This window comes from Pinus tabuliformis, chromosome 2_1 (assembly GCF_031772625.1).
Source record: "Pinus tabuliformis cultivar Carrire ecotype Pingquan chromosome 2_1, CPIR1, whole genome shotgun sequence".
Classification (NCBI taxonomy): Eukaryota; Viridiplantae; Streptophyta; class Pinopsida; order Pinales; family Pinaceae; genus Pinus; species Pinus tabuliformis.
The window spans coordinates 822,961,723-823,105,901 of NC_142299.1; the positions used below are offsets into that span (position 1 = coordinate 822,961,723).

The 144,179-nt window shown below is 38.6% G+C and overlaps 1 protein-coding gene and 2 pseudogenes across 1 annotated transcript; 1 reads left to right on the forward strand and 2 right to left on the reverse strand.

The window, feature by feature from the left end:
- The first annotated feature begins 32,027 nt into the window (after nt 1-32,027).
- LOC149203177 (SNARE-like superfamily protein) lies at nt 32,028-117,418 on the forward strand. Its single transcript, XM_089403360.1, has 5 exons — nt 32,028-32,239; nt 64,708-64,821; nt 116,508-116,587; nt 116,792-116,919; nt 117,012-117,418. Exons 1-5 carry the CDS (start codon nt 32,187-32,189, stop codon nt 117,081-117,083), a joined length of 447 nt encoding a protein of 148 aa, XP_089259486.1. The 5' UTR covers nt 32,028-32,186; the 3' UTR covers nt 117,084-117,418.
- An 18,660-nt stretch (nt 117,419-136,078) lies between these two features.
- On the reverse strand, nt 136,079-137,514 carry LOC149203178 (putative E3 ubiquitin-protein ligase XBAT31 pseudogene; annotated as a pseudogene).
- A 1,294-nt stretch (nt 137,515-138,808) lies between these two features.
- LOC149203179 (putative E3 ubiquitin-protein ligase XBAT31) lies at nt 138,809-140,837 on the reverse strand (annotated as a pseudogene).
- Between the last annotated feature and the right edge of the window lie 3,342 nt (nt 140,838-144,179).

The following is a 144,179-nucleotide window of genomic DNA, read 5'->3' on the forward strand; positions in this document are numbered from 1 at the left end:
ATAACGCCACTTCGGTGCAAAATCAAACGAAACAACAGGTAGATCAACATCGTAGTGAAAAATATTTTGATGTAGGTGATTGGGTATTTTTACAGCTACATCTCAAGCAAGCTATTTATGAGAAGGAAATGTTGGCAATACTACATGCACTTAAAAAATGGCGACCTTACCAAATGGGAAGACTCTTCAAGGATGAGGATGTGGAAGCATTGTTTTGTGCTATTTCTATTATCCAACCAAATTGGATAGACGAAGCAAGAGATGAATGGAAGAAGGACAAAGAAGTATGGCCACTTATTCAAAAGTTGCAAAAGATCCCAATTCAAACAATATTGCCAGAAATTGAAGAGGAAGGAAAAATCATATTGGAACCTGGAGCAGTCACAGAAACAAGAACCCGATAGCTACGTAATCGATCAATTTCAGAGTATCTCATCAAGTGGAAGAACCTACCCGCTGAAGATTCCACATGGGAGGACAAGAATTTTATACAGAAGCATCAAGAACTACTCAAGCGTTGAGGACAACGCTTTTTGGAGGAGAGGGGCATGTTAGGCCCCTATACTACTAGTGTAACCCCTTATTGTTATTAGTACAACCCACTTATTATATTGATGTACCCATGTAGTGCCCATATTGTTACTATTGTGCCCCATAGAAGCCCACTATTGTTATTATTGTGCCCTTACATTATTATTGTTATGTCGGCTCTGATTATGCTATGACCCCTTAGACTCCTATATATAGAAAGGAGGTCTTTTCATTTGTATCATCCAAGAATTGTTCATTTATGTAATGTAAAGGAGGTTGCCCCCTCGAAGAGGCTGAATTCTAAGGCGTTGATCTATCTTTTCTATCTTTTCTTGAGCTGGTTTCATAACAAAGTCAACATTGGGAGGAGGTTTCAATGAATTTTATCACAGGTTTACCCAAGTCTGAAGGAAAGAGTGTCATCATGGTGTTAGTTGATAGGCTTACCGAGTATGCACACTTTTGAGCATCATCTCATCTATTTAAAGCTAAGTTGCTACTGCATTTATAAAAACAATTCAAAAGCTACATGGAAACCCAAAGATTATTGTAAGCGGTAGAGATCCCATTTTTACTGGAAATTTTTGGACGGAATTATTTTCTTGTCTAGGTACTCAATTAGCTCATAGCTCATCTTATCATCCTTAATCTGATGGGAAAACTGAGATAGTGAACAAATGTTTGGAAGGATATCTTTGTTTCTTTGTATATGATAAACAAAGACAATGGGTCAAGTGGTTACCTTTAGTTGAATGGTGGTATAACACTTCCTTCCATACTCCGACAAGAATGACCCCATTTATGGCACTTTATGGATATCATCCACCGTCCATCACATCATATTTAAGAAAAAATTCTAAGGTTCAAGCAGTGGAAGATCACATCGAGCATCAACAACAAGTTCTCCAACTCTTAAAGGATAACCTCACTTTGGTGGAGAATCGAATGAAACAACAGGCATATCAACATCACAACAAAATGAGTTTTGATGTAGGTGACTGGGTATTTTTACGGCTACAACCATACAAAAAAATGTCCATCAAGCATGCTAAGAAGGATAATAAATTATCACCAAAGTACTATGGTCCTTACAAGGTGTTGCAAAAGGTTGGTACTATGGCATACAAATTGGAGCTTCCTGCATCTTCCCGAGTGCACCAAGTTTTCCATGTTTCATGCTTAAATACGGTTATAGGTGACAAGCTTCCATTTCAAAAAATATTGCCAGAACTTGACGAGGAAGGAAAAATCATATTGGAACCTAAAGCAGTCACAGAAATAAGAACTCTACAGCTACAAAATCGATAAATCTTAGAGTATCTCATCAAGTGGAAGAACTTACTTGTCGAAGATTCCACATGGGAGGATGAGAATTTTATACAGAAGCATCCAGAACTACTCAAACATTGAGGACAACACTTTTTTGAAGGAGAGGGGCATGTTAGGTCCCTATAATGCTAGTGTAGCCCCTTATTGTTATTGTTTTGCCCATGTAATCCTCATATTGTCATTATTGTGCCCCACAGAAGCCCACTATTGTTATTATTGTGCACTTACATTATTATTGTTATGTAGGCTCTGATGATATTGTGACCCCTTAGACTCCTATATATAGAAATGAGGTTTTGACGTTTGAATCATCCAAGAATTGTTCATTTGTGTAATGTAAAGAAGGTTTCCCCCGAAGAGGATAAGTTTTAATTCGTTGATCTATCTATTTGTGATATGATTGCATAACGTTCTCATGCTTTTGGCTACAAGCGTGAGGTCTAAAAAAAGACAAAAATTTCCTTCACGAAGTTCAGAAATGCAAATGTCTATTGCAACTTCCAACAATCAACAGTAAGCTCCTTGTTGCAAGTCTTCGATGTAGCTTTTAGACTTAATTGTTGAGGTCATATACATATCGTGAGTGGAAAAGAGCATTGTGGCATGCTTTAAATCTTTCCTTGAAGTTGATGAGGGAATTTACAATTTTCCTTACACTTTTGGAGGAACAAAAGTTTCTCCATGGGGAGGTATGATCCAAGATGATCTTGTTAAAGAGAGAGTCCATACAAGTTGGTAGAATTTTTATATTTGTGGAAAAAACCTGTGAACAGTTTTTGAAACCAACGTTTCAGACTAACTTAGTGAGTCCATCATCAGGGAAAAGAATACCATGCCAAAGGCAAAGTTCATTGAAGCCTAGGTTATTATTATTTTAAATTTAAATGTAAAGTGTTTATATGATCTTCATGTGTATTTTATTTGTAAAATAGAAATTGATTTCATGAGAGAATCCACCTCAAAATCAATTTCTAATCTCAAGTTGGAGTTGAGATTTTCATGGGATTGTATCCCTTAAAAATGTGGATGAGATCCATGTCTGGTGAATCTAAGAGATTTTCTCCTTAAGAATCTCATAGATCCTGTTTTAATGGACCTGTAGAGTTATTCCCTCCTTGGATTGTGGATTGTGGAGACTTATAGATTCCTCATGTGTGCTCTTAGGAAAAAAGCAGAATTTGTTTTGAGAGATTTGAGAGCTCAAGTGAGGAAGTCTTTCTGAGGTATTAAAGAAATGTATGTAATGTGTAAGCCTTGAAATCTCTTGCATAGTAGAAGGCAACTCTAGGTTTTCAGCCCTTTTTATAGAGCATTGTACACATTCCTCTTTGAAGAAAAACAATAAAGTGATTCGACCTTTGGAGGTGAATCTAGATAGGTAGCCCAGTTGGAGGGGGTGAATTCCATTATGATCTTTGTCTTGATGCTTTATGTTTTTCATTGTTCCTAATTTGACTAAGTTATTATTGTGCATCTTAAATTCCCTTTGATAATTTCCATGCTCATGAGATGATTTTGTAACTTAATTTCAGAAGCCCTTATAGTTAGTAAAAATATTTTGTTACAATTTTTCTGCACTCAAGTTTTCAAATCAACGAAGAACACAAATATAAATTAAAGAAGGGAGAGTGAGGAATTAAAATCAAATAAAAGGTGCGAACCAATGTATGCAAAACATAGATAAGGATCAATGGTATGAAAAAAGCATCACACGACCAACAATGGTTCGATCTTCCGTTACTATTGTCTAGACCTGACAATGTTGTAGTGCTATGCCAAAACCTGAAGTAGACTTGTGGTATGGTTGTATGTGTTAGATATGACTGTGCTATGTGTTATAAGTCAGACCATTGGAACATTACAAGTGTAGATATATGGAACATTACAAATCTACGAAATGTTATATGTATGCGGAGCGCTACAAGTATGTAGACTATGTGGAATGTTACATCGTACACCTTACACAGAGTCTTTGCCAATTCAAAGAAGATCGAGTAGTGTCAGAGGAATCAAATCAAGGGATGCCAAACTTGATATATTTTTTAAATAGCTTGAGACATGCGGATGCCATAGATATAGCCACAAGTGCAGATTTGGAGCATTACAAGTCAATATATGGTGAACTTGATGTGAAATTCAAGGAATTCAAAGTGTGTATACCTAAGTACTTAGACCTAGAACGTTCCAACAATATAAGTCATAGGATGACAAAGGAGCAAAGGAATGCCTTCACAAGACTGAAGCCTAGTATGCGATATGGTTGAAGCCTAGTCAGACCATCTGATTGAAATTCAAGAGCTTTTCATTAATGGTACTCCCTTGAACGAGCTTAATGTGAAGTGGTTCCAATCAAAAGTTGAAGTTGTGCACTAGGAGCTACACCTCCTCAACATGGATATTGCTTTGAATATGAGCTATGGTTTGCGGATGTCAGAAGAAAGTAGAATGGGTTGAATGTTCATTTGAATGGATCAACAAGTGAATGCCCAGGAGAGTGGATCCATAGGTGATTTCCAAGGTTCGAAGCAACATAGAATGTTGGTGGTGATGCAACATATTTCCATTGCTAGAGAAGTTTTGAGGGAACCCATAAATCTAGTCCTTGATGAAGCAACCAATGCTCTAGATTCAGAGAATGAGAATAATGTAAAGCACGCAATTGAAATATTACACATAGGCTATCCACAATATTCTCATAAGACAAGACCTGAGACAAAAGAGATAGGGAAAAAAAAAAACAAAAAAATAGTGTAGATAACTATGAATGGCTATTTGGTGTTGGTCCTAATTCTTCTCTTGCTTGTCGCATCTATAATCAAAGATTTTGTCCATGTAATTTGAAACATGAATTTGCTCCTTGATAGTGTTGTGGTCTATTGTAGAGCTGGTGATGATCATAGACTTGGTGCCATTTTTTGCCTGAGTCACATATTTGTTCTCAGCTCTATTGAGGTCATGATTAAATGTTTCCTAAGGTGCCTAATGTGTTGCCATGACTGCGTGTAGTCACATCAAATTTGCTTTGGAGAAACAATACTCTTTTGCAAATCACCAATGTTAAATGTTCTGTCATGCTTGTCTTTCATACAAGTGATGTTTATGGAACCTAAAATAAATGCTTTGTCACCAACTCGTCCTTTAAAATATATGGAGCTAGATACATTAATGTGCTACTCATATACTGCCCTGTTTGTGCAAACACTGGAGTTTTTGGTCTTCTTCATCATCAATTGTGTTAAGAGGGACCTCTCCTTATTGATTTTAACTACAAACCTATCCCCTTGCCATTGATGTCAAAGGAGAAGGTTGTTGAATGGTGTTGTCATTTATGTCAACATCCATTAATGAATTCTCTTAATATTTTTCTGGATTGCGTGAGTTGGAAGCTCCAATCGAAGGATGGCTAGAATCCCTAGATTTGAGGTTTGAATTCCCTAGACAATGGACATACCCCACACTTGTTGGAGGTTTTTTAAGAAGACACTAAGCTTGCCTTAGATATCCTCGTCATTGGATTCTCCTCTTCATTCTGATTCTGTTGATATGTGGAGCGTCCCAAGCTACCTCACGGTCGGAGAGATATGCTCAGTCAAAGTTGGCACACCCAACAATGGTTCAAAACCCCAAAGGGTTACTAATGTGGCAATATTCAATTGACTTAGGAGAATTCATGATGTGGCATTCAAGTTATAAGGTTGTTGTAAGAAAATACCATTAATATAATGATGTGGCAAATTTCTCGCTAGGCAAAATAAAGTTTAAATTCATAGGGTTTTTGTCATAAATTAAATTAAATAATGGGTGTTTATGAAAGGTGTCAACAATCTATTAAATATGAAGAAAGGGTTTGTGGAAATATTAATATGTGGCCCCACTAGTGAAAGCTGAAATTAAATAAAACAAAGGTGAATGGTGTGACGAGATAATGAAGGTTGATCTTAATTTTTGATCCATCCAATTTGAAATTTAATATTTCAATATTCCCTCCAAACTTTTGAGTCGGTTGACCTATCCGAACATTCTAAAAAGGAACTCATGCATCCAATTGATGTATGTGCATTTTTCTCTGCAACTACATTTCAACACTGTGGAGTATCGCTTGATCTGAAAGGAGGCATTGATGAAATCTCATTTTGTTTTGGCTTTTGGGATTTTTGGTTCATCTCTTCTTTGTGTGGGATAGGGTCTCACTGGAATTATTTTTGTGTTTGCAGAGACCAAGCACTCATCCTCTATGGCATATATCTTCAATGATTATTAAGTTAGTCTATGCTTTGACCTTGATCTGAAAAATCCAGCTTGCATATATACCTGCGGTCACGAAACTTTGTGCAGAATGAAGTTTTTTTGTCTTCTTTTGGCGTGACTGTTATAGTATGCTCACTTCACCTTCAATGACAGTCTTAAACTAGTGAAGAAGCTCTTCCCTATCACATATTAGGGCATTTCTCTATAATAGTCTTTGGTCACCAAAACAAGCCTTGAAGGAGTAACATTTGAAGTATGGATAGGCCTGAAACAACTACGGTCCAAGTCTTGGTCTGTGTTTGAAGAATTGATCTTGGCCTACATTTTTCCAGTGATCATTGCTTTCGTGTACAACGAATTATTTTAAGCCTATATCTTTGAAATTCCAGCCTAGGGAAATGATTTACTTAAAGATTGTGACCACTCTTGATCAACTCCTTCCTCTGTAATTTTTCGACTCTATTTTGAGCCTGTGGGTTATAGACCTCATTGAAAACAAATCGCTGCCATTTGTCGACTTGATCTGAGATCTTGACTGACTACTGAGGGAAAATCAAAGACCACCTTCTAAAATATCAAGTGGCCACAAGTCTCTAGAGAGAACCTTGGAGGAATCAAGGGAGAGAGAGAGATGCATGATGCAACATGCCTTGTCATGCTAGGTGTGTCGACATTCAATGACAAAGGGGGAGATTATTGAGTATGTTTTCATTGATGTCAAAGTGGGTGTAGATGCAGCAGGTCCCTTCAGTAGTAGCTTAACATCTGGAAGAAAGATCTCAGAGTGCAGAGAAGGGAAAATCAAAGAAGCGAGCTGACAATCATTCGAAGGAATCAAAGGAAGTTCCAGATATTGAAATAGTTTCAGATCCGATTACAATAATGAAGAGAAACATGCTGGTCTAATTCCTTTGTTCACTAAATAAAATGTTTCATTTTGGAAAGCTAAAATGGAAGCCTATTTGCAAGCTATTAGATGTGATATATGGTTTTCAATTGTTGATGGAGATACATCCATTGATGAATCAATAAATTACAATTAAAAGTCTGTGAGTATCATTCTATGTGCCTTTCCAAATTCTATCAAGTCCAATATAGGTCCATGCCCATCTGCCAACCATCTTTGGGAGAGAATTCAAAATCTTCATGCCGGTTAAGATCATGTTGATAATGACCATATTTCAAATCAGACAGTTTCTCAGGTTGAAGAATCCAATAGTAACAATGAAGAAGAAGTAGAAGAGGATGTGGAGAAATCATTAATCAGTGCCCTCAAAGAATGGAAAAACACAAAGAAGAAAATAAGGCACTTAAAGAAGAATTTGTTCTCTTACAACTCCAGGTTTAGGACACAAAAAGGAAGTTAGAAGAATATATTCAGAAGCATGAGGCAAAAATCAGCCAAAAGCAAAAGGAACTGGATACAATTGTTGTCGAAATAGGAAAGCTCATGAAAGAAAATGAAAGGCAGAAGGAACAAATAAACGTTCTTAATAGAGAAGTAGAAAAGGTCACTCTTCTAAAGCTACAAGTTGAAGAAGCATAAGAAAGAAGGAAAATCTTGAAAAGCTAGTTTCAAGAAGATATTGATCAAAAGTAAGGAGAACTTGACGTTTCCCTATCTAAAATAGAGAAGCTCGAGAAAGAGAAATTGTTGGATGAAAAAAGGAAGAACAATGACATGGTTAAATTGAATATGAAAGAAAAGGAAGTAGGTGAAGCTCCATATGATGAAGGCACAAGATTCAAGTACCCAGAGAGCAAGATTGATAGCATGATCCCTCATAGGAAAAATCAAAATGAAGGATAGAAGAAGGTTAAAATTGTTGTTGCTCCAAGAAGTAATCGATAAAATGTTGCACCTCCTCCAAAGAAGGATGACGTCAAAAGATCCACGAGATGAGACAACACATCTAGGTATCCTAGCATGTTTAATGGTTATTATTTTTCACGTTCTAACTATGGGCATATGACCAGGGATTGCAATATGTATAGTAGGGAAGATTGTTAAAGACATTATCATAACCCTATAAATAAGTTTGCAGGATCGCAAGACATGTTTCAAAATGACCTTGCTAGGAGAAAGTATATGTCATTTTCTCTATCATTTAGGCCCAACATTGAATGTTAAAAATGCCATAACTACAAGCATATAGCTCATGATTGTAGGCATAAGAGAAACTCTTCCAAGGAAAACTCTAACATCATATACAAGAAAGTCTGGAGAAGAAAATAGATGCAAGAAGACCAAGTGAATGAGAAAGTCTTAGCAGTAATGCGTTCAAGTTTTGTAAAGGAAAAAGGGCATGATGAATCTCCAATGGAAGATGTTGAAGTTCAGGATGATCTGATTGAAGAGTTGGTTCACACATTATTCTGAAGCCAACATGTTAACTCCCTGTAAACATTAAAAAGGGGGTCTATGTAGCAACAATTGTACTTTTGAAGAATTGTCTTTGACATGATGACAATTGGCACATATGAAGAAATCTTTAAAATGGCATTCAATATTATGAGCAGGTTCAGTGGATTAACTTTGGCAAGCGAAGTTACAAACATAATCACAAAAGGTTCCATGTCGTGGACTTATTTGATTGTGGCAATATATATGAAAAATAGTATATCAGAGGGAGACAAGTTGTTGCAGCAACAATTGAGGAAGGCATTTCAAAGCTGACATGAATCTTGCAAGAAGACAGAGAAATGAATTTCGTCAAGAGGAGCGCAGGCATGTTAAAGGAACAAAGAAGGAAGATTATTAAGGGGAGTCACCCTTTTCCATTGATGTCAAATGGGGAGAGAAATCTGGAGAAGGAGATCGAGTAATGAAGTTAGGGGGAGCAATGACCGCAAGGGGAGTATATGTGTTGCCATTAATGACAAAGGGGTAGATTTTTGAATGGTGTGGTCATTGATGCCAACATACGTTAATGAACACTATTAATATTTGTCTGGATTACATCAGTTGGAAGCTCCAATGGAAGGATGACTGGAAACCCTAGCTTTAGGGTTTAAATTCCATGAATGATGGACATACCCAACACTTGTTGGAGGTTTTTGAAGAAGCAGATCACTGAACTTGCCTTGGAGATCCTCGCCATTGGATTCTCCTCATTAAGCTATTTTCGGTGGTATGTGGCGCGCCACATGGTTCTTCATAGTTTGTGAATTATGCTAATTTGAAGATGAAGAACCCAAGTTGTGAGTAAAAAACCCAAAAGATGTTGATGTGGCACCCTATCATTGCTCAAATCACGAAGATGATATTTTCACCAAAAAGTCTTGGTCAAACTATTTAACAATAAGTCTCAATTATTATTCTCAGATTATCAAATCATGAAAGGGGTCTTGACTTCAAAGAACATTAAACCCTAGCTCCAAAAGGGTGTCGACCTTATTCCTAAGGTTTCAAGTATTAAAATTAATATTTTAATTTGTGTTTGTCCTTCCAAAAGGTGCAACTCGACTACCCTTAGAAGCCCATCAAGAAACTATATAAAGGCACTCAATTAGCACTCTCAATGTATGATAAAACAAGAATATTCTTGATTAACTTTGCTCTGAAACTATCTCGGTCCCATGGAGACAACGACATATCAGACGAGTGGCTTGGGAATTCTTTTGTGTTTTGTTCCTTTCTTATAATTGGGGCTTGGCGTTCCCATTGTAGGAAGGAGCAACTCTCCGCATCTTTTTCAAAGGTTTTCATTGGATTGAAGCAACACCTATTCAACCCTTATTAGGGCATCAAGATTCGGTGTCTTTTACAATGAAGAAACTTCACCTTTTTACGACTTGATTACCTAAGTCCAATTATGAATCCTTGTTGATATATAAGATGATATGAGGAGCACATTGACAAGCCTACTCATGTGGCAAGATTAACAAACCAAACCTAATTGACTCAGCGACATCCTTCTTGATAGCCATTGTGACACAAATTTGAAGCAAGTTAAAAGTCTCTTGGTCCTGAAACCTTCGGTCAACTTTGCAGTGGTATTATACTCTGCGTTGATGCACCTTTAAACTTTACAAACATATTGCTAATACAATTCTCATATCGACTTCAGATAAGGTGTGAATTCACATGGGCTCAAGACTTAAAGGAGTTTGACACACACACACACACACACATATATGCACTAGTTCATGAGCTTGTTAAGTTGACCACCATAAAAGAGTATTGCAATATCAAATCAAATATAATGACAACTTTCAAATATTCTTGAAAAGATCATACAACATTCATAGGTATGGTTTCGAGTAGCCTCAGTTGAAGATTTCATTTAAGTAAGGATTGTAGCAGTATTGATTGGACCCATATATACAAAGTACATGCAACATTTCTATAACAGCTGAAGAAGCAGTAGTATAAGTCATCTTGTCACTATATTCAAAAGGAAGTAGAAAAATTAAGCTTGTTATAGTAAAGTCTTGTTACAATTCACAAGTCAACATATATTGAAGTTTGGGTCTATACAAACTGTTATGGTTGCTTGCCTAGTCTGGTAGTGAGGATCGACTATCAACAAGTTGTTGAAGAAGTCATAGATCTTGTTCCAGTGCAGTTTTATTTATTGTTGTTTGTGCATACCTAGAGCAGTGACATTAAATTATTGTGTTAAAGCTAATATTCTCATTCATTTGTGACTGTGTATAATTATGTTTAGTTGTAATAATGACTCTTGAAATATGAAAGCACTCTTACCCTTGCCAATATGATTCAGTCACATGATATGACAACATGGCAATAAGTGATTTTGAGGCTTGCATTTGAGTTTGCAATATTGATAGTGATATTGTATCTATCTCCTTGACAGTGAAGCTGTAGGATTATACAAACAGTGAGACAGAAAGTCTGCATACCTGTGACTTGTATATATTTGTAGTTTGGAGGTGGAGACAGGACAAGGATGTGTGGCATGTTAGACATGTGACAGGGAAATGTATGTAACATAACCTTGATTCATTTGACATTGACCTGAAGGAACCTCGATGTGAGAATTTGATGCTTGGTAGATACAAAGTGTTGACCTTTACATAACAACAAAACTTTGACAATGATAATACTTTGGACATGTGACATGACTTGACATGATTATAACCCTTGATTTGACAATGTTCTATATGATTGTGACAGTGATGGTGTTATGGCATGGTGATGCCAAATGTTTGACAATGAACTTAGTATATAATACATTCTCGTGAAATTGAGATGACGATAATGGTAGTAACATTAAAGTATGTCGTGATAATGCCATGATGATTATCTCCTTGTCAGAGAATCTTGACATCATTGCAATCCCTTGACATGACAATAAACCTCGATGAGTGGCAGTGACTTTTGACTATACAGTGAACCGTGACTATGACAATGAACTTTATATATGAAAATTATCTTAATAGAAATAATAGTTGACATTAAGAGCACGCCAGTGTTGAGAAATGGTCAGATTTGGTACTGAGATTGAATAAAGATGAAATTGGTTGAATTTTATGCAGCGAGATTTTGATGTGCAATTTTAAGTAGAGGCATATTTGATTGACAAAGTTTGTGTTGCGGTTCTCTTGTATTGTATTTTACTTGAATTGATTCTAAGCACAGGTGGATCCAGTATGAAAATTGAGGGTAGGTTGGAGCCTGCACAAGGCATTGGAGTGTCCATCCAGTTGTCGCTGGTAAACAAGGTGTTGGAGCATCCTTCAGGTTGGAGCCTGTAAACTAGGGCATTAGAGCGTCCTCCCAATTGCAATTGGTAAACATGGCATTATAGCGTCCTATAGGTTGGAGCTGAAAACTTGATGTAAATATTTGAAAGACAAATATCAAGAAGCGTTCAATGGTTTTTGTCCTGGAGGGGTTTTTACCTAAAAATCTTTGTGTCTACTATCTTTTATTGTGCATTATTGAATGGTGTTGATGAATGATTATATTTATCTAATGCTAATAACAATTAATGCTTTGTAAAGTTAAAAATATACTAATTGATAAGAAATATTGATTCAGTAGTTTCACAACGACAGGTCTCAGTTTGAAACTCACCCGGCTTGCGTTTTGGGGGGGGGGATTGTTGGACATTGGGTTCAACGCTCCATGTGTGTTTCACAACATGGACTAACTACCTCTTGTGGATCCTAACTTTGGCAATTGTAGCAAAGACTAACACCTATAGGATTTGGTCTAACAAGAATCATGATTCCAACAAAGATAAGGAGAAATAAGGAGAAATGATTCTCAGGTAAAAAAGGGGGAGGACCAAATCAATGTTGCCATCAATGCCAAAGGGGGAGAATGCTAACAGTGTTGGCATTTATGTCAAATGGTTATGAAGGTCAGCATAAATGAATACACTTCAAGACGAAGACCTAATGTAGAATCATGACTTGGCAACAACTTTAACTCAAACCACTAGTTTGTGATACTGTTTGTTTCATAAGCAATGTTAGTGATGTTGTTTGTTTCATAAGGAAAGTAAATACATGGCATACACGGTCTGGAGAATTTTCTATTTCCATTGAACATGAATATTATCATCATCTTACAATACACTATATGTTGAGTTAACATTTTCAAGAAGTGCACTCTCCTGATTTATATTCAAGCCATGAATTCTCTGATTAGTACCCGACTTGCAATCAAATTCACATAATCATGTTGTTGGTGTTGAAGGTGTTACATAAGTGCTTGAAGTTGTTGTGATGCAGATGGTTGTAGATCTACGAAAAAACTTTGAATTTTCCCTAATTCAGGGAACAAACAAAGATTAAAACTTAGCTATTTGTGTTTGTGGCCCAGATTTCTAGTGGGAAATAAACATCTGCAGTCCAGATTACCAATGGGTAATCAACGTTTGCAGCCCAGATTACCATGGGTAATTAATGTCTATGTCATATAGCATGGATAAAGAAAACTTATGGCCTTAGCTTATGCAATCATTGCAGTTGGTTGATGTTAATCTTTAAATAATATTTGGAGGCCCATTTATTTTGCTTTGATCTTCAAAAATTGAAATAATTTGGAAATGAATAGGTGGACCACATAGAGACAACCTTGGAATACAAAGATACAATCTTTCACTTCAAATCCCTGCATTGGAATACAAACAATCAATAAGTTATGCAGATAAAAATATGTGCTTTTGGATGGTATGATCCGAATTTATACAAGAATGCAAGAAAGTACAGAGATAACCATAAAGACAGAGATGCAGCGGAAATAGTACTTCATTTCATTAATGTAAAATACTGAAATATGCTTACAAACAGAAATGGAAATAAACCAGCTAGGGCGATGGTAGCTTATCTCTGAGAAGAGATGTGGCGGCTACATGCCTCTGAACTGTGTTACAATGAGGATCAAAGGCCTATTTATTGTTGAGAAACAATGGAAAACCCTAAACATCCAAAAACCTAACCCTAAAAGATGAAACACCAAACTGTGGGCCCTGTTTGGGTAAATTGGCACATCAACTTCCTGGGGTTGTAACTTTGGCATACGATCTCCGTTTGACGTGCACAATATCTCGTTAGAAAGATCTATCCTAGAACTACAACTTTGGGAAGAGTAACATTAGTCCATGACGCCATGTTGCTCCCAGTTTTCTAAAAAACTGTCGTTTAGGGCCTCAAAATGGCTCCGGAAGTTCAGGACCTGAAAAACTGCTAAAAATAGTAAACTGTGCTACAATTAAGGAAACTGAAAAGCTGAAAGAGACAGTTGTGGGGGTCCAAGTGGGATAGGTGGGTGGCCACCAACATCCACCTGGATCATGGTAGAATAGTTAAAAGATTGATTTTTGTGAGACCGAGTTCGTGAATTACTTGGAAAAAAGAGAAAGAGGAAGGGGGGTAGATGTGAAGCAGAATTGAGAAGGAGTAGGAGATAAACAATTATAAAGATAGTAGAGACAGAGTACAAAACAAGGCTAAAGAAAGGAAGAACTCAAAATTCAAAGACCATGTAAACCAACAAAGTAAATTTGTAATCTTGTTAGGGGATTGGTGTCTCCTTTCATTTATTAGTCTGAAAAAGAATAGGTTGGAGCCTGTAATAAGAGGGAGTGGGTGCTCCTAACAAGTTGTAGCTTGCAGAAGAAAATTGTGGTTGAAGCCTCTTGTAGGTAGAAGCCTACAAAAGTGGATGTAAAAAGCGAGTTTGTGCTCACATAACTCGCAAGTTGGTGGTTGCATACTACTTGGTGCCAATTCATTATAAAAGAAGATCAATAAGAAGACAAAGTGTTCGATGGTTTTTCTCCCAAAAGGGTTTCCACCTAAAATTCCTAATGTTCATATGTTATGATTGTGTTGCTTATGTGGGTTGAGTTTGCCTTTTCATGTATTGTGTTTTTGATCTGCTGCTCATATGTATGTTGATTAATTAATGAATAAATTAATTGTTTAATGAGAAGAAAAAATTAGTCAATGGTGATTCAATCAATATTATATTGATTCACCCCCTCTCAATATAACTAAGTTTCCAACACTATGAAATGCTTCCATAGAGTAATGTTATTTATACAACTAAAAACAATACATATGTCATTCCACCTTCTAATAGTAGGTTTAAAGAAATATCACTTCTTTTTTTTTCACAAGAACGGTTATGGATTGTATCACTACAACAAAACCAGCGATTAGCGTACCTTTTTACTTCTTTTTTTGCATCTAGACCCCATTTTTGGTGCTATTTGCATCCATTTATCAAATATGGTGCAAAACTTGACACAAAATTTGCATCAAGTTTTGCACCAAATCTTACACCAAGTTTAGCACCAGGTATTGCAATAGGTTTTGCACCACGTTTTGCACCAAATTTTATGCCAAGTTTTGTGTCATCCTTTGCACCAGGTTTTGTTCCAGGTTTTGCATCAATTTTGGCATCTATTTTTGTTTGACATACTTTTGCATCCTCATTTGCATCCAATTTTTGCACCTACACTTGCATCAACTTTTGCATCCTTTTTTAAATCATTTTTTGCATCCATTTTTTCATCCATTTGTGCATCACTTTTGCGCCACGTTTTACATCGAGTTTTGTGTCTAGTTTTGCATATAATTTTGCATCTACTTTTGTTGCATCCACTTTTCTATCTTGTTTGGCATCCATATTTACATCCTCTTTTGCATCTATTATTGTACCCACTATTGCATCTAATATTTTTGTGCCACAATTGGCGCCTAGTTTGGCACCTCCTTTTGCACCCACTTTTGATTATAATTTTGCATCCTCATTTGCATCTAGGTTTTCATCAACTACTACATCTATTTTTGCATCCCTTTTTGTATCCAATTTTGGACCAAGATTTGCATCGGGTTTTGTGTCTCGTTTTGCATCTACTTTTGCATCGACTTCTATTGCATCCACTTTTGCATACAATTTTGCATCCACTGTTACACCCATTTTAAATTTCACTTTTTGCATCCCTTTTTACATCTTCATTTGCATCATACTTTGATTCTTTTTTTTCATCTATCATTACATCCACTTTTGTTATGCCATAATTTGCACCATGTTTTTCACTCACTATTGTATCCACGTTTGCTTCCAATTTTACATCCATGTTCACATCCTCTTTTGCATCAAATATTGCATCTATTTTTGCATCCACTTTTGTGTCAGGTTTATGCATTGGGTTTTTCATCTCGTTTTGTATCTACTTTTGCATCTACTTCCATTGTATCCATTTTTTTCATCCAATTTTGTTTTGCCTGTTGCATCAATGTTTGCTTCCACTTTTACATCCATTTTTGCATATTTTTTGTCTATTGTTACATCCACTTTTGTTGCACCATATCTTGCGCCTACCATTGCAACCACATTTGCTTCCACGTTTGCATCCACATTTGCATCCTCTTTTGTGTTCAAGTTTGCATCAGATATTGTGTATGTTTTTGCATCCCCTATTGTATCCACTTTTGTTTCATCCATTTTTGCATCTACTTTTGTGTCCGTTGTTGCATCCACATTTGTTTCACCACAGTTTGTGCCAAGTTTTACACCTACCATTGGACCCATGTTTGCTTCCACTTTTGCCTTCATGTTTGCATCCAAGTTTGCATTGACAACTGCATCTACTTTTGCATCCACTTTTGTGTTAGGTTTTTCATGTTGTTGTGCATCTACTTATGTTGTATCCACTTTTCATCCAATTTTACTTCTATTGTTGCCCCCATTTCTATGTTCGCTTTTGCATCCCTTTTCCAACACTCATCATATTTTCTGCATTGATGATATTCCTTATGGCATTGACAATTATGAACAATTGATGACAATGTCAATAATATTGACAATGATGAAAATGAAGATGATGGCGATGACATGAATTGTGATTATGATGATATAGACGATAGTGGTTACAATGACATTAATGATGATGATGGCAATGATTATGATGATGACGACGCTAATGACCTTGGCGAATCTTCCCAATTTTAGATGTTGTCATTGTCATAATCATAAGCATTATCTTTGGTGTCATCATCATCATTTTCATCTAGGTCATCATCAAAAACAATAATGGCATGAATGATGATGATGGGGATGATAAAAATGACAATGACGATGATAATGGTGGTGATGATGATGATCATCGATCATCTCTCAAAAATAGAGTTGTTATTTCTCTTACGTATATCAATGTGTCCTAAACAACCCTTTTCTAGCACTGATCACATTTTTTGGGTTGATGATATTTCTTACAACGTCTATAATTATAAACAATTGCAAACAATGTCCATAATGATGATGATGATGGAGTTGATGATGATGGCATGAATGGTGATTATGATGATAATGTAATGATGGCAATAACGATGACAAGGATGATGGTGATGATGATGACAATGATTATGATAATGAGAATGAACAATTACTAGTTTCACTACCATCTTCTGGATACATATTACTATCATACTTTTTAAATTTTCTGTCTCTCTTGAGGTATCTTACTATAATGGTGTTGTCAACACTAGAAAGATATCTTGTTGTAATGGTGGTTCTAATGTTAGCACTAGCAAAGTTTTTGTTAAATTTTGGTTAAAAAAAATCGATTTATGCAATTATTTTGACAATCTATGTAAAAAAGTAAATAACATCCAATTATTTTGACTATAGTCCCATTGATTATCATGAATTCACCAGTCTGAAGACCATTTTCTACATACATATTATTATTAAACTTTTTGCATTATATCCCTCTTATATCTTGTTGTAATGGCAGTATTAGCACTAAAAAGATATCTTGTTGTAATGGTGATGTTAGTATTAGCACTAAAAAAATCACTAAATTTTGGTAAAAAAAAGTTTATCATTTATTTATTTTTAATTTGGGAAATTTTTGTTTTTATTTTTTTTGTTTTTAATTCTATTTTTATGCAGTAATATTTTTTTTGGTTGAATTTTGGTAGTAACTAGTTTTTGGTCGAATCATATGTATTAACCATGTGCTTTATGCTACAAGTCTAATTGTTGGGACAAAATTGCTCTTTCAAATAAGTTGCAAAAGCTATTTTACATCCATTGTTGCACCCATGTTTACACCCACTTTTACATCCCTTTTTAAATCCTATTTTTCATCTTCATTTGCTTCTTTTTTTGCATCTATCATTACATCTACTTTTGTTGTGACAAAATTTGTTCCATGTTTTGCACATACTTTTGTACCCACGTTTGCTTCCAATTTTGCATCCATCTTCACATCCTCTTTTGCATAAAATATTTCATCTATTTTTGCATCCACTTTTGTGTTGGGTTTTGCATCTCATTTTGTATCTTCTTTTGCATGTACTTCCATTTCATCCATATTTTGCATCCAATTTTGTTTCTCATGTTGCACCCGTGTTTGCATCCACTTTTACATCCCTTATCGCATCTTGTCTTGCATCTAATTTTGCATATTTTTTTGTGTCTATTATTACATCCACCTTTTCTGTTCTATTATTTGTGCCATATCTTATGCCTATCATTGCAACCCACATTTTCTTCCACTATTGCATCCATATTTGATCCTCTTTTGTGTCCAAGTTTGCATCAAATATTGTTTATGTTTTTTGCATCCCATTTCGAATTTACTTTTACATCCAATTTTGATTTGTCTAGTTTTGCAACTAATTTTGTGTTCACTATTGCACCCATGTTTGGCCCATGTTTACATCCCTTTTTTCATCCAAGTTTTCCTCCTTTTTGCATTCAAGTTTGTGTCCCTTTTTTTTTACATTCATTGGAGTATCCACATTTGTTTCACCACAATTCATGCTAAGTTTTATGCCTACTATTGTGCCCATGTTTTCTTCCACTTTTTCATCCATGTTTGAGTCCTATTTTGTGTTCAAGTTTGTATGAACTATTGCATCTACTTTTTCATCCACTTTTGTTCAATTTTTCTGTCTTGTTCTGCATCTACTTATGTTGTGTCCACTCTTCATCCAAATTTACGTCTATTTTGACCCCCATTTTTTTGTTTACTTTTGCATCCATTTTCCAACACACATCATATCTTTTGAATTGATTATATTTCTTATGACATTGAAAATTATGAACAACTGATGACAATGTCAATAATTATAACGATGATGATAATGAAGATGATGACGATGACATGAATTGCGATTGTTATGATAATGACAATGATGATAAAGACGATGGGAGTTACAATGACAATGATGATGATGCTAATGACCTTGGCCATTCCTCCCAATTTTTAAATGTTATCATGGTAAAAATCACAATAATTATCTTTGGTGTCATCTTCCAAGTCATCATCATCTGATCATCATTATCATTATTTTCATCTTGGTCATAATCAAGAACAATAATGGCATGAATGATGATTATGATGTTCATGATGAAGATGACAAAAATTATGATAAAACTTATATTAGTTATGATGATGGGGATGATGACAATTATAATGACGATGATAATGGTAGTGATGTTGATGATCATCAATCATTTCTAAAAAATAAAGTGGTTATTATTCTTTCATATATCATGTGTCCTAAGGTTGGTGATATTTCTTATGATACCTATAATTATGAACAATTGATGACAATATACAAAATAATGATGATGATCATGATCATGAAGAAGACATGAATGGTGATTATGATGATAATGAAATGATGACAATAATGATCACATTGATGGTGGTGATGATGGCAATAATGAAGATGATGACCCTCCCTCTAAACTAGCGAGGTACTCATAATGAGACAAAAAAGTACTCTCAAGTTGAAATATTCATATAAGAAGGGATCTAGATTGATAAGCATCAATGATGATTTACATCATCATAGCCAAATTTTTCAAAATAGTAAGGCCTTGACTAACAAGTTTATCTCTCCATTAGATCAGAGCACAATGTTGGGAGGCATAAATTTGGACACCACTGCCTTTCAAGGCACTTACCCCACCAAGATGTTTACCAGGTATGTCCTCACATGATCATTTCCTAATCCACTATCATAATATTTGACACCAGAAAATGTCAATCCTCATGACTATTCTTATCTTGGATTAATGTTCTTGACTTATGGCGATTAGTCCTAGTCAATGTCCAAATTCTCAAAGAATATTGGTCCCAGATGTTTATCCAATCCACCATTATCCCTACTAGTGCCTTTACTAGGCTTACGATTGTTAATCCTAGCCATAGTACATGACACATGGATAACATGGTGTCTACCCTCACTCCCTCTCAACCAGGGAGGAAACATCCACAAGCATAAGATTTTCTCAAGAATACCCATCATTTTCGTAGAGAATAACATCATTAATTTGTTTTCATCACATGACGACTTTATGATTAAGCATTCATAGATTTGTGGCAAAATATTTCCCCTTTTGTATTTGTGATGAAATACAATAAAAAAGTGAAAGCCAAAATCATTAAACATACACTATATTGATTTATCTAAGTCTAAACTCTAAGGTTGAAGTGAAAATTCATGTAAATCTTATATCTATGAGTTGTGCCAAACTTATGAAAACCTTATTCCCTAAGTCCTATATATAAGAAAATGAAAAAGAAAGAAAAATAAGGGCCAATAAATGGTAACTCATGTATTCACTCCCTCTTTGGAAAATATATGAATATATACACTCCTAGTCACACTTGATCACATGTATGTGATGGTTAAATCATGAATTCTTCTTTTCTCCTTGCATTTTCACTTCATCATTTAAACACCTAATTGAGGATCTAAGGAATGTTTGTTTCCTAAGGCTTTCATGTCTACTCTTGGTTTACTTATGTCACACTACTGTCAATTTATGTGACAGAGTGAAATACATAAGTTTGTGGAGTTATTATAGAGGTGTATTGAGTTCGCAACCACACACACATGTATTACATCTCATTGATCCACATGTGTGGGTTGGAGACTCATTTCTTGACAACTTTAATGGAGACTACTTTGTGGCTTTAATGGTATAGCTTACAAAATATCTTGTTAAACATTTTGATTCATTCTTTCTTTTCCTCGAGACACTTATAATATTGAAGTCACTCCCAACAATCCATGGAGATGGGGAGTATAAATTACTTGTGCTAGAAATAGAATTGAGAAATAGAGGTTTTCCATTTGCGATATTGGAGTCATAGACATTGGATACATGGTAGTAGTCCTCAAAGTCAATTAACTAAAATTGTATTGTTATAATGCGAAAAGAGGTAAACATATTGGTAACCTTGATGTCTTAATCATTTCAAATAATAACCATTCCACCCAAGTATCTCTAAGCATCAATCACTACTACTTGGAAATTCCTCCCCCATTTTCTAATTATATGAGGTTGAACCTCACTTAATATTTTTGCTTCTTATATCAACATTATTTATGGGTGCTTTGCATACCATTTTTCTTTTAGGAGTTTGTTTTCACTTACTATTGACGCCCCTCATGTTCCAAGACTATTTTCATCAAAAATTTACATAGAAAGAAAGTATAAAGTGACTAAAAAGAAACATGTCTCAAGATTTAAGTGCTTGGACAATTCCACTTCATGACTCCTATATTTCCTTAACCTGGGACCAAATCGTGAACTTGATGGCCTTAAGGGAAATTGATCAATGAAAATCTAAAAAAGAGGTGATTTTTGACTTTATCACATACAATTTAATATACTAAAAAAAATATCCATAACAATTTCATCAATCAATGAATCATTAAAAAAAATATCCAAAACAATTTCATCAAGCAAAGAATCATTGCATTATAAAATACAATCTATAAACATTTTAGGAAAGTTTTGCTAAAACATGCTTAAAAATCAGCATATTTAATATTAATATTTAACAATAATATGGACAATAACACATTTTGATAAATTAAATAACATATTATCAAGCCTAAAAAATGTCACTAACTGAAAACTACAAAGCATGCAACTAATGGAAGTGACCACTCAAGGCCACCACAAGACAATTAATCTATTAAGACCAAGATTAATGGGGACAAAGATCTATAAAGGACAAAGGAAAACCTATTTTAACTTTATTGTTTTATTAGCCTGGTTCAAGATGAACATTTCAAGATATCATGAAGAACATAATTAGTTTTATTGCATTAAGAAAACCCAAGCACATTCTATAACTTAGCAAGAAAGAGATGTATAACACCCATCTCAGCAACACGACACATGACATTAAGTTACTTTACTATATATAATTTAAACTCCTATCATAAAATCACAAATCTAGCATGAATGGAATGTTTAAAATCCATTTTTATAAAAACAAAATATAATTTTTCTTATAGAAAAATATACCAAAAACTAAATATATTTTTCTAGAAAAAAAAAATACTAAAACTAAATATATATTTAAAAAAAAACTAAAACATAAGCAAACTAGAATTTGAATTTGATATTCTTGGTCACTTTCGGAAACATATGGTGGAATGTAATCTCTTTATCCTCATCTTTAGCTTTTTCCTAAAAAATAAAAGCATACAAAAGTGGGAAAGAGCCATAAAGCATGGGGAAGCTTTTTCCTAAGCACAAAAGCATCTAAAAAGTGGAAAATTCCTTTTTTATATGAGGAAACATTATTCACCCAAAAGATTTTTCCCAAATTGAACTAATGAGGAATTTTGGAAATCTTCATAGCCTCCACTTTCCTATATATTAGAGGCTTGGCCATTGAAAAATGATGGGAATTTTGTATTGTCACGCTCTTGAGATCTGTCTTGAGAGGGAGAGTTTTGGAGCTATGAGTTGGGGGAGGTGATGTTGCAACTATATCTGATTGTTGTAACTTTCCTCCAACTCCTTTATTCATATAGATCAGGTGTTCTTCCTTCCATATGTTTCTATTCATTCTTTACTTCTTCTATTTAACTAATGTATGCATGGGTTTTTGGCTTATATTTATTTATTCAATAATATTTATATGTTTTTTTATAGTTTTGATTATTGAGATATTATGTTGTGAAGGCTGCTTTATTCTCTCTCTTATGTGTAGGACCAAGCTTTGGAGCTAGCTAGGAGCGCTTCTTGGCTATACGAAAAACTCCAAGAAGACCTGCATGCGAGGACTCACAAGAATTCATTCTCTTTTTCTTAATCTATACTCTACATCTTGATCTACTAAGAATCCTAAGCCTTAGAACAACCTTTCTCTTAATTGGTTTGTCCTAGGTTTCTGAGATAAACTGAGAGGGTTTTGTTTTCATCTAACCATGCATTAAATCCTACAGCAAAATGATATTTAGAAAATTTAATATATTTCACTATGTAAATGAACCCATAGAGGTGGTCATAAATGGAAATAAAAGTAAAACTCTAAACAAGAAGCCAAAAGTGGATTTAACCATGGATGAAAAATTGGGAGTAGAATTGGATGTTAAACTAGCCATCAAAACAATATGCAAACAGTGACACAAAAAGGTTTTTAAAGTAAAATTAAAAAAGGGTGCAACACTAGACACAAAGAAGGGAACAAAATAGGGCATATGAAAGGATACCGAATTGGGTGCAAACAAGGATGCAAAAATGGACATCAAAATGAGGATGCAAAGAATGGTGTAAAATTAGGATGCAAAAAGGACGTAAGAAAAGACACAAAACAAGATGCAAAATGGGACTAAAAAATGGTGAAACCAAGGATGTCAAAGATGATGCATAACTAGATGAAAATTCCAACTAAAATCTAGGTGCAAAATGAGATGCAAATGTGGACACAAAATGTGGCAGAAAAAAGGATGCAAATTTGGAAGCCAAAAAGGATGAAAAACTAGATACCAAAAAGGATGCAAATTTGGACATAAAAAATGGTGCAAAATTGGACACAAAAGAAGAAAAAATGGTGCAAAAATGGGCATAAAAATGGCTCAATTTTGGATGCAAATTGAGATGCAACATTGGATGTAAAATGATGCAACAAATCATTCAAAACTTGGTGCAAAAACAAATGCAAAAGTAGACGAAAAAATGGCTCAAAATTGAACGTAACAATAGACACAAAATGGGATGCAAAGGTGGATGCAATATATGGTTCAACATAGGATGCAAATTTAGATGCTCAAAAGGATGAAAAATTGGATGCAAGAAATGGTGTTAAAAATGATGCTAAATTGGATGCAACAAATGATGCAAAATATGGTGCAAAATAGGATGCAAAAAATGGAGATAAATAAAATGCAAAAGTGGATGCAAAAAATGGTGCAAAAATGCATGCGAAATTTGGCACTAAATCAGATTCAACATATGGTGCAAAATTGGATGGAAAAGATGGTGTAAAAAAAGGCAGAAAAATTGGCACAAAAATAGATGTAAAAATAAGTACAAAATTAGAAGCAAAAGATGGCATAAGACCAGATGCAAAAATTGGATGTAAAAAAAGGCGCTAAATAAGATGTCAAAGATGGTGTAAAAATCGATGCAAATTATGACACAAAAATAGAAGCAAAGAATTCCACAAAAGAGGAAGCAAAAAATGATGCAAAAATAGATGCAAAAAAAGGCCCAAAACTAGAAGCAAAACCTGCTGTAAAACCAAATGAAAATCTTGGTGCAAAATGTGATGCAGAAAATGATGGAAAATTTGGCGTAAAAAAGATGCAAAATTTGGTGCAAAAAAGGACGCTTTAAAAATTGTACAATAGAGCCAGATTTAGCGCCAGGTTGCTCATCCCAATTGAGAAAAAAATGCACTAGAATCTGGTGCTAAATCTGGCGCAAATTGCCTGTTTTGTTGTAGTGTATTAGTTGATTGGCCTAAATGCCAGAATTCTGATTACAATGGGAGTTGTCCTGATCCAAATAGAATCGACCTCCTGAAGTACTGAGGGGTTTGTATTCCGCTTCCATCTCTTTTTGAGTTCAACAATGGAGTTGATTTCTGTGATTTGCCCAAGCTTGAATATGCAAACAAACTGATTTAGAATAAGACAATAAAACATATCTGCTGAAATGATTATGGAATTGGATCCCATGTTTTATCCCTGTCCCTTATCATTGCCCCAGCAGAGAGAAGTACAACTTTATTAGCTTCACGATCTGCTTCTTTGTTGTTGTCTCTCAATACATGAAAATATTTCAAGTTTTGGAATAGCTTCCCCAATCTTCTCATTCTATGAATCAGCCTTGCTAATCTTAAGTCTCGAGGGGCAGTATTGGTCACCATGAGCTTTATGATCACTTGGGAGTCCCCAAGTATGATTGCCTCCTTAATTTCCAGATTCAAGAGCAACTTGAGACCTTGGTAGAGGGCCAATGCTTCCGCTTGAATGCTGGAATTGAAACCCAGACCCCAGGCAAAGCTGTGGATCAGAATGCCTTCAGTGTTATTAGCCGTTCCTCCTGCCCCAGCCTTGCCAGGATTTCCTTTTGTTGCCCCATCGAAGAAGAGAGAATGCACCTTACGGTTAGAGATCCAGTCTTGAAATTCTTCCTTATTTATCCCCCTTATTTGCCATTCCTCAAGAGAGATAATGTTTCTATCGGCTTGACGGAATTGCAGGTTTAAGGAAGTCCCCCAAATAGTGTCGAGCTGACTAAGATTCGAGTCATATTTTTGATCCTCCAGGCATTCTTTTAGCTGAATTTTTATCTTAGCCACTACCACTTTGACATCGTGCTGGATGTTTCTGAAGATTCTGCTGTTCCGCTCTAGCCAAACCTGCCAGCAACAAATTTTGAGGAGAGAAGACCAGGCGACCTTTATCACTTTGTTTTTAGGGGGGAACCTGGATATCTATTCTGCCAGTTAGTGAAGAGATCAGTTATGGAGGTAGGAATTTCGAAATTTGGATTCCAATGATCCATCAGTTCTCTCCAGACCTACACTGCAAATTCACATTTTAATACGAGATGCGTGACACATTCCGCCTTCTCTCTGCACAAGGAGCATCTAGACGGGCCATATAAACCACGCCTCTGCAGGTTCTCGTCGGTGAGAATTTTTCTGTGGCATAGAAGCCAACTAAACATGTCTATCTTGGGCAGCGATGGGATGCCCCAAACAGTCTTCCACGCGGCCGGATCAGGAGGAACGTTTGGTATTGAGGCAAGGTTCGTATAGCCATGAGCAACAATGTAGCGCGCAGTTAAGGAACCCCAGCCTCGCCTGTCTTTTTTGTAGATGTGCGAAGGGGCAGCTCCATTTATCATAGCGCGGAGGCAGTTGGCGTCTTAAAGGAGTTTCGCAGGTGGATCAAAGAAGCTCCAGCCAGCCCAACGCGTCCCTTCCCACTTGGAGATATCCCACAATGTGGATTTACCTGTGTCTGTTAGCCAATCACGCAGCGTCTTCACGGAGGGGCAGTCACCGATCGGATCGTGATCCATTATGCGATCTATCCAGATGCTAATTTTTTTTCCATTTCCAGGGATCCAGTAGGCCTTGGAGCGGATCAGAGGGGCAGCTTTGGAGATGAGTTTGGCAAATGAAGAGGTGCCTTGGGGAAGAGGCCCATTCAGACATCTTGTCCTCTCGCCTTTGAAGTATTTCCTCCAAAGCGCTAGCTGAGCCCAGCCAGGCTTGGGCGCTATGATTTTCCAAAGTAGCTTGGCTCCCATGGTGACGTTCTGCAGGGGAAGCTTCTTGAAGTTTAGGCCTCCCTCCATCTGAGGTTTGAGGACTGTCTCCCAGTTAACCAGAGGGATTTTCCTCTCGTTTTGCTTGCCCCCCTTCCAGAAGAAATTTCGAATGTGCTGGTCCATTTTCTAAAGAATGCCGACAGGAGCTAGAAGCACTGAGAACTGGAATAAGGGGAGACTGCAGAGAACGGCTTTGATCAGGACTGACTTGCCTGCAATATTTAGCTAGTTAAAGCCCCATGCCTGGAGTTTGATCTTGAATTTTTCTAGTTGAGGAATCCAATCCCTGCTATAGGCACGCTTGAGGAAGATAGGCATCCCTAGATACTTAAACGAGGTCTATACAGAGGAAGCAGCAAATCCTAAGCATTTGGCAATGGAATTGAGCATAGAGGGCGAGGTATTCTAGCAGTAGATGTGGCACTTTCCCTTGTTGAGACTACTTCCAGACATCATGCCAAACTCATCCAGAGCCTCTTTGAATCTGGTGGTTGAGTGGATCGAAGCGGCCCCAAGTAACAGAGTATCGTCTGTAAACAGGGCATGATTTATATTCTGAACTCCCCTCGCAATGCAAATCCCTGGAATCTCCTAATCTTGCATTTTTTTATTTAAGTGAAAGCTGAGAATGGAGGCTTGGATAACAAACAACAGAGGGGACAGGGGGTAGCCCTGCCTTAATCCTCTTGTAGGTTTAAAGAAACCAGCAGCTCTGCCGTTAATTAGGGGAGCTATCCATGGCTCCGAGGTGCAAGCCCGGATCTAGTTTATAAAGCTCTCTCCAAATCCAAATTTTTACAAAACATTCAATAGAAAGCTATGTCTAACACGATTAAAAGCATTTGCTAAGTCCAGTTTGATGGCCATACCTCTTTCCTTGCGCTGGTGACTTGATAGGATTGCCTCTTGAACTAAAATGAAATTGTCCACCAGCTGTCTTCCATGAATGAAGCCCCCCTTGATTCTCTGGAATGATTTTAGGAAGGATGTGTTTCAGCCTGCTAGTTGGTGATGAATTTGTAGCCAATGTTACAAAGAGATATGGGACGAAATCTATTGAAGGAATTGGCGCCCTTCTCCTTAGGAATAAGTGCAAGGAACGAGGAGTTTGTGCTTCCTCCAATTTTCTGACAGGCTTGTGATTTTTGGATCATTTTATGGAGATCTTTTCCCACAATGTGCCAGCAGGATTGGAGAAACCTGGCAGAGAAATCGTCAGGACCTGGGGCTTTGTCTGTGTCCATGGCAAAGAGAGCGTTTTTGACCTCATCCATGGTGACTTTGGCTTCTAGATGGTGATTCATATCAGCTGAGATTGAAGAGGGAACCCCGTCCAGAAGAAAAGAGTTCTGAGTCACATTCACCTCTTCGCTGTATAGATTTTGGAAATGGAGAAAGGCTGCTTGCTTGATGCCTGTAAAGTCTTTGTGAATAATAGCTTCTTCTTTGATTTCAGCTATGTAGTTGAAGCTTTTTTTGGCTTGAGATTGTTTGTGAAAATATGAAGTGTTTCTATCTCCTGCTTTGAGCCAAAGGTAGCGAGATTTAACCCTCCATGTTTCCTCTTCGTCCAGGCAGGCTTTATGATATTGCTGTTGAAGATGGACCTCTTTGTCAAGAATTTCTTTGGAGATGTGGGCCTCCTCCGAGAGCAGATGGTGGGCATCTAGCAGACTTTGGATCTTTTTCCTTTCAGTAGCTGGGTTAGGAAGAGTTTTGGCCCAACACTTTAGGGCAGATTTCACTCTTCTGAGTTTTTCTTCCCATATGAAAAATGGAGATCCGTTGACTGGCTGGGACCAACTTTGCTTGACTATCTGCAAGAAGCTGGGTTCCTTGATCCAAAGAGGGCTGAACTTGAAGGGGATGGGGCCAAGATCAGAGTGAGCCCGGAGGATCAGCTTGATAGGGTTATGATCAGAGGTGCTACAAGGAAGAATATACATATTGGCATCTAAACCAAGCAAAAGGAAGGAACTTTGCACAAAGAATCTATCTAGCCTTGCTGCAATGTGCCCAGGCTCTATTCTTTTATTTGACCACGTGTACTTACTCGAAACAGGCTTGATATCTAACAGATCCCAATCCTGAAGGAGATCCTCTACCCATTCCCTTGCTGGGTCTCGCACAATGCTTCCTCCACGCTTTTCTGAAGAATGCAGCGTGAGAATTAGGTCTCGTGCATTGATGGTGTTTTCTAGAGTGCCGAGATCCGCTTGGTTTCTTATTGAGTCCCAACAGATCTTTTTTTCTCCAGCGTTGACCGACACATAAACATTGAAGAGGAAAAAGATTTCTTTAGTAACTAAATGTTGCATCTTTAGCATCAACCAATGGGTGGTTGAAATCTCGGTTATTAGTGAGAACATGCTATCATTCCAAAGGGTTCCCAGCCCTCTAGAGGCTCCTCGGGCTGAGACAACTGCTGCTTTGCTCTTATTCCAGAGTTTTCTACTTGAATGAAGGAAGTCCGAGTCCTCCATCTTAGTCTCCTGGAGAAGGAGTATGTCCGGGGCTTCTATTCTTATTAAATTTCTTATAGCCTCTTCTTTGATTTTGCTCCCCATACCCCTACAGTTCTAGGAGATTATTTTCATTATTTACCTTTGCTTTGGTGGGCTCCCTTGGAGCCTTGATGCTGGTTTCTAGCCATCTTCAGTTTTTTTGCTAACAGCCTCTCCAAAGTTGGTTGGTTGCCCTGCAACTTGTCCTTGTACGTTTCATACTCCCTTTTCTCCCGATCTGTTTTGCGCCCTCTTGTAGATCTCCTTACAGAGGCTTGGGAATCTCCTATTTCTCCTTCCTCCTCCGAGTCTTCCAATTCTTGGTCCTCTTCCTCAACTTCTTCTGGGGTTCCTTTTGAGCTTTCTGCAACGCCTGAGTCCTTGGAAAGGTTGGGCTGACTACCTTTCTCTGGAGTCACTGATTTCTGGGCCACGACTTCATGGGTGTCCTCCGGTTGAGAGCTAAGGGGATCGAACCTGTTTTCTGGAGCAGTCTTAGACGGGATTTGCTGAGTAGGGCCCTGATGAGGATCTTTACCATTAGAGCCTCCTGCCTTCTGAGCCTTGAGAGAAGTTTTAGATCGTTTGACTTGGTTCCAACCGTCCTCCTTCCCTTGCACAGTTTCAATGTTGGACGGACAGCTTCTGGCGAAGTGGCCATAAACATGGCATTTCCGGCATTTGAAGGGCAACTGTTCATAGTCTAGTTTCTGCATGTGTGTCCAGCTTCCTACCTTGATTTTGATGGCCTCTGGAAGTCTCACCTCCTGATCTACCTCCACGCAGATCCTGACACAATCATATTGATCCTTGTTATTCGCTCGATCTATGAATTTCCCCAAGGCATTTCCTATGTGCATCAATGAATCCCAATTCCAGCAATGCACTAGGAGGTTTGGAAGCCTGACCCACACTGGGACAGCTTTGGGTACATCTACTGCTGGATCGAAGTCCGGAGTCCATTTGTTCAGGTACAGACCCTGAGGGCCCATGAAGTAGGGGCCGTTTCAAAAGATCAGGTCTTTGTCGTCCTTTGAGGTAAACTCGAAGAGGAAGAATCCTTGCCCCAGAAAGTAAGAGGTCACACTTTCTTTGATCAAGGGTGCCCAGTTTCTTTTGACCCAGCTCTCAGTGGATTTGGGAGATGGCCATAGTCCAGTGAATTGGCCGATAAGAGCTCGCTCGGACAAGGACAATGCAACCTGAATCGGGGTTTCCGGAGGGAGGGAGATCTCAGGAATATCGTCTAGTTTCTTGACGAATTTCGCAGCTTCGACATTCTTCTTCTTAGGGAGACCTTCCAAGAGGCGGTTAAAAGCCTCAGCTGATGAGATCGGCCGGGGGGGGGGGGGGGGGGGGAGATAGCCGCCTGGGGTGTGCCCAACACCTCCATGGACACAAGCTCTGAGGGGAGCCTGCCAAAAACGATCAGGGGCTGCTCAAACCTCCATTGATCAGGACGACCGCATGGCAGGGGGAAAGCTTCGTGTGAACACGCCCGCAGAGAGCTGGGCGGCGGAGTGCGGGCTTGCGCGCAGCCTGCAAGATGCGCGAGGAGCGGATCTCAGGGGACAGAGCCGAGGGCTAGCCAGATCTCTCAGAGCTGCAGCGATCAAGTATTAAAAATAACCTAAAATGGATCTATTCACTTTTTTTAACTATGCCTTATATTTATATAAAAATACAATTCCAAAAAACTTAACATTATTTCTTAGTTTTTGTTAGCTACATTAACTTTATAAATATAACCAACTTAAATACATATGAAAAAACATAAAAAACCATGCATAACTCTATATTTTCAATGATATAAAATGGTTGGTTAAATCTAAATAAATTTGTTAAAAAAATCCCCATCAAATTAGATTCAACTTAAACTCCATTTACTAATAATTATAATTTTTTTTGAATGTGTATCACCATGAAATAATAAAACTTTGACATATTTATGGGCCACTTTCGAAGGCTAGAACTTACCACAATGAATCATGGATGGTGTCTTTATTCATTTAACCTTTGATTTAAATTTATTCTTGATTTGTAATATTTAACTCAAATCAATTTAATTAATATTTTTATTGTAATTAAAAAAACAAAATATTTTAATTATTTAATATAGTATTAAATTTCAATTTTAAAATGGTTACTTTCAAATAAATTTTGATTAACATTTACAAACCGTATGTTTTTTGTCTTATTCTTAATGAGATTTTTCATGGTAGGTTAAGCAAACCACTCGAAGCTCAAAACCTATATATTAATGAAATAAAATGATATTTTAAAGTCCACGAGACTAAAAGTTTGGTATGACTATATCTTCTATACTGTGCCACTTTTTGTACTGAATTTCCCACTTTTGAAAGCGTTTGAACTCTCCAATTTAGCGGGTAGCAAATGAAATGATATTTTAAGGTCCACGAGACTAAAAATAGTTCATGAGACCAAAAGTTTGGAATGACTATATCTTTATCATGTCCAATATATCATGACGATCAAAGCAAGGAATTGAACCAATAACTTCACATCAAAAAATGTCTTAACAAAACACCTATCACCATCTCTCCAAGACCCTCAACAAAACTAGAATTGAACAAATGAGAATAGGTAGATGGCTTAATGTTATCTTAAATTAAGGCATGAGGAAAAGAAAGAAAACATGGATGAAACAAAACTGCACATGGATGCAAAAATGGGATATCTACCTCAATGCCTGTCCCATAAATAGCAAGGAGCTAAAGGATTTTGTTATGAAGAAGTTTCGTAAAAAGGTACGGGGAAAAGAGTTGGGTAGAAAGAAGAAATATTACATTGTGGAATTCAACCCTACGTGTGATTTACAACAAAAAGAGTTCATTGGAGCTAGCATTTCGTGGAGGGCAAAGGTTCTTATTGCTCAACTAAAGACAACTCACATCAACTTTGGTGTAAAACAGGACGGTGGAAAAGCCCTAAAGACACTTGGGAAGAAAGGGTGTGTACATTTTGCACCTCTGGGGCCGTGGAATCCGAAAAACATTTCATTTTGGAATGTGATGCATTTAAAGACATCAAAGAAAGTTATTAGAACATGTTAGCATTAGTTTCTTGGCATTGTCTTTTTAGAGAGGAGATTGTTGGAAGGTTGGGTCAGCTCATCATCAATTTGAATCGGAAAAAAACTTAATTGCAAAGAACGAAAAACACGGAACTAATGGCCTCATAGACTATTTTTAATCTAATAGACCTTAAAATATCATTTCATTAATGTAACGCGAAAAATCGACTAATTCTCATATTTGTAAACGGGAAGATGACGATTTTGTTACAATATTCTGATATGCGTGTTTTATGTTAGGTGACAGAAAACGTCATCCCGACGTTACTGTCGACCATCACTATTTTGCCTACAAAATCTTTCGAGTAGTTTCATATGAAGGGTCTTGCGTGACATTCCCTTCTGGGCGAAACCAATACGCTAGCTAGCCATTTCCCACGATAATTTGGCTCCGGTGGGGAGTAGATTCGGCCTCGCATTCGGCCAACGACCAAGCACGATGCTTTTGGCGGTGGTATTTGCAAATCGCGAAGGCAACATTCTTCTTGAAAGGTGACCTCATTACTCAATTGTTCGCAGGATTCGATCCTGTGGCTTAATTTCCTTTAATTTTCACTAGGTTGTCTCAGATCAACAGAGATTCCCGAGCCTGTACCATCTTTAACCTTAAAATTGAACTCCCCTTCACCATGAAAATATGCATAAATGCGTAGATTTCCACAAGATCTGAAATAATAACTCCGATGACGGATAATATAAATCTGAACATGGAAGTCAATCTTTGCAAGGATTTATCCTTTACATTTAATGACATAATGCCACAACGTGAATAAACTTGGCTGAATACCTATAAAACCATAAAAAAACAAGAAAGGAATTTTCATGCCAAAACGGAGGCTCGAAACTCTCCAGATCAAGTTTGAAACCCTAGGTTTTTTTATAGGGTTTTGTATTTTTTGGAATATGAAATTCGAAAAGGTTTCGTCCTTCTTTGATGTCTATTCAGTCTCTGCTTGGTCTTTTTATTTTTTAGTTTTTTCGAAGTAAAAAAATTATATGTGATATCTCAAAATAGAAATTAAAATATACATTAGCCGGCCTTTCGTCTCAGCCTCTGCTTGCTCTATCCGTCCCTATTTAGTTAGTTTTAGGTAGTGTTTCTCTTCGATCGAGGATGTGTTATTGGATTATTAAATTGAACATTACGTTGATTGGGTGGACATGTTGATTGTCTACTTACACTTCTCAAATTTCACGCGTAATGGCTCCTCAGGGTCAAGATTTGCTCAAAACATTTGGCCTGTATGTAACATGTCCAGTTAGTATTTTAATACAAATAAAGTCTCCAATTGATATGTTGCAAAGAAGAGTATATCCACGCTCAAGGCTGGATTTCCAGCCAGAGATCTGTGTATCTTAAGCACTGAATTACAGAGTGAGAGCTATCTTATCGGTTGGTAATGGTCACACCTATATGTTATATTTGATAACATTTGAATGAAAGTAACAAATAAAAAAAAGACCAGTTGAACAGGGGGATGGAGCTAATGCCAAATGAGCTTCAGCTTTGGGATGAATATGCAACCTGAGTTCCCATGATTGCTGCGTGTTATGCAAACACATTTAAATTTGACAATGTGACATTGCAGAGATCAGCAGAAATAATGCAATTCTTGCTTGAAAGTGGTCGAGGACATGAGGGATAACTTTCTCATGGTGATATCCTTGATTTTAGACGAGAAGTAGATTACATTTAGTCGGAAGCTGCCGAGGATGTTTGTGAGTTTCCTATCGTCTTAGTAATCTAGTGTAAAGAGAATTGTTAAGAAAGCTAGCTGTTATTTTTATGGTGTTCTCAAGAAAAAGAGAAAAAATGGAGAAGGAAGAGGTAAAAGGCAATCTACTCTAACTTGAAGCGTCTTTTGGAATTCCTCGATGATTTGTTGAAGGCATTGGCTGTTATTGTTCATGAAATTGTAGTAAAAGGAAGCATTTCTTTGTCATTTGCAATAATCATTTATTCCACTTAATTGTCTTGCATATTATCAATTTTACAAATATTTGTACCTTTTTTTAAAGAACTTTCTACGGAATGATAGAAAATTGATTCTCTAACAAAGAGAGCCTTTTTGCACTGTGGTAGTCTGTTCCGTTCTTCCATCGTATGGAGAGTTGCTTACAATTGGAGCATGTTGGAGAATGCGTAGTGCTTAAGGTCCTTCAATGGAGAAAGGGTCAAGCATGTTCCATTCCATTAATAGTCATTTGTACTTCTCGAACCAAGCCTAATAGAGATGTTGCATTGTATTGGCTTTATTGTTGGGCAGCAGGCTTACAGACGAACTTTCTTTCCAATAGCTTTATACCTAAGCATGTTGTATTTCATTTCATCTTTTAGTATTGTTAGGTGTTATTAGATCCCACCTCAGTTTATGGTGAACATCATAGGAGTGCTAAAACTTTAAAGAGCAGGTGTAGTTTCTTAACCAATGGTATTTATTTTAGATTACTCTAGAGTATAATGATATCATTTATAAACACCAAAGATCTTAGACTATGTAATAAGTGGATGAACTTGTTGAAAACATAAATGAGGCATTATTGATAATTGGTATATCATAATGGTCTCTGTGGTGTTTTCCTTTGTTCATAGATTACTTCAAGCAAGTCCCTAAATATACTATCCTCTACCACAATATACTATGCAATTGTTGGTATTCTCATCCAACAAAGTCTTAATAGAATGAACATTCAAGAACAACCATGAAACAAAGAAGATAAGTGCCCATAAAATGGATAGACTTTGGATTCATATTCCTTAAAGAAATACTATACCATGGTCTAGTTTGTACACCTTGGGCAAGGACATAAAAAATCCCAAACCCTAATTGAACCCTTCAATCCCAATATGTTCAATACACTCTAATATGAAAGATCTATTAGGAAGACCATATAAAGAAGCCCAAGGGTTGTTACCATATGTAAAGCCCATCTTGATGAACTCTCTAATTAATTTCTTCTTAAATACATTAACCCATAATTTGAATGTCATAAATACATCAATACAATAAAATCATAATGTCAATTTCTCCCAAGGTATAAATGCCCCACCAAATTGGGCACCAAAAGGGTCTTTGCAATATCGTTGTCTTGCCCTCGAGACAGGTATGTTTGGAAGTAAACTTGAACAATCAACTCTAATTGTCGACAACCATTTTGAACTCAAATGCACCAAAACATTCCTCTACCTAGTTGATTTGCAAATCATCAATTTGCTAACTCCCACTCCTACATTGTGCTTTGCTTTGTAGGTCGGAAGCCCCATGAAATTCACAATAATCTGCTCTCCTCATCCCCACATCTCCTTCTGCTGTAGCCTATATGTAGTGTGGATTGTGAACCCTCCCCATTTATACTAATCTACTCATTCTACTTAGAATGTCCCTGTGGCCATTAGTTGGATGTCCATCTTATCGAAATACATAAGTACTAGCCAATGTAATCACCAAGTCTATTCGATGTTGAATATTGGGTTCACTCCTACTCTACATTAACTTGCAAATCATCAATAACAATCCTCATCATCAATCAAACTCTCCACAATGTTTGTTTCCAGATGTATGATTTTTGAATCTTTATCATCTTGTCAACTTTGCAAAAATCAACATCAATTCTCCAAAATAAGGGTCATCTTGTGCAATTTTGAAGGTAATATTGCATCAATTTGGATTGGATCAATGATCAAGGCATACTGGTCAATCTAATGAAGGAAAACTCCCAAAATTGTTTGTGAACTCAACCATCCATGTGACTCAACAATAGGTGTAATGTCAAGGGTAAATTTGCGTTTTCCCCTCCCAACATGTTGGTTACATCAACATGAGTTAATAATCTCAAGTATGACTTAATTATTCATACACTTACTATAGATTAGCCATGTTGGACTTAGATTCCATAATTTTTTTTCATGACTCAGTTTTCAACAATATTGGGCTATGAATTTTCACTTAAGCTCAACTATTGTCTACCAAAATGATACACAACTTGATACAAGTGGGATTGCTTGGTGACTTATGATACTCATGTTTGATCCCCTTACATCAAGTATGTTTGTTAGAAAAATTTCGAACATTACAATGACTCAATTGGAAATTCAATAATAGACTTTAAAGGTTTGCATTGGGATGGAAAAGTCTCCATTATCATAACTTGACACCATTCGTAACTCTTATTAGTTATCATAAAAAACTATAAATGCACCCTTGTGTCCAATTCCAATATATTTAATAGTAGGCATGCATAAAGGAAATAATTTTATCATAACACACTGCCTATTTTCGATAGGCCAATACTGTCTCTCTATCACTATGCAATCCAAACATTTCGTGAAAGAAACATTACTATAATTCTCGATCACTCATCTTGTGTGTGTTTCATGACGCATTTTATCATTTGCATGTTAGAGCCATCGTCGAGTGCAAAGATTTGGCGTGCAAGCCTGGTTGGCATGCAGATGGTTCATATTCATCTAGATATGCATCTTCATCATCATCAACAACAACAACTTCAACACTAGTGTTATCGTTTGCCAAAGCATCAAGGTGAGCAAAAGCAACTCGATGTCACTACAAGTGATTCGATACCATGGAGCTTTGTTGAGCATGTAGCAACTGTTGAATTTTGTAACTATGTTTGGTCTTTATAATGTATATTTGGCCCTTGATGTATTTATATTGATCATTGTAAAGCATATTTTAAATGCTAGAGTCAAAAGAAAAAAATTATTTTGAGTCAAGTCCCATTTGGACTTTTGAAAGAAGAAAATTTGAATTTTTAAAATTGAAAATTTTGTCTCCAAGGTAGTCAAATTGGCCTAGGAAGAGTCACACCCCTTTGACCTAGGCATATTACTATATATAGGCAACTTGACCTCCTCCACAAAGCACCAATTCACACTCTCAAGCAAGACAATTCCTGGGCATCCTAGCAAAGGACAAGAAGGACAAGGAGGACGAAAAGAAGGATGAAAATTTATCTTTCTCTCTCTTCTCTAGCTCGCATGTGTGGAAGGATACTCTCTCTTTGCGATTCGTGTTTTTTTGGGTAGTTTCTGTTTTAGGGGCCGAAATTTCTGGGCAATTGTAGGGGACCGAAATTCTGGGATTTTGGCAGTTGCAGGAGGGCCGAAATTCTGGGGCAGATCAGTAGAGCGAAGTGCTAGATCAAATTGGTAGGCTTGACTTGGAGGGGTTGACTAGGTTTGACCATAGGTCTAGGTGTGTTTGTTGTGAACAAAAGAATTTCTCTATTGAAAAGGTTGCTGGGTTTTTCCCCTTAGTAGGTTTTCCCAGGGTAAATGTTGTTTTCTTTTTGTGCATTTGTGATCTCTACTGTTATTGTATGGTTGAATTTCTGAAGTATAATTGCTTAATGATATATTGGAAAAACTAAAAGAAGATCAACATCATTAGAAGTGATTATCAATTTTTAGAAATATTGTGCTAGTATCTATTGCACTTGAAAAATCAACATGGTATCAGAGCTTTGGTAAAGGAAGGAACACTGAGATCACTCTTGAAGAAACCCTACATTGAGATCACTATTGTTGAAGTCCTTGTTGATTTACATCCATGGCTTCTTCTATGAAATCAAAAAACAAGTTAGAAGGGGCCTCAAACTTCAGAGCTTGGAAGATTAGGATTGATCTTATTCTTGCAAAGAACAAAGTCTTGGATATTGTGACAGGGAAAGTTGTTGAACCAACAAATACTGCAAGAAAGGAAAAGTTCAAGGAAGATGACATCACTACAATGAGTCTCATTGTGGATTCCATTAGAGATCATCTAATCCCCTATATTGCGAAGCTTGATACTTCCATGAAGATGTATGATGCCCTAACTAATGTATTTACTATCAAGAATGTTGTTCAAGCCATGAACTTGAAGAATGAGCTTCGTGATATAAGGATGACAAATGATGACATTGTAGCTTCATATTTTCTACAGTATGGAATCTCTCAATTAAGAATCTTTCAATTGATGAAGCTGTCTCTAAAAAGGAACTTGTGACTACAACACTTAATGGTCTACCTAGATCATGGGATGCATTTGTAGTAGGTATAAGTAGTTGGAAGGAATCTCCTTCGTTTGAAAAACTATGGACCTCTTGTGCTCAAGAAGAATCAAGGCTTATATCAAGAGATAGAAAGGAAGAAGCTTCTCAAGCATTTGCAACTCGTTTCAAGAAGAAGACTAGAGGAAAGAAGAAGTTTGGCTTTCAAAACAAGAAGTCAAGAAGAAGTTCACCTCCTCCCCAAAGGAAGAAGGATATGTCAAAAGTTCAATGCTATGGTTGTAACAAATTTGGACATTATAAAAGGGATTGTCTTGAAGTGGCTAACAACAAAAAGAGAAAAGGAAAACAACATGCTTCCGTAGTCGATATTGACGATGAACATCCAAAGAAACCTAAAGGTGACAAGGATTTCTTTTATTTTTCTGCAGATGATGATGATATTTGGTTGGTAGATAGTGGAGCTTCAAGACATATGATAGGAGATTGTGGAAATCTTACTAGCATGATGGAAAGAAGACTATCTCAGAGGGTAGAGCTTGGAGATAACCATAGCTATGCAGTCAAAGGAGTTGGAAAGGCATCCATTGAGCTGAAATTTGGTAACAATGTCCATCTCAACAATGTTCTATATGTGCCAGGTTTGAAAAAGAACTTAGTCTCTATTTCATGTTTGGAAGATAAAGGAGATAGAGTAGCATTTGTGGATGACAAAGTGCTTGTATGGTCCAAGGGCTCTAGTATAGATGATGCTAGGGTTATTGGGATTCGTGAAGGAAGATTGTATAGGCTCGTGGGTCAACTAGCTCAAGCTTTAGTACATGATGAAATTAATCCAAGTGAACTATGGCATAGGAGATATGGTCACCTTCATTATAGAGCATTACTTGAATTGAATCAAATAGTTTCAGGTGTTCCTGAATTGCAGATAGATCATAAAGGTGTATGTAAAGGCTATGTTCTTGGAAAGAAAATTAAGAAACCACTTGTAAGCAGTGACAGTAGATCTAAAGAAGTTTTGGATATGATTCACTCTAATGTATGTGGTCCTATGCTTGTGAGATCACTCGCTTGGGGGTTCGTTATACTATGTGACATTCATTGATGGCTTCTCTCGTAAGACTTGGATCTATCTCATGAAGACTAAGGATGAAGTCTTCACCAAGTTCCAAGAATTCAAAGCTGAAGTGGAAAACTTGACAGGTGAGAAAATTAAGATCTTGAGATCTGACAATGGAAGAGAGTACACCTTGAAAGAACTTGCTTTTTGCAAGAAAGCAAGGATTAAGAGGGAGCTAATTGTTCCCTATAATCCTCAACAAAATGGCGTGGCAAAAAGAAAGCACAGTTCCATTGAAGAATCTGTCAAAGCGATGATGCACGATCAAGATTTGTCGATGTTCTTATGAGGAGAAGCATCATTGACAATTGTATACATTTAGAATAGAAGTCCTCATTGAATTTTGGAAGATATGACTCTTGAAGAAGCTTTCACTAGACGAAAGCAAGAGGTTGGGCATGTGAAAATCTTTAGTTGTCCTGTTTACATCTATCTTCCAAGGATAAAAGGAATAAGCTAGAACCTTCAGGAAAGAAAGGAATATTTGTTGGTTATAGTGAATCATCAAAAGCCTACATAATCTACATTCCAAAACAACGACGGATTGAGGTCAACCAGGATGTCACCTTTGATGAGAAAGTTGCATATTAGAAGTCTAAAGAAGTCTCCATGGACTCCTACGATAAAGTAAAACTTGAGGCTTCTAAGTAAGAAAGTTCCAGTTCTACAGACTGTCCTAAAGAGCCAGAAGGGCCTTGTGCACCGATAGAACCAGTTATTGTTCCAGAAATTAGAAAGAGACCAACATGGCTTAGATCTACAATGGAAGAAGCTGAAGGACATGCAACTCTAGATGACACATCTAGAGAAAGTAAGAAGCCTAAAAGATTTTTTGTTTATGCAACTCTTATGGCTAACCTTATTGATGCAGAATCCTCCACTTATGAAGAAGCAGCTAGCCAACAAGTGTGGAAGGAGGCCATGAATGAAGAATACCAATCCATCATGAAGAATGATGTCTTAGAGATTGTGCCAAGACCCGAAGGGAAGTCAATGGTGACTTCCAAAGTGGATATACAAGATCAAGCATGCCGCAAATGGATATACAATGATTTACTGCTTTAGGGATATACAAATGTTGATTGGGCAGGAAGTTCTGATGACATGAAGAGTACTTCTGGGGTATGCTTCAGTTTGCGCATCGCTATGATATCTTGGATGAGCAGGAAGCAAAGATTTGTCGCAGTCAACATTTTAGAAGCAGAATATATTGCAACCAATGAAGCATGTACCGAAGCAGTGTGGCTTCAGAAGTTGTTAGCAGGATTGTTCAACCAGGGGCTAGAACCGTCAGTGATATATTGTGACAATATAAGTTGTGTGAAGCTTTCAGAGAATCTCGTGTTCCATGATAGGTTGAAGCACATATTGAGATCAAGTACCACTACATTTGTGACATGGTGCAGAGGAGAATAGTAAGGCTCGAGTACATCTCTCCATTGATGAACGAACAACTGATAATTTGACAAAGGCGTTGTCCAGAGAGAAGTTTTTGTACTTTAGGGACAAGTTGGGTCTTGTGGAGATTACCCCTCTCGTTGAGAGGGAGTGTTGATGTGACAACAATATGGATGAACATTCTCCTTATAGGGAGAGTGGTCCGAGAGGCCCAGAGAGTTGCCCAAGTAGGGTTGAGTGATTGCCTCTCAGGGAAGAGACCCAAATTACTCCCTAGTTAGGTTTGAGTGTGGTCTCTCAACATCAAGACCCAAATTACTCGCCATGTAGGGTTGAGTGTGGTCTTTCAGTGTCAAGACCCATATTACTCCTTGGGAAGGGTTGAGTGAGGTCTTTTAGCATCAAGGCCCAAATTGCTCCCCAAGAGGGTTGAGTGAGTGCCTGCTAGTACTCCCTAGGAGGGTTGAGTGAGTATCTTAACATCTTGGCCTAGTGAGATATCTTTGGATTTGAGGACCAGATTACTCTGAGAGAGTGTGTCCTGAGATGCTGATGATATGCCATGGGTTAGGTACCGACTAGGGTGTGGCAACTAGTGGATGCTTATGGTTAGATGATGATGATGATGATGATTTGATATAACCTTTTCTTCAGAGAAATTTGTCAACAATCAGTATACCTATGACAATCATTATTAATACCTCCCTAGTTAAGAGGGAGTGTTGAATTTTGTAACTATGGTTGGTCTTCATAATGTATATTTGGCCCTTGATGTATTTATATTGATCGAAGCATATTTTAAATGCTAGATTTCAAAGAAAAAAATATTTTGTGTCAAGTCCCATTTGGACTTTTGAAAGAAGAAAATTTGAATTTTAAAAATTGAAAATTTTGGCTCCAAGTTAGTCAAGTCGGCCTCCCTCCAAGTGAAGTTGGCTCAGGAAGAATCACACCCCTTCGACCCAGACAAATCGCTATATATAGGCAGCTCGACCTCCTCCACAAAGCACCAATTTGCACTCTCTCAAGCAAGACAATTTCTCGGCATCCTAGCAAAGGACAAGAAGGACAAGGAGGACGAAAATTTATCTTTCTCTCTCTTCTCTAGCTCGCACGTGTGGAAGTACACTCTCTGCAAGGGACCAGAATTCTGGGATTCTGGCAGTTGCAGGAGGGCCGAAATTCTTGGGCAGATCAGTAGAGCGAAGTGCTAGATCAGATTGGGAGGCTTGACTTGGAGCGGTTGACCAGATTTGACCATAGGTCTAGGTGTGTCTCTTGTTGAACAAAATAATTTCTCTATTGAAAAGGTTGTTGGGTTTTCCCCTTAGTGGGTTTTCCCAGGGTAAATATTGTGTTCTCTTTGTGCATTGTGATCTCTACTGCTCTACTGTTATTGTATGGTTGAATTTTTGAAGTATAATTGCTTAATGATATATTGGAAAAACTAAAAGAAGATCAACATCTTACAAGTAATTATCAACTTCCAAAAATATTGTGCTACTATCTATTGCACTTGAAAAATCAACAACATCTCATTCTCTCATTCAATTGTTCATTGAAACCTCAAATGCATGGGAACAAAGAGCAATATAGATGTCAACCTTATAATCTACAAGGAAACATAACATCAATTTAGCACATAAACACAAACTAATAAATGTTACAATTACTGCACAATTGGTGTGATTGCACTTGAATTTTTGACCCTTTGTGATAGATCCTTTGATATAATGCTATGTTATTCCAGTGAGTAAAGGTACTATGGGATTCTTGAAGTTTCCCATAAATTCATGTATGTTGAGGGCTTTGAAATCATTGGAGTTGGTGTCCTCAAGCCAAAAGAGACATTCTTATCCCTTCTTTGCATGCACAACAAATTTCACATTGATTAAGCTGGGAGTCCAGATGTTGCTGAATTCTCAATTAATTCTTGCACTTGTGTATTGTTGAACTGGCTACTCATGCGTATCGAAATAGATAGGCTAGTCATATGTCTCAACTCTATTACAAGTGTATTATACATCCATCTTTACTGAAAAATTCTGTGCGCAATGTGCGAACATAGTCGTGTATCTTTGTTGAATGTATTTCCTCCAATGTTCTTCATCACACATGGTCGGAGAACATTTTCTCTTTTGGTCAAGATAGTGCAATGCCTTTGTTGCCATTAATATGCTCCAAGCAATTTGATGTTTGATACTTCAACCACTATATGTCAAAATTTGCAATTTTTATCTCCAAATGAACATCTGCGACAATAAGATGATCATCTCTCCATCAATCATAAAGTGTGCAGAAAGTGATAGATTAGTTTGCAAGCAATGGGAAATGACTGGGCACTAAAAAGTGGTTTGTATGACTTCTTTTGAGTAAGGAATAACTTCACATGCTAAGTCACCTGACACGGGGACACGGGACACACAGGACAAGGATTCGAGTGTCCGACACGGGCACGTTGACCCCCCTGGACAGGACACGTTAGATATTATTTATATATATATATATATATTAAAAATTAGATATTTCTTACACAAATTCTCATTCATGATACAAATTCAAAAATAGATCTAGATTCTACATTGTAAATTTAAAATTTGTAAGTTTTACAAAGTAACATTATGCATACAAATACAATTGTGATAAATTCATCAATAATCCAATTGGAGAAAGACAAGAAAATGCAGTTTTCTCATTAAATCATCAAAATCAAAATGTGTTTCATAGGTAGTAGCAATGCCAATGACAAATAAAAATAACAAAATACAAAACAACTACAAGTCTCAAGACAGTAGGTAGCTCATGAGTCATCAATCATCATCATCAAAATCAACATCACTGTCATCATCATGGTCACCACTGCTCTCCTCTGTTGCATCCTCCTCCTCTGTATTCAATGTCATCTCTACATCTACTGGTGTGGAGGATGACCCCTCAACAGTATCACCATAATCAAAAGTGATAGGCGCTAGCACTGGCTTATTAAGATCCAAGTTGGCTAATGTCAACTCAACACTATTTTCCAAACCCATATCATCAGGAAAGACCTCCCACATCTGTCTTTCCCTTCAACCACTCATCCCTCTGCTTGTAAATAAGACGAAGGTTGGTGTGCAGATACACCATTGTCTCTGCCCTGGATTGCTCAAGCCTGCTCTTCTTGACACTATAGAAATTCCCATATGTGCTCCAATTCCTCTCGCAACAAGAGTGTTAAATTATGGTATGTTCTATGATTAGAGCAGTTTACTTATTTTTTTTCTTATTAGCCATATTAGCAATCACATATACATTAAGTAAAGTGCAGATAGAACATTAAATGATCAACAAAAAACAAGCCAAGACAAGAGACACAAGATGTGGCGGCTAGCCAGGGACAAACCCCAATGCGGGGAAACCCTGTGATCAAATCTTCTTTTATCTTCAATAGTTCAGCAGAGAGAAATAGTACAAAATCTGAATTCTATAATTTTATATCAGCAGCAACAAACCGTAGATCAGCAAAGTCAAACTTGGTCAAACTTGCTGAAATTGACCTTTAAAATACTTGGTCAATTTTCGGTCAACTTGTCCTCGAACAGCCTGAAGAAACAACCCTTGAACAGCCCCAAAAGTTCAGTCAATTTGCAGATTTCTGAAGTCAACTTGTAGCCCTAAACTAGGGCAATCAACACCGGTCAAACCATAGGTTAGATCACCTCGATTTTCGTGCCAAAAATTGCGGCCTACCTAGGAGAGGCAACCACACCCAATCCGCACTTCTGGAAGGTCAACGCTGGTCAAAGAGATGACCTGCTGCCCTAGCGTCCTTTCTGCGTCTTCCTTGCCCTAGGACGTCTTCCTTTCAGCCACACGTGTGAGAGAGAGAGAGAGAAGCTCCTTTTATGCGTAGGGGAGAGAGAGAGAAAATGAGTGAATTGAATTGTCCAAATGAGGAGAATGCTCCTTGTATTTATATGCAAACGTTGAGGTTGAATAGACATGACTGTTGGGCTTTTGAGCCTACATAAGTTTGCTGGCCGACCTTGACAATTTGTCCATAATCAAAATAAATTCATATCTCCATAAATACTTATCGGAATCGGATGATCTTTAGATCAATCCTACACCTCTTGATGAGAGGAATCTAGGAAAAATATCAGAAGCCATAAATAAGGTGATCCACATGGAGTTTGGCCCTAGTTGCCAATTTTAACACTCCCTCTCAACTAGGGAGAACTTCATCTGCAATCTGTTAGACCGTCACTGCTATCCATCCATCAAATGCACTGTCTTGTACAGCTTGACCCCACTCTGCTCTGCTCTGCTTTGCTCTGCTCGAACTATGAAGAAGAAGAAATGATCGAGGATGTATCATACCATCCTCCACTGACCCGAAGTCAGTCTCAGAGTGTGAACCACTCTCACTAATCCCAGATCAGTATCATTGATCCCAGATCAATGGAGGTCATCCTAGCATAGGGAGTACGGTAGATACAACGATGCGTCCATCGATAGTACTACTATGGTCCCTATCCTCATTTCCCTACTCATTGATCAGATGAGAGGTACTTCCCATGAGTCCCAGACTGCATGGATAGGATGCCTCGACAGGAGAACTAATCATCCTGTCCACAAGAGAATGAATCATCCTGTCCATTGGATGCCACAGAGAACTAATCATCCTGGCCTACAGGAGAACTAATCATCCTGCTCCACAGTCGCCACGGAGAACAAATTATCCTGGCCCACAGGAGAACTAATCATCCTGTTCCACAGTCGCCACGAAGAACGAATCATCCTGGCCCATAGGAGAACTAATCATCCTCTTCCACAGTCGCCACGGGGTGTCACAGGGGAAGGTTGAACCTTTACCCTGTTCATAGTGCACCACCAGAGGATGGTGAGTCGCCCTGTGGTCACATGTCGCTCCAAGAAGTACCCTGCACCCCCTGGAGCTCCCAGAGCTCAATACATCATACTCGACCCTCATAAGAGGGTCTCTAAACGACACCAAGTCATTCTCGGAAAGTCAGGAATTTAACCTTTCTTAGGGGCTTTGTCAAAATGTCGGCGACCTGTTCATCTATACCGATTTGTTGGAGCCTTATTGCTCCTCGCTGCACCATATCTCGAATATAGTGGTACCTGATATCGATATGCTTGGAGCGATCATGAAATACGGGATTCTCTGATAAACGAATCCCGCTCTGGTTGTCACACAGAATCACAGGTATCCAATGTAAATACAAACAGCTCACTGAAAAGATTTCGCAACCAGACTGCCTCACAGGAGGCCATGCTAGTAGCAATGTACTCTGCCTCGGCGGTGCTCAAAGCCACCGACTTCTGCTTCCTGCTCATCTAGGATATCGAGGTAGATCCCAAGGAGAAACATCACCCGGAAGTGCTCGTTCGATCCACCACACTGCCTGCCCAATCAACATCAGTATACCCAAGTAGTCTCACATCTCCGGCAGTGTATCTCAACCCATGAGTGATTGTGCCACAAAGATATATCAACAGATTCTTGGCACCAATCCAATGTGAGTGGTGAGGCTCAACCATAAGTTGACTCAATGTGTTGACTGCAAAGCATATATCTAGACAAGAGTTCACCAAGAACATTAATGCTCTGACGAGTTGACGATACTCGGTAGCATTTCGTAAAACAGGTCCGGCAACACTACCGCTTAACTTTTTGAAGTCAAGCTCCATCGGGGTAGTTACGGGCTTGCAGTCCACCATGTCGAATCTCTCCAATATCTTCACCACATATTTTCCTTGAGATAGGAAAGTCTCACTGGTTTCTGCTAGACTTCCAGTCCTAGGGAATAGTGCATAGGTCCTAGATCTTTCATCTCGAACTCAGAAGCCAGCTCCCTCTTACATTTGTGAATGAGAGGGTCTGCACATGTTAGAAAGAGGTCGTCAACATATAGCACTAGTATGAGAGGCTTGTCATCTATAACCTTAAAGTAAAGGTTAGGGTCGGCTTCACTCCTAGTGAATCCCAACTTCATCAAGTAGCTATCGATCCTCTCATACCATGCTCGGGGTGCTTGCTTTAGCCCATAGAGGGCCTTCTTCAACCTGCACATATGAGATTCTCGATCATAAATCTCAAATCCTTCGGGTTGCTCCACATAGACCTCCTCTTTGATCGAACCATGTAAGAACGCAGTCTTGACATCCATCTGATGTAGGTTCCATCCTTGCGAAGCAGCAAGGGATATGATCGAGCGGATGGTGGTATATCGGGCAACAGGTGCAAATATCTCGTCATAGTTTATACCTTCCTTCTGGGAGAAGCCACAAGCGACAAAACGAGCCTTATACTTTTCCGCACTTCCATCAACTGCATGCTTTATCTTGTAAAGCCATTTTGAAGTGACAACTGCTTTGTCCTGGGGTCTGGGGACCACATCCCATACATCATTTTTCATAATGGACTCATATTCCTTGGTCATAGCATCCTTCCATACTTGATGCTTGACGGCATCTGTGAATGACGAAGGCTTATTTTGGATGATCGTGCTCATGATGGTCAGGTATCCCTGATACTTGTTTGGCTTCTTACTTTCACGGAAGGTTCCTCGGGGTGCAATGTGTCCTTCAGCATCATCAAGTGTCCCCCTAAGCCATGAAGGCCTCTTCCTAGAAGAGGAAGGCTCTTGCGAAGGAGGATCAATAGGATCCATAGGTTCTTCCACATCGGGCATCGTCTCATCTTTTTCCTTCGGTTCCCCGGTGTCAGCTTCTTTAGATCCCCTTAAAGTAGGATTATTGTCTACCTTGCTAAGAGCCATATCTTTGTCAAAGGTGACTTCATGACTAATCTCGACTTCCCTTTGACAAGCTACATAGATTCTATAGCCCTTAGTATTTTTGCTATAGCCCATAAAGATTCCTTTCTTTCCAGATGCACCCAATTTATTCTTTTTTTCTTTAGGCACATGGAAATATACAGGGCTTCCAAAAATTCTAAAATGAGATACGTCAGGTTTCTTACCGGTGAACATTTCTTCGAGAGTCTTGGAACCCAATGCTTGATGAGGGCATCGGTTTTGTACATATACGACGGTATTTGCAGCTTCGGCCCATAGAAATTTCGGAAGTCTTTGATCATGGAGCATAGCACGGACAACTTCCACAATTGCACGATTCTTCCTTTCTGCCATACCATTCTGTTTAGAAGCGTATGGTGTAGTAGTCTCCCTCTTAATGCCAACCTCTTTGCAAAAGTCATGAAACTCATTGGATTCATATTCAGTCCCATTATCAGTCCTTAAGATCTTGATCTTCTTTTCGGTTTGATTCTCAATCAAGGCTTTGAAGTGCCGGAGAACACTTCGTCCTTCTTTTTCAAGAAGTATATCCAAGTCTTGCGAGAATAATCATCTGTAAAAGTGAGGTAATATAAATATCCTCCCAAGGAGTTCATAAGCATCATACCGGATATGTCTGAGTGAACCAACTGCAATATATCGGAGGTCTTGCTTTGGCTTGAGGGGAATGGTCCCCTTTTGAGCTTCCCTTCAACACATCCTGTACATACACCTTCTTGCTCTAATCTGAACTCGGGCATCCTAGTCACCATTTTTCTTGCATCGGGTAGAGCTTTATAATGAAGGTGAGCAAACTTTCGATGCCATAGCTTGGACTGAAGAGATGTGTTACAAGACATGACACCTAGTGGACTTCCACCGACCTGATATAATGAATCAACTCGAAACCCAAGAGTAAAAGCATCTTTAAAGTTCTTTTTCCATACACGTACCTTGCCATCGCTGAAGGCCACCTTGTAGCCTTTGTCTTCCATTGCCGAAATGGACACCAAGTTCTTTTTGAGATCAGGTACATATAATACATCTTGTAAGTGGATGGTATTACCCTGATTCAATTGAAGAGTGACATTTCCTACGCCTTTCACGGGATATTTTGAATTATCTCCAAGAACAATTTCCAGGTTGGTTTCCTTCTCTATCAGATTATAGAGAGCTTCTTTGTAACCAGTGAAGTGCCTTGAGACACCACTATCAATAAGCCAATTTCTCAGCGAGTCCGAGGGAGCAGTAGTAGATAGAGCTGCTGGTAGATAATATTCATCTTGCTTATTGTTAACAGTGTTAGATTCATACTTGGAATTTCTTGCCTTCTTGAATGGTTGTCCTCTTCCTTGATTTTCGGCACTTCTTTTACCTCTGCCATTTGACCTGCCATTCCTTTGATTGCCTTGAGAGGGATTTTGATCATCGTCCCGGTGTGAGTCCCTTTTATCAGGGCACTCCCTTGCATAGTGACCCGTTTTATTGCAATTGTAACATCGTCCTTTTCTTCCACCCTTTGGTCTAGCCTTTCCTTTGAATTTAGCTCCGGAATCGTTTATTCTTTTAGTATGAGAAGAAAAGGCAGAGGGATGACCTTTAAGTATGGGCATTTCTTGCTCTTCCATCCTCGTTTCTTCTTGAATGCATCTGGCCATTAATTCCTCAAATTCAGGAATTACGTTATTGTTGAGAAGAGTAGTCCTGAATATATACCATTCAGATGGCAGTCCTCCAAGAGTTGTGAGTGTCATTTCCCTGTCAGGAATTACTTCCCCAATAGATAGGAGATCGTTCTTGATCTTGGTGATCCTTAAGAAATATGCTTGCATACTCTCATCTTTGCCCTTCTTAATTTCCTTCAGCTTATTTCGAAGAAATAAGACCTGATTTGCATCATTAACTTTAAATAAACTCACCAGTCTATCGTAGATTTCCTTGGAGGTGTTCAGCTCGGAAACATAGGCCACCAAGCGCTTGTCGATAGAGTCCCAAATGATCTTCCTTGCTTTGACTTCTCCCTTGGTCCATTTGTTCCTAGCAGCAGCGGATGCATTTGATGGAGGCTCAACAATCCCGCCTCTCACATGGTCCAACACTTCCTGCTCTTCTAATGTTAGATCGAGAGACATCTTCCATCCGTGATAGTCAGACTTCTCACGGAGTTTGTCTTCAGCAGGGAAGTGTGTTGAGGACCCCATGATTTCTTTTTAAGATAGCCTTGCCAACCTTCTCTTCGGTGATTGCTCTTGCTCTTGCTCTTGCTTGGGCTTTGTCTTCACCTCAGCTTTGATACCATGTTAAATTATGGTATGTTCTATGCTTAGAGCAATTTACTTATTTTTCTTCTTATTAGCCACATATTAGCAATCACATATACATTAAGTAAAGTGCAGATAGAACATTAAATGATCAATAGAAAACAAGCCAAGATAAGAGACACAAGATGTGGTGGCTAGCCAGGGACAAACCCCAATGCAGGGAAACCCTTTGATCAAATCTTCTTTTATCTTCAATAGTTCAGCAGAGAGAAATAGTACAAAATATGAATTCTGTAATTTTATATCAGCAGCAGCAAACCCTAGATTAACAAAGTCAAACTTGGTCAAACTAGCTAAAATTGACCTCTAAAATAATTGGTCAATTTCCGGTCAACTTTTCCTCGAACAGCCTAGAGAAACAACCCTTGAATAGCCCCAAAAGTTCAGTCAATTTGCAGATTTCTGAAGTCAACTTGCAACCCTAAACTAGGGCAGTCAACACCAGTCAAACCAGAGGTCAGATCACCTCGATTTTCGTGCCAAAAATTGCAGCCTACCTAGGAGAGGCAACCACACCCAATCCGCACTTCTGGAAGGTCAACGCTTAGTCAACGTTGGTCAAAGAGATGACTTGCTACCCTAGCGTCTTTCTTTCTGTGTCTTCCTTGCCCTAGGGCGTCTTCCTTTCAGCCACACGTGTGAGAGAGAGAGGCACATTTTATGCATAGGAGAGAGAGAGAGAGAGAGGCTCCTTTTATGCGTAGGGGAGAGAGAGAGAGAAGATGAGTGAATTGAATTGTCCAAATGGGAGAATGCTCCTTGTATTTATATGCAAATGTTGAGGTTGAATAGACATGACTGTTGGGCTTTTGAGCCTACATAAGTTTGCTGGCCGACCTTGACAATTTGTCCATAATCAAAATAAATTCATATCTCCATAAATACTTATCGGAATCGGATGATCTTTAGATCAATCCTACACCTCTCGATGAGAGGAATCTAGGAAAAATATTAGAAGCCATTAAGGTGATCCACATGGAGTTTGGTCCTAGTTGCCAATTTTAACAAAGAGGATGAAGTCACCAGAGAGATGAGCCTCATGGCTAACTGCTGTAGAGGAGGGCTTGTTGCCCCATGAGTTGCTCACCAAGAATAGGGTTTCTTAGCCCCCCTATCTCTAATCACATCATATCCTGCAAATCGACTAGTGCCAGTGGAAAACTTTGCAAATGTATCCTCCACCTCATCAAGGGATGCTCTATTCTGAAAAATCTGCCTCAATGCATCCTTCCTCCCCTGTGAAATTTCACCATCCATGTGAGGAGGGAATCTGCGGGAAGGTCCACCATTCAGCCACTCATGGCTGTAGTATTTTTGGTTCAATGAGTGAGCCAAACAATGTAAAAGTGTGCAATTCTTGTCCCATCTGCTGACAAGAATATCCTGTATGGTGGTGAAGAAGGCCTCTGATGATGTCTCATACTTGGGGCACTCACTTTGTAAAATAATGGTCCTCACAGACTCAATCATCGAATCCCATCCCTCATAAACCTCTCCTAGGATGGGTTGGGCTGTATCTGCAATTCGTAGCAAAACAATGATAGTGTCCATGATCTTAATAAGTAGATCTACCCTCTCCCACCAAGCATCATCTAACACTGTGTCCTTCACTCTTTTTGAGGTTGCTTGATCTATCTTCCTCCAAAAAGACCAAAACTCTGAAATAACCTTGGCTCCAAGAGCGGTCTTGACCTCCCTCAACCTCTTCAACATGATGAATGAAGAGGCAAACCATGTATCCGCAATCTTCAACAATGATAGATTGGTGTACTCCTTGTAGATTGTGAGGGCATTCGTATGATTTTATACAAAGTTGCGGATATGCCGTGCATCCTTAATAATACTTCCAATCAAAAGCACATCGGAAGCAATAGATTTAAGTGCTAAATTCAAGGAATGTATAATGCAAGGTGTCCAAAATACTTGTGGATATATAGCTTCCACAATCATGCCAGTAGCCTTGCAAACAGGTGCATTATCTGTAATGGTTTGCACACAAAAGTCAACACCTACATCTTCAATAACTTTAATGAACAACTCACCCATATATTGTGCATCCTTGTATCGTCCAAGTGCATCCATTGATTTCAAGAAAATTGGACCATTCAAGGAAGACGCCATGAAGTTGATGAGTGGGTGGCTTGCTGGATCTGCCCATCCATCAAAAACAATACTAACCCCAGATTGGCCATGTTGATTTAATAGGCTCAAGCATTTTGTCCTCCTCTTTCTTTGCCTTAGTCAACAATGTGGTTCTAAACTTCTTTGACCCAGGAGGCACATATCCTGATGGAGCCCCTTGAGTTAGAGCTCGACATATCTCAATAAATAAAGGTGAGGGTGCAACATTAAAGGATATGAAGTTCTGATAGAACAAGAATACAATGGTGAGATCAAGCTTTTCCCGTTTCTCTTTCTGAAAAAATCTTGTCCATTGGATCAAGTGCCATTGTCTTTCTTTTTGCTGCTTGTCCCCCATTAAAACTCTCAAATGGAAATTTGTTACTGCTTTTCTCAAGAATGGAAGGGGATCATCATTCTTGTTTTTTTTAGATGTTGCAGTGTTAAAATTGGCAACTAGGGCCAACTTCCACCTTAGGACAACTCATATGATGGAGATGATTATTGCATTGGATTCCTATTTCCGAGAGGTACAATTTTGATGTAAAATCATCTCATTATGACAAGTAGAAATGGAATTTTGAATTTATTATTTCTCATGGTCAAATTGTCAAGGTAGGCCTAAATCAAATGTAGGCTCATGAAGCGCAATGGATGTGTCTCCTCACCCTCAACGAATTGTATAAAGAGGAGTGACCGTTCCCTCATTTGGACATCACTCATCTCATTGCACCATCTTCTCTCTCCTCTCTTGATCGGTTCATACACTTGGAGGCTCTCTCTTCTTCGCACGTGTGGAAGGAAGGCAGATTTCAGGAGGCCGAAATTTCTGTGATTAGAGCAGCGTGACCATCGTTGACTTGGGCACTTTGACCAAGCGTTGACTTCTGTTATGGGCCAGAATTTCGATCTTTTTAGGCTGCATTCTTTGGCACGAAAATCAAGGTGATTGAGGGGTGTTTGATCGTGTTGACTGCAATGTTGTCTTTCTGGTTTGACCACATAAATTACAGCAAAGTTTGTCTGCGTTGACTAAGCTGTTTCGGGTTGAATTTTACCCTCTTTGGAGGCCGCATTTTTCTGCTGTTGATAGAGTTGATTAGAGGATGATTTGGGGCAGCTTTGACCACCGTTGACTTTCTGGTTAGGGCTGCATTGCCTGCTGATTTGGCAGTGTTTTGGACTTGTATTTATGATATTTGTACTCTCTCTCTCTCTCTCTATGTGCTGAACTATTGAAGAAGAATAAGAAGATTTGATCAAAGGGTTTCCCCACATTGGGGTTTGTCCCTGGCATCCACCACATCTTGTGTCCTTTTGTCTTGGCTTGTCTTCTACATATGATTTTACTGTCAATGTGTATAAGTTAATGTGATTGCTATTGGATATAATTGGAATTTGTCATTGGGTTGCTGAAGGAATATTGAAGTAAATTGTCTTAAGCATAGAACATACCAATGTTATCTAAAATTAACATGCAGCCACTTTTGCCACACCAACAGTGGCCTCTTTTTCCATTTCTTTCGTCTTAGCTAAAGACCCCTGTGTACATGCTCCAATTCCACAACTTGGTAAAGCCAACAAATGAGCTTTCACATGGTAATAAGTTCTCATGAAATGATTATTGCAATAGTTGCATTTCCAAGCAACATTGCCTCCTCCCTTCAACTTGTTGCTTGGCCTTTGCTCTCTTGTGACATACTTCCACAAGGGATATTTGTTTTCTTGAGCCTGCTGTCTTTCTAAATTAATTCTTCCCTCAACATTTTAAGCTGTTGTAGCAGCCCCACTTCCAATAGAGGGAACACATGCAGACCCTAATGAAATTGGAACAAGAGGGGCATCTCCATTGGGGACATTCCTCCCCTTCCTTTGCCCCTTCCCTGCTGCCCTTTATTGAGCCATGAATGCTGTAAGAAAATAAAGAAAAAAATGCACAAACTTGTAAAAAAATTGCACATGCAAGCTGTTGTAATAAAAATGCAAAAGAAAACAGAAGCAAAATGCACTTAATTGTTGCTTGAATTGCCTTCAAAATGCTCCCAAACCCTTTGCTAGTCGCTCCCACACACCCACAACAAGAGAGACAGAGAGTAGTGAGGGAGAAATGACCCAAAACTGATCTTTATGGGCCGCCTGACACACAATTCAAGGAGACACATGTCCCAAAATCGGGACACCCTGGGCACGTTCCTCGGACACGCTTAGACGCATTCGGAGGACACGTGTGCCATTGAATCGTGTCTGATTCGTTCGATTCAGGACACGTCAAGGGGTTTCAACGAATCCAGTTTCTTAGTTCACATGTCATTGGGCAATCAATAGAATCTATGTTGAATTCCAACTTGGGTGTGATCCACACATCCAGTGCTTGTAATCCTTTGGAAACTTCTAGCAAGAAACCTCTTATGTGACCCATTGAAATAGTTCTGGAATTCCTTCGTAAAAAATATTGGTTTGAGTGGTGTGCAAACAATCAAGCTCTAGCACATCCACAATCAAGCTCTAGCACATGGCACCTCCTTTTACACATCAATCTTGTTGTATTTTTCTATTCTACACAGATAAAATATGATCTTGCAGTTCAATTTATGTGCAGGAGTTTGCTTTAAAGAGTTGTTGTGCAGTCACACCCAACATCCTAGATCCCTTAATTCTCATGTGGGGTGTAGACTATTATAGCTTGTCATTTTTTGTTTTGAAAACATTGGAAACAAATACACACATGTTTGCCTTCAATCAAATATTTGATAGGATTCAAATTCAATTTGATAATGGTGTGGCATCATGCTTATTCCTCAATAATTCTTTGTCACTATCTAGTGTTTAGATCATTTCCATAAAAAATGTTCAAGTCTAGCTATTGTTAAAGAGTAATTGACCCACACATCATGGGTCAGGTGAATTAATTATTCCGAAGTCTGGTTGTAACCAAAGTCACTAGTTTTGTTGATCTGGGCAACCATAATATGAACTAGTTCACTATATATATCTAGGATGAGGACTGGAGATATACACTTCCTGTAATCAATGTAAGCATTGGTTGAACTTTTTTCGTCATGCTCAAGTGCTATGGAAGTTGGGTTCTATTTCCCTTAGGGACTATGTATGCCTATTTTATGTCAATACTTGTTCTTCTCAATTTCTTTACTGTGATTGATTCCCCTCCTCTTTTAAGTCTTTTTTCTTCTTTTTGTAATGAAAGTGCTCCTCTTTTTGGGGAAAAATTTGTAGCAAGAAAGGCTCAATTTGACTTTAGCATTAGTCAAATTGAGAAAATCGAATTTCCACATTAGCAGGACAACTTGGAGGCAGTTAACTAGTGTGACATGGCTCTTGTCACTCAGTTAGCTCAGTAAATTCGTGTTGGGGCTTAGAGTTGAGTTATGCATGTGTCACTTGTTAAATTTTAGTAATCTAGTTCAGTTATTTTTAGTTGTATTCAATTAACTAACCTCTAACTAATTGATAGAGTTAGTTGAAGGTCAATTGTTTAGTGGGACAACAATCTAACTCAAAGATTTGTTAGTTAACCGATCAATCAACCCAAAATAGCTCATGCATGCATGGAATTCGAATTGCTCAGATGAGGTGGAGGAGATAAGGCCAATGTAACATGAGTTGTATACTAGTTTGAGTGTATAGTTGTTGCATGCAGTCAAGAGATCAATCCTTGGGAATTGTACAAGCAAATAGGAGGAAATTCCTATCTTTTAGGAGCTAATTTACTCAAGGATTGTGTAAGGAAATAAGAGGCTAGATGAGCAAATAATTGGCTAAGTGTTGGCCAAAGTTTCTCATTCAGTAGAGAGAACAATTATTCTTTTGCAGGTTGTGCTTAGAGCTGGAGCAAGCAATTGTAATAGTTCTCTATTCAACTGATTAATGCAAAGAGGCTTGAGGGGTTTTTCCCAGTTGGGTTCCCCTAGAAATCATTGTGTACTTGTGGTTTTTCTTGTTGCATGTCTATGCATGTTCTAAATTGTGATTTCCATTCCGCAGATCAATAGAGTAGAATTGTGTCTCTTGTTTTTTAGTTTGAAATCTTGAGTAGTTGCAATTTCTATCAAATTTTTGTTGAAGAAAGTGTAACAAGGTCCGGTCTTCATAAATGTACTTTTGATATTTGTATTTATTCAAGAAAAGAAATATTATTTTTGTTATATTTATCAATGAGTTTCTTGCTCATTGAAATAGGTCTAGCACATGTTAAAGTGCTATAGGTGAGTCAAAGAGTCAAAAGAAAGTTTGAAGACCCTTAAGGGTATGTTACACCAGGTATAAATTTGTATACGAGTCAAAGAATATCACTCCAAGCAAAGACAAGTCCTCTCCATGCAATGACATCACCTAAAGAAGCAAAAACGAGAAAGAAAACTCAAGTCAGCCTACAGTCCTCAAGTCGGCCTCAAGTGGGCCTAAAGGAGGGACAAATCTCTATATATAGAGGCTATCCACTCCTCCAACAACAAGCTAACACACCTCTGAAATCAGCGAGCAAGGAAGACCGAAAAGGGTGAAGAAAGACGAAGTAGAAGGAGCCTCTACTGCAACAAAGAAAGAGAGACCTAAACTGAAGTTGAAGGGACTGTTTTTAGGGTGAAAACCAGTCACACGTGCGAGAAATAGAGGACAGTCTGCGATCACTACAGTAGCAAGATCACAGTCATATATATCTCGTTGTTTGGGCTAGTAACTTAGGCCTATAAGGCCTCCTACTCAAGTGAAGAAGAGGGTCTCTCAAGCGAAGGAGAAATGAGCCAAATGTATAGGGGAAACCTCCCACATATGCAAGAAACTAGGGCTGCAGTGCTGCCATATCAAGTCTACAACTACACCTCAAGAAGAAGCTCAGTTGGATCAAGGGAAGGAAGGTATCCTCATTGGTGAAGGATCTTAGCAAGGATCAAAGATTGAAGTCTCTTCTAGAGCTCACATAAAAAAGGTCCATCACCAATTGCCGAAGGAAGGGGGACGAAGTGCCAGGGAATGAAGTGTCGGAAGGAGTCAAAGTGTCAAAAGAAAGAAGGACTTGACTTGTGCTTGGAGGATATTCTTGTCAAGGGTCTAGGGGTTTGGCATTGATCAATAGAAGCTTCAATAAGAGAAATTTACGAAAGGGTTTTCCTCTCTAAGAGAGAGAGGTTTTGCCCTGGCAGAGAGACAATATTTTGTGTTTTGGTAGTAGTTTGATGAAGTAAACACACACACAATAATAATAAGAGAAGAAGATCAAACTAACAAGATAAATTGTAAGAGTGCTTCACAAATTGTTATCAAGTCTAGAAGAATCCTACTATACCCCATTGCCCTAGATTCTTCAACATGGAATCGGAGCAAAGGTTACACATCAAGGAAATGGCATCTCAAGAACACTCATAAGGTGACTCATCTAAGAACGACATCTCAAGAACATCTACAAGGTTGAAGCATCAAGCCAAGAAGTCTCAATCACATCAAGGACAAGAAGGTATACTATCTACTATTCATCAAGGAAGACTACAAAACAAGAAGAAAAACCTCATATAAAGGCACCTACAAGAAGAGAAAATCAAAGAGGGAACTACATCAAGCTACAAGTCATCAAGCAAATCTCATAATCAAGCAAGTCCGTTTGGAGAAAGCAACTTGAAGAACATCAAGATCGAAGGAAGGCAAGCCATCAAGTCTTCAAGAAGAAAGCAAGTCCACTACATCTCAAACTCTATCAAGTATATGTCCCCTTCTGAATATACATCAATGTATTTTTGCAAGGAAAGCAACAAATTGGTTGGGACCAATAACTTCCTTGCATGGAAAAAGAGGACTGATTTACTTCTCAAAGAGAATGAACTTCTAGATCACATCAAAGGGAATATCACTATCCCCGCTAAGGAACAAACTCAAGCCTTAGCTAAGTACAATAAGGATGAGACAAGAGCTCAAAGGATTCTAATAGAATCTATCAAGGACTCTCTCATTCCTTATGTCTCCAAATTTGAAACATCAAAAGAAATTTATGACAAGCTAATAGAGCTATTCTCGGTAAGCACAACTGGAGAAGTGATATCTCTACGAAATGATTTGTACAAGATGAAGATATCAAAGGAAGGAATAGCTCCCTACTTCATGAAGATCTTTGAGATGAGGGATCAACTTCAAGAGCTAGGAGAAGTCATGTCTGACAGAGAAATGACAACTGTAGTACTCAATGCTCTACCTGAGGATTGGGGCAACTTCACATCAAGCATATATGCCAAGAAGGAAGCTACCCCACTAAGTGAACTATGGTCTCTATGCAAGATAGAGGAAACTAGACTCAAAGCAAAGGATGATGTGGGATCAAAGGAGCAAGCATTTGCTACCATGGCCAAGAGAAAGGGAAAATTTGGCAAATTTGGTCCACGAAGAACAAGCAATAGAGATATGTCCAAAGTCCAATGCTTTGGATGCCAAGAATATGGACACTACAAAAGGGATTGTCCTAAACTTAAGAAGGACAACAACAACAAAAGAAAAAGGGAAGAAGCTCATGTAACTCAAGAAGTGAAAGAAGAAGACAAGAAGCAAAAAAAGGAAGATCCTCCAAATCTCTACTATGACTAAGTCAACCTCTTTACTTAAAAGTCTTCTTTCAAAGTTTTGAGTAGTATAGGAGCATATAGAAATATAATAGATTGCATGATTAAAGATATCTTCTAGAATATAGGAGCATGGTAGATATAGCTCAAGATATTCATATAGAAGGAGCATACCTATTATAGGACCTCATCCACAATGAAAGAATAATTGATCATAATTAAAATCTTAGAAGGCCTCCATCATCAAAGGAAGAAACATTTGCAAGAGAAGGGTCTTCAAGATCTTCTGATAGAATCTTTAAAAGAAGGTTCATACATAAGGGCAGATGTCTCATTGAGAGTCCCATTTATGGGATTCAAGAAAGGAAGACATGCAGGAAAGAGAAGATGAAGCAAGAAAGGGTACACCAATCAAGGAGAACTATCAAATAAAGCCAAGATGATCAAAGGAGAATCAAGATGAGGTATGTATGCATCAAAGATTACGTCATGTCATCATATATATATATATATATATTATTGAGTCATGGGAATAGTTCTATGACATGATCAAGTGTAAAAGGATCTCTTCCACCAATGACATGCTCGAAGGCATGCACTACAATGCAATGAAGGTCAACATGAAGTTCTCCCATAACGAGTATAAGGTAGTTGACTAATCATCCAAGAAGAAGCTAATGAAGAAAGAGATCAAGCATATGAAGAACACCATGGTCACAAAGAATCACTATCTGACAAGATCCATTAAAGACATCTCCTGAAAGAAGGCATGACAACTCTGACAAAGGAAGAAAAAGATCAAAGGACCCTTGACACCTATGAAGGCCTTGGAGATAGTAAGGTGCAAATAACTAATTTAACTCTACAAAGATGTCATGATGAAGAAGTCATCCAACAAAAGCACCATTTAATGCTGAAGCAATATCAGGATGAAGTCATGAAGGGCTACTAAATCAATGTATGGGAACAAGCAAGTACAAGTAAACATCCATGTGAAAAGTATTCCAAAGCATAGACAAGATGACAAAGGAGTAGCCAGATGACAAGAGGACCTGATATATATCAAGAAGGCCACTTTCCACGAAGGGAGCAATGACATGACAAATCAGGAAGGAAAGTGATCGATGGTCAGTGCCCTACCAAGAAGAAGTTCAAACAAAGACTTCATGGCATCGAAGGAAAGAAGGAGATCAAGCAGCTGAAGGACCCATGAAGAAGAAGTTGCTGATGAATGGACAAGTCCTTAGCTAAGAGGGAGTTCTAACAAGTTCCGAACTACAAAGGAGCTTGGGCAAGTTCCTTGTCAGAGGAAACTTGGGCATGTCTTCCTCAATTAAAAGGAAGAAATAGACACAACATTCTTGTCTTCACTTGGGAAGAAACAATGGGAGGATTGGGTAATCACCTCGCATTCAATGCTCTTTGAGGATGTGTAGGGCATCCAAGACAAGAGTAGGCAAGAGGACCGATATTCTTTGAGGGTTGGGAACACAAGACAAGAATAGTCTTAGAAATTCATACTCAGTGAACACTCGGGTGGGTATGTACCTTGAGAGACAATGACTAAGGTGTCTATAAGTCATTGGTCTCGCCAACATTGTGCTCTGATCTTATGAGAGATAGAGCTGTTAGTCAAGGCCTTGCTATGAACAATGTTGGTTACTATGATGCTATAACAGATGGATTGCCAATTCGGTTTCTCTTATGTGAATTCTTCAAGATTGAAAAATAGCCAAACACCTTGTAATGATTTATGAATACCTCCCTAGTTAAGAGGGAGTGTTGAAGAAAGTGTAACTAGGTTCGGTCTTCATAAATGTACTTTTGATATTTGTATTTATTCAAGAAAAGAAATATTATTTTTGTTATATTTATCAATGAGTTTCTTGCTCATTGAAATAGGTCTAGCACATGTTAAAGTGCTATAGGTGAGTCAAAGAGTCAAAAGAAAGTTTGAAGACCCTTAAGGGTATGTTACACCAGGTATAAATTTGTATACGAGTCAAAGAATATCACTCCAAGCAAAGACAAGTCCTCTCCATGCAATGACATCACTAAAAGAAGCAGAAACGATGAAGAAAACTCAAGTCGGCCTACAGTCCTCAAGTCGGCCTAAAGGAGGGACAAACCTCTATATATAGAGGCTGTCCACTCCTCCAACGACAAGCTAACACACACTTTGAAATCAACGAGCAAGGAAGATTGAAAAAGGGTGAAGAAAGACGAAGTAGAAGGAGCCTCTAGTGCAACGAAGAAGGAGAGACCTAAACCGAAGTTGAAGGGACTGTTTTTAGGGTGAAAAACAGTCACACGTGCTAGAAATAGAGGAAAATCTGCGGTCACTACAACAACAAGATCACAATCATATATATCTCATTGTTTGGGCTAGTAACTTAGGCCTATAAGGCCTCCTACTCAAGCGTAGAAGAGGGTCTCTCAAGCGAAGGAGAAAAGAGCCAAAAGTATAGGGGAAACCTCCCACACGTGGAAGAAACTAGGGTTGCAGGCTGCAGAGCTGCCATATCAAGTCTACAACTACACCTCAAGAAGAAGCTTGGTTGGATCAAGGGAAGGAAGGTATCCTCATTGGTGAAGGATCTCAGCAAGGATCAAAGATTGAAGTCTCTTCTAGAGCTCACATAAACAAGGTCCATCACTAGTTGCCGAAGGAAGGAGGACGAAGTGCCGGAAGAAGGATTCAAAATGTCAAACAAAGGAAGGACTTGACTTGTGCTTGGAGGATATTCTTGTCAAGGGTTTAGGGTTTGTAATTGATCAATAGAAGCTTCAGTAAGAGAAATTTACTAAAGGGTTTTCCTCTCTAAGAGAGAGAGGTTTTGCCATGGAAGAGAGCCAATATCTTCTGTTCTTGTGTTTTGGTAGTAGTTTGTTGAAGTAAACACGCACACAATAATAATAAGAGACGAAGATCAAGCTAACAAGATAAATTGTAAAAGTGCTTCACAAATTGTTATAAAGTCTAGAAGAATCCTACTATACCCCATTGCCCTAGATTCTTCAACAATTTCTACATGGTATCAGATCCCTGAAATCACATTAGAACCAATATTTCGAACTTGTCTCAGGAATTTCGAATTTGTAGCTTCAGTGCAACAATTTTTCTTTAGGATCAGGAGAATATCTTTCAACAGACTATGATTGGAGTATGCCTTGGAGGGTAGCTCAAATTTCATAGCCTGGAAGGATCGAATGGAAACGACGCTTGATGATAATGGTGTGTTAGATTATGTTAAAACTAACATTGCAAAACCCCAACAATTTGATGCACAACAATTAGCCCAATGGAAGAAGACCATGATAATTCTTCTAGAAGGTGTGAGAGACCATGTGGTCATAAATCTCCATGGCAAAGAGACACCATTTGCTATGTGGAAGACATTGATTGAGCTATTAAAAAATAGTAGTGAACATAGAAAATTGGCCATGAAAGACAAACTTCAAAACATAAGAATGTAGAAGAATGATACTGTTCCACAATATCTCTCCAGGTTCACATGGGTTTGAGATGAGCTTGGAGGGGTTGGGGTGAATATTGTAGAAGATGACCTGGTGAGCCTAGCTCTTCTAGGCCTTCCAAAATCCCGACACAACTACCAGGACTCTCTGAATGGATGGGAAAAATTATTGAATTGGGCAAGGTTGTGGTCTGATTTGGTTCAAGAAGAGTTCAGGAGGAATACTAGAGATGGAACATCATCGAGAGCAGAGGATGAAGAAAATTTTGCATTGGCTGGAGAGGGGAAGAAGGGCAAAGGAAAGAAGACCCAAAGCAAACCTGAATCCATCCAAAATAATGGCAAGAAGAAAGACTTGAGCAAGATAAAATGCTTCCATTGCCATGAATACAGGCACTATGCAACTAAATGTCCGCACAAGAAGTCTAACAAGAAGCCTTCAAGAGGAGCAGGAGGTGAAGCACTGGTTTCATAATTCGAATTAGACTTCACCCTGATAGCATGCATGGCAAACACTGTTATGGGTAGTGTGTGGTACCTTGATTCCGGTGCCTTGTTCCCTATGATAGGGTGCAAGGAGTTTTTTAGTTGCCTGGAGAGGAAGGATCTCCAGATGCATATCGAAATGGGGAATGACAGGAAGTAGAATGCTACAGGAATTGGTACTGTAACCTTTGAGAGGGATAAAGCCTCTCCTCTTTGCCTCAAAGATGTTATGTTTGTATCTGGGCTGAAGAAGAACCTGATCTCTGTAGCAATATTGGAGGATAGAGGCTATGATGTTATTGTCAATAAAGGGAAAGCCTTTCTGAGATACATAGCTAGCGGGCAAGTGAAGCAAATCAGGGTTCGAGTGAAGAACCTATACAAACTTAGGTGGGAGATTGCACTGCATTGAACAGTAAGGTTGAAAGAGTGTAGAGTCGAGATGTTGGAGAACTCTGGCATAGTAGATTGGGTCATCTACACCATCATGCCTTAAAAATCATGCAACAAATTACCAACGGTCTCCCTAAAGGCTCCCTTGATCAGTAGGTTGTTTGCAAGGGTTGCAAATTGGGGAAATATGTAAATCCACTTTCCATGACCGAGATAGCAGAGCAGATGCAATCTTGGAGTGAGTCCACTGTGATGTTTGTGAACCCTTTTCAGCCTTCGCAACAAAACATGAGTACTATATTATTTTTATTGATGATTTCTCTTGGAAATGCGGGATCTTCTTAATATTGTGCCAAATTATTTTATGGGTTTGACGAACAATACACTGTACTGTTGGATATATTGTATTGGAATGTGGATTCATTGAATGCTACTTCGCTCTATTCAGACTATTATATCTTTGAAAAACTGGTATTGTTCACTGAAGAATATGTTAATTGTATTAAACTGACACTTATTTGGAAAAGGAAATTCTGCTGAAATCCTAGTAACCTGGAAAACGCTTGGGGCAGAATTACTCTAGTTCACTACATAGAGGGTGATATTGATGATGAGGATCCCAATATAGGCAATGACTTTTATGATATGCAGGTATTTGTTGTAACATGATCTTTTTTTGGACTATATAGGCCATCTAGAGCCTCTTTGTTGATGTATTTTTGGTTCAAAGATGGATTGCACTCGACGCTATTTTGGTTATATGCACACTTGCTATATATATGAGAAACTTTTCATATATGTGTATAATGGCTTGGATTCATCTTAATGCACATGTATATTTATGTATTATTCTTCAAAGTTTGAATATTTATGTATTTTTAGGTCGACAGGTTTTTTGGTTTGGTTTTTTTCCGATTTCCAGTTTTGGGGTCAACGAGTCTGGTACTGCTAACATTGGTTCATTGTCCATTGGTCATTTTCAGTTTTAATTTTTGAGTCTTAGACTCTAGATATTGGATTGAGACATTGACTTGTCACTCTTTACTATTTTTGAGTTTGAGTAATTTCAATTTACTATTCCAGTTTTCAGACTTTAGTATCCATTATTTTGCTTAGTACTAATCAAATTTTAGAATAATGAATCATGAATTTAAATCAATGTGGATTCTAGAATGATGAACGATGAAATTAAATCAATGTAGATTCTAGATTTCTGAATGATGAATTTTAATCAATGTATACATTATTTTACTATTTCTATTTCATTGAATCATTTATGATGTATGAATCAGTGTATTTCATTATTGAATTTGAATTATATATATATCCCCACCCCCCTTGAATTTCCCTAAAATTTGGGGGTGTTCTCACCTGTTCCACCTGTGCATCCCCCTATTCCTGCATCCCCCCGTCCTGGAAACTTGGTTGAACATTGTTTGATAGGGCATTGGGTATTGATACAATGTGACATACAATGCAAGCTGGGTGAAGAATCATAGGCATTGACAATACTGGTCAATGTAATTCTATATGATGTTGGTGTTGGGACTTTATCTGAAGGTAAAGGTCCAAGATAGTCAGCATCAGAAGGAGCAATGGTGGATTTGGTTAAACATATTGATATCTAGTATTCCGTACTTCCATTGTCTTTGTTTAAATGCCTTATAGGACTAGGTCATTGCAAAGCCAGAATGGCAAACCTGTTTTCTTCTCATTTCCCATAGTCAACAATCACAGGTCAATGTGGTTTTTATTCAATTGGATTCTTTTTTTGGGTAAGTTTGGCAACAGTGAGGCGACATCATGGCCGTGTCCAAGAATAGCACCCGAATAGGAGGGGGAATTGAACCAGTGACTTAACATCTAGGAGTGCCTTAACAACGCACCTGATCACCGTCTATCCAAGACCCCGTGGACATTCCATTAGAAAAATTCAAGATAGATGCTTTTTAAATGCATCTCTTTTTAGTCAGATTTCAAACCCATTAGTTTTAGAAAATGGGGTTGCAAGGTTGCTTTTTCCAAAGAATATATTTTTTTTTTTATTTCTGATAAGAGAAAAACACAAGACTGAGCTATGAATCTGGAGACTCATTGCAGTGCTTCAAGCAACCGTGAAGTTTTTTGGTAGGAAATGATTTCATGAAGTTTCAGTCTACCTTTTTTGCTCAGCAGATTTTTGCTTGTTTCATTCTTATGATTCTATGTCTAAAGTTGTTCATGGAAGATGTTTAATGCAGTTGGCACTGACTAATAAAAGGATGCAGATTTCATGGTGTTCCAGCAGAAGAACGGTTGCACTGGAGATCTTTTCTAGTAAAACTGGGGACAGAGAATCTTAGAGGTGCAAAAAATGAAGAGCTTTTTGTAGCATCTCATAAGTATGCATCATTATCTTGCCCTTTGATTTCATGTTAGTGGACATTTGAATTGAGATTGTTTTTCTTTTTAATAATTTTATTGCATATGCTAGTAGGGGATGTAAAGTGACCATAAACATAAATTATTGTGAAAATTGAGGTTTCTTTCTTTGGTGACAATGAAGTTATATTTGCAAGCAAAGGTTTCCTAATCACCTCTTTTGTAGCATTTTTGTGGGATAACCAGTTGTTACAATACAAATACACATATCAGAATCATACCCTCTTAGAAGCATGCATGTGATTTTTGAAACAATGTGAAGCATTAAATGTCATTAGGAAGCTGCATCAGCTTGAATGTTTTCAGCAATTCTTTTGGAAAGCAGAAACTGAGTCACTAACCCCATGGTACAGATAGAATGCTTGCAATGGTAAAACTAAATTATTCACATGCATTTTGATGTGGTGTAATATTTACCACTCAAAGGAGCTATACCTTAGGGATTGCTTAATTAGACGAATTAATTTTCCAGATTTTGTGACCTAGTGACCATGAATAATAGTTGCCCCAGAAGGTCTTAATTCCATTAATTGATGTGGTAATCATGGATACAAAGACAAAGAGACCTAGTCATTCCTTGTTATGACCAAGGATGACTAACTAGAGTGACTTTTACCAACTCTAAAATAGAGAGAGATTACATTAATGGTGGTTAAGGTAAAAATGGAAGTCATGGACAAGAGTGGTCGCCGAGACATAAAGTCTATAAGAAAAGAAGCAAGGCAAGAAATTGTCAAGATTTGAGGAAGTGAAAATATCATTGAGGTCTACCAAAGGAGGAAGAAGGCAGTCATAATAGACACGTCCTATTATCACAAAATCTCACACATTAGTGCAAAGCCTATCAGAAGGGTGTATACAAGTGTAACATGGAAGTGTTACCTCTGTCTCTTTTGTAATCACTTCCCTTGTTTTAGTGAAGGATAAAATCCAACACAAGGCAGGATTCCCGAGAAACTTCAAGGAATCCTATAGCAAGATGGGAATGTCTATGGCCTCCTATGTTAGTAACTCAAACATACCACCACCAAATTAAGTATTCAAAATGAAACAAGGTGGTTAAAACAATTTCCAGATTTATGTGAGTGAAGTATCCAAAACAATTTGTGACACATGTCAAGTGAAGATAGGGCAAGGAAGTACCCCAAACACTATAAATAAAACAAAAAACTATGGCTGTGTAAAACTTGTGTGAAAGATGACAATCTTCAGCAAAATATTAAGTTATAACAGCAGAAATAATTCAGCCCTTTGAGTTTGAGAGGACTACACGCTTAACCTTTGCCTTGAGACACTGCGATCCGGGAGCATCTAAGCTGTGAAAATCACCCAAGGATTGAACCAGCCTGGGCCACACCAGCGCTTAACATGGCTGGATTTTTGCCCATAGAGTTTCGAACTAATGACCTTCACATCACAGAGTGATTTAACAGTACACCCCATTACCTTCTATTCTACGCCCCGTGGGCAAAAAATGCAAGTTAAATTAGGGTTTTATAACAATTATTTTTCTGACATAATAAGGGCACATAACAGCCCTAACAGTGCAAGCCGTCAAGCCCTATAGGGCCAAAAATTCAATTAGAAATACAATAAATGACAACAAGATATATGTTTGATGATTAAATGCTAACTAAATCCTATACATCTACCCTAATCATGGCTGAAAACTGAACTACAATTGCAAATAAACTCTAATCTAACCCTAAAACAATAAAATAAGAGGTTGATTTTGATTTTAGAGATTGACTAATGGGAGTTAAGACTCGTTCCTACTATTTTTTTGGGCTTATGGAGTCAAGCCATGAACTTTCTTATAAGAAAATGAAAAATGGATCTTGGATAAACCCTAGGGTAGTCCAAGACAAACCCAAAAGTATTCCTATAGAAAGATAACTAGAGTGCTTTACTACAAACCATAGATTGTCTGTTTATGTCCTTCAACAAGTCTTCGAAAATGATTTCAAGGGGGGGTTCTCCATTAAAATCCCTCCTAGGGTTTACAAGATAAGGTCTATTTAAGAAAGATGCAAGGAAAAAAGTATTTTCATCACTTGTTAAGCACATGAAGATTTCATATATTCAATAAACAAATCCAAAATGATCTAGAAAGAAGTTGAGAACACTTTATAGGTAAACCAATGCTCATCAATGAAATCCTAGCCATGAATCATTGTTCAAAACTTGAAAAAGCATCCATAGATCATATCTCCAAGATATTGCATAAGTCATTCATCCATAACGAGCTATGTAAGAGAAGACAAGTAGCAATGTTGGAAATGAAGGCTAGCGCTCCCCTTTTTATACAAGGGGGACCAATTGCTTACCTTCATCTGGCTAATAGCCACTAAAAGCCCCTAAAACATACAAAATCCATGATACAAGGAGGATAGGTCTCAGGCTGACCCAATGTTCCACCAAGGTTTTGGGACGAGGGGGCGAGGAGTGGCCTATGCAAAAGCTCCCTGCCAATTTTTAGGAAATGTTGTAAAAATTTCTGTTTTCCCACCCCGGTTTTCAGTTTCTCCTTATTTCTCCCATGTAGTTAAATGCCCATTCCCATAACCATACATTTAACAGACTGAAAAAATAAATATTGCTGAAAACACAAATTTTGGAAATTTTTCAGAATGCTGGAAATTGCAGAATTAAAAATCAGCAATTAAAAACAGCCATTAAAACACTGATATTTTTGGTCAACTTGACCCTGGAAAAACCCCTTACAACTCTTGGGGAAAACCAGTTTGAGAGCTCTTCTTTATTTCTGAAAATTGTCTTTTTACAGTGAGAATTATTCAGCAAAAAATCAGCAAGCAAATTTACAACTTATCTCCTTTCCCGTGCCTCACAACAATCTGGAAATTACAGCAAACAGGACAGCAATAAATGCTGTACGACCTCCGTTTTGTGTGCAGAAAAATCAGCAAACTGCTCCTCGATTTTTGTGCAAAAATCTGCCTTTCACTATGTGCTGAATCAGCTGTACAAATCTGCTCAACTGCTGCCTTGGAATGTGTGCCAAGCTGCTGTCTCCTTCTCCTTCCTGCTCAGAAATCTCTCTTGCTCTCTTGCTCTCCTTCTCCCAATCTGCTCATGAAAGAATGAATGACCTTTTCCTCCTTTAATATAACTCCAAGTGACTTTTGGGTGATCCAAGTGACTTTTGGGTGATCTCTAAATCCAATGGCTGAAATAGATTTAGATCAATGGTTGAGATTAAATGCTCATTTAAATCTCACTTTCTATTTTTTAATTCACCCCACTTTAATAAAGACCCACTTAGTCATTTATTTCCAAAGTCACTTTTCCTTTCTAAGTTTTCATTGACTTTATAAAAGTCACTTTAAAATTAGACTTAATAACTTTATCACTTAAAGTCACTTTTAAATTAGATTTAACTCTATAAAATTATAAAGTCACTTTAGGAGAAAAATTAAATTCTTTTGGACACTTTTTCCTAGGCCAAAGATCAAAGACTAAGGGAACCACCTGTCCTCCGGTACCAAATTTCAACACTCCCTCTTACCGAGGAAGGTGTTCCTCACCACACCCATCTTGTCTCTGAAGTAGACATGCTTGCCCCGTGGTAAGGCTTTGGTAAGGATATCTGCAACCTGCTCATCAGTGGAAATATACTCAAGCTTCACAACTCCCTTCTGAACATAGTCTCTGATGAAATGATATCTGATCCCGATATGCTTTGACCTGTCATGAAATACTGGATTCTCCGTGAGTTTAATGCAACTCTGATTATCACAGTAAATCACTGAAGGTCTCAACGGCTGACCAAATAAGCCAAACAACATCTTGCGAAGCCAGATGGCCTCACAACTAGCTAGACTCGCTGCCATATACTCTGCTTCCGCTGAACTCAGTGCTACTGACTGCTGCTTCCGGCTGAACCATGACACTACTGCTGAACCCAACCCAAAACAACACCCTGAAATGCTCTTCCTATCAGAAGCACAACCTGCCCAATCAGAATCAGTGTATCCTGCCAATCTCACTCCATCTCCCTGCCTGTAGTCCAGACCATAATCCACTGTCCCCTGCAAGTACCGCAAAATGTGTTTTGCAGCCACCCAGTGAACCTTCCTAGGCTCACACATAAACTGACTCATCGTGTTGACTGCAAAACAGATATCTGGTCTAGTGTTGACCAAATACATCAAGGAACCAATCAGCTGCCTGTACAATGTGGGATCCACCAACTCGGAATCCGAAGCATGAAGCTTCTTCCAGTTGGTGATCATCGGTGTCGACATGGGTCTACAATCCTCCATGTGGAATCTGCTAAGGATGTCCACAATATACTTCCCCTGCCCCAGGAAGAAATGCCCCTCCTCCTGCCACACCTCCAAACCCAAAAAGTAATGCATCAAGCCGATGTCCTTCATCTCAAACTCCGCCGCAAGATATCTCTTGCAGTGCTCTATGAGTCTCTCTGCACCTGTAATGATCAAGTCATCCACATACAGCACCAGAATGAGAGGCTCCTCACCAATCACAATAAAGTAAAGGTTCGGATCTGCCTCACTCTTTGTGAAACCCATCCCCTGCAAGTATGCATCTATCCTGGAGTACCAAGCTCTGGGAGCTTGCTTCAGGCCATAAAGGGCCTTCTTCAATCTGCACACATGGGACTCCTTCCCATGCACCTCAAAGCCCTGTGGCTGCTCAATGTACACCTCCTCCTGTATGAAGCCATTGAGAAATGCGGTCTTCACATCCATCTGGTGGATCTTCCAACCCATCTCTGCTGCTATCGATATAATGGAGCGGATCGAAGTATATCGAGCCACGGGAGCGAAGGTCTCCTCATAATCAACTCCCTCTACCTGGGAGAACCCTCTAGCCACAAACCTCGCTTTGAATTTCTCAATGCTGCCATCTGCAGCATGCTTTACCTTGTAAAGCCATCTGGAAGTAACCACGGATTTGCCCTCAGGCCTCGGCACCACCTCCCAAACATCATTCTTCATGATAGAAGAATACTCCTCCTGCATGGCCTCTCTCCAGACCTGCTGGCTAGTTGCCTCCTCATAGCTAGAAGGCTCAGAGTCAAGGATGCTGGTAACCATCGCCATATAACTACAAAACCTCTCAGGTGGTCTACTCTCTCTGACCGGCCTCTTCGGCTCAGCAACAGATGTGGCATCTCTCAAGGTGTCCTGAAGCCACTTGGGCTTCCTCTTCCCTGAGCGCACTTCTTCCACCGGAGAATGAAACTCCTCCTCCTCATCATCATCAGTAGCCTGAACTCCTGACTGTCTGTCTGCTGTCCTCCTGCCTGCACCTGAACCTGTAGAAGCTGAGGTACCGTGTGAACTGTCCATCAGTGGACTCCCTAGTGAACTGCTCTGTGAACTGCTCTGCATGCTGCCCGGAGCACCACCCCTCTGGCTCGATGAGCCACTGCTCACTGACGGACCTGACATCCTCATAGATGTACCTCCGGATCCTCCTGATCCCTGCCCACTGGATCCCTGCGACTGACTCAACTGCTGCTGAGGGTCTGGCTGATCCAGATACTCTAACTCCCGTGACCTCCTAAAGGCCCTGTCCTCCTCGAACTTCACATCCCGTCTGGCAACAACTCTCCTCTGTGCAGGGATGTAAATCCGAAAGGCCTTTGAGGTCTCACTGTAGCCCACAAAGATACCCTTCTCTGCGGTGGGCTCTAGTTTGGTCCTCTTCTCCTTGGGTATATAGGAGTATGTTATGCATCCAAAGATATGAAGATGACCAATATCAGGCTTCTTCCCAGAGAAAGCCTCCTCCGGAGTCATGTGCCCCAAGGCACGATGCGGACTCCTGTTCTGCAAGTAAACACCTGTGTTGCAGGCTTCTGCCCACAAGAACAATGGCAACCCCTGATCATGTAACATGGCTTTGGCAGCCCCTATGATGGATCTGTTCTTCCTCTCTGCAACTCCGTTCTGCTGGGGGTTGTAAGGAACAGTGAACTCCCTCCTAATGCCTGCCTCCGCACAATAGTCAACAAACTCTCCAAGGGTGTACTCTCCTCCATTGCCCGACCTCAAGGACTTGATCTTTCGACCTGTCTGAGTCTCCACAAGAGCTCTGAACTCCTGAAACCGCTTGAAGACCTCTCTCTGGTCTTCAAAAAATAAATCCAGGTCCTCCTGGAATGATCATCAATGAATAACACATAGTACTCATATCCACTCAAGGAAACATGAGACATCCGACCGCTCACATCGGAATGAATCAAATCAAGTATCCCCGTCGCTCTGCTGTCACTGCTGGGAAAAGGGGATTTGGCAAACTTGCCCATTGCACAACCTCTGCAAGTATCAAAGTGATCAGTATTGAAATCTGGCACACCTGTAGTGATCTCCCGCAATGTCCTCAAGGCTCCATGATACATATGTCCCATCCTGCGGTGCCAAATCTCACACAGCTCAGAACTGCTAGCTCTGCTGTCGGTACTACTGCTCAATGCCAAAAGGGGTTGGAATGCAAACTTGTACACCTTTGCATGGCGTACACCTATCACTCTAGTTGAATCAGTTGGAGTGTCCCTGGGATACATCAACACCTGTCCTCCCCTGAACAGTACCTCATATCCTCTGTCCTCCAAAGCTGAGACGGATATGAGGTTCTTCCTCATCCCTGGCACATAAAGAACCTCTGACACCTTCAAGGGAGGTTTGGACTCCCTCTGAAATGTCACTGTCCCCACCCCGACTGCTCTAACAACTCTGTCATCACCGAGTACTACCTCAATATCAGTGCCACTCTCTGAAAGCTCTGAGAAGTACTCACGGACTCCTGTCATATGACGTGAAGCCCCACTGTCCACATACCAGATACCTAAAGATGCTCCGCTAATTGAGGGAAAAGCATGCTCCCTCTGAACCTGTGTGGCAGGTGATCCTGCACTAGAGGACTCACACGTAGTGAACGCAAACTCTCGGTCAAAACGACCAGCAAAGTCCTCAATCTCTGCTGAAGCTGCCACGTCCTGGTTCTTCCCCTTCTTCTTCTTCTTCTCCGGACACACAACTGCATAGTGTCCCATCTTTTGACAATTCCAACACTTCACCTTGGAATAGTCCTTCTGTGTGTTCCCCTGTTTACCTTTACCTTTGCCTTTGCCCCCACCACTGCTTGTGGAAGCCTGCTTCTTCCCTTTGCCTTTCTTGCCTCCTGCCACCAGTGCTACGTCCTCATCCTGCTCAACTGGCTTGACTGCCCCAAGCTGTCCTTTCCTGATCTCTGTCTGAATGCAATCATCCCAAAACCTCTCCCATGTGGGAAGGGTCTCACGTGCACAAACCCCATCAGCAAAGTTCAACCATGAACGGGGGAGGCCATTCACTGCAATACGCACCAACTCAGTGGATGGAATGGCCTCTCCAATCGCTGCCAACTCATCTCTCACATTGGTAATCTTTGTGAGATATCCAGCTGCACTATCATTACCCATCTTAATGTTCTTCAGCTTCTCCTTCAGGACCATCTTCCGGTTCTCATTGGTACTCTGGTAGAGATTGGACAATGCTGTCCACATCTCATGGGCATTGCTCTTTCCTCTCACATGAGGAATGCAATGGTCTTTGATTCCGTCTAGAATCAGCCTCTTACCCTTATTGTTCTTCTTTTTATACTCAGCCAACTGAGTAACATCAGTGGGCACAATAACAGGGTTCTGTGTGGTATGCACCATGATATCCCAGACTTCTGCTTCCTCAAAGATACTCTGCATTCTCTCCTTCCAAACGCTGTAATTTATATGCCCATCCAGCCTATCCTCCACCCTCAATCCCAATGACATCCTGCTGTCCTAAAACTGAAAAATAGCACTGCTGTAGTAAAGATAAAACTGCTGTTTATGAAAAAATCAGCTTGCTGGAATTTTCTGAGTGAAAAATCAGCAACTGTAATTTTTCCTTTTGCTGTCCCAAACTGCCCTTCAGCACTCAAGCTCTGATACCATGTAAAAATTTCTGTTTTCCCACCCCGGTTTTCAGTTTCTCCTTATTTCTCCCATGTAGTTAAATGCCCATTCCCATAACCATACATTTAACAGACTGAAAAAATAAATATTGCTGAAAACACAAATTCTGGAAATTTTTCAGAATGCTGGAAATTGCAGAATTAAAAATCAGCAATTAAAAACAGCTATTAAAACACATTAAAACACTGATATTTTTGGTCAACTTGACCCTGGAAAAACCCCCTACAACTCTTGGGGAAAACCAGTTTGAGAGCTCTTTTTTATTTCTGAAAATTGTCTTTTTACAGTGAGAATTATTCAGCAAAAAATCAGCAAGCAAATTTACAACTTATCTCCTTTCCCGTGCCTCACAGCAATCTGGAAATTACAGCAAACAGGACAGCAATAAATGCTGTACGACCTCCGTTTTGTGTGCAGAAAAATCAGCAAACTGCTCCTCGATTTTTGTGCAAAAATCTGCCTTTCACTATGTGCTGAATCAGCTGTACAAATCTGCTCAACTGCTGCCTTGGAATGTGTGCCAAGCTGCTGTCTCCTTCTCCTTCCTGCTCAGAAATCTCTCTTGCTCTCTTGCTCTCCTTCTCCCAATCTGCTCATGAAAGAATGAATGACCTTTTCCTCCTTTAATATAACTCCAAGTGACTTTTGGGTGATCCAAGTGACTTTTGGGTGATCTCTAAATCCAATGGCTGAAATAGATTTAGATCAATGGTTGAGATTAAATGCTCATTTAAATCTCACTTTCTATTTTTTAATTCACCCCACTTTAATAAAGACCCACTTAGTCATTTATTTCCAAAGTCACTTTTCCTTTCTAATTTTTCATTGACTTTATAAAAGTCACTTTAAAATTAGACTTAATAACTTTATCATTTAAAGTCACTTTTAAATTAGATTTAACTTTATAAAATTATAAAGTCACTTTAGGAGAAAAATTAAATTCTTTTGGACACTTTTCCCTAGGCCAAAGATCAAAGCCTAAGGGAACCACCTGTCCTCCGGTACCAAATTTCAACAAATGTGGGGGGACGTCAAGGTCTTAAAAGCTTATAAATATAAAATATAATTTATAAATTGAGTCCACTATGACAATTGGGTTTGAATTGAAAAGCTGCAAAGCATGATCATTGATATGAATATCATTATCTAATATCATATAAATTTAAAATTTTAATTTACAATCATACATCATACATTATGATTAAAGTTTAAACCATATTGATGTTCCACTTCCTACCATGAACATTGAATACTGAACAATGAATATTGACATAAAATTATAAAAGTCAAGTCTGATACATCAAGAGTCAAAATTTTATAGAGTCAGAATAACATAAGAACATCAACATATCGAAAGATAAACGTGTTGGAAATAATACTGAGAGGGGGGGGGGGTGAATCAGTATTATCAGATCAGTAAAACCTTTCCAATTTCATACTCAGAAACATATATGCTACTTCAATTAAGTGAACCCGCGTGTACACGCTACTGTGTCTAATGCAACCAGCGTATATCTAGAGATCTTATAATTCAGTTAGCTTAATCTTTAGTAAATGCATCAGAACATTATTAAGCATATTAATAGTAAACAGGTGCAGTATAACATAACATAACATCACACAAGAGCCACACACATGAACACCATGATATAAGGTGGAAACCCAATGTGGGTGAAAACCACCTGCTGCAATTCGTCTCTTTCTTCTTTAATAAGAAACTTCTTTTACAATGCACTGGTGCAGTCCTTTACCAGTACGCAAGCTACAACCTGCAGAGGGATACAACCCTCTCTCGTTTTCCAACTACTTCTGGAAGGGAGCTACAACCCCCTCAGCTCTTGTACTAGCCGATCCATTTACTAGTACGTAGGTGCTGACCCTACAACCTTCTTTCCTTCAGGGACCACGTTTCATCAATTTTCAGACTGGATCCAAGAGTACAAAACAAACATTACAACAATACAATCATCAACTTATACTTGCATCATAATTCATTAAACAACCCAATACTGAATCACTGAAACCCTGTCATCAAGAACACAGAACCCAAACCAGAGCCCAGAACTCTGCAACAACCACCAGAATCACCAGCAACCTGAAATATCAAATCTTATTATGCATACGCTACTTCACTGTACCAAAACCGCGTGTATACGCGCTTTCTCCAAAGGCAACCCGCGTGCAGATCTAGAAATAATTACTTATGCCTTCGCTGTCAGATCCGACCCTTGCCAAGCGTCCCGAACAGATAAATAGCAATACCAGATCTTCTCACTTCGTCAGACACACCTTGCTTTCTTCCACTTGCCTAATGATCTTCTCCTTATATAGCCTTAGGCCCTTTACAATACCACGGTCCAAAACCATAGTAACACAATACCATCAGCTTCAAAACTAGGGATCAACACGTCCGTCGAGACACCATGGTCCAAAACTATAGGCACAACTTCCAAGGAATAACTGCCATGGACCAAAGATAAGTTTTCCACATACACGCTCTTTTACTGAAGCCAACCTGCGTGTACACGCGACTTGGTATATAGCGAACCTGCGTATACGCGACTTGGTATATAGTGAACCTGCTTGTATACGCGACTTGGTATATAGTGAACCAGCGTGTATATATTTTCTCTTCATACTTGTAGTCTGATCATCAATTCCTTCTGCACTATGATTTGTCATCAGTGTGAGTTGCCATCAAGGACAACACTTGTCTCATAATGCCAACAAAACGAGCATAATTTTGCTCAAGCCTCAAGGTAATGCCTTGCTAGTCTTTGCATCTAGCTACTGCATGAATAAATAAGGATCAACCATATCACCATCTGAATCTGAATCACTAGCATTCTCAAACATGCTAAGTGGCACACCAACCAACCCCATCTGTCTCTCATCAAGTCTCTCCTCCATATCTACCTGTGCATCATCCTCTGGATCAACATCCCATCGTGTTGCTGGTCCCTTCAAATACTCAGGTGTCTTCCTATGCTCAAGACGTAGGGCACTGTGCACAACAACTAACTTCTTCGCTCTTTTAGAGGTAAGCTTGTTCCTCTTGATAGAGTGGATGAAGCTATATGTGGACCAATTCCTCTCTGCTGCAGAGGAACTAGGAGCATCTTGCAAATGGAGTGAGGGGCCAGGGCGAATAATGAATTAAATTTATAAGAAAACGAATTGAAACCCTAAAGTATTAAAACTAATGTTAAATTTTAATTATAAACAAAAGTTTATTTAAAAAAATCGGGCCCGTCGACCCTCCTCGTCCCCCCACGTCCCCCCTCAACCCCGCCCCCTCGACCCCCCACGACCCCCCACGACCCCCTTTTCGGAAACGACCCCTCAGCACAAGGAAACGTCCCCCTGGCACGTCCCCCTGCGTACCCTGTTTTTTGGGAGCGTGGGGAAACGACCCCTTCTCGTCCCCAAGTCCCTGGAGCGCAGGGGAGCTAGGAAACTAGACCCCTAGGGGTGGGGGCGAGTCCCCGTGGAACAATGGGCTGACCCCTAAAATAGCATCAAAAATGAAAATACAATGCTAAAACATGAAAATATTCTATGTTGCATGAGTTTCTGGGGCACGGGAACATTGGGAACTTGGGTATGAGTGTTGGGACGACTAGAGGTTTCCCCAAAATTCACAGGAAACAACTAATCGGGAGCAGTAATAGTATATAATAAAAAACTAAGAATAAAAAGATAATTTTTTTTTTTAATTATATAATTTATTTAATAATCAAAATTAATATTGAATCAAAATATTCAAATATTAAAATCAATTTAAATATATAAATAATAAATATATAATCTCTCTTATATATAAATATATTCTTTGGGTGTCTCTCTCCCTTTTATATATATAAAATGTCAAGTTCATTATCAGTGATCAGTCTTTGAAACAATCTGGCTTAAAAATACAAAGGAACAATTTTACATATGTTTCTCTAGTTATTCTTAAGAGAAAAAGCAAAGCAACTCTAATGTTTAAGCATTGACTGCCACATACAATATGCACACACAATCTTCTGCGATATATATACATAAACAACAAAAGAAATACTCATCAGCATGACATCCCAGATATCACCCTTACATCGAGGTGCCACACGCTTCCTTAACCCATCAAGAGATTGCTCCAGTTTCTCAATTAAGGATATCGGTGTTAAGGATGTCTTTGGCCTTTCTTCCTGCGAAGGTTTCAACATAGGCTCATGTTTTGTGGGCAGTTCAGCATATTTCTCTACAGGGTTTGTATTCCCCAACCCCAGGGAACGCCGAAACTCCAAAAAAAATAACTTTCAAAGTTCCCAGAACTTTCCCCAACTCCCATTGCAGATCCCGTTGAAAAGGTAACGTTCCCATATAGTTCCAAAGCTCGGGTTTCCCACCTCTTGGGAATGGTTCCTGTGTAATAGAGAAAATATCCTCCAAAACTGCCACACATGTGAATGTAGGGGTTCATAAGGGTGACATCATCTCCAAAAAGGGGGTAAATGCTCCAAAAGTCATCTCTCTCCCCAAAAAGCGGAATGTATCATCAAAAAGTTGTCTCCTCATTAAAAAGTCATGTTAGATCATCAAAAGGGTGCCATCTCATCATCAAATGTGCTAGGTTGGCTCAAACAAGTGCCCACATCATCGTCATGTGAGATATCCCATCATGTGTAACGTCCAACCTCGTCATCATGACGTGATCAAGAAGTAGGGCTCCATTACCTTTCCAAAGAAGTGTATAATCATGAACAAGCCCATTGTCATCAATCCAAGGCCTAACATCGTCAAGAGATGCAACAAAGTCAAGGGGCTTCATGCCCTCTCTAAGTGACATGTCAATCTCAAGTGTGCAACATTGTAGCTCCAAGGTGCAATGTCCATGGTCCAACGAGTGATGGAGTGTTTCAAGCAAGGTGCCAAGTCATCTCATAGTCAAACGTTTATGACTAAGGCCTCAACGTCCACCATCAAATGCCCTCCAAAGGCGTGCGACATTATCCATGAAGTGTAGGAGAAGCAATAATCAGTTTCCTCCAAAGGACCATGTACATGTATGTTAAATAGAGTTAGAGGAGGAAGGGTTCAACCAAAGTTAGAGGTGCACTAAGTTTGGTAGAGGGACCTAAAGGTGGGCCAAGGCATAGTTGTACGTTTTTTTATTTTTTCCTTGACTTAGGAATTTTCCTATAGTCAAGAATTAGACCGATCTCAACTGTTAAAGGAGATTTAATCTCAGCCCTTCGTGGCAGTGGTGGGCTAGGGTCGATCTCTAAGAGGGAAAAAGGGCATTCACTTAGCTAATTCTTGTTAGAAAATCATAAAGGCAAAAATATTTTCTTATCTTGATAGTTACTTGTGATTATCTTTGAATTCTTATTATCTTCTTTTATCTTCTTATCATCAAGCAACTACCAAAACATAAGTACATGAAGATCAACACAACAAAGGCACAAGATGTAGGCTCTCAGCCAGGGCTAAAACCCCTCTTCTAGGGGAAAACCCAAAACTTCTCTTCTCTTTCTTTAGAACCAAATCAAACGAGATAACCAAGACCTTTGACCAGACCAAAAGACCTCCTCCAATCCACCAAGTCAACTTCCCAAGACGATTCTTCCAAGATGATCAAGATCAGCTTCTAGTCAACAAGAGTTAGCCTTCTTCAATACTGCAACAAAACCAGACTTCGTCCTCTTGCAACAAAATTTTGGACCTATTGTAGGCTTGCAACTTCGACCCTCTTGTAGCAACCCAAGAACTTGCATGTGTGGCAGAAAAGAGAGAATTTCGGCTTCCTTTTGCTTTGACAAGTGTCTCCTTTTTCGCTAGGGTTTCTCCTTTTCTAGGTAATTCACACTTCTTTCTTCACTTCAAATTGTAGATCGAAATTGTTGATTGATTGGATGCTCAAATAGCTCGAATACTTTTATAGTCTTTCTGTGAGGTCGAATTCCTTCAATGAGGCTGACTTGACTGGAGGGCAGGCCGAATTGGTGGAGAGGCATAAAATACAATTTTGACTCAAAAATAAATTTCTTTCTTGACATACAAAGCCCAAGAAGGGTCTATTGCATGATGACATGGACAAGGACTAATGACACAAACCCTAGAAGCCTACAATGGAGTCTTTGACCTAGAAATAAAATAAATAAAGCATGAAATCCATGCTTATAAATACTTTTCTTTTATAATAATTTTTCTTTTCTTTCCTTTTGGCAAATACATTACATCATGACTCAAATACAATTATGAAGACCCATGTTAGTTACATTTCTCAACACTCCCTCTTAAATAGGGAGGTATTCATAATTTTTCAACCGGTACAGGGTTGAACTCAACTTGAAATGTTCTTAAGAAGAGTAGAACAACATACACAATGCTAGAGATACCCTCACTGCCAAGGTATCCCTTAACAGGGACTAAGATGTCATCTAGGCAATTTCCACTATAGGTACCATCATGCTATAGCCATGGTATCCATCCAATAGGATATAGATACCATCTAGGCCTCCATGCCCTGACACTAACCCTTACAGGGATCCAGGTATCAACACTAAACTATAGCTCCACACAATACCATCCCTCTGGGATCTGGACATCAATTGAGAACTCAATATTAACTAGGCCAAGATGTCCTCCCAAGTACCATCATGCAGGTAGTTTTATGCTACTAATCTCTCCCTCTCAACCAAATCAGAGATATCCACCAATCCAAGCATGCTCCTAAAATAAACTAACTTCTTGTTGGGAAGAGATTTCATCAACACATCAACTACTTGTTCATCTATTGGCACGTACTGTAGCTTCACGACCCTAATCAGTGTTAAACTTCCAATGCATATGTTCTTGTACGCTAGCACAATCTTCGGGGTCTTCAATTATTTTGATGATGCTTAGGTCATCGTAATATCCGAACACATCTCGATGGGAACTTCCTTCTTCAATTTTTCCGGCAACACCAAACTCTAATCTCAACACTTAACAAAATATCCAATTCTTATTCACAACTTCATCAATCACAAATAACCATTTGTAGTGCTTTAGCCATTCTCCAATCTTCATTCCATCTTCATGGTCCTCACTGTAGCTGTCACAATATGTTTTCCTCTAAATTGGGGAGATATACACCTTCTTTTCTTCTAGAGAACAAACAACTCAGCTACATAGGCTCTTTCTTTTGCATCAACATGTCATCGGAGAACTTCAACCTTCCAAAACATCATTCCTTTTCATGGTAACAAGGTCATTTATTAATCAACAATGTAAACTTCAATGCCATTAAGATTCTTACAAGTCCCTCTTTCCATCATGCTCAACATCATCATCAAGTATGAGTTAGGTAAGAATCTTTAACATCTTGAAGATTATGTACCTGCAAATCTTCAACAACAAGTACAACCAAGCACAAATATATATACAAGAGCACGAAGTCAACTTTTATCAATAGTGGACCAAGGCAGTGGATTGTGAATCCACCACGCGCGGGTTCAATTCCCGTCGTTCGCCTCATAAAAGAAGATAAATAGCATGTTGTCACAAAGAGAACATCTAGGGTTGCCAAACCTTTAGTAAGAAATCAAACTTCAAATATCTAAAGTTAAACCCAGTTAGGTTTACAATCAACAAGGGTTACACATTTCATACCCTATACCTTCACAACTGTTTTTTGCTAGGGTTTTGGTCACAAACCCTAGATTTCATTGTTAAACCTTAGATATCAATAACCAAATCAAATCAGGATTTTAATCAGAACAAAAGCATTTTACATCTAGGGTTTCTAGAATCTTATATCAATCTTTACTAGGTTTTGTCGTAAACCCTAGATATAATCATCAAAATTTTAATTTTAGATATACAACAACTAAATAAGGTTTCAATCATACAGAAGCATATACATCTAGGGTTTCATTCCTAGGATCTCATATTAACAATTACAAGGGTTTTGTCATAAACCCTAATTCATCAAACCCGAAATAACTAGGGTTTCCTAATATGTTCTAGATATCATCAACAAACCTTAAAAGGCCAAGGTTTCATCATAACATCAACAAACCCTAAACATCAAAACGTTAGGTTTTATAATGATCCCTAAAGGTTAGGGTTTTTACAAAAGATAGAGAGTATGACAAGGGTTGATTTCATCTAGAGATTAATCATCCTAACAAACAAGAATCTTTATGATTCAAAACCCTAGACATGAGAGAGTTAGTAATATATAGCAAGATTTAAAATGATCGTACCTTCTTATATGGAGAAGACTAGTTACAAATCATGTGGTCTTAAACATACCTTGAGTTGCTCCTTTTACAAACCTTGTAGGGTTTTCTTATTGAAGGGCTCCCTCTGCAACAAAGCTTCTTTCTTCTTATTTTAAGTCTCTCTTAGAATGCGACCATAATCCTCATTGCAAGCATTTGTTTAGAGTATACCCACAAACTTTCCCTGCAAGGAAAACATAAAAGAAAGGATTATAAACAAGCACAAATGAAACTTAGACAAATAGAGGGAATCAATAATGAAAAGAAATAAAGAACAAGATACTTATCTTTTGTGAAAAAGGTGGGGAAGCTCCCTCTTGATCTTACATCAACCTAGACTTGTGAGGGATTCCTTTAATTCATCAAAACAACTCAAGAACAAAACATATTAAATCTATAAACCCTAGAAATCAAAAGATTGATCAATAAGAGAAATTCTACAAGAACTAAAAACAATAGCCTAAACTATAAGTGAAGGATATATGAGACTTAATAGAATAAGTCTTTGACTTCAGGGTCCTCAGATTTAGACTTCTTTTAAGGATTGTCATCAATAGCAATTGTAGCCTGGTCCCTTTGTCTCTTTTTGTTCTTAGGATTATTGGGACATTGATTCTTATAGTGTCCCATCTTGTGACAATGATAGCATTCTATTTTAGATAGATCAATCTTTCCGTGATTTTTCTTTGGCCCCTTAAACTTCTTATTCTCTCCTTTCTTCTTGACATGAGCAAAGTAGGCATTTGCAACATTTTCTTCATTTTCTTGTTTACCTTCCACCAAGGAAAGACGAGCTTCTTCTTGTATACATGCAGACCACATTTCTTCGAATGATGGAGAGTTCTTCCAACTACTAATTCCAGCTGCAAAGGCATTCCAGGATTTTGGTAGTCGTAGACATGCAACAATCACAAGTTCCTTTTCGGGGACTATCTCATCAATTGCTTGAAGTCCATCCTTTATATGGGCAATTCTTACAAAATATGAGGACATTGTATCATCCTTTGTCATCTTAATTGTTCAAATTGAATTCTTTATACTTGCCACTTGCCCAATATTCTTGATTGTAAATAGCTTTGAGAGAGGATCATACATCTTTATTGAAGAGTCTAGTGTGGATATGTAGGGAATCAAGTTGTCTTTGACTCCATCCACTATTAAGTTCATGGCAAAAATATCAGTTTCTTTGTACTTCTCCTTTTAGCATCATCTAAACGTTCCTTGACTTTTCCTAGTACAAAATCCAATACCTTATTCTTTGCAAGGATGAGGTCCATCCCTGTTTTCCATGCTCTATAGTTAGAGGTTCCTTGAAGCTTCTTCTCAGATTTCATTGATGAGGCCATATGTGTACTTACTTGATGAAAACTAGATATCTTTGTAGCCTTCAATTATCTTTCAAGACATTCTTTCTTCTATCAAATGGACTTCTCCTCTTTTTATGATCTTCCTTGAAAACTTCTATTGAATCCTTCCTTCCTTCCTTAAGATGACGAGAGCTATTGATCTTCAAGTTGTCTTTTTTTTCTTCTTCTTCACCTTAGCTCTAATACCAAGTTAGAAAATCATAAAGGCAAAATTATTTTCTTATCTCTATAGTTACTTGTGATTATCTTTGAATTCTTATTATCTTCTTATCAACACGCAACTACCAAAACATAAGTACATGAAGATCAACACAACAAAGACACAAGGTGTAGGCTCTCAACCAAGGCCAAAACCACTCTTCTAGGGGAAAACCCAAAACTTCTCTTCTTTCTTTAGAACCAAATCAAATGAGATAACCGAGACCTTTGACCAGGCCAAAAGATCTCCTCCAATCCACCAAGTCAGCCTCCCAAGATGATTCGTCCAAGATGATAAAGATCAACTTCTAGTCCACAAGAGTTAGCTTTCTTCAAAACTGCAACAAACCCATACTTCATCCTCCTGCAACAAATTTCGCCCCTACTGTAGACCCGCAACTTTGGCCCTCCTACAGCAACCCAAAAACTCACATGTGTGGCAGAAAAGAGAGAATTTTGGCTTCCTTTCGCTTTGACAAGTGTCTCCTTATTTTTCGCTAGGGTTTCTCCTTCTTTTCTAGGTAATTCACACTTCTTTCTTCACTTCAAATTGTAGATCGAACTCGTTGATTGATTGGATGCTCAGATAGGTCGAATGGCATTGCTGTTATAGTCTTTCTATGAGGTCTAATTCCTTTAATAAGGTCGACTTGACTGGAGGGTAGGCCGACTTGGTGGAGAGGCATAAAATACAATTTTGACTCAAAACTAAATTTCTTCCTTGACATACAAAGCCCAAGAAGGGTCTATTGCATGATGACATGGACAAGATTTATGACACAAACCCTAGAAGCCTTCAATGAAGGCTTTTACCTAGAAATAAAATAAATAAAGCATGAAACCCATGCTTATAAATAATTTTCTTTTAGAATAAATTTTCTTTTCTTTCCTTTTGACAAATACATTACATCATGACTCAAATACCATTATGAAGACCGATGCTAGTTACATTTCTCAACAATTCTCGCACTAGAGACTTGGTGGCTAAGGGAAGCAAGAAGAGAACACTTTAGGCTAGGGTTATAGCTAATCAAGGCTTCAAATCAACATAGATTAAGGGAGAAAGAGAGACTCACAGGCCTTAGATCTTACCCAACATCCGTTATACTTCAACGAAGTCTTGTTCAGGGTGCATAAGAGGTCGTATGTAGGCTATACAAAGCTGTACAGATCTGTAGAATGCGCAGGTTGACTGAGTAGTGAGGCTGTGCTAGGGTGTATAGGCGTGTTGAGGAATTTGCAGAGCCAAAAGGAAGTTTTCCCTTCTTTGTAATATTTTCTGAACAAATTTTTTACTGAAGCAACCTAATAAAAGGTACCAAGTTTGCAGGTCTTCCCTAGTTAGCTCCTAGGTAAAATTTATTTGTGTAAAATTTTTATGGTGTGTTTGTCTTCATTTGTTCCTTATTTTCCACTGCATGCTAATTAGTAAACTCAGTATATTTGTGGATTGAAGTTAAAGTTCATTTTTCAGCTCTTTGCTTAGCATAATTCATAGATTAGATTGTTGAGTTTTAAGAAAACTAACAATGTATGCATCATGATCAAGCAAGGCTCAAGGAATCAAGTGAGATCAACCAACATGTATACACGAGTCAATGTTAGTTTTCTTTTCTTAAAAATCAGCTATTGAATCTGTGAATTTTTACTAAGCAAAGAGTTGAAAACTAAAATTCAACTTTAACCCACAAATATACTGAGTTTACTAACTACCATGCAACGTAAATAAGGAACAAATGCAGAGAAGAACACAAGTAAACAATACACAACCAATTTACCTAGGAAACCCCAATTGGGGAAAACTTGCAAACTTGGTGGCTTCTATTATGTTGTTTCAACAAAAATATTGTTCAATTTTTTTTTACAATCAAGGGAAAACTTCCCTTGTTTCTACAAATTCCTCAACACGCTGATACACCTTCTCTTAGCCTCCCGGCCCAGTTAGTTTTCACATTGTACAAACTCGTACAACTTGTACGACCTGAAGTCGACCTCTTCTGCACATTGAATATGGCCTGGCTAAAATCTGCATAGGTTGGAAAAGATCTAATCTATAACAACCTCTCTTTCTCCTTTAATCGACGCTGATATGAAGCCTTGGTTCGCTGAAACCCTAGCCTGAAGTGTTCTCTTCTTGCTGCGTTTTGCCACCATGTTCTCTAGTGCATAATAACCAAGTTTTGCGCCATTTTTCCCTCTTAGAAGTCGACTTGGGCCCACCATTACCTCGAATGGTTGAGATTAAATCTCCTTGGACGACTGAGATCGATCTCATTTTTGACTATAGGAAAATTTAAATTTCCTTAAAAAAAAACAATAGAAAAAGTGAAACTGTGCCTTGGCCCCACTCGTGGGCCCCTATACTAACTTTAGCGCACCAGCGAAATTTGGCTAAACCCTTCCTCCCGTAACTTCATTCAACACTCCCTCTTAGAGAAGAAGGTGTTTTGAACTACACCCAATTTGTCCCTGAAATAGACAAAGATCCCTCTAGGCAAGCCTTTGCCAATATGTCTGCTTTTTGCTCTACCGTAGGAATGTACTTAAGTCTGATCTTGCTCCTCTGAACATAATCTTTGATATGATGGTACCTGATCTTGATGTGCTTAGAGCGGTCATGGAACACAGGATTGTCAAAGAGCTTAATTTAGCTCCGATTATCACAATGTATGACTGTAGGCTCCAGCCTCTGACTAAAGAGCCCAAAAAGTAACTTCATCAACCAGATGGCTTCACAAGTTGCCAAGGTGGCAGACATGTATTTAGCCTCTGCTGAGCTCAGTGCCATTGATCTCTTTTCTGTTGAACCAAGAAGCAACTGCTGACCCAACATTGAAGGCACAAATTGAAGTACTCTTTTTGTCTGTGGAACCCCCTGCCCAATCTGCATTTGTGAAGCCTTCCAGATTCACTCCATCAACTTGTTGTACATCAACCCATAATCCATTATGCCTCTAAGGTATTCTAGAACATGTTTAGCAGCAACCCAATATACTCTAGTAGGCTCTACCATGAATTGACTTAACTAGTTCACTGCAAGCAAATTTCTAGTTTTTTGTTCACCAGATACATCAACAACCTGATAAGATGCTAGTAGAGAGTAGTGTCAACTTTCTCTACTCTGCTAACCTCTATCTTCCTCCAGTTTTTCAATAGAGGCGTGGCCATGGGCTTGCAATCTTGAATGCGAAACCTCTTGAGAATCTCCAGAGAGTACTTGTCCTATCCTAGGAAAATCTGTCTATCTCCCTGTGAAACCTCCAACTCAAGGAAATAGTGCATGAGCCCTATATCCTTCATGTCAAACTCTGTTGCAAGATCCTTCTTGCAGTCACTGATGAGCTTGTCGTCCCTTGCTAGTATGAGATCGTCTACGTACAACAAAAGAAGGAGGCTGCCCCCCAACCATGATGCAGTATAGGTTAGGGTCAACTTCACTCTTGGTGAAGCCCAACCCCAAAAGATAACTGTCAATGCGAGAGTACCACGCTTGTGGGGCCTGCTTGAGCCTATATAGAGCTCTTTTGCACCTGCACACATGTGTTTCCCCGCTATGTGCCTCAAACCCCTCTGGTTGCTCTATGTAAATCTCTTCCTCAACCACACCGTTGAGAAAGGCAGTCTTCACGTCCACCTAGTGGATCTTCTACCCGATCTGAGTTGCAAGTGCTATAATGGTCCTGATGGATGAATAACGGGCCATTGGTGCAAAGGTCTCATCATAATCAATGCCCTCCACTTGAGAGAGCCATTTGGTTACGAATCTAGCCTTGTACTTCTCCACGCTCCCATTAGCGTTGTGCTTGATCTTAGAGCCACCTGGATCCAATCACATATCTTACCTTCGATATTAGCACAATCTCCCAAACATCGTTCTACATGATGGAAGAGTACTCTTCCACCATAGCATCACACCAATGAGAGGCTACCTCCTGGTAGCTAGAAGGCTCTGTGTCTATGGCCTCAGTCATCAATGCCATAAAACCTCTGTATCTCTATGGCTGTTTGCTTTGCGTGAATATGGAGTTGGGTACCCCAACCTTATCTTGAGCCTCCTGAATCAACTGATCAACCCACCTCAGCTTCCTTCAGCTTGTGCTAAGTGTCACTGCTAGAGTGGGCCCTGCTCGCTCTTCTCTTTCCTCTAGTTCCTGCACAACCTTCTCATCTGATTGCTGTATGACTCTAGTTGTGATGTGGCTTGAGGGGTTGGCTGAGCCTCCTACTTAAGAGCTAGCAACTCCTCCACTTGTGCTGTAGCTTGCTCATTTTCTAAGGACTTGTTGGGAACCCTTTCCTCCTCAAACATGACATCATACCTGATAACTGTCTTCCTCTGTGCTAGTACGTACACCTTGTATGCTTTGGATGTTTCACTGTAGCCCACGAAAATCCCTTTTTCTGCTGTAGGCTCCAACTTCCTTTGTCTCTCTGAAGGCACATGGCAGTAAACCAAACTACCAGAAATATGGAAGTGAGAACATTCGACGTCTTGTTGGTGAATGCCTCCTTTGGTGTAACTTGTCCAAGCACCTTATGTGGACTCTCGTTTTGTAGATAGACTGCAGTGTTGCATGCCTCTGCCCAAAGGAATAAAGGCAGTCCTTGGTCATGTAACATGGCCTTGGTTGCTCCAATAATGCTCCTGTTTTTGTGCTTTGTCACCCCATTCTGCTGAGTTTTATAAGGTGTGGTGAGCTCCCTCCTGATGCCCTCCTTGCTACACAAATCCTTGAAAGCATTAGAGATGTACACCCCTTCGTTATCTAATCTCAATGCTTTGACCTTCTTTCTTGTCTGGTTATCCACCAATGCTTTGAACTCCTGGAACCTCGAGAACACCTTGTCTTTCTTCTTCATGAAGAAGATCCATGTCTTCCTCAAATGGTCATCAATGAAGGTGATGTAGTACTTGTATCCAATGAGGGATTTAGAAGAGAATGGACCACATACATCTAAATGAACCAATTCCAAGATTCTCTTGGCTCGGTTTTCATTGTTGGGAAAGGATGTCTTGGCATACTTGCCAAGTGTGCAACCCTTGCACACGTATTGCTGGTTTGCGTTGCACTGTCGCAATCTTGTGGCTATCTCCCTAAGGATTTCCAGTGCTCCATGGCTCCAAAATTTAAGCGCACGAGGTAGGCTTTTCCTCTGCAGAAAATGACCTCATATGAAACAAAAACATGGTTCTTTTTAAGGCTTGGAACATAGAGGACATCCTTGAGATGAAGAGGGTTACCAAATTCCCTCTCAAATTTGACAGTACCCACGCCCTTGGTAAAGTACCTGCCATCATCTCCTAGCTTAATGTGAAACTGCATGTCCTTCTCCATCAAATGGCTGAAATATTCCTTGTTCCTAGTTATATGGCTGGACGCTCCATTGTCAATGTACCATATATTGCTGGCTGCTGAGCTTTCCATGCAAGCTATGAGTGAGAACTCCTTCTCAAGGTTGGAACTGAACTTGTCCACCTCTGTAGAAGCTACCACTTGGTCCTTTTTGAACCCCTTCTTCCTCTGTGGACACTTGGTGGTGTAGTATCCAAGCTGATGGCACTAGAAGCATTTTATTTTGTTGAGATACTTCTTCTCTTTCTTGCCTTTGGAGTTGGACTCGACCCCACTTGTGCTCTTCTTGCTCTTGGCCTTGCCTCCTTTTTTAGACAGGGCAAAGTTCTCCTCCTCATGGTTAATATGAGCTCCAAATCTAGCCTGCCTCTAAATCTCCTCCTGAACATAGTCACCCCACAACCCCTCCTAGTCTGGAAGCTTCTCTTTGCCACTCATTGTGTCTTGGAAGTTATCCCACGATTTTTGAAGCCCTAATAGTGCAAGGCTCGCTATATCTGCTTCAACTATTGTCTCCCCCACACTGGCCAACTCGTCCTTCACTTGGGTGAACTCGGTGAGATAAGAGATTATGGGCTCAGACTTGCCCATCCTGATATTTTTAAGTTTGCCTTTGAGCACAAGTATTCTAGCCTCACTTGAGCCCTGATATAGGTTCAAAATGGTTGTCTACATTTATTTGGTAGTCTTCTTGCTAGAAAGATGTGGCTTAATATGGTCTTTGACTCTCTAAGAATGATCCTTCTTGCTCTAGAATCATTCTTGTTGTGCTGAGCCAATTGCTAGGGTTTGTTGGTGTGGCTAGTGGGTTTTCCATGAACTCCTTCACACCCTACTCCCCAAGCACCACTGTAATCCTCTCCTTCCATGAGCATAAATTTGCTGCTCTCTCCATACTATGCTTTGGTCTCAAACCCTGGTAAGACCTTCTGCTAGTCGAACTCTTCAGGAACCCTTGCGCGTTGGCTTGACTTGTGAAACTGCGCTTTGTGGGTTAAAATCTTAGGTCACTCGAGTAGAACCCTAATGCAACCCTTCAGCTATGCTGCACCTTCCCTTTGTGCCTTAACCTATTCCCGAGGTCAAAAACACGGTACTGGTCTTCACTCAGAGTCGTGGCCCTGATGTTATGTTAGTTTTCTTAAAACTCAATTATCTAATCTGTGAATTTTACTAAGCAAAGAGTTGAAAACTGAACTTAAACTTTAACCCACAATTATATTGAGTTTACTAACTACCATGCAGCAGAAATAAGGAACAAATGAAGACAAACACACCATTAAACAATACACAACAAATTTACCCAAGAAACCCCAACTAGGGAAAACGTGCAAACTTGGTGGCTTCTTTTAGGTTGTTTTAGCAAAAATATTGTTCAATTTTTTTTAAGTGAAAGGAAAACTTCCCTTGTTTTTGCAAATTCCTCAACACGCTGATACACCCTCTCAACCTCTTGGCCTAGTCAATCTGTGTACTGTATGAACTCGTATAGCTTCGTACAACTTGAACTCGACCTTTTTTGCGCACTAAATACAGACTGGCTAAAATTTGCGCAGGTTGGAAAATATTTGATCTATAACAACCTCTCTTTCTCCCTGTATCTGCGTTGATCTGAAGCCCTGGTTTGCTGAAACCCTAGCCTAAAGTGTTCTCTTCTTGCTGTCTTTTGCCACCAAGTTCTCTAGTGCATAATAGCCAAGTTTTGCGCCCTTTTTCAATCTTTGAAATCAACCTGCGCGACACGCCCACCACTGCCACGAATGGCTGAGATTAAATCTCCTTGGACGGGTGAGATCGATCTAATTTTTGAATATACGGAAATTCAAATTTTCCTAAGTCAAAAACAATAGAAAAAGTGAAATTTGCGCCTTGGCCCCACGTGTGGGTCCCTTTACCAAATTTAGTGCATCATTTAAATTTGGCTGAACCCTTCCTCCTCTAACTTCTTTTTAACAGTCAATGCAACATAAAATGTGAATCATATTCAATGCAAAAGCCTCATAAGTAGATCACCTTAGGTATCTTCTTCAAGCTTCACTCTAGCTCATGATTTTATGCAATTTGCCAATTTTAGGTATGGAAGGCCATCAACTACTCCTATTAGGTGCTTCTGAATGACAAGTGAAAGAAAAAGCTCTAGGGGGATGAATAGTTCCTAGGTCAACCCTTCAATTGTTAGGTGTATATGATAAGTGATATGATTTGTGGTGGACTTCATCAATGGTGTAATAGTCACATGGGCTATGTAAGACCATCGCCCATGAGCGCTTTTGTAGTGGGAGCCCTTTGTGCTTGAGTTACCCTTTCCTCGATACTGTGTCTTTCTGCCCCTTCCTTAGCCTTTTACTCTATTATTTGATTAGCTTGTTTTACAACCTTATTGATTTCATTTAAATCTCCCTTTTTAATCTGGGTAGTTCATTGCTTAATGGGTTTGGGATGTTCTTTAAGTCCCTTTCGTTTTGATAGGTGTGATATGCATGGGACTAGGGGTGATGGCCTTACATGAGGAGGTAGAGCTCAAGCTATATTGGCATTATTTTGCATTTGCTCCTTTTTTCTTTCTTATAACAACATCAACCCTTGGGCATTTTCAAATCCCTTGTTCTCATAGGATGAGGCAAACAGGGAACTTATACGAGTGGTTGACAACAACCAACTCAAAAGAAGGGAGAACAAACCAAAGGATAAATGAAATGTGTTAAGTATGGAAAAGTATGGACATGCTTTCTCTTTCTAAGCCTCCTATTTGTGCCCCTCCTAGACAAAGAAAAGCCCTAAGGTGGTTACACTTGACTAGAAGGAATTGATGATCACAACGGTGAAATAAGGCAACAAGCATAATTTCTAAGCATTATGATCCAGTATCTGACTTCAACTTATGATCCTTAAATGCTTGGTACATTAAATGTAAACACTTTGTATGAAACAATGGCTAATGTACATTGTGTGTTGAACCACCATCATCAGATGAGAATGTTGGTTAGGTGGTGGAGCACGATATATAAGAGGCATCCGAGGGGCTATGTGTTAAGTTTAGGTATGTTCTATGCTTAGAGCAATTTATTTCAATTTTCACAGTTAGCTCAATATCTTTTCCAGATTAGCATTCACATCAGCATTAAAGTAAACTGCAGATAGAACATAAACATAAATCGCAGAAGACAAGCCAAGAAAAGAGAACACAAGATGTGGCGCTAGCCAGGGACAAACCCCAATGTGGGGAAACCCTTGATCAATTCTTCTTATATGCTCTTCAATAGTTCAGCAGAGAGAGAGAGAGATAGTACATTTACAACAAAAGTCAACACTTTGACTTATCTAGATAAGAGCATAGATCATCTGTAAGAAGATGATACATGAGATCAGTCGAAGACAAGCTGCTTCAACTGATTCTCCAAGGTGACTCCTTCACTTATCATCGTGTTGCATCTCGTCATCATGTTGCACCTCACCGGGTTGCACCATGCTGCACCCATCATCACAGTGCTGGACCTAATGACCATGCTGTACACTTCATACTACGGCACCTGTCACTGTGTTGCGCTCATCACCAATCTGCACCCAATGCTGCACTCATCATGCTGCATCCATCACTGCATCTAATATGCTGCAATCATTTACACTCACCAGTCTTAGCTTCTTTCTATGGCTTACAGCCTAGCAGAGTAGCTAGACTCCTTCAACAAACCCAAAGTGCAGTCAACTAACAGTCACAATGTCTGCCTAGATTTGTCTGTAATTGTCCTCTAAGGGAAGGCTGTCTCTGCCTTCCACAAGACTGTCCTCCATTTTTTACAACATGTATATATATTTGACATGCCATACATCAGAGTAAAGATGTCACTGTCATGTGTTCACTAGATAACATACAACACAGTCATACTGAAGATAGTTGCCCACATAAACTATCCATCCAGAACTCAGATTAAGGTTCTGACCTTGCACTCCTAAACTAGGCCTATTGCCCAACAAACTCGGCCTAGAGAGCAAACTTCTACAATGCAATGCTTCTTCTTTATGACAACGAATTCCCAGTCCTTAACTCATGCCTTGTAACCGTTTTATTTAACATGTCGTCACCTACAACACATATTTCCATGCTGTCACCTACAGCACACATAGGCCTTGTGCTGTTGATTAGGGCTGCGTATAGTAGATAAAATAACGGCTAGGTATCCTTGATTGGACTGTAGATTAGGGCCTTTACTTGCTGCTCATTATGCCTCGTTAGACTACGAGTAGGGCACCTTTAAGATTGTGGATATATCTCCGCCTTAACACTGCTAGAGCTCTCCTTTAACTGCGGCTAGATCTCTCCCTTGCCTGCAGCTAAGACTCTTCCTTACTGTGGCTAAGGTGAGGCAAGATCTACCTCACATTAGGACTGTGTATAGGGCAGCATTAGCCCTTTCTTGACAGCTAATTAGGGCACACTTGAACAACAACTTGAGCTCCTAGATTGGACTGCGGCTAGGGCATCTTATCTCCATTAAGACAGCGTATAGAACCCTTCTTGACTGCGTAGAGGTGTCTCCTCCTAGGATTGCGTAGAGCCTTCTTTGATTAATTGCGTTAGGGCTTCTTCATTAGGGCAGCGTAGAGCCTTTCTCCATTAGGGCAGCGTTATCTCTTAGGATCTCTCCTCCTACCAAAACCTAAAGACAAGTAGAGAGGAAGAGATCCCAAGTGAGTGTGTCCAAATGGCTTTCAAGGCACCTCTATTTATACTAAAATGTTGAGCACATGTGGGGTTTATTTGGTTGCTGGCCAACCTTGACGAATTGTCCCATAACACAAATAAATTCATATCTCCATGAATACTTATCGGAATCAGATGATATTTAGATCAATCCTACAACTCTCGATGAGAGGGATCTAAGAAAAATATTAGCTGCCATTAATAAGATGACCCACATGGAGTTTGGCCCTTGTTGCCAATTTTAACAGTCCCTCTCAACTAGGGAGAACTCCATTCGCTGATCCATATGTCCGACTGTACTATCTCTGCCATCAATGCCCTGCACTGCTCTTCTCTGCTGAACCATGAAGAAGAGGACTTGATCGAGAATGTCTCATACCATTCTCTGACCCGAAGTCAGTTCCATATAAAGAGAGTGTGTCATACCACTCTTACTGACCCGAAGTTAGTTTCATTGGTCCTAGATCAATATCACAAGAGAGTGTCTCAAACCACTCATTCTGATCCCAGATCAGTTTCATTGATCCCAGATCAATGGAGGTCATCCTAGCATAGGGAGTACGGTAGATACAACGATGCATCCATCAATAGTACTACTATGGTCCCTAACCCCATTTCCCTGCTCATTGATCAGATGAGAGGTACTTCCCATGAGTCCCAGACTGCATGGGTAGGATGCCTCGACAGGAGAACTAATCATCCTATCCCTAAGTCGCCTGGGGGTATCACAGGGGAAAGCTGAGCCATTCACCTTATACACAGTGCACCATTAGGGGAGGGTGAGTCGCCCTATGGTTGTGTGTTGCTCCAGTAAGTACCCCAAGCCCCCCAGAGCTCCCAGAGCTAAATGCATGCAACATGCAGGACCCTTATAAGAAGGTCTCTCGACGACTCCAAGTCGTTCGGGAAAGTCACAGATTTGACCTTTCCCTGGGGCTTTGACAAAATTTATGCGACCTGTACATTAGTCTCAATGTGATGGAGCCCCCTCGCTCATCGACGTACCATATCCCAGATAAGGTAGTATCTGATGTCTATCTGTTGGAGCAATCATCAAATACGGGATTCCTCAACAATCGAATCCCCCCTAGTTGTCACAGAGGATCACGGTGGTATTCATCATGTGTACAAACAGCTCACTGAAGAGCTTCCACAACCAGGCAGCTTCATATGAGATCATACTCGTAGCTATGTACTCGACGGTGCTTATAGCAACCGACTTCTGCTTCCTGCTCATTCATGATATCGAAGCAGAACCCAAAGAGAACCAGCACTGAGAAGTGCTCTAGTGATCCTCCACACTGCCTACCCAGTCAGCATTCGAATAATCATGCAGCTTCATATTTCTGGCAGTGTATCTCAATCCATGAGAGATTGTGCCCTGAAGATATCTCAGAAGATTCTAGGCACCAATCCAGTGTGGCTCAACCATATATGAGCTCACCATGCTAACTGTAAATCATATGTCCAGACGGAAGTTCACCAAGAACATCAACGCAAATGAGTTTATGATCGGACGAAAGTTCACCAAGAACATCAACGCAAATGAGTTTATGAAACTTAGAGGTCTTTTCCCAAATTTGGTCCGACATCACTACCATATAACTTCTGAAAGTTAAGATCCTCGAGGTAGTCACAGGCTTGCAGTTTACCGTCCCACATCCGGAATCCAACTCCCTCTTACTTCTGCAAATGAGAGGGTCTGCATCTGTAAGAAATTGGTCGTCCTCAGAAGGTGCCGGTATGAGAGGTCTATCATCCACAACCTTTAACCAATGTTTTGGATCGGTTTCACTCCTAGTGAATCTCAGCTTCATCAGACAACTATCAATCCTCTCATACTAAGCGCAGGGTATTTTGCTTCAAGTCATAGAGGGATTTCTTCCACCTGCATACATGAGATTCCCGATGAATCTCAAACCCCTCGGGTTGTTCCAAGCCTGTGGACCTGCTACATGAGGGGAATGGTCCCCTTGTAAGATTTTCCTTCGGTGCATCTCAAACATGTACCTTCATGCTCTTTTTGAATTCAGGCACCCCAGTCACCATCTGATTCACATCGGGTAGGGCCCCACAATAAGTAGACCTCTGGTGCTATAGATGAAATGTGTCAACTGACATGGTCCCCAATGGACCATCCTGCAACTTGATACAAATTGCCAACCCTGAACTCATGAGTAAAAGCATCTTTGAAAATTCTATTTTCAAACACGTACCTTTCCATCGATGAATGCCACCCTGAAACCTTTGACTTCCATTACCGAAATGGACACAGGTTCTTCTTGCGATTAGGTATATAAAAGAGATTCTGTAAATGGATCGAGTTACCGTCATTCAATTGAGTGGTAACATTTCCTACACCCTTTCCGGGATAGGTGTCATCAGCTCCAAGTATAATCCCGCGATTGTTTCTTACCAAATTCGAGAGAACCCTTTTATCTGATGAAGTGCCTTGAAGCACTATAATCAATACGCTAGATTCCCACAGAATCTGAAGGAGAGGGCCAATACAAGATAATGCTTCTTTATCTTATCAGAAACAACATTTGATTCTTCATACCTTGGGGTTCCTTGCTTTCCTTGAAGAGTCGACTGTTTCCTTGATGACTTGCATTATCTGTCATTTCTCCGATCATTGAAGATGTCCTTGGAATGATTGTTATCTTCATCAAGAGATGTGTCCCTACCATTTGGACACTCCTTTGCATAATGGCCAAACTTATTGTAATCAAGGCATCTGCTTTTCCTTTCACACTGAGATCCGAACTTCCCATTGAAGTGATCTGTAGGTAGGCCATCAAAAGCTTTCGCTACGCCATTTTGATAATATACTTTGCTTCGACTTCACCCTTGGTGAATTTGAAGAGGGATGAGGAATCCATTGATCCTTTTGTCCTTTCCTAACTGTCTTCAGTGATTGCTCTTTCACTCTTGCTTGGGCTTTGTCTTCACCTCAACTCTGATACCATGTTAACTTTAGGTATGTTCTATGCTTGTGAAAGAGGACTTGTGTCTTGGTCTTGGAAAGGCAAATAGGTCAAGGGTCTTGGTCTTGGTATTCGTCAATTGGAATCTCTACAAGAAGAATTTATTTGGGTTTTCCTTTCAAGAGTGAGAGGTTTTGGCCCTCGCTGATAGCCTATATTTTGTGTCTCTTGTCTCTTTATGATTTATGCATTGGTAGCTGTTTGATGAAGAAGAACACTAATAACCTACGTAAAAGGAGATCCTAATCTAAAGAAGTAAAAAGCACTCACAAGTAGTTACTAATAGAAGAGAAATCACTTAATTGCTATGCCCTAGATTTCTCAACACTAACCATTGGTGGTCACTTAAGAGAATATTCTTCTCGCCTTTTCTTCTCTTTCTAGGCCTAACCCTAGTAGGCCACTTGGGGCGTCGAACAAATTTCATTGTAGGCATCCAAAACCCTCGATTTTTGGTCCACTACTGCGCTGGGGTCTTCTCTAGACTCTAGAGGTCCTCCATGTTTGAGGAAAATCCTGTTGAAGAATTCAAGAATCTAGGGCAAAGTAGTGTAAAGTGATTCTTCGCTACTTGATAACAATTTGTGATGCACTTTGACAATTTATCTTCTTCTTATTAGCGCGTGTGTTTCATCAAACTGCTACCAAAACAAAATAACAAGAACACAACGTTTGGCTCTCTTCCAGGGACAAAACCTCTCCACTCTTGAGAGGAAAACCCTTTGTAAGTTTTCTCTTATTGAAGCTTCTTATTTGAACAACTGCCAAATCTTAGACCCTTGACTAGGATATCCTCCAAGCACAAGTCAAATCCTTCCTCTGTCTGCAGTATAACTTCCGGCACATGGACCTCTGTCTTCCGGCACTTTGTCCTTCTTCTGGCACTTCGTTCTTCCCTCTATAACAAGTAGATCTTCTAGGAGATATACCCTTTACTTATTGATATCCTTCACCTAAGGATATTCACTCATTCTCTAGATCATCCAAGTTCCTTTTGATGTATGGTAGTAGGCTGAGTGTGACAGCATTGCAGCCCTAATCTTTGCACGTGTGAGGGTACTTGCTATAGTAATAGGGCTCCTTCTAACTTCGCTTGAGGTACTTCTCTCTTCACTTGGATAGGAGGCCTAATAACCCTAGTTTGAAGCCCAAACAATGACAGATGAGAGATTGTTATATTACTGATGTTGTGACCGCAACGATGGTTTTGTCTCTCGCACGTGTGACCGTTTTTCACCTTAAAAACAGTCCTTTTGACTTTTCTCTTTTGCTACACTAGAGGCTCCTCAAACTTATCTTCTTTTGACCTTTTATTGGCTATGCTTCTTTGCTGATTTCAGAGCTCAATTTGTCTTCCTTTTGAGGAGTGGACAACCTCTATAAATAGAGGTCTGCCCCTCCTCTTCAAGCCGACTTGACTGTCCTTTAGGCTGATTTGACAGTGTCACTATAATTTGTCTTTTATTCATTATTTTTGCTGCGTAGAGTCTTCGTTGATGCTAGGATAGGATTTGACTTGTCTTGGAGGTGTTCGCATGACCTTGTACATTGACATACATGATGTAACATGCCCTCAAAGGGTCTCATCATAATTACTTTTTGACTTTGAATTTTAGAAGCACTTTAAAATGTGCTTGACGTATTTTCAATGAGCAAGAAACTCATTCATAAATAATAAAAATAATTTCTCTTTTCTTAAATAAATACAAATATCAAAATTACATTTATGAAGACGTAGCCTAGTTACATTTCGTTCAACACTCCCTCTTAACTAGGGAGGTATTCATACAACATTACATGATGTTTGGCAATTTTCAATCTTGAAGAATTCACATAAGAGAAACTGAATTTGCAATCCATCTGTTATAGCATCATATTCATCAACATTGTCATATTGCAAGGCCTTGACTAACAACTCCATCTCTTTACGAGACCATGAACTACAATGTTGGCGAGACCAATGATTTATAGACACCTTCATCATTGTCTCTCAAGGTATATACCCGCCTAGGTGTTCTCCGAGTATAACCTTCTAGGAATATTCTTATCTTGGGTTCCCAACCCTCAAAGAATATCGATCCTCTTGCCTACTCTTGTCTTGATGCCCTACACGTCGTCAAAGAGTATCGAATGCTAGATGATTGCCTAATCCTCCCATTCTTTCTTCCAAGTGAAGACAAGAATGTTGTGTCTATCTTGTGTCTACATTTCCATTCATGGCCTTCATCTAGATGTACGGTTGTTAGTCCTGGTCTAGTGCATGACCCATGAAATGGAAAACACAATTGTCACTCCTTTGTAATCAGGGGTGATCCAAAACTCCCTCTTGATCAGGGACTTGTCAGAGCTCCCGCTTACCTGGGGTCTCTTTCCTTCATCAACAACTTCTTCTTCATGGGTCATTCAGCTGCTTGATCTCCTTCCTTTATTGATGTCATAAAGTCTTTGTTCGAACTTCTTTTAGGTAGGCACCATCCATCGATCACTTTCCTTCTTGGTTTGTCATGTTATTGCTTCCTTCATGGAAAGTGACTATCAGGTTTTTCTTGTCATCTTGGCTACTCCTTTTTCATCTTGTCCATGCTTCAGAATACTCTTCTCATGGATGCTTCATTGTACTTGCTTGATTACATGCTTTTGAGCTAGTAGCCCATCATGACTTCATCCTGATATCGCTTCAACATTGCTTTTTCTTTTGTTGGATGGCTTCTTCATCACGACATCTTTGTAGAGTAGAATCAATTGTCTGCGCCTTTTATATCTCCAAGGCCTTTATAGGTGTCAAGGGTCCTTTCTTCCTTTATCAGAGTTGTCCCGCCTTCCTTCGGGAGATATCTTTCAAGGCATCTTGTCAGATAGTGATTCTTGGTGATCATGGCGTTCTTCACATGCTTGATCTCTTTCTTTATTTGCTTCTTCTCAGATAGATAGGTCAACCGTTTAATGCTTCTTGTGAGAGCATTCCTTCATTGCTTGCTTTCTGGACTTGTCAGCATTTCTTCGTGCTTCTTAGTCAGCAATCTTATGCTCCTTAAGTGAGCATATTCTTTTGTTGACCTTCATTGCATTGTGGTACATGCCTTCAAGCATGTTCTTGGTGAAAGAGATTCTTTCATGCTTGATCATGTTATAGAACTATACCCATGACTTAATAACATACAAATGATAACATGACTTAAACTTTGATGCATACATACCTCATCTTGATTCTCCTTTGATCATCCTTTGGTGTGGCCCTTCTTGCTTCATCTTAGCTTGCCTGCATATCATTCTTTTCTTGAAACCCATGAATGGGATTCCTAATGAAACATCTGCTTAGGTCCATGAACCTTCTTTTGAAGATTCCATCATAGGATCTTAAAGATCCTTGCCTTACAAATGTTTCCTTTCTTTTGATGATGTAGGTCTTCTAAGATTCTTATCATCATCAATTTTTTTCATCATGTATGAGGTCCTATACTAGGTATGCTTCTTCTACATGAATATCTTGAGTTATATATGCCATGCTCCTATATTCTAGAAGATATTTCTACTTATGCATTTTTGTTTTTATCATAAATGCTACATCTACATGAGTAACTAGAACTCCATGTACATCACGTTGCTAGATTCTAGAGGATGTTCCTAGTCATGCAATTTTAATTTATTCCTACATGCTCCTATTCTACTCAAAACTTTGAAAGAAGTCTAGAAGAGTTAGTAGAGATCTGGAGGATCTTCCTTCTTTTGCTTCTTTCCTTTTTCTTTCATCTCTTGAGTTATGTGAGATTCTTCCCTCTTTCTTTTGTTGTTGTTGTTGTCCTTTTTAAGCTTAGGACAATTCCTTTTGTAGTGTCCATATTCTTGGCATCCATAGCATTGGATCTTGGACATGTCTTTGTTGTTTGTTCTTCGTGGACCAAACTTGCCAAATTTATCCTTTCTTTTGGCCATGGTAGCAATTGCTTGCTCCTTTGATCCCGCATCTTCTTTTGCCTTAAGTCTGGTTTCCTCTGTTTTTGCATAGAGACCACATTTCACTGAGAGTGGTTGCTTCCTTCTTGGCATATATGTTAGATGTGAAGTTTCCCCACTCCTCAGGTAGAGCATTGAGTACTACAGTTGTCATTTCTCTGTCAGACATGACTTCCCCAAGCTCTTGAAGTTGATCTCTCATTTCAAAGATTTTCATGAAGTAGGGAGCTATTCCTTCCTTTGTTATCTTCATCTTGTATAATCCATTCCTCAGACATATTACTTCTCCGATTGTGGAGACCAAGAATAGCTCTACTAGCTTATCATAAATTTCTTTTGATGTCTCAAACTTGGAGACATAAGGAATGAGAGAGTCTTTGATTGATTCTATCAGAATCCTTTGAGCTCTTGTCTCATCCTTATTGTACTTGGATAAGGCTTGAGTCTGTTCCTTAGCAGGGATAGTGATATTCCCTTTGACATGCTCTAGGAGTTCATTCTCCTTGAGTAGTAGATTAGTCCTCTTCTTCCATGCAAGAAAGTTATTGGTACCTACCAATTTATTGCTTTCCTTGCAAAAAGACATTGATGTATATTCAGAAGAGGACATGTACTTGATAGATTTTGAGATGTAATGAATTTGTTTCCTCCTTGAAGGCTTGATGGCTTGTCTTCCCTGGATCTTGATGTTCTTCAAGTTGCCTTCTCCAAGTGGACTTGCTTGGTGATGATGTTTGCTTGAAGACTTGTAGCTTGATGTAGGTCCTGCTTCAATCTTCTCTTCTTTGTAGGTGCCTTTATGTAAGGCTCTTCTTCTAGCTTTGTAGACCTCCTTGATGATTGATGGATTGTATACCCTTCTTGTCCTTGAAGTGATAGAAACTTCTAGGCTTGATGCTTCAACTTTGTAGATGCTTCTCCTTGATGAGTGTTCTTGAGTTGCCCTTTCCTTGATGTGTCACCTTAGCTCTGATTCCATGTTGAAGAATCTAGGGAAAAGTAGTGTAAAGTGATTCTTTGTTACTTGATAACAATTTGTGATGCACTTTGACAATTTATCTTCTTCTTCTTATTAGCGTGTGTGTTTCATAAAACTGCTACCAAAACAAAATAACAAGAACACAAGGTTTGGCTCTCTGCCAAGGACAAAACCTCTCCACTCTTGAGAGGGAAATCCTTTGTAAGTTTTCTCTTTTTGAATCTTCTTATTTGAACCACTGCCAAACTCTAGACCCTTGACTAGGATAGACCCTTGACTAGGATATCCTCCAAGCATAAGTCAAATCTTTCCTCTGTCTGCACTATTAACTTCTGACATATGGACCTCTGTCTTCTGACACTTTGTCCTTCTTCTGGCACTTCGTTCTTCCTTCTATAGCAAGTAGATCTTCTTGGAGATATACCCTTTACTTAGTGATATCCTTCACCTAAGGATATTCACTCATTCTCTAGATCATTTGAGTTCCTTCTGATGTACGGTAGTAGGTTGAGTGTGACAACACTGCAGCCCTAATCTTCGCATGTGTGAGGGTACTCGCTGTAGATATAGGTCTCCTAACTTCGCGTGAGGTACTTCTCTCTTCGCTTGGATAGGAGGCCTAATAAGCCTAGTTTGAAGCCCAAACAATGATAGATGAGAGACTGTTATATTACTGCTGTTATGACTGCAGAGATGGCTTTCTCTTTCGCACGTGTGACTGTTTTTCACCTTAAAAACAATCCTTTTGACTTCGGTTTTGACTTCTTCTCTTTCGCTGCACTAGAGGCTCCTCAAACTTATCTTCTTTTGACCTTTTATCGGCTATGCTTCTTCGCTGATTTCAGAGCTCAATTCGTCTTCCTTTTGAGGAGTGGACAACCTCTATAAATAGAGGTCTGTCCCTCCTCAAGCCGACTTGACTGTTTTACTTTAATTCATCTTTTATTCATTATTTTTGCTGCTTGGAGACTTCGTTGATGCTAGGAGAGGATTTGACTTGTCTTGGAGGTGTTCCCATGGCCTTGTACATTGACATACATGATGTAACATGCCCTCAAAGGGTCTCATCATAATTACATTTTGACTTTGACTTTCTAGAAGCAGTTTAAAATGTGCTTGACCTATTTTCAATGAGAAAGAAATTCGTTGACAAATAATAAAAATAATTTCTCTTTTCTTGAATAAATACAAATATCAAAATTACATTTATGAAGACTTAGCCTAGTTACATTTCCTTCAACAAATCTGACAGTGGGATCTCGAAATAGAGCAAGCCCTAGCCATATGACTGATTCTTTCCCTAGGCTGGTTCTGGTTAGTGTCCTCACTTGGATCATTGTGTTCAAATCTCAAAAGAAAATTCGTCCTTTTGATCCTATTCTCTTCCCTAGTTAGGTCAAGCCCCTCTTTGGTCGATCAATTCCATACCCTTGACCTAGTTTAGGTCCAGTTGGGTTCTTTGTGGTCCCACAACTCTATAACTCAAATTCCACAAGGATTACACAGAATCCATTTCTTCGCAAGGATTCTTAGGTCTAGGATTCAAAAATTTGATTCCATACAGGGAGTGTTCATAGACAAGTTTTTACACATAAGTTATAGATTACCAAGGTGTGATTAAATTTTGCAATTTTTGTGTCTTACAAATTAATGGGGTGTTGTTGTTGGACAAAATCTGCTTTATAGCAATGGGTTGGATAAGTAAAACTCAACAATCTGATTTTTTGGGTTTTATAGTTTAGTAGACTTGAGCATTAGGAAAATGAAAATTGTTACTTAGATCGGATATTGGCCATGTTAGTTTCAAGTCACAAAATGAGGGAAAATTTTACAGATGAAAGAGTAGGATGTGTGGGCTTGTAGCCGATGTACTTAATTACTTGTTTTGAAGTTTGACTCATCATTATAAATGGGCACCACAGATTCTAATCCCTCCAACATGCCTTTGAATTTGTGTACTAAGCCTCAATATCTGTTTACTTGCATTGTGATTCGTGTACTTGTACATAGTCATATCAACATACATTGGGATTTAATTTTTTTGGGATCCCATGTCATTATATTGGGATCTGTGATAGTGCACTTGGTGATGAGGGGGATGCCACATCATCATAGAAGTGTATACATACATTGGGATTTGTAATTTTCTTGGGATCCCATGTCATTGTATTGGGATCCGTGATAGTACACTTGGTGATGAGGGGAATGCCACATCATCAATAGAAGCGTATATTACAACAAAATCTAGCAATCTATTGCAAAGCCTCAATTGGTGATCTAAACATTGTGCAACACTTGGGAGTGTCACTAGTGCCACCTCAATAAATACTGTTGAAAATAGACAGCTATGGGATGAATTTCCTTGAATATAATTTCATTTATGACCTTTCTAAAGTGACTTTCTAAAAATAGAAAGTCATGTCTATCTTTGCAACCATGACTTTCCAAAAATAGTAAATCACCTTCCATCAATTTGTAATCATATATACATGATGGAAAATCACTTAACTTGTCCTTAATCAATCTCAATTGTTTAATTTTTAACTTAATCATCAATATTATTATTATTATTACTATTATCCTCTTTATGATATTATTATATTATTATTAAAAAGAAATTCAAGTCTCTCAATCATGTCATATGTAACTCCCCTCAATTAATGCATTTTACTCTCTCTCTCTCTCTTAATGGATTCATTTCTCTCTCCCTTTAATGCTCTTACGCACCTCTTACACTCTCTTACACACTTTAATGACTCATAAAAAGATTCCTCTTACACCTCTTTAATGCATAAGTTACACTTCTCTCCTAAATGCATAAGTTACACTGCTCTCCTTTATGGCATAAGTTACACTCCTATTTTGGCATATGTAACTCCTTCTCAAGGCATAGAAGTTACTCCCTCAAGAATTCGACCTCCTTGCTCTTCCTATATATTTGTGCCTCTCATCCTCACTTGACACACTTGTGCTTGTGAAAGGAGAATTCGAACTTGAGAAAGAGAGAGTTGGAGAGTCTAGAGGAAGATTGAGAGAGAGAGAGAGAGAGTCTTGAAGAGCAAGAGCAAATCTTGGAGAGCCAAAGTGATTCAATGTTTGCATCAGCTACTGCTATCAGAGATATTCTTCAGATTTGGGTGAACTTCTTCATTCTCTCATTGTACTTTGTATCTTTGCTGAACAATTGATTTCTAATAGAAGAAGAATCTGGTTGGGTTTTCCCCTTGTGGGTTTTGCCCTAGTCATTGACCTAACTTCTCTGTGTCTCATTGAGTTCTTGGCTGTCTTCCATTGTGCATATGGTTTATGTTCTATCTACAATTACTTAACTTATTTTGCAGCATAAAGAAGTTCTAGATTTAAGTGATTGTAACAACATAGAACATCAAAATTTCAACATGGTATCAGAGCTTTGGTGAAGACAAGCTCCATTTGCAGCTCTCTTTCTACTAGAATATCTCTTGCTGTCTGCTCCATTTGCAGCGCTTTTTCCGCTGAAATATAGCTTGCTATCCGCTCCATTTGCAACTTTTTTTCTGCTGGAATATTTCTTGTTGTCCGCTCCATTTTCAGCTCTCTTTCTACTGAAATATAATTTGTTGTCTGCTCCATTTGCAACTCTCTTTCTGCTGAAATATAGCTTGTTGTCCGCTCCATTTGCAACTCTCTTTCTCCTGAAATATAACTCTCACTGGCCGCTCTATTTGCAACTATCTTTTTGATGAAATATCACTTACTGTTCCTTCTACTTGCTGCTCATTTTCTGCTGAAGTTTCTCTTTCCTTTTGCCGTTGAAATATCTCATTTACAACGGAAATATCTCTTGCTGTCCCTTTCTATTTGCTGCTGAAATTTTGAGCAGATCAAGATGTTTTCCTCCTACTTCAAGAATGAAGAGAAGTTGGTTAATGCTTCAATCTTTTTCCCATGGAAGGCCAAATTGGATATTACTCTTGAGGAACATGATGTTCTAGAGTGTGGTGAAGGAGAGATAGTAGGACTAGCGGAAAATTCCAATGTTGCTATCAAGGCCAGATACAAGAAATGAGAAGTCAAGGCTAAAAAAATTATACTTGATTCTCTTGGAGACCACCTCATCACTGATGTCTCCAATTTGGAAAAAGCCAAAGAAATGTATGACAAGCTGATTGGAATTTATCAAGTGAACAACTTGAGTCAAATTCTTGCTCTGAAGAATCAACTCAAGATGTTAAAATGAACAAAGGAGAAACCATTCAAGCATACTTCATGAGGATATCAAAAATCAAAGATCAGTTGTCAACTTCTGGTGAAGTTGTTTCCGATAAAGCACTGGAACTGATTATGCTTGGAGGTCTTCCTTCTTCTTGGGAAACTTTTATTACTAACATTAGTAATAATGACAAGTTTCCTCATTTGATGAGCTCTTAGGAAAGTGCAATCAAGAAGAAGCCATAGTGATATCCAGAGGGAGAATTCCCAAGCACGAGGAGGGAGAGCCCGCTGCCTTTGCTATTCAAGGCAAAAAGAAGAAATGAAGAAGAGGAATGCACTATTTGAGAAAGTCTGCTCCCAATAGCTCCTCTCAATGGACCAAAGATTTATTAAAAGTCCAATGGTACAATTGTCGCAAGCATAGCCACTATGCTCGTGACTGTTCAAAAAACAAAAGAGCATCAAAATCCAACTTCAACAATCACTCTAACAAATCTGATTACAAAAGAAGAAGAGAAGCTCCTTTTGCTTGCAAAGGAAACTATCGGTCCTCAAGGAATCAAAGGTATGCTAATAATGCAACTGAGACTCAATCATAATACTTTCTTGTTTCTGCTCCTTCTAGTTCATCTCTTGCAGATTCTTGTGATAACTGGTTGGTTGATAGTGGTGCTTCAAGGCACTTTATTGGTTACAAACAAATACTCTCTAATCTGGTTGATAGGGAGACAAATTTGAAGATCATTCTAGGAGATAACTCTACATATCCCATAAAGAGATCTGGTTCTGTTTCTTTCCATCTTGATAAAGGTAAAACTTTGACTCTTCAAGAAGTTTTATATGTACATGGTTTAAAGAAGAATCTCCATATAAGCTTTAAAAGATAAAGGAATGAAAGTTGTTTTCATAAATGGTAAAGTTCTCACTTGGCCATCGAGATCCAACATGAGAGATGCCCTTACTTTGGGATCTAGATGTGAAGATCTATACAAAATCAATGGAAGACCTATTCATGCACTAATCCATGACATCAATCATCAAAGTGAACTTTAGCACCGAAGGTTCACTCACTTGCACTACAAAGCATTACCTCATGTGAGAAAGATGGTTTCCAGAATGTTGGAAATTAGATATGATCATGATGGCATTTTCCAAGGATACGCAAGCGGAAAACAAGTGAAGGGACCATTCCCTTCAAGCAAAAGTAGAACTAGTCAGGTATTGCATCTTGTACATTTTGATTTATGTGGACCAATGCCTATAACTTCTCTTGGTGGTTACTTGTATTGTATTATCTTTGTGGATGATTTTTCTCGCAAAACATGGATTTATTTCCTAAAAAATAAAATTCAAGCGTTTAACATGTTCAAAGATTACAAAGCTCTAGTAGAAAAACAAACTGGAAAGTATATCAAAATTTTCAGATCTAACAATGGAGAGAGTTCACTTCCAGTGATTTCGTTGACTTCTTCCAAGAAATTGGAATAAAAAAAGAGACCACTGTACCATATAACCCTGAACAAAATGGTGTGGTTGAGAGAAAGAATAGAACTATCATGGAAGCGGTCAAAGCTATGTTGCATGATCAGAAATTGCCAAAGTTTCTATGGGGAGAAGCTGCGAACACAACTGTCTATGTTCAAAATAGATCTCCTCACCGTGCCCTAAACAACAAGACTCCTGAAGAAATCTTCACTGGCGAGAAGCCCGAAGTTGGGCACCTGAGGATCTTTGGCTGTCCTATCTACTGCCATGTCCCAAAAGAGAAAAGGAACAAGTTGGAAGCTTCAAGTAAGAAAGGTACGTTTGTTGGTTTCTGTGACAATTCTAAGGCTTACAAAATATACGTACCTGGTCAAAGAAATATAGAATTTAGCAGGGATGTAACATTTGATGAAGATGCAGCTCTTGGAAAAGCAAGAGACACTCCTCTTCCTCCTGCTAATGTTGATAGTCAAGATGATGTATTTGAAATACAAGAAGATCCTGAAGCTAAAACTGATCTTGCTAATGAACCCATGGAGTCCATGGATCCTTTGGATCCTCCTCCATGTGATCCTCCTTCTAAAAGGAGACCTTTAAGGATTCACGACACTCTTCAAGATGCTGATAAACATGTTGCCCCCAAAGGAACTTTCAGAGAAAGCAAGAAACCTTGCGGTTCCAAGGATATGTTGTAGCCATGAGCAACATTATTCAAGCTGAACCATGCACTTTTGAAGAAGCTGTAAAGGCCCAAGTGTGGAAAGATGTAATGGCTGAAGAATATGAATCCATCATTCATAATGATGTATGGGAAGTGGTTCCAAGACCCCAAGGTAAATCTGTTGTATCTTCTAAATGGTTGTATAAAATTAAAGATGGTGTTGATGGCAATATTGAAAAATATAAAGCTAGCTTTGTGGCTAGAGGTTTCTCTCAGAAAGAGGGAATAGACTATGACGAAATTTTGCACTTGTTGCCCGTTACACCACCATCTGATCTATTGTAGCTCTAGCTACTAGCCAAGGATGGTCTCTTCATCAAATGGATTTGAAGATTGTTTTTTTGCATGGCTTCGTTAAAGAAGAAGTATTTGTGGAGCAACCACAAGTCTTTAAAGTGCATGATCCAAAAACTCGTGTGTAGGCTGAAGAAAGCTCTCTATGGTTTGAAGCAAGCTCCAAGTGCTTGGAATGCTCGCATAGATAGCTTCTTGATGAAGCTTGGTTTTACTAAAAGCAATGCAGATCCAAATCTTTACTTTAAGACAATCCAAGGTATGCCTTTGATTTTGGTATTGTATGTTGATGATTTTTTTTGACCGGTAGTGAATCTCTTATTCTCCAGTGTAAGAGCGAGTTAGCTTCTGAATTTGAAATAAAAGATCTTGGTTTGATGCACTACTTTCTGGGCCTGGAGCTATGGCATAAATCTAGTGAGATTTTCCTTTCTCAAGGAAAATATGTTGTCAAACTACTAGAAAGGTTTGGCATGACTGAGTGTAAGTCCATGAATACTCCAATGTAAATGAAATTCAATAAGCTTTGTGGTAAAGTTGCAGGTACTGATTTGGCTAATCCCTCTGAGTACCGTCAACTGATTGGGGCACTGATGTTCTTAGTGAACACTAGACTAGATATATGCTTTGCAGTCAATACTTTGAGTCAATACATGATTAAGCCTGCTCATGCACACTATGTTTCTGCAAAGCATGTGTTGAGGTACTTGCATGGGACTGTCAATCTTGGATTGAGATATATTGCCGAAGATGTAAGGCTACATGGATACTCCGATGTTGATTGGGCTGGTAACTCTACTGACAGAGCACATTAGGGTGCTGCTTCAACTTAAGATCTTCCATGATATCTTGGATGAGCAAAAAGCAAAAGTTTGTTGCCCTTAGCACGACTAAAGCAGAATACTTTACTGCTAGCATGGCTAGCTATGAGGCAGTATGGCTAAGGAAGCTCTTTGGAGAGTTGTTTGAGCAAGTATTGGATACTACAATAATTTACTGTGACAATAGGAGTGAGATTTGACTTGCTGAAAATCCCATGTTCCATGACAAGTCCAAACACATTGAGATCAAATATCACTATATCCGGGATACGGTGGAAAGAGGAGCAGTAAGACTTCATCATATAGCGACTGATGACCAGATCATTGACATTTTTACCAAGCCTTTGCCGAAAGGAAAGTTCTTAGTTTTTAGAGAGCAATTTGGATTAACAGATGTGACCCTTCCTCTAGAGGGTGGTCATGGATGATAAGCCTTGGATGTGCGAGATCCTTGTCATGTGTTGACAAGTGGATCCCCCCAAGCAGTAATGAGTCTTGGATGAGCGAGATCCTTGTCATGTGTTGACAAGTGGACCCCCCCAAGCAGTGATGAGCCTTAGATGTGTGAGATCATTGTCATGTGTTGACAAGTGGATCCCCCAAATTGTGTATAGGGTGATGGATGTATCTCCCCTATGATGATTCTTCTTCATTAGATTGTAACATCATTGTTCCAAAGCAAAGATAGCAGAGATCCTTGTATCAGAAAGAAATTCCTCCCTAGCTGAGAGGGAGTGTTAAAAATTGACAACTATGGGATGAATTTCCTTGAACAGAATTTCATTTTTGACCTTTCTAAAGTGACTTTAAAAAAATAGAAAGTCATGTCTATCTTTGCAACCATGACTTTCCAAAAATAGTAAATCACCTTCCGTCAATTTGTAATCATATATACATGATGGAAAATCACTTAACTTGTCCTTAATGAATCTCAATTGTTTAATTTATAACTTAATCATCAATATTATTATTATTACTATTATCCTCTTTATGATATTATTATATTATTATTAAAAAGAAATTCAAGTCTCTCAATCATGAGACTCAATCATGTCATATGTAACTCTCCTCAATTAATGCATATGTTACTCTCTCTCTTAATGGATCCATTCCTCTCTCTCTTTAATGCTCTTACACACCTCTTACACTTTCTTGCACACTTTAATGAGTCGTCATAAAAAGATTCCTCTTACACCTCTTTGATGCATAAGTTACACTCCTTTCCTAAGTGCATAAGTTACACTCCTCTCCTTTATGGCATAAGTTACACTCCTATTTTGGCATATGTGACTCCTCCTCAAAGCTTAGGAGTTACTCCCTCATGAAGTCAACCTCCTTGCTCTTCTTATATATTTGTGCCTCTCATCCTCACTTGACACACACACTTGTGCTTGTGAAAGGAGAATTTGAACTTGAGAAAGAGAGAGTTGGAGAGTCTAGAGGAATATTGAGAGAGAGAAAGAGAGTTTTGAAGAGCAAGAGCAGATCTTGGAGAGCCAAAGTGATTCGGTGTTTGCATCAGCGACTGCTATCATAGATATTCTTTAGATTTGGGTGATCTTCTCCTTCTCTCATTGTACTTTGTATCTTTGTTGAACAATTGATTTCTAATAGAAGAAGACTCTGGTTGGGTTTTCCCCTTGTAGGTTTTGCCCTGGTCATTGACCTAACTTCTCTGTGTCTCATTGACTTCTTGGATGTCTTCCATTGTGCATATGGTTTACGTTCTATCTACAATTACTTAATTTATTTTGCAGAATAAAGAAGCTTTGGATTTAAGTGATTGTAACAACGTAAAACATTAAAATTTCAACAAATACTCCCCTCTCCTTAGTGAAGGACACAATCCCACACAAGGGAAGCTTTCCTTGTAGGGCTTAGGGATTGATGTAAATCCCACCAAATAAAGGTATAACAAATTAGGGTTTGAGGTGGTGGTTGGCCTTAAGAGTCTCAAAAAGTTTCTTGAACACACCAAATCATGAAAATACTCTAGGGTTTTTATCCGTGAAAATAGTGAATAAACTATGTGAAATGAAGGCTACTTTAGAGAGTAAACTAGGGACAAAGTTACAACAATTTTTTATGGTTAATAAGGCACATAGTAACAATTAAAACCTTGATGTCAGCCCTAGAAAATGATCGAAAAATGAATGAGAAATCACCTCTACTTCTCAAATGCACTTTTCAAACAATGCCTAACCCTAGGGTATACATCAAGAAGTCATTAAATGCTGAAAATATTTTTTTTTTTTTTCTATAATACAACTCTAATTTACCTTGAAATGAAAAGAAAAACTATTTTTTTGTATATTATATAATGTCACAAGAGAGATGGACTAGTGCCTTCTTAATCTATGGCACCTGGAGTCTAAGATTCAAACAAATCTAGGGTTTCCGTGGAGTGATACTAAATCCAAACAAACTAGGGCAAATAAACTAACTTACCCTAGGGTTTGAGATCTAGGTTTTCAATTTTCTGGATGATTAAGGGAAAGAAAAATCTATCTCTATTCTTGAAATATTTGTAAGAAGGGTTTAGCTCAACAAGGGACAATGAAGCAAATACCAAATGAACTAACTTAGCATATGAACATTCATTCCTTGGAACATAATACCAAGATAAAACAAATAAAGCAACTTACTTCACCATGCATCTTCCAAGATCCACCATAAGCATCCATGAAAAGAGATCGCTTTACATCACAATTCCACCCAAGAGAAGTCACTCAAATAGGTCTCCATAGCACACGAGAGAAGAATACTAATGAAGAGATGAATGATCCAAATTGTGACAATGAATCAAGAAGGTAAATCACTCCCCTATTTATACTAGGGTAACCAAGATATCTAACTTAAAATTACGCTAGAAGCCCTAAAAAGTACTAAATTCATAATACAAGGTGTTTAGGTCAACAAGCTGACCCCCGAGGATAGCCTAGATAAAGAAGAATTTTTCAGTCGGTACTTTTTTGGGAAGCTTGTGTGTTCTTGCCCACATTTATTTTAGAGCTAGAAGTGGTGCATTCTTATTTTGCAACCTTCCTGAATCAGTTAGATCTATCAAAATGACAATCAGATTAAAGTAGTTTGTGTTAGGGGGGTTGTTTTCTTGTGTGCAAGTATCCCTAGTTTGGATTTGGGTTTGTGGTAAGCATGAATTTTCCGCATGAACATGTCTTTGTATTTAGCTCAAGCCTCTCTCAATGTCATGGCCCTTGCCTCACTTAATCCAACCACTGCATGCTTTGGACTACCTCCACTGCTGTGTACTCAAGCTCAAGATGTCTCTCTAATAAATCTATTATGCATAATGCTGCCCTCCATCACACATTTGTTGGAATTTGTTTTGAGCTTCCACTCCCCTCTTTCCCTCTCTCATATGGAACATCCTATTAACACATGATTTTGCTTGCATTTTTTGTTTATTGGGGTTGTTCTCTGCTTGCCTTTTGCCAACAAGTTGATTCTATGTGCTGGTTGACTTGTCTTGACCTCCCTTGGATCCTTCAAGTTCGAATAATAGATTTTATTGCCTTGGGTGTTGAAATAAACAAGAGGTCAAACCCTTTTCATCCATGGATACATGGCAAGTCATTGTTCAAGGGGGTTTGGTAAAGATTTTTAAATGATAAAAGGGTTACTTGGACTCAATTCCCTTCCCTGACACTTTTTCCAAAGAAAATTTCAGTAATAGTGAAGAGGGTAAAGTGAAAATTTTGAAAGTGATTGGAGTAATGGCAACAAGAGATATATATATATATATATATATATATTTTAATGGTATAGAGAACTTTTTAATTAAAAAACTTAGTGGCAGGTGGGTGAGGATTACACTTTTTCCAAAGAAAATTTCAGTAATAGTGAAAAGGGTAAAGTGAAAATTTAAGTGATTGGAGTAATAGCAAAAAGAGAGATATTATTATTTTTTTAATGGTATAGAGAACTTTTCAATTAAAAAACTTAGTGGCAGGGTGGTGAGGAGGGTGGGGGCAACGGCAGGGGTGGAAAATTTTCTTTTTTCTAAGTGTTATCAGAGAAGTCTTTCTTAAACTTAGTGCATTCTCCTGCCATTGTGGATTTTCAAACTATGCAAAGGCAATGACAAGAGTTTAGAGGTGAGATGAGATCAACCCGAAGCAGGCACAAGGAGAGCTAGAAGATACACCAGTCTCTCTTGTGGATCTAGTGCACACTGATTTTTTGCGCAAACCATTTGCACTTTGTACTGCCAGACAAAAATGCTTCCCCATTCCTGCAGTTTTCTTTCATCTTTTATAACAAAATGTACTCAAATTTGCTCCCAAAGGTGTCCTCAGGACCCCACAAAAGGTGAGTAACAAGTACCATTTCCGCAGAGATAGAGTTCCCAAAGGGGCAGTGGTTCTTCTGTATGTTCCTTCAAATTTGCAGGTTGCAGGAATTTTGATGAGTTCAAGATGTCGAGGGATACATTTTGAGTGGTGGAGAATATTTTCTTTTCAAAGAGGGAGTGTTAGTTTTATCTGTGCTGTGTATGTGTTCTACTTCAGCAGAGCAGCAGTGATGGCAAATCTGTACAGCGGAGAGGCACATTGGTTGAGGGTGCATCAGTGTTGAGGAGGCATGGCATAGTAGTTATGTAGACAGTGGTAGTGAGTGCATGCATGCTGTAGTTCATGAGCATTAGAGAGATTCCAGATTTAGTGTTTTTCTTCATTTAAGCATTGCTTTTCTTATCATGGTTTTATTTTTCCAGTTTAGAAAAGTGCACGGGTCAGGGAGTATTGCCAGATTTAGATAGGTCTCTGTTTCATGCATGCAATTTACTTTTCTCCAGTGAACATGCTTATCTACTGCGAGTTGGGCACACTTTTCTATGGGATTAAGATGTGGGTTTGATACAGTCAAACTAGGTGCCTTATGTGGTGTCTAAATTTGTTGTGAACCCTATTCTCTCCTAATTGATAAAGGAGAGGAAGGGTAGAGCGTTTAGATATCTCTTAAAGATTTTGGTGAGTTGCTATGTTATCCATGTACTAAATTTTCTATATCTAAATTTGAACAATATGCTCCATATTCATTTAGATTTTCTGCTTTTTACAAATAGACGTGTTGTCGAACTTGGCAATGTTAATACAGACTATCCACTGTAATCGCTATCAGAAAATTAACACGATAAAATGAAAATTAGATCACGATTGAATACAAGGGTCTTGGCAATGGTATATGGTAAACTACACCAAAATATGCGATGTCATTTGTTCATCAACCCTTTAATTTTTATGTGGATCATCAAGTGCTGATATGTACTATTAATAGACCTCTGTTACAAGGTCAGGGAGTCAGTATATGCCACTATTCTAGGAATTGATAGTCAAGATTTTCAAGAAACCTGGAAATGTGCCAATCTGACAAGACTGATTTGTTGGGATAACTATAGGGGAAGTTACTACTTGCATGGTTGATGACTTTCCTGATGTCCAACTGTTCCATGTAGACCAGTCCTCCACAGGGACGTGTCCCCCAGGGTCGGGTGCACGCACCCGGGACGGGGGGGGGGGGGGTTGTTCTGGGGTAGCATTTCTCCACGCACCCTTTTTGGGGAGTCGTGGGGAGACGCAAGGGATGCGTTTCCCCAGTGTGGGGGGTGCGACTTCCCAAAAGGGGTGCTTGTGGGTGCCCCCTCAACAACTCTGATGCAAAGGAAGATTGCAATGACTTAGGCCAGGATGACCCCATTGGTTGGTGGACCATGCATGGGGATGATGCTCTAAAGATCCAACAACTTGCTATTCACTTATTGTCTCAAATTGCTAGTTCCTCTGCAGCAGAGAGGAATTGGTCCACATATAGCTTCATCCACTGTGTCAAGAGGAATAGACTTTCCTCTAGGAGAGCAGAGAAGCTAGTTGCAGTGCATAGTCCTCTACTTCTTGCACATAGGAAGACAGTGGAGTATTGGAGGGGACCAACAACACAATGGGATGTGGATTTAGAGGATATTGCACAGATAGATGATGAGGATGGACCAGATGAGCTGCAGCATGGTTTGGTTGGAGTTTCGATGGTTACTCAAGAGAGTGACTTTGACTCAGATAGCGGCACGAACATTCCCACTGATGGTTTCAATGACTTCATGCAGCAGATGGATGTAGAGTACTAATCATTGAGATTGAGTCCTTGATATTGATTTTATTTTCAGTGTTCATTATCCATTTTTACTTTTCAGTTTTAACTTTTGAGTTGTGACACTAGATATTGATGACCTCAGACTGATTCTTGACTCTTGACTCTTAACTATTTTTGAGTTTGAGACTTCTAGTTATATAAATTTTGAATTTAGTAATTTACTATTTTTTAGTGTTCAAACTTCAGTGTCTAGTGATACTAATATATTAGTTTGTTTTTCTTTCAATTTAGATTCTAGAATGATGAATGATGAATTTAATTGTGAAGTCAATGTAGATGGTAGAATGATGAATGATGAATAATGAATGATATGGATCAATGTATTTGAATATTTCATTATTGAATCTCATGGTATGGATGAATGATGTATGTATCAAAATGAATGATGAGGTTGGATCAATGTATGTCATTATTTAATTCAATTATGAATTTAAATTTTATGTGTGGATCAAATTTCAATGTATTACTATTAGTCTATTCATGCTTAGCCTTTCGTTATTGATTTCCCTAAAATTTGAGGGTACTCCCACACGTCCCCCCTGTTTGTCTCCCCGCACTGGAGTCTTGGTGGAACATTGATGTAGACAGACAATTCAAAGATGGCTTGGAGGGCTTGCTGAATACTTAGCATCCACAGAGATGCTGCCAAGATTTGATAAGGAAGAGAGGAAAATCCTGTAATGAAAAGTGGCATTACACATCAATTATTTCAAGGATATTTATGAAATATTAGTTCTGGTCACATTTTACAATGCTATGTGCTCTGGCAATTGTGAGACAAGGCTGTGCAGGTTTGTGGGAGATATGTAGCAATTACAACACAGCATACAAGATATTAGAGCCAGAATTATGATGGGCAAGATTATTTGAAGACACCAAAGCTTAAGCTAATAAGTATAAACTATGCCAATGGATGATGCAACTAAATGTCAAGCTTCTCAACTGCTATACCCAATCTCATTACGTGCATTGTTTGAGCACTACGGATCAGCTTTCATTGGGCCTGTTTATCCTCGTTCATGATGCACTCAAGCCCAAGACATTTTGGTAGTCACATATGTGGTGACTAAGTGCAGTGCAGCTTGATTATCTCTATAACTAACAAGATTCCTATATGGAATTGTGATCAGAAGGTTCACTTCTTTTATTTCTTTATGAAGTATTTGTTGCAATGTCCAACTGCCTGTTGCAGCTCATGAATGACACTGGGGGGTGGGGGGCATAAATGAAGTCATGGAAAGGCATAAAGTACAAACTGGATATTCAATTCGGCACTAACAAAAATCTGTGACATGATCTGAATAGATTTGACTGGGTGGAGAAGATTCATTCAGTGTTGTGGCATTCTGATCAACTGTAAAGGAATCCATGTGAAACACCTCCAACTTGTTTAGGGACTAAAACGGAGTAGCCAAATCTACATAGCCTTGCAATATAGATAAAGCTACCAGACTTGAAATTGAGAAAAAGTCTAGATGCAGAAGAGCCAAGAGAGTTTGGCTCAGATTGGGAAAAACTTGGCAAGCACAAAACAAAAAGAAATACACATTTTGGGGGTTTTATAGAAACCTTGGTTAGTATGACTTGGTCAAATGGAGTCAAACGTGGTCGACCAGAGTTATACTCATGATTAATCACGAACAAATGTGGTGAACCTGGGTCAAAATTGGTCAAACCAGGTTTTTCTTTCCCCAAGTTGGAAAAATTGTGTTTGTGGAAAAGGCGAGTCCAAATCATGAGTTGGAGAGTAGAATTTTGATGCCTATTATAGTGGTATAAACTTTCCATTGAGGATTCAATAATATGAAAATTAACACAAGTTGCTACTCCAAGAAGAATGAAGGGAATTAACCATGTAATGTTTCTTAGCATAAACCTCTTCAATTGGTTCATAGTGGGCTAGTCTTTTGCAATCTTCCATATCATGATGTGTATATTTATCATGTTTGGAAGTTATGTCATGTGTTGAAAATAATTGAAGAAATTTCACTCACTCATTTAAGGCACTAGTTTATATGTAAGGCTTCAGCAAAGGGAAACATTGCCTACCATAGCTAGACAGCCTGCCTATTTTTTTCGTGCCTGTTCAATACAATTTTGAAGCCTACCTCTTGTTTCACAGATATGAGCTGAGCTTGAAATTTTTTTGCATGTCCTCACTTTGTTTTTATGTGTATGTCTTGCAGGTCAGTCTACATTGTCTACACACTTCTTGCGGATATTTGTGTTTATGTTGTTGGAAAAGACGAATATGATGAACTTGCTTGTAAGTATTCCTAGTTATGCATTATTTGAAAGTTTCAGTGATTGGTTTGACCATTTATGGTGGAAAAATGCTACGTTTTCGTGAATATTTCCTTTAGTTATGCTTGTAAAGACCTCATTATGTCAAAAATAGTGTGATACCTCTAGAGATGGGACCTTACGACATTCACTCACGAGTTTTGAACTTTTGCCGTACTTGGAAAAGTGGCAGAGGTGATATTTGCACTAACTGCATCTGTAAAGGATGTGTGTGCAAAGGCTGCTCCTACAGAACGTGTCTTCCTTGACAAGTATGGAAAAATTTGCCTGTGTCTGGATGAAATCGTTTGGCAGGTATATCACGTAGATTTTGATCACTTGTATACCCAAACTTAAACTTGAAAATACAAAGTATTTTGAACTAATAATTAGTTGCTTTATTCCAGGGAATGCTGGAGAATACAGAGAAGGACCGTGTGAGAAGACTAGCAAGATTGAAGCCTCCCACAGAAGGATAATTCTGTATTCATGTCAGTCTTTATATATAGGATATGTGGCACTCAGCATGCTTTGTTGTTTTCTTGATCCTGATATTCAATTTTTGTGAATTGATTTTACTTTTCTGCCCTTGAACTTCTATACTGCAGTTTTTCTGATTTTTTCTACCAGTCATCCTGGATTACACTTGTCTAATGCTGTCATTATGTATGATGCATGAGCTGGTTACATATCTTAACAAGCTGTACCAATAACATTAGTTTGGAAATGGCTGATTTATGTAACTGGGATGATCTGAGTTAGATTGTTGAAAAAAATTAATCAAAATAAAGGGGTTACCCTCTTTTGATGCAAATTTTTTGTTATTATATGTAGATTAGCATTTGAATCGATGATAATAAACTTTTATAACTTTCAAATTTACCTCGAGACTAATATACTACCCAATGTTTTCCACTCCACAGCTATCCTCGGCCAGATATTAGATAGGCGAAAATCCTGTGTCCTTGAGAGCACTGATTTTATTCATATCATCAGATGATTTAGAAGAATGCAAATTGAAATCATGTGTTTACTTTGTAGTGGGACTTAATATTGAACATAAGCTAATAGCAACTTCGGTATACTCCTACCTAATTCTTGTCTTTTGAATCTAGCAACCAAATTTTCCCTTAAATGTTTATAATTAGGTAATCCAACAAATATTGCATCAGATATCGAAAGTGGATTGGTTGAGAAGGGAAAGGTAGAACTGTTTGATTGGTTGGATGCTGCTTTTATTAGCAGGAGTGCTCAAGTTTGTTTTTGGCTAAAGGAAACACAGGAAGATCATCTTCCAAACGTAATTAAGGTGTTTATTCGGTGCTGTCTCTGCTATCAATATGCATTCTGGCCTTTTTTTTTTTTCAATGCGAGACTGTGCATGGCCAAGCACGTTCCCTCAAAATATATTTTGCTTTTTGTTTTTTTCACAATATGACTTGTCTATTGTTGGTTAAAAGTCAATGGAATGGGAGGGAGATAAGGGATGCTTTTTCAGAGGTAGAAATACTGAAGTTTTGCTGTAGATTCAGAAACTGTTTTTTGGTTGTTTATATTTTTGCTATGTTGCATGAGTTTCTGGAACGCGGGAACTTGGGTACGGGTGTCCAGAACGGCGAGAGGTTTCCCCAAAATTTACAGGAAACTGCTAATCGGGAGGGGTAATATTATATAATAAAAAAATCTATATACATATATATATATATATATATATATATATATATTTTTTTTTTTTTTAATTATATCATTTATATAATAAAACAAAAATATTGAATCAAAATATTCAAATATTAAAATCAATTTAAAATTTTAATTCATTATATGAATATCAAATTCAAAACTGAAAATTTGAAAATGTAAATGATTCAAGGGACACTTTTGAATTTAAGAAACATAGTGAAAATCAAAGAACTCATCATATTAATATTCATATTGCTAGCATGCCCAATGTAGTACATAGTTAAAAAAATGGCAAATGCCCAAAGTGGCAAAGTAATACATGGTCCAAAAATGCTCAAAGGCCAAAACATAACATTAAAGACTAAAGTTGAAGATGATCATAAAGTGCAATCTTTGGCATCAAGACTATCCATATAACCTTGAGCCTCGCTAAGCACTCTAATTCCATCATCACCATCATCAATATCAAGATCACCTGCAATGCTACCCAAAGGTATGCCAACTAAACCCGCATCTGGTAATGGATTATCCTTGTCATCATCAATCTCAAAAGCATCCTCAACATCAACATCCCATCTTGCTGCAGGGCCCTCTAAATACTCAGGGAGCTTCCTTGAGCAAAGTCCAAGATTACTATGCATATAAACCAATTTCTTTGCTCAATTAGAGGTAAGTCTATTGTGAATGAAACTATAAGTTGACCAATTCCTTTCAGCTGCCGATGAACTAGAAACTTGAGATAGCAAGCGCGAGGCAAGATTTTGAAGCTCTTGGGCTTTCCCCCATACATTCTCCACCATTCAATGGGATTCTTTTGTGCATAAATGTTGATGTCCAACCTTGCATCTTGAGAGAATGTGGAAGGGTTTAAGGTAGCAAAATCAATAATTTGTCCCTGTATTACATTTGCTTCATTAGGTGTATAGATTTTGCTTATGGCATCAAGAAAGTCTTGTTTACTTCTTGATCATCAATGGGTAGAAATCTATTTGGTCCCTCCATATACCACTTTGGATCAAGGGCCGAAGCAATCATGTGAAGAGAGGTATTGAGTTTGATCCATCTCTTCTCTATTATCTTATGAATTTCATTGAATAACTCCAAAGATGGGTTTCTATCCCGAATGATGTGTCTTATCTTGCCTACCATGCTATCAATACATTATAAAATTCTCCAAGGGTGGGGGAATCAGAATCTGCATACTTAATCAACTCCACATTTGGAGATGTGAAAGAAACAACATATTTATAATCAGACCACCAATCATTTTTGAGAAGTTGCTCTCTTATCTTCTTTGCTTGCATTGATTTAGATTTAGACCATGCATTCCATTCTTGGGAAACAACAGTGGCTTGTAAGGATGCATGCACCTCAACCATACGTTGAAGAAGAATGAAGTATGTAGCATATCTTGCTTCTGTAGGTTTCAAAAACCTTTTCCTTGAATACATCCTATAGATTGCTAAAGAGGCATGGTGGTTGCAAATGTACATTTGTGCATCTCTTGCATCTAAAATGAGTTTTGAAATCCAAGATATTTTGCCAATGTCTTTGAAGACATTATTCAAGGCATGTACACAACAAGGAGTCCAAAAGATACGCCTATATCAACTTTGAACCATCAAACCCACTGCTTTGCAAACAGAGACTGCATCTGTGATTACATGTACTACATTTGAAGGACCAAGCTCATCAATTATTTCTTTCAATACTTCAAACATGAAGGTAACATCCTTTAGTTTCTCACTAAAATCAATTGCTATTAAAAAAATAGGGCCCAACTAGAGATGTAACAATAATATTCAACAATAGCCTTTGTTAAATGTTTGTCCAACTATCCATAACTATTGAACATCCTGGATAAATCCAAGAATGTTTAAGGGGGCCTTAAGTCCTTGCATTCTTGTTACCCCCTTATTTAACAATGATGTTTTCAATTTGTTCCAATTTGGAGGTGCATATCCTGGTCCAACAACTATGAATTTTTGCACCATTTCTTTGTAATGTGAAGAACGAGTAACATTAAACGAAATTTCGTTTGCCATAAAAAATCAACAATAACATCATCAACCTCATCCTTATGTAACACATTGTAGATTTTAAAAATTTGTCCCTCAACAAAACTAGCAAGGCTCTTACTCTTCCCAGAAGTAGACCCTCCTACATACTCAAATTTTTTTAATGCATTTTGATTAATCGAATCTTCCATATCATGAGAAGAAGATCTAGGTACTTTAAAATTACAATCATTGTCCAAGTTCATTACATTGGATTCTAGGGAAGCCATATGAAGCTTTGTCAACTCCATCCTTTTCTTAATAGTACATGTACAACCCTTGACCCCATCACCAGATAGGGATGGAAGATGATGCCACACCCTAGTGTATTTTTCTTTAAATACATGGTTACACAATGTATACATCCATTCTTCACAACCACAACTATTCCTTTTGTTGTTTTTAGTATTTTTCTTCATAGACTTTAACAAGGGTTTCTTGGGGTTTGCGCTTTGTTGGACTTGACCACTTGGGATTGGAGGAAGAGAAGAATTTTCGTATCCACTTGTTGATATTGAACTACCACTCTCCATGATTTCCTTGATTAATACAAGAGACAAATAACACATTATAAACAAAATGTACAATGAAAAATAAAAAAATAACATGTACTTGTATAAAAAAATGCAAATGTACCTATCAAGTTCTTCTTATGAATCATAATTTGAACCAACAATAAGCCTTAACAATGGAAACTTGAGATTTTTGGATTGTGATAGGAATGAAAGAAACCCGCTCTCAACTAGAGAAATATATACCTAATGTGTTGAATTATGGTATGTTCTATGCTTAGAGCTGCTTACTTATTTTTATTCTTATTAGCCACATATTAGCAATCACATATACATTAAGTAAAATGCAGATAGAACATTAAATGATCAACAGAAAACAATCCAAGACAAGAGACACAAGATGTGGCAGCTAGCCAGGGACAAACCCCAATGCGGGGAAACCCTTTAATCTTCTTTTATCTTCAATAGTTCAACAGAGAGAAATAGTACAAAATCTGAATTCCGTAATTTTATATTAGCAACAACAAACCCTAGATCAACAAAGTCAAACATGGTCAAACTAGCTGAAATTGACCTCTAAAATACTTGGTCAATTTCCAGTCAACTTGTCCTCGAACAGCCTGAAGAAACAACCCTTGAACAGTCCCAAAAGTTCAGTCAATTTGCAGATTTATGAAGTCAACTTGCAGCCTTAAACTAGGGCAGTCAACACCGGTCAAACCAGAGGTTAGATCACCTTGATTTTTGTGCCAAAAATTGTGGCCTGCCTAGGAGAGGCAACCACACCCAATATGCACTTCTGGAAGGTCAACGCTGGTCAAAGAGATGACCTGTTGCCCTAGCGTCCTCCTTTTTGCGTCTTCCTTGCCTTAGGACGTCTTCCTTTCAGCGACACGTGAGAGAGAGAGAGAGAGGCTCCTTTTATGCGTAGGAGAGAGAGAGAGAGAAAATGAGTGAATTGAATTGTCCAAATGAAGAGAATGCTCCTTGTATTTATATGCAAACGTTGAGGTTGAATAGACATCACTGTTGGGCTTCTGACACTACATAAGTTTGTTGGCCAACCTTGACAATTTGTCCATAATCAAAATAAATTCATATCTCCATAAATACTTATCGGAATCGGATGACCTTTAGATCAATCCTATACCTCTCGATAATAGGAATCTAGGAAAAATATCAGAAGCCATAAATAAGGTGATCCACATGGAGTTTGGCCCTAGTTGCCAATTTTAACACTCCCTCTCAACTAGGGAGAACTTCATCTACAATCCGTCAGATCGTCACTGCTATCCATCCATCAAATGCACTGTCCTGTACAACTTGACCCCACTCTGCTCTGCTCTGCTCGAACTATGAAGAAGAAGAAATGATTGAGGATGTATCATACCATCCTCCACTGACTCGAAGTCAGTATTAGAGTGTGAACCACTCTCACTGATCCCAGATCAGTATCATTGATCCTAGATCAATGGAGGTCATCCTAGCATAGGGAGTACGGTAGATACAGTGATGCGTCCATCGATAGTACTACTATGGTCCCTATCCTCATTTCCCTACTCATTGATCAGATGAGAGGTACTTCCCATGAGTCTCAGACTGCATGGGTAGGATGCCTCGACAGGAGAACTAATCATCCTATACACAGGAGAACGAATCATCATGTCTAGTGGATGCCACGGAGAACTAATCATCCTGGCCTATAGGAGAACTAATCATCTTGCTCCAAAGTCGCCACGGAGAACGAATCATCCTCGTCCACAGGAGAATTAATCATCCTGTTCCACAGTGGCCACGGGGTGTCACAGGGGAAGGTTGAACCTTTAACCTATACATAGTGCACCACCAGGGGATGGTGAGTTGCCCTGTGGTCACATGTCGCTCTAAGAAGTATCCCGCGCCCCCCTGGAGCTCCCAGAGCTCAATACATCATACTCGACCGTCATAAGAGGGTCTTTGAATGACACCAAGTCGTTCTTGGAAAGTCAGGAATTTGACCTTTCCTAGGGGCTTTGTCAAAATGTCAGCGACCTATTCATCTTTACCGATATGTTGGAGCCTTATTGCTCCTCGCTGCACCATATCTCGAATATAGTGGTACCTGATATCGATATGCTTGGAGCGATCATGAAATACAAGATTCTTTGATAAATGGATCCCGCTCTGGTTGTCACACAGAATTACGATGGTATCTAATGTAAATCCAAACATCTCACTGAAGAGCTTTGGCAACCAGACTGCCTCACAGGAGGCCATGCTAGCATCAATGTACTCTGCTTCGGCGGTGCTCAAAGCCACTGACTTTTGCTTCCTGCTCATCCAGGATATCGAGGCAGATCCCAAAGAGAAACAACACCCGGAAGTGCTCTTTCAGTCCACCACACTGCCTGCCCAATCAGCGTCAGTGTACCCAAGTAGTCTCACATCTCCGACTGTGTATCTCAACCCATGAGTGATTGTGCCACGAAGATATCTCAACAGATTCTTGGAACCAATCCAATGTGAATGGTGAGGCTCAACCATATGTTGACTCAATGTGTTGACTGCAAAGCAGATATTCGGACGGGAGTTCACCAAGAACATTAATGCTCCGACGAGTTGACGATACTTGGTACCATTTCGTAAAAAAGGTCCAACAACACTACCACTTAACTTCTTGAAGTCAAGCTCCATTGGGGTAGTTACGGTCTTGCAGTCACACCAATTTATTTAACCCATAAACCCATTTATTTAACTGAAATAATTTAAATAAACACCATAAACCAACCTTGAAACAATAAATTAAAAAAAGAAAAAGAAAATAAGAACAAAGATTCTAACCTCTGAAACACTAACAACAAATAAGGAAGGATTCAAAGGTTTCAGAGGAAGGATAAGGAAGGATATTAAAATAAGAAAATATATTCTAACCTCTGAAACTGCCTCTGTTTTGATGCCCTAGCCGAGTTCCCAATCTCTTTAGTGTGTTGTCCTCAAGTCCTCTCTATATGCTGTGGTCAAATTTAGTGAAGAGAAAAAAATGCAACAAAAATGGGAAGCAAATACAACTTGGTGGACGCAAAGGTTACACTGGAACCACAACTTGGTGGACGTAGAGGTTACACTGAAACCACACCTTGGTGGACGCAGAGGTTACACTATTCGCAAATGAATAAACAACAAACCTCAATCACTGTAGCCACTTATTCCTCTCAACTATGCGCTCTCCTGCTCTGAACAACAAACACCCAACCTACAACAAACCTCAGTGATGGAGTGAAAAGGAGGCCTGACCAACATTTATGGAGGTTTGGGAGTCTTTTGGTGAGAAATAATTTTTGCTTTGGCGCCAATTTGTGCCATGTCACCTTGGGAATGCTAGAACTCCAAAAAATCAATCAACATCGCTCACAGAACTGTCCCCCATCTCCCATTGTCGCTCCTGCTGAAAATAGAACATTCCATTGTAGTTCCAAAGCTCCCTGGAGCGCGGGAACCATTGGAACAGGTTTCCCACCTCTCAGAGAGCGGTTTTGGTGTAGCCGAGTATTTTTGGGTAGAAACCATGGAATATGGTATGCTATGACAAGGCAACATTCCTTATTGGTTGCAGAGTGCTGGATAATATTTTTTAATGGCTATAACCATCTATTATTGCTTGGAATCCAAATCCCAGATTATTCCATACTGGATCTCGACTCCTTGATTGTGGTAGAGTTGAATTTCATAATGGCACCCAAAATGACCTATTCAAACAACTACCCTGTATTTGGCTACAACTCGTCAACCTCAGGAATTTGGGGAACATCCATCCATTGGATTTGTGTACCATGCATGAAAAAATCGGCCCTTCTCATTTAACGGGTGTGTATTTTCAATCAATGATTAATATATATTTTTTATTTTCCATATAAGACTACAGTGTATTTTTTTGATATGTAAAAGTGGAAAAAATAATACTGCTTCCAAATTCTACAAATAAATTCATGATTTGGTGATGGCTTTGAGTTTTGTACAAAGATCCCAAACAATGCTCCTACCCAAAAAGAACAATTTAATCTTGCCATACACGCTGTGTTGTTGCCCCCTACTAGAGTGTTTACCATTCATACACTGCTGATTTCTTATTACACTACTAGCTATATGATTAGTTGCTAATATATGATCATATGTAGAGTAAAGCTGAGTGATTATGCCATAAATAAAATATAACCGTTGTATGCCCATGTTACTAGAAACTCTTCCTCGAGTTGTTCGAAACGTGTTTCAGCGTTTTGGAAACATTTCCTTGTATGAAACACCTATGAAACATGGATGAAATGTTTAAATGGTGTTTTAGATTTTTTAAATTTTGTATCAACCATTTCAGATGGTGTATTAGACAATTAATTTGGCTCACCAATTAAATATCTAAACTATATGAAATATAAAGAAATTTATTTAGGATAAAATTATAATATATTGAATAAATGTGTGAGAAACTATGTGATGATGTACAACGAGGATCCCATTATAAATACATAGATAGAGTGCCATTTCATTAGAAGTCATGTCCCTTAGTTGAGATTAGGGAAAATTTTAGGGGCTAATATTAGTAGATGGACCAATTTTCCATGATTTCTCAAAAAAAAAGATTCGTTCATTTCCATTTTTTCTAAAAAGGATTCGCCCAAATTTTTTAGGATAACATGATTTAACCTAAGAAATCGCCAAAATTTTGTAAATATTATAAAATCATTAGAAATTGGAATATATTTACAAAAATATCTCCAAGCATTTTACAGTTAGCATATTAGGAACTAGTAAGATTTGCCCAGGTGCTTAAAATTTATGATAAACTTGAGATGTGTCTTTTCATTAAGATGTATCTCTTCATTAATTATTATTATTAGTACTAGTATTTATATGTATTACATTGCTTTTCCCTTTAGAAATGCTTTTTTGTCAACACAGATTTATGGAAGGCTTGAGGTCTTTTTCGCTGGCTTATAATGTTTTCACATCAATCTCTCTTATTGGAGCTATTATAGTTGATGATATGAGACAATATGAACCTTTGAGTGCTGAATAAAATCACTGAACCATAGAAGGAATTGACCATTCTAATTCATTCTTTGTGAATATTGTGCTTATAGGATTTCCAAGATGATTATTTATGATGTGACTTGATACCAATATCAATATTCTTTGGAAGAGGTTAATTGTTTGTGTCCTGAATTATGTTGATACAATCGCTGATTAAAATGCCTACTCTTATGGTTGGGACATTGATAAGGTGTCTTTGTAACACGACTTTCCCTTTATCATGTTTGCAACATTTGCTTGGTTATTTTCAATATGATTTCTTCTTCTTGCCCTTATGTTGCCTTGTTGATTGTTGAATTTTATTAGTAAGTACAGACGAAATATCCATCGTTTGTACTCCAACATCTGAGTATGTCTTGTTTTTAATTGGGTTGGCATCTTCTTGAGTGGTGATGTCAATTGGATCTATAGTTGTTCCCTTCTCAACTTGAATTTCTTCACTTGAAGACTTCGATGCTTCCTTCTTGATAAGTTGTTTTCACTTGTTTTCTAGTGACTTATTTTCACCTATTTAGCTTCTTAATTTGTGTGATCAAGTTTTGATTATGATGCTTGAGGTGAAAAAGTTCTTTGTTTTGATCTACAATAACTTTGTTAAATTCTCTACTATTGACTATGTTGAAGAACCGCCTTTGAGATATTGTTAAGGTCTTTTGATATCATTGAATTTGACTTCAATGTAATGTCCTATAATATTATTATTTTTTATTTCTTGTAGGATAATGTCAAAAACTTTTTCATATTCGAGGGTGAACTCAAAATTTATGTCACTATTATCACAAAATAAAGATCTAATAGTAAATGGTGATACAACAATATAATCTTGAATGTTTATTTATAAATTGCTTATACCATATTGTTTTTCATCAGAGGAGCCTATTTTTTCAATTATATAAGACCACAGTGTATTTTTTTAATAAGTAAAAGTGGGAAAAATAATATTGCTTCCAAATTCTACAAATAAATTCATGATTTGGTGATGGCTTTGAGTTTTGTACAAAGATTCCAAATAGTCCTCCTACCCAAAAAGAACAATTTAATCTTGCCATACACGCTGTGGTGTTGCCCCTACTAGAGTGTTTACCATTCATAGACTGCTGATTTCTTATTACACTACTAGCTATATGATTAGTTGCTAATATATGATCATATGTAGAGTAAATCTGAGTGATTATGCCATAAATAAAATGTAACCATTGTATGCCCATGTTACTATGTCCATGTTACTGGAAACTCTTCCTTGAGTTGTTCGAAATGTGTTTCAGCATTTTGGAAATATTTCCTTGTATGAAACACCTTTGAAACATGGATGAAACGTTTAAATGGTGTTTTAGATTTTTTAAATTTTGTATCAACCATTTCAGATGGTGTATTAGAAAATTAATTTGGCTCACCAATTAAATATATAAACTATTTGAAATATAAAGAAATTTATTTAGGATAAAATTATAATATATTAAATAAATGTGTGAGAAAAGATGTGATGATGTACAATGAGGGTCCCATTATAAATACATAGGCAGAGTGACATTTCATTAGAAGTCATGCCCCTTAGTTGATATTAGGGAAAATTTTAGGGGCTAATATTAGTAGATGGATCAATTTTCCATGATTTCTCAAAAAAAAAAAGATTCGTTCATTTCCACTTTTTCTAAAAAGGATTCTCCCAAATTTTATAGGATTTTAACCTAAGAAATTGCCAAAATTTCGTAAATACTATAAAATCATTAGAAATTGGAATATATTTGCAAAAATATCTCCAAGCATTTTACAATTAGCATGTTAGGAACTAGTAAGATTTGCCAAGGTGTTTAAAATTTATGATAAACTTGAGATGTGTCTTTTCATTAAGATGCATCTCTTCATTTATTATTATTATTATTAGTATTTATATGTATTACATTGCTTTTCCCTTTAGAAATGCTTTTTTGTCAACACATATTTATGGAAGGCTTGAGGTCTTTTTCGTTGGCTAATAATGTTTTCACATCAATCTCTCTTATTGGAGCTATTATAGTTGATGATATGAGACAATATGAACCTTTGAGTGCTGAACAAAATCATTGAACCATAAAAGGAATTGACCGTTCTAATTCATTCTTTGTGAATATTGTGCTTATAGGATTTCCAAGGTGAATTTTTATTATGCGACTTGATACCAATATCAATATTCTTTGGAAGAGGTTAATTGTTTGTGTCCTAAATTATGTTGATACAATGGCTGATTAAAATACCCACTCTTATGGTTGGGACATTGATAAGGTGTCTTTGTAACACGACTTTCCCTTTATCGTGTTTGCAACATTTTCCTGGTTATTTTCAGTATGATTTCTTCTTCTTGCCCTTATGTTGCCTTGTTGCTTGTTGAATTTTATTAGTAAGTACAAACGAAATTTCCATCGTTTGTACTCTAACATCTGAGTATGTCTTATTTTTAATTGGGCTGGCATCTTCTTGAGTGGTGATGTCAATTGGATCTATATTTGTTTCCTTCTCAACTTGAATTTTTTCACTTGAAGACTTCGATGCTTCCTTCTTGATAAGTTGTTTTCACTTGTTTTCTAGTGACTTATTTTCACCTATTTAGCTTCTTAATTTGTGCGATCAAGTTTTGATTATGATGCTTGAGGTGAAAAAGTTCTTTGTTTTGATCTACAACAACTTTGTCAAATTCTCTACTATTGACTATGTTGAAGAACCACCTTTGAGATATTGTTAAGGTCTTTTGATATCACTGAATTTGACTTCAATATAATGTCCTATAATGTTATTTTTTTTTATTTCTTGTAGGATAATGTCAAATTTTTTTTCATATTCGAGGGTGAACTCAAAATTTATGTCACTATTATCACAAAATAAAGATCTAATAGTAAATTGTGATACAACAATATAATCTTGAATGTTTGGTTATAAATTGCTTATACCATATTGTTTTTCATTAGAGGAGCCTATTTTTTCAGTCATATTTGACTTAGGAATCACTGGTTAGCACATTAAATAGTAATATAACTAGCAATTGCACCTGATGTTGCAAAGGAAACGCCGTAAGAAGAATGGAAACTGTGGACGAGGCCATGCATATAGCTAGAGGATATGGCATTGGTGGTGGGAATCAAGAAATCTCCAATGTTGTTTATGTTTTTGATTGTACAAAAATTTACTATATGAAAATGCTGGAGGCAAATCTAGTACCAGACAAATCAGGGTCATCATTGAAATATTGCCTGCATATTTCTTGTTTGAACTCTGGATCCTAAACAACTTCCCTTAGATTCAATTCATCTACCTTGGTAACAACTACTAAACAACCCTTTCATACATCAAGCAGCCCTCAAGCTATAGAACCAAAACTTACTTGGCTCATGCGACAAACTCTGACCATTTGCTCCATTTGCAATCAAACAAGATTTGATTCTTGAATGAATAAACGTAGCATTATAGGCTTCGAAATCCATTTTGGAAAGATTTATGTTTCATCCTGTTAAATTATGGTATGTTCTATGCTTATAGTAGTTTATTTATCTTTCTTATTATTATCCACATATTAGCAATCACATGTACATAAAGTAAAGTGTAGATAGAACATTAAACGATCGACAAAAAACAAGCCAAGACAAGAGGCACAAGATGTGGCGACTAGCCAGGGACAAACCCCAATGTGGGGAAACCCGTTGATCAAATCTTCCTTTATCTTCAATAATTAAGTAGACAGAAATAGTACATAAATATGATTTACATCAGCAACAACAAACCCTAGATCAACCAAACTAGGGCAAACAATATCTTGCAAACTGACCATTGGATCGGCTTGATTCCTTCACCAAAAAATGCGGCCTTCAGAGGAGATCCAGATTCACCTACATCGCAGTTTTGAGAGGCAGATTGATGGTCAACGCTGGTCAAACTTTGGTTTTGCAGTTGCAGCCCTCAATTCTGCACCTTCCTTCCACACGTGTGAGAGAAGAGTCCCTTTCTGTGCAGTAGGAGAAGAGCCTCATTTCTGTGCAGGAGAGAGAGAGAGATGTGATGAGATGTGAGTGAGTCCAAATGAGGAAAAGACCTCCTGTATTTATACACAACTTTTGATGATTGAATAGATGCGACTGTTGGGATTCTGAGCCTACATGAGTTGTAGGCCAACATGATAATTATTCCATAATCAAAATAAATTCATAACTTCATAAATATTTATCGGAATCGGATGATCTTTAGATCAATCCTACACCTCTTGACGAGAGGAATCTAATAAAAATATTATCAGCCATGAATAAGATGACCCACATGGATTTTGGTCCTAGTTGCCAATTTTAACACTCCCTCTCAACTAGGGAGAACTCCATCTGTAATCTGTCTGTCGGTTGCTACTATTCATCCATCAAATGCACTGCCCTATATAGCTTGATCCCTGCTCTGCTCTGCTCTATCCTGCCTGCTTTGCTTTGTTTTGTTCTGCTTTGTTCTGATCTGCTCTGCTCTGCTCTGTTCTGCTCTGCTCTGCTTTGTGCGAATTATGAAGAGGAAGAAATGATCGAGGATGTATCATACTGACCCAAAGTTAGTCTCAGAGTGTGTACCACTAGTCCCATACCAGTCTCAATCAACCCGAAGTCAGCGTCATAGTGGGTATAACTCCTACCACTGGTCCCAGATTAGTATCATCCTCCACTGACTCAAAGTCAGTCTCAGAGTGTGTACCATTGGTCCCAGACCAGTCTCAACCAAACTGAAGTCAACGTCATAGTAGGTACAACTCCTACCACTGGTCCCAGACCAGTATCATTGATCCCAGATCAATGAAGGTCATCCTAGCATAGGGAGTACAGTAGATACAACGATGCGTCCATCGATACTACTATGGTCCCTATCCTCATTTCCCTACTCATTGATCAGATGAGAGGTACTTGCCATGAGTCCCAGACTGCATGGGTAGGATGCCTCGACAGGAGAACTAATCAATCCTGTCCTCACAGGAGAACTAATCATCATGTTACACAATTTTCATGGAGAACACATCATCCATACCTCACAGGAGAACTAATCATCCTGCTACATAATTTTCATGGAGAACACATCATCCAAACCTCACAGGAGAACTAATCATCCTCCTACACAATCGTCATGGAGAACACATCATCCAGACCTCATAGGAGAACTGATCATCCTGTTACATAGTCACCATGGGGTGTCACAGGGAAAGTTTTGATTCTTTTACCTTGTACACGTACACCACCAGGGGATGGTGAGTCAGCCTGTGGTCATATGTTGCTCCAAGAAGTACCCCGCGCCCCCCGTAGCTCCAAGAGCTCCATACATCATATAGGACCCTCATCAGAGGGTTTCTGAATGACACCAAGTCGTTCTCAGAAAGTAAAAAATTTGACCTTTCTTAGGGGCTTTTTCAAAATATCGACGACCTTTTCATTTGTACCAATATGTTGGAGCCTTATAGCTCCCCGTTGCACCATATCTTGAATATAGTGGTACTTGATATCGATATGCTTGGAGCGATCATGAAATATGGGATTCTATGATAAACGAATCCCACTCTGGTTATCACACAGGATCACGGTGGTATCCAATGTAAATCCAAACAGCTCACTGAAGAGCTTTTGTAACCAGATTACCTCACAGGCAGCCATGCTAGTAGCAATATACTCTGCCTCGGCGGTGCTCAAAGCCACCGACTTCTGCTTCCTGCTCATCCAGGATATCGAAGCAGATCTCAAGGAGAAACAACACCCGGAAGTTCTCTTATGATCCACCACACTGCCTGCCCAATCAACATCAGTGTATCCAAGTAGTCTCACATCTCCAACAATGTATCTTAACCCATAAGTAATTGTGCCATGAAGATATCTCGACAGATTCTTGGCACCAATCCAATGTATGTGGTGAGGTTCAACCATATGTTGACTCAATGTGTTGACTGCGAAGCATATATCTGGACAGGAGTTCACTAAGAACATTAATGTTTCGACGAGTTGACGATATTTGGTGGCATTTCGTAAAACAGGTCTAGCAGCGCTACCGCATAACTTCTTAAATTCAAGCTCCATCGGAGTAGTAACAGGCTTGCAGTCCACCATACCGAATCTTTCCAATATCTTCACCACATAGTTTCCTTGAGATAGGAAAATTTCCCTTGGCTTCTGCCAGACTTCAAGTCCTCAGAAATAGTGCATCAGTCCTTGGTCTTTCATTTCAAATTTAGAATCCAACTCCCTCTTACATTTGTGAATGAGAGGGTCTACACCTGTTAGAAAGAGGTCATCCACATACAGTACTAGTATGAGAGGTTCATCATCTTCAACCTTAAAGTAAAGGTTAGGATCATCCTCACTCCTAGTGAATCCCAGCTTCATCAAGTAGCTATCGATCCTCTCATACCATGCTTAGGGTGCTTGCTTCAGCCCATAGAGAGCCTTCTTCAACCTACATACATGAGATTTTCAATCATAAATCTCAAATCCTTCGGGTTGCTCCACGTATACCTCTTCTTTTATCGAACCATGAAAGAACGCGGTCTTGACATCCATCTGATGTAGGTTCCATCCTTATGAAGCCGCAAGGGCTATGATCGAGCGGATGGTGGTATATCTGGCAACAGGTGCAAATATCTCGTAATAGTCTATACCTTCCTTTTGGGAGAAGCCACGAGCAACAAAATGAGCCTTATACTTTTTCGTACTTCCATCTGCTGCATGCTTTATCTTGTAAAGCCATTTAGAAGTGACAACTATCTTGTCCTGGGGTCTGGGAACTACTTCCCAGACATCATTCTTCATAATAGACTCATATTCTTCGGTCATATCATCCTTCCATACTTGATGCTTGACGACATCTGAGAATGATGAAGACTCATTTTGTATGACCGTGCTCATGATGGTCAGGTATCCTTGATACCTGTTAGGTTTCTTACTTTCATGGAAGGTTCCTCGGGGTGCAGTGTGTCCTTCAGCATCATCGACTAGCCCCCTAAGCTAAGAGGGCCTCTTCCTAGAAGAGGAAGGCTCAGGTGGATCAATAGGATCCATGGGTTCATCCACATCGGGCATTGTTACATCATCTTTTTCTTTTGGTTCCCTGGTGTTAACTTCTTGAGAGCTCCTTAAAGTAGGAAAATTGTTCACCTTGCCGAGAGCCATATCTTCGTCAAAGGTGACATCATGACTAATCACGACTTCCCTTTGACTGACTACATAGATTCTATAGCCCTTAGTATTTTAACCATAACCCACGAAGATTCCTTTCTTTCCAGATGCACCCAATTTATTCCTTTTATCTTTCGGCACATGAAAATATACAAGGCTTTCAAAAATTCTAAAATGAGATACGTCAGGTTTCTTACCAGTGAACAGTTCTTCAGGAGTCTTGGAACCAAATGCTTGATGAGGGCATCGGTTTTGTACATATACGGTGGTGCTTGCAACTTCGGCCCATAGAAACTTCGGAAGTCTTTGATCATGGAGCATGGCACGGACAACTTCCACGATTGTACGGTTCTTCCTTTCCGCCACACCATTCTGTTCAGGAGTATATAGTGTAGTAGTCTCCCTCTTAATGCCAGCCTCAGATATGTCTAAGTGAACCAACTGTAATATGTCGGAGGTCTTGCTTTGGCTTGAGGGGAATGGTCCCCTTTTGAGCTTTCCTTCGGCACATCCCGGACATACACCTTCTTTCTCTAGTCGAAATTCGAGCATCCCTGTCGCCATTTGTCTTACATCGGATAGAGCTTTATAATGAAGGTGGGAAAACCTCCAATGCCAAAGTTTGGACTGAAGAGATGTGTCACAAGATATGACACCTAGCGGACTTCCACCGACCTGATATAATGAATCAACTCGAAACCCAAGAGTAAAGCCATCTTTAACATTGTTTTTCCATACACGTACCTTGCCATCGCTGAAGGTCATCTTGTAGCCTTTGTCTTTCGTTGCCGAGATGGACACCAAGTTCTTTTTGAGGTCAGGTACATATAATACATCCTGTAAGTGGATCGTATTTCCTTGATTCAATTTGAGAGAGACATTGCCTACACCTTTCATGGGATATTTCATATTATCTCCAAGGACAATTTCCAGGTTAGTTTCTTTCTCTATCAGATTATGGAGAACTTCTTGTAACCAGTGAAGTGCCTTGAAGCACCACTATCAATAAGCCAATTTCCCAGCGAGTCTGGAGGAGCAGAGGTAGATAGAGCAGCTGGTAGATAATATTCATCCTGTTTATTGTCAACAGTGCTAGATTCATACTTGGAATTTCTAGCCTTCTTGAATGGTTGTCCTCTTCCTTGATTTCCAACACTCCTTTTACCTCTGCTATTAGATTTTCCATTCCTTTGATTGCCATGAGAGGGATTTTGATTGTCGTCCCGGTGAGAGTTCCTTCTATCAGGGCATTCCCTTGCATAGTGACCTGCGTTATCGCAAATGTAACATTGTCCTTTTCTTCACCCTTAGGTATAGCCTTTCTTTTTGATTTAGTCCCAGAATTATTTCTTTTCTTAGCATGAGAAGAAAAGGCAACAGGAGGACCTTTAGGCATGGGCATTTCTTGCTCTTCTATCCTTGTTTCTTCTTGAATGCATCTTGCCATTAATTCCTCGAAACCAGGAATTACGTTATTGTTGAGAAGAGTAGTCCTGAACACGTACCATTCAGATGGTAATCCTCCAAGGGTTGAGAGTGCCATTTCCCTATCAGTGATAATTTCTCCAATAGATAGGAGATCATTCTTGATCTCGGTGATTCTTAAGAAGTATGCTTGCATGCTCTCATATTTGCCCTTCTTAATTTTCTTCAGCTTATTTCTAAGAAACAAAACTTGATTTGCATCATTAACTTTAAATAAACTCACCAGTCTATCGTAGATTTCCTTGGAGGTGTTTAGATCGGAGATGTAGGCCACCAAATGCTTGTCGATAGAGTCCTGGATGATCTTCTTTGTTTTGACTTCTTTGGATTTCCATTTGCTCCTGGCAACAATGAGTGCATTTGATGGAGGCTCAACAATATTGCCTCTCATATGTCCAACACTCCTTGATCTTCTAAAGTTAGATCGATAGACATCTTCCATCCGTGATAGTCAGCTTTCTCATGGAGCTTGTCCTCAGCAGGGAAGAGTGTTGAGGACCCCATAGTTCTTTTAGGATAGCCATGCCAATCTTCTCTTAGGTGATTGCTCTTGTTTTTGCTCGGGCTTTGTCTTCACCTCAGCTCTGATACCATGTTAAATTATGGTATGTTCTATGCTTATAGTAGTTTACTTATCTTTCTTATTATTATCCACAGATTACCAATCACATGTACATAAAGTAAAGTGTAGATAGAACATTAAACGATCGACAGAAAACAAGCCAAGACAAGAGACACAAGATGTGGCGGCTAGCCAGGGACAAACCCCAATGTGGGGAAACCCTTTGATCAAATATTCCTTTATCTTCATTAATTTAGCAGAGAGAAATAGTACATAAATCTGATTTACATCAGCAACAGCAAACCCTAGATCAACCAAACTAGGGCAAACAATATTTTGCAAACTGACCGTCAGATCAGCTTGATTCCTTCACCAAAAAATGCGGCCTTCAGAGGAGATCTAGATTCACCTACAACACACTTCTGAGAAGCAGACTGATGGTCAATGCTGGTCAAACTTTGGTTCTGCAGTTGCAGCCCTAAATTCTGCACCTTCCTTCCACATGTGTGAGAGAAGAGTCCCTTTCTACGCAGTAGGAGAAGAGCCTCTTTTCTGCGTAGGAGAGAGAGAGAGATGTGATGAGATGTGAGTGAGTCCAAATGAGGAAAAGACCTCCTGTATTTATACACAACTGTTGATGATTGAATAGATGCGACTGTTGGGCTTCTGAGCCTACATGAGTTGTAGGTCGGCTTGATAATTATTCCATAATCAAAATAAATTCATATCTCCATAAATACTTATCGGAATCGAATGATTTTTAGATCAATCCTACACCTCTCAACGAGAGGAATCTAATAAAAATATTATTAGCCATGAATAAGATGACCCACATGGAGTTTGGTCCTAGTTGCCAATTTAACACATCCTGGCAACAATATCTATAAGGATGGGAGTGCAAGGACTGGCTAGTAATGCCATAACATAGGTTGAAATTTCAACTGGTATATTTGGCATCACAAATCAAGGTTTCTATTCTGTCCAATCACTGTTGTCTGCAATTTTTCCACACCCTTTTCCACTTATCTTCCCAAAAGATCCCTTGGCTGAGATTCCTTTGAAACTGCTGCTCCCCTCACTGAAACTCTTAGATTGTCTTTGGGAGGGACAACCACTAGTTGTGCTATGCTACTGTGACAGAAAGGGAAAGCTGGAGGAGGAGAATATGATGTGGTAGGATTAGGTTTATTGTGACAACATAGTGTTAGAGTGCAAAGGGCACACATTTGATGCCCACAGCCCTGAACTTCAATGGTACACAATTGATCAAAGCAAATGCAACAAACCTCAGATTCACTAGCATCAGAAATATTATCTTCAATGTCGTCTTCTTGATCAGTGGAAGAAGACACTGAAGAGGCAGCTCCAAACATAATGCTTTTCTCCCTGGCTCGATTGGCCTCCATAAGGGCCTTTTCTAACAAGATCTTAGCCTCTGGATTGAGTTGATTATGAATTTCCACGGTGTAGGCCAAACCAATGGTTCTGCAGAACTAAGATTTAGTAAGGCTGCATAAGCAGAGTGTTTGTACTTAAGGGCTACCGCATATGGGATGCGTCCAGACGCATCTCACTGAATGCAGTCAAAACCCCAAGCCAACAATTCTCGCACAGAATCCAAGTAGCCTCCTTAAGCAGCAAGGTGTAGAGGCGTGATCCCTGGTCATCCATGAGCTCCAGTGGTTGTGCAAACTAAAGCCCCATTTCTCAACAACAACTGAACAACCCCTACATGTTTCATTCAGGCCGCAAGGTGTAATGAAGTGGCTCCAACCCCATCTCTCATGTTTACAAACCAAAAATCCCCAAGAGTTTGCAATAGGAGTAGACTGGGCAGCTGAGAGAATGGCTTCCAAGCAATTAGTGTGCCCATAGTTTGCAGCATAGTGCAAGCAAGTTCTCCAATGCAACGAGTCAAACAACAATATATTTGCACCAGCTTGCAGAAGCCTCTCAATGCAGGAAACCTTCCCATACATGGCGGCCATCATCAGAGGAGTCTGTTTGTTGTGACTCAGGGCATCAAGATGCAAATTCCGGTCCAACAGATATGACAGGACATCAATCTGGCCATTTGCAGCAATAATATGCAATGGAGACATCTTTTCATAGACTGTGGTCTCTGAGATCAAATGGGGCTCTCGCTCAAGAGCAGCCTCCACCCTTTGCAAATCCCCTTGCTGGATGACAGAGAAGAAGGCATGTTCATTGGAGACACTGCAGCTCAGAGCCTGACCCATTTATTACCAAATCTTTCCCGCTGAATCCCCAATGCCTTGAGCCCCTTATCAACACCTCTCAGGCATTTGAATCCTGAAAAATCTAACTCGAGACTCTTGAAACCAACCGTGTAATCAATTAATCAATCAGTGAATCCCATCTCTGCTGCATCAGCAAAAGACAGATCCATTGAAAGAACAAATACCCAACTACAACAGGTTTCTAAACATGCATAAAAAATGATACTATCTATCTGCCAAGTTCCATGTGCAAATAGTTTGACATCCACTTACGACTGGAAAGAAATCCAAAGTAGTATGGATTATTTTAAGTTCAAAGGTCTCATGAGCTACTATACTACAAATTCCATTATTCTTTTGTCAAACTGCAAACCTCTATAAACAATGTAACCAGTGAAAATACTAACTAGTTAAAAACAGAAAATCAAAAATTAGCACGCACATGATGCAAAATACCAACTCCTATGTAGAACGAATTTAGGTAAATTTTCACCAAGAAATCGTGCCACAAAATTAATTACTGTGGAGAATTCAATGAGGATCAAATAATTAAAGGGAGCTTTGGCTCTGTTTCATTTCCCAGGTCCTAACGCAGCTTCAGAACTAAATTGGAAAACGAGAGTAAAAATAGCTTTAGATGCAACACAGGGTAGTTTTTTCATGTCCTCTTTTCTGTGATGTACTTTATAAAAATTTAAACGCCGGTAGATGTCTACTCTATGCTTCAAAAGGAAAACGACATATTTTTCATGCAATTTCTTATGTAGATTTCTACTTTTATCTCTTAAAGGGAATTAATGCATAACAATATCTCCATTTTTATTCAAAGGATTGGAATACATGCATGTAGATTGTACCCCAAAGATTATTCATAGGGATGTGAAAACAATGAACATTCTTCTAGACAACAATTTAAAAGGAAACCTTGGTGACTTTGGTCTTTCAAAGGTATGGATTGATGAGGAGGATGGGGAGCCTTCTCATGTTACCACTATAGTGAAAGGAACTGCAGGATACCTTGATCCAGAGTATATCACACACATAACTTGTACCCTCTTTACAATAATAGTGATGGTGAAGGAATTGTATTTGTTGTAGAATCTGACTTTTTCATTTTTCTTGCCATTCTTAGCTTAGATTTTCTTTCGGTTTTGTTTAATAGGTATTTTAACACTCAAAGGTTGACTGAGAAGAGTGATGTGTATAGTTTTGGAGTAGTTTTGTTAGAGATCATGTGCAGTATTGCTTCCATCTGAGAAACATTACTGTGGGTCATATAGATAAAATAAGGGTATTCATATGATGTCAGAGTTAGATCTGTTGCTGCAAAGGACAAAAGTGGGAGTTGGATCTTCATCTTGGCAGCAATATCTATAAGTATGGGAGTGCAAGGACTGGCTAGTAATGCCATATCATAGGTTGAAATTTCAATTGGTATATTTGGCATCACAAATCAAGGTTTCTGTTCCATCCAATCACTGCTGTCCACAATTTTCCAAACCGTTTTCCACTTATCTTCCCAAAATATCCCTTGGCTGAGATTCCTTTGAAACTGTTGCTCCCCTCACTGAAACTCTTAGATTGTCTTGGCTTGTTGGTCTTTGAAGAATCATTGTCAGTGCAGCTCTCTTTGGGAGGGACAACCACTAGTTGTGCTATGCTACTGCGACAGAAAGGGAAAGATGGAGGAGGAGAATATGCTGTGGTAGGATTAGGTTTATTGTGACAACATAGTGCTAGAGTGCAGAGGGCACACATTTGATGCCCACAGTCCTAAACTTCAATGGTACACAATTGATCAAAGCAAATGTAACAAACCTCAGATTCACTGGCCTGCATATTGGCACAAACAAAGACAACCAATCAGTTGCAATGATAGTCACTTGACATTTGAAGAAAACAGATAACCAATACAACTTCTTAGTCTGATATGTGTCTTAATTCTACCAAGTTCCAACCAATCAATAGACATTTGAGATTAGAAGCAAGAACGCACATCATAAATATTATCTTCAATGTTATCTTCTTGATTAGTGGAAGAAGACATTGAAGAGGCAACTCCAAACATAATGTTTTTCTCCCTTGCTTGATTGGCCTCCATAAGGGCCTTTTTCCAACAAGAGCTTAGCCTCTGGATTGAGTTGACTTATGAATTTCCACAGTGTAGGCCAAACCAATGGTTCTGCAGAACTGGGATTTAGTAAGGTTGCACAGGAAAAGTGTTTGTACTTAAGGGCTACCGCATATGGGATGCGTCTGCCAAGTAAAACACATTAATCAGTAGTCTATGAAAATATCTTGGTAAATTCTCTCTTTTTATCTCCTATTACAGTAGTCCTATTTGTAACAAACTAAACATATAATAAAGTTTGAGTAAACAGGAGGAATGAAGTTATGCTCTCAAAGAGAGTTAAGGGAGTTCTCACCCAGACACATCTCGCTGAATGCGATCAGCACCCCAAGCCAACAATTCTTGCACAAAATCCAAGCAGCCTCCTCGAGCAACAAGGTGCAGAGGTGTGCTCCCTGGTCGCCTGTAAGGGAAAAACATACAAAGAAGGGTGGGTTTGATTAAATCTTGAGGCGGAAGGCACCTTGCCTATTCAGTCACAAACAACAAAAATACAAAGTTGACATAATTTCCTTTCAAGTTATGATAGAGCACATGCTGTTCAGTGAAGAAAGATCCATTTGACACAAATTTTCAAGAAAAAAACTCAATTTTCACGAAAGAGGCACACATGTTATTAAAATGAAGAGCAATATTTCAGATGTGACAACTATGGTTTCGATGATACAAACAAACTAATTAGAAAACTAGGTGTCTCTATCTCTTACTCATGAACTCCAGTGGTTGCGCAAACTAAAAACCTATTTCTCAACAACAACTGAACAACCCCTGCATGTTTCATTCGGGCCGCAAAGTGTAATGAAGTGGCTCCAACCCCATCTATTGTGTTTACAAACTGGGCAAATCCCCAAGATTCTGCAATGGGAGTAGACTAGGCAACTGAGAGAATGGCTTCCAAGCAATTAGTGTGCCCATAGTTTGCAACATAGTGCAAGCAAGTTCTCCGATGCAACGAGTCAAACAATAGTATATTTGCACCAGCTTGCAGAAGCCTCTCAATGCAGGAAACCTTCCCATACATGGCGACCATCATGAGAGGAGTCTATTTGTTGCGACTCAGGGCATCAGGATGCAACAATTCTCACACAGAATCCAAGTAGCCTCCTCGAGCAGCAAGGTGCAGAGGCATGCTCCCTGGTCGTCTGTAAGGGAAAAAACATACAAACAAGGGTGGGCTTGTTTAAATCTTGAGGCAGTGTGAACCTTTCCTATTCAGTCACAAACAAAAAAATACAAAGTTGTCAGAATTTCCTTTCAAGAGAGCAGCGTCCACCCTTTGCAAATCCCCTTGCTGGACGACAACGAAGAAGGCATGTTCATTGGAGACACTGCAGTGCAGAGCCTGACCCATTTATTACGAAATCTTGCCCGCTGAATCCTAATGCCCTAAGCCCCTTATCAACACCTCTCACACATTTGAATCCTGGAAAATCTAACTCGGGAGTCTCAAATAACTTACCAGACAATCCTGAGAAAAGTTTCGCCTTGCTTGTAGAATCTCGGTCCATGGAATACCATGGTGAAGGTGTAGAATCTCGGTCCATGGAATACCATGGTGGAGCTGTCGAATGAGACATTTCCTGCACACTAAAGCCTCTTAGGGCGCAATAAACAAAATAAAAAGATTAAGTTTCGATTGTTATTTTTTCAATAACAACGAGATTTTTTATTAACTGTGGTAAACATTTTAATCATCCTACATCAGATCAAACGAGATTTTTTAATAACTGTGGTAAACATTTTAATCATCCTACATTAGATCAGACAAATCATAATAAAACACATAAAACAAGAAGAGTTGATTAAAGAAACACTTTATGTCGTAATTATTATACGAAGTAGGTTAACACATTCAATAATAATATAATTATTATACAAAGTAAGATCAATATCTTTTTTTGCAAATATCTGTTTGAGTCAAATATATTGAAACACATTTTTTTAAAGTTTATAAGAGATCGTCTTTTTCCCTCGTTATTAAACTCCATTTTGCTTCCATCAAAATTACATAATATTTCACTTAAATTTAATATTTTAAAATTCCATAACATTTCACTTAAAACTGGTTGGTTACTTCATGATTTAGGTATTATTTAATAATACCCTTCTTTTTACTTCAATTTCACTAAAACTTGTTACTTATGAGGTAGATATTATTTAATAAAATCTTTTTCTTTACTTACAGTTTGCCATTTTTAAAATTTTGATTTGGAATTATAGAATTTTGAATTATCAAAATTTTAAATATACCATTGTGTTTATAAGGTTCAATATCTCAAATTTATGTCATCAATTGGTAATTTCAAATGGCGGCTGTTCAACATAGCACAGCAGTATGAATTATGGCTGAGAAGGTAACATGGTTATGAATTGTGATTCAGTGGCGTCGACAGGATATGGTCGGGTAGCAACAACCGAATGTACAACAACGATGATGGTATGGTGGACGACGAGGGGAGTATGGGAAGAAGAAGTACGACACATTTTTGTGACGGCGGTTTCCTGTGGTGGCTCCTCTTTACTCCTGTTGCAACGATCTCTTTACTGCTGTGACAGCGATTTCTATAGGCAAATTTGTTTGGTATATTAAAATTAATTGTATTAAATTTTAATTTTTGTCAACCAACAAGTAAAATAAATTCCATTTTCAGAGGACAAGTTTCCAGTTGAACCTCTCTTCTCCCCCTTAAAGATTATGTTTTTTTGTAATGTGTTACTCATATTCTTACTTTCTTGAAGTGTAATTTGTATCAAATGGTAGCCAAAAGTCTCAAAAATTTGTTATAAATCTCTGATTTTCTTGTCTTTCCCATTTTTTGGGATGTTTAGTTTCTTTGAATCTGGAGTGAAACAATATATCTTTTTTTTTTCAATAGAATTTCGAAGTGTACAGGGCCATGATCAGAGAAACAAGGGCCATGGTCAGAGAAACCTGAAATTTATGTGACCAAAATTCTGCATTTTTCGATTTGTCTTCTTTTATTTTATGTTTTTTTGGTTGAGGGTTAAAGTTATGCTGGCGAAAAATCAGATACTTTGCTCTGACACCATACCAGTCATGACAACTAATTTGGTTAACTATTTAAATATCCAAAATATTTGGAATATAAAGAAATTTATTTAGGATAAAATAATAATATATTGAATAATTTATGAAAAATATATGATAGTAGTACGAGGATCCCATTATAAATACTTAGGCAAAGTGCCCTTTCATCACAAGTTATGTCCTTTAGTTGAGATGTGACTTTTCATTAGGATGTATTTCTTTACTAATTATTAATTATTATTATTATTTTTATTTATATATATATTTATATTTGTCGCAATCAACAATTGCAATGGGTATTTTGACTCGGTTGATGTTTTGGGTGATTTTTCAACTATTTTAATCGATGCCCTTTACATTAAAATTAAAAAAATAATTTGCTAACACTAATCTCTTACAAACTAAGTTTTTAATAAAGAGCTTGGGCTTCCCTAACGATAACTCCTTTTTTGGGTTTATTTCCAAATTTGAAATTAATTGACCCACTCTCCCCCATTTTATTTCTTCTTATGGTTGAGGGTTTTGATTGTGTGATAAAGTTAGCTATAGCTGCCAATAAGATCAATGGGCTCAAGTTACATGGTAATGATTTCACTTTCTTGCATCAACAATTTGTTGATGATGCCCTTCTAATGGGCACTCCCTCGGCAAAAGAAGCCTTAGCCTTAAAAAAAATCCTTGATGATTTCATGTCTGCTTCTTATATTACCATCAACCTTGACAAATCTCAAATCTTCTTCAATACTCTGCATGTGGTCCAAACTCATCTCTCTAGATTGTTGGGTTTTTAGAGGAGTTCCCTTATGTCCTAATACTTAAGAGCCCCTTTAACAGAAAACAACCTTAAACATTTTGTTTTGGAGGACCTCTTTCTGAAATTTGAGAAAAGTTGACTAGTTGGACCTTTAGGTCTCTCAACCTTGTTGGTAGGCTTACCCTCAAAACAGTCCTTCAAGATATACCTCTTTTTATGCTTTATGCCCTTTCAACTCTCCAAGTTATTCTAAAGAAAATTTGTAACATACAATGAAACTTTCTTTAGAGAGGTGCCAAAAAAGAGGGGTTCTTGTTTCATGGGATAACTTATGTCGCTCCAAAATATTGGGTGGATTAGGTTTGAGAGATCCGCCCATTCTTAATGAGCTTCTTGTAGCCAAAATATAGTGGAGATGGATTCAATCTCCTTTTGAACAATGTAGTAGATTATGGACAAGAAAGCATGCCACTAGGATGGAAGAAAAACAACTTATAGATTGGAAGGAGATATAAAGGGTTTGCATATCTGGAATGTAGCATGGATGAATTGTCACCTTATGTAGAACCACAATTTTTGGGAAAACAAAGATGGCAATTCAAGCTTCTTTTGGGAAGACTCATAAAATCAACAACTCAAACTCCTAGATCTCAATCACTTGCAAGCGTTATAGGCAAGCACAATTTCACAAGGTCTCACAAAAGTAACACACTATTGGATGCCTTGTACTGATTTTTTAAGATGGGGAGAATGGCTTCATCAAGAACATTGGGATCAAAGAATCAATGAGTAAGATTGGGAAGGATTTCGGACCAAATTAACAAAAGAAAATAAATAAATTTCAAGAAGGTCTAGGTAAAATTCGACACGGTCATAAACCTATTGGTAAC

What these genes read in the sequence shown, in the direction of transcription:
- LOC149203177 (XM_089403360.1), top strand. Translation starts at nt 32,187, where the DNA reads ATGCTTTTGGCGGTGGTATTTGCAAATCGCGAAGGCAACATTCTTCTT. An exon ending in CTTTTTGTAGCATCTCATAA is followed by an intron (nt 64,822 to 116,507) that starts GTATGCATCATT and finishes TATGTCTTGCAG; the next exon opens with GTCAGTCTACATTGTCTACA. An exon ending in TGGATGAAATCGTTTGGCAG is followed by an intron (nt 116,920 to 117,011) that starts GTATATCACGTA and finishes GCTTTATTCCAG; the next exon opens with GGAATGCTGGAGAATACAGA.